The sequence below is a fragment of the Brassica napus genome, chromosome A1 (assembly GCF_020379485.1).
Source record: "Brassica napus cultivar Da-Ae chromosome A1, Da-Ae, whole genome shotgun sequence".
NCBI classification, from domain to species: domain Eukaryota; kingdom Viridiplantae; phylum Streptophyta; class Magnoliopsida; order Brassicales; family Brassicaceae; genus Brassica; species Brassica napus.
The window spans coordinates 22,246,936-22,363,782 of NC_063434.1; the positions used below are offsets into that span (position 1 = coordinate 22,246,936).

Genomic DNA, 116,847 nt, shown 5'->3' on the forward strand with positions numbered 1-116,847 from the left:
ATCTCCATCCTTCCCAGCTCCTTGAAATGCGCCAACTCAATCTGACATTACAGACACAGAACCTCCTAGGCACACTATGACCCACGGTCAAAACGTGGGATTTCACAAAATGAACCAATCTTATCTCTTCTCACTCAAACACAATCTCATCTACCTAAAAATCACCTTCAAGCTCTAGAAAATCCCTTTTGGAATGATGCAATGTATGATGAGTACGGTGCCATTGTTAAAGCGGTCCAATTGATCTAGTACCTCACCGTCATAATGTTAACATTGTAACTCTTTATGGTTGTACAAGCACAAGTATGATGCTGATGGTAACTTCAAGAAACATAAAGCGAGATTGGTCGCTAATGGTACGTCACAAGAGCATGTTGTAGACTTCTCTAAGACCTTCAGCCATGTTGTTAAATCAGGCACTATAAGGACAATACTTCATGTCGCTCTCGCTCATCAATGGTTTATCAATCAGTTAGATGTGCAGAATGGGTTTTCGATGGAACCTTGGATGAGGATGTCTACATGTTCCAACTACCTAGATTTGTCCATAAGAAAAAACCTATCATCTCTGCAATTTAAAACGCTCCCTCTATGGCTTAAAAGGTCATCTCGTGCTTGGAATGCAACAATTTTTAATTTTATAACTATTCATAGGCTTACGCAGTGTAAAAGCTGCAAGCCTATTTGGTTACATGAAAGAGGTTCATCGTGCTTATATCAAGATGTATGTCAATGACATTATAATCATTACATCCAACAAGTTCTTAAGGATGACATCATCACAACTTTAAAAAGAAAGAAATCTACATGACTGCTGCATGTCAAATCGTCTCTTTCTTTGGCATGTCTGCAAATTTAATGATTGCGGTCTCTTCCTCAGTTAGATTTGCGATGTCAAAGACATTTTTGAACGATCATGAATAAAGGACTGTAAGCCATGTACAACCCCCTCCCCTAGTTGACTTAGAATATAAATTTGCAGGAAAAGAGGAAAAACATATTGATAACCTAGCAGCGTGTTGCAGTTCCGTAGGTGCTTTGTAATACCTAACATTCACTAGGTCAGACATATCTTATGTAGTACAATAAATGTGTTTGTTTATGCATGACCATCATGAGCCACACCTTCAATCTTTGAAGAGAATAATCAGTTACAAGGAAGCAAGTCACATGGTCTGCAACTCTTACATAATCAAAAGATGATAATGATTGCATATTAAGATGATGGTTGTACATTGACGAGAAGATCAACATCCGGCTACTGCATCTACTTAGGAGACAATCTAGTTTTTTGGTTAGTGAAAAGGTAACCAAGAGTTTCTCGCTCAACCGATGAACCTGAGTATAAAGGTTTCGATATTTGTTATATGCTGGCTTTGGAACTTACTACCAGAGATGTACGGGAAAAGTTCCAATTTCGACCCCCAACAATTTAGGTCGTGCCAAATACGACCCGAACAATTGATCAGTACCAAATACGACCTCAACTCAATCATAATTCGGAAAAAAAAACTACTCAAACTTCTTAAAACGTGCTTAAATCTACATTGACTCTAACAAAAGTTAGTCAATCGTTTACAAATAAAACGACGTTGTTTTGATATACGAGAAAAAGTGCCAATTTTGACCCCAACACTTTCTCAGTCGTGCCAAATAGGACCCGAAAAATGGTCAATGCCAAAACTGACCTCAACTTAATTAAAATTTAAGAAAAACTACATGAACTTCTTAAAACATGCATAAATCTACATTGATTCTAAAAAAAGTTAGTCAACCGTTAACAAGAAAAGACGACGTCGTTTTGACATATATTATATATATTTTAAAAGAAAAATATGTTCATTCCAGAACTCAACCGTGTTGTGATACCTTTTTAAAGCGGCACACTAACAACTAGACAAAAGGGGAAATTACATGTTTACCACTTTCATGCTACCACTTTTCATTTTTACCACAACTAAAGGTACATTTTCAAAAATACCTTCTTCATTAAGTGGCAAAAACTCTTGTGCCAATGATTTTTATATATAATAAATAAATATTTAAATAAATAAATATTTAAATAAATAAAAATCTAAAAAAATAAAAAATATTTTTTTTTAATTTCTTTAATTATACTATTTCGAAATTCAAACCCTAAACCCTAAAACTCAACTCTAAACCCTAAACCATCAATCCTAAACTTTTTTTTTTAATACGAACCCTAAACCCTAAACCATCAATCTTAAACCCTATTATTTTTAAGTATGAACCCTAAACCCTGAAACATCAACTCTAAACCCTAAACTCCGAAACATCAACTCTAAACCCTAAACCCTAAACCTTCAACTCTAAACCCTAAAACATCAGCTCTAAACCCTAAATCCTAAACTTCAACTCTAAACCCAAAAACCATCAACACTAAACCCTAAACTATCAACAGTAAACCTAAACCCTAAAAAGTAAACTCCAAACCCTAAACCCTAAAAAATTAACCTTAAACCCTAAAACATCAACTCTAAACCCTAAATCCTAAACTTTCAACTCTAAACCCTAAACTCTAAAACCCTAGAGTTGATGTTTTAGGGTTTAGATTTGAAGGTTTAGGGTTTTAAGGTTTAGGGTTCGAATTTCAGAAAAATATAATGTTTAGGGGTTAGGATTTACATTTAAGGTTTTGAGTTGATGTTTTAGGGTTTAGATTTGAAGGTTTAGAGTTTAGGGTTTACAGTTGATGTTTCGGAGTTTAGTGTTTAGAGTTGATGTTTCATAGTTTAGGGTTTAGAGTTGATGATTTAGGGTTTAAAGTTGATGTTTTAAGTTTAGATTTAGGGTTTTTAGGGTTTAGATTTGAAGGTTTAGGGTTTAGGGTTGATGTTTCGGGGTTTAGAGTTGATGTTTCATGGTTTAGGGTTTAGAGTTAATGATTTAGGGTTTAGAGTTAATATTTTACGTTTAGATTACCATATGTTTTTTTTTTAAGTTAATCAAAAGGTTATAAATGTCTTTTACCATTCATTAAATATGAGGATAAAAGTGGTTAGTGTAAACATGAAAAGTGGTACTTTGAAAATGGTATTTTTGACAATTTCCCTAGATAAAAGTAATTTTTTGAAATATTATTACAAATTTTAAATTAAATAAACTATTATTCTTCTTCATCTTATCCAATTTAAAATTTTGGTGATAATTTTTTTCTGATTTATACAAATACATTAACATGTTTATTATTTATCATATCTTTAAACTTATATCTTACTAAAATATAAATAATAAAATATTTATTATTATACGATCTTAAATATACTTAAAACTTTGAATTTATTTATAAAATTTTTTTATATAAAATATTTTTAATTTAAGTGGAAATTTTTTTAATTTTCAAAGTTAATATTGTATATTTTTGATATTTGTTCAAAAATGCTAAGAAGCCTTTTACCTTTCTTTCACTAAGATATTTTGTACAAAATATTAGACATATTAAACAATAACTAAAATATATAAAAGCAATCACGAAAGTTTTAAATTGGATAAGATAAAGAAGAATATTAGTTTATATAATGGGAAATTTCAGTTTGTAATAACATTTCAAAAAGTTACTTTTGTCTACTTGCTAGTATGCCCCTTTAAAAGGATATCCCGGCACGGGTTTGAGTCCCGAAATGAACATATTTTTAAAAAATATATATATATATATATATATATATCAAAATGACATTGTCTTTTCTTGTTAATGATTGACTAACTTCTGTTAGAATTAATGTAGATTTATGCACGTTTTAAAAAGTTCAAGTAGTTTTTTTAAAATTATGATTAAGTTGAGGTCGGTTTTGGCACTGACCATTTGTTCCGATCCTATTTGGCACGATTGAGAGTGTTGGGGTCAAAATTGGTATTTTTCCTCTTATATTAGAACGACATCGTTTTATCTTAGTAACGGTTGAATACCTTCTGTTAGAGTCAATGTAGATTTAGTCACGTTTTAAAAAGTTTGTGTAGTTTTTTTTTTGAATTATAATTGATTTGAAGTCTTATTTAGCACTGATCAATTGTTCACGACTGAAATTGTTGGGATTAAATTGGCATTTTTGTCATGTCAAACAAGCTACATTAGTCTATTGTAATAACATTGGCGTTGTATACTTGTCCGTAATACCAACAGATAAAACAGATTGAAATTGACATCCACTTTGTTAGGAAAAAGGTGAAAATGGAACATGTTTGGGTTCATCACATCTTTGCTTCATTGATCTACGTAGACATCTCTACTAAAGGGTTTATATATTATTTATTTCTAAGTTTTGGTACCAGTTTAGGTGTGTTAAACCTCAACCTTTTGGTACCAGTTTAGGTGTGTTAAACCTCAACCTAGAACTGCGAAAATGTAATAGACTCCAATAATATTTTTTTTAGTAATTAGAGCATTCGATTAGCACATCCCAAATATTATGGAACAAATTGTATTATATATTTTCAGTAAATATAGTAAAACCTTTCAAAAGAAAACATTTTATGAGGTGATTGATTAGGTTGTAAATACTTTATTTAGTCTACATCCTTTAGAATGGCAATTATACTTTGAATTAATTTCGAAAGCTACAACCAAAAAATAAAATGGTTATAATCCCCTATTTACTAAAGAATATTTTATATATTGTAAGAAAAATATACAGCTATAGCAGATATATCTACAACAGACATTATACATACAAAATTTTACAATACATAATTTAAATCTACATCTCAACCAATCACCCCCTACTACTTTCACACAAACAAATTTTACATCTAAGCATTTATGTGATTTGGATAATATGTCAACGTACATATCATGATCTCATTTAATATAAATGTTCTATCTAAGACTTGGCACATAGACTTTGAGAAACTCTTTGCTTAGGTTATGATTTTGATTCGTAGAATATGGGTTCGAATTTTGGATTTTTTTTCATATTCACTTTAAAACACTTTCCAAATGATAATTAATTTCAGTAAGGAGAGAAAAACATTACAGTGAGGAGAAACATATTCACTTAAACAAATCCACAAAGCACCGAAGAGAATAACATTACAGCAAGGAGAGGCAAGCTACAAGCGTGTGAATTTCAAGTTCATAAATGTTCAGACCACTTACCTGTTTCTTGTTTGCCCAACGACTTCCAAGTCCCCACTCTTTCTCGTTTCCTTGCTCCATCCCATTTACTTTCCAGTTTATACGATCTTCGGTTTCATATTATACACGAAAATTCAAATTAAATTTTGTTGAATGTTAATTTTGATCTATACATTGAGTTATCATTTATACCCGTAACAAGTTAAAACTAAACTTTTGTAGGTTAACCAAAAAAAGAAGACTACACTTTGTAGATATCATCATGACAGGTAAAATCTAGGAAGATCTAGTAAGGAACCATTCAGAACCAAACCGGTCAGAAACCGTGTCTCTCTCATGATGCACATTCATCAAGAATCTGAAAAAAAAAGATAAATATCAAAATTGATTAAATTGAGTCAGAAGATAACCAACACAAGATCATGATCGGCTATATTTCGTGCCACGATCACTGATATTCTGTCCACAAGTTTCCTTCTTTTAGATTTTAATTAGTTGTCGACAATACTTCGAAGTTGGTTCGATGTTGCTGTCCGAATGTATTGGCCCCGTCCCTACGTTGCCTTTCGAACAGCTTATGTATGATTAATGCTTCAACGAAAAGACAATGAGACATATCCAGCAAATTAGGGTTGCTCTTGTTTGAGTGGTTTAAGCCCCACGAATATGTAATTAGAACACAAAATTATAACCAGAATCTCGTGAGATTCGGAGTAATCGTGAATTTAAAACGAGTCATGTCAATATTTCAAATCACTCGACATTTTGTGGGTTTTCAGTTTTGTTTGCACTAAATGAACTTGAAAACAACATTTTAGTTCTATTACATACAGCTGAATTTTCTTTTGGAGACCTGATGTCTGAAACAATGCTAAAGAAATTAGAAAGTAAGATGTTACGTCCATAGTTTATAAAAATCATGTACATATGATATAAATAAAAGAGAGAAGGTGGGGAGATAAGACTAAGATAGTGATGAGTCGAAAAGGGAACAAAGACTTTAATAATTTAAAGACCCAACTTTTTTGAGACCCCCACGAATGCGATTTGCAAAAGACATGACTCTTTGGAGTCTAGCTTGTGTTTGCATCACAAGACAAGTTGTATGTTCAACACCATTCCTCTTCTCATTTTTAATTAACTAATTTTCTACTAAACATAGCATTTCTAAATATACGTATATATATTTATAAAAAAATCACTTCATAGTGGGATCTAAACTATTCTCTCTTGCAATTTACAAAAAAAAAAAAACGAGTATCCACTCGCGCATGCTTCTTTTAATTAGTGAGTAAATACATTGCATGAGTGCATAACATAACTGAAATAATACATGAAACTCTGACAGTCATAGCCTCTGAAATATACATAAGAAGAGAGTTAGAGAGACTACGTATCTTGCATTTAAGTATTTAATTATCTAAACTTTGGGATACTGGAGGAGTCAAGAACGTAGAAGGAATCTTAATATCAAACGTAGGAAACACATATATTTAATATTGGTAAATTCATTGAATGAAGCCTAACCTAAACATCAAAAGCATGAATGCATGCGGATTAGAAGCTAAATGAACATAGTTACGCGTAAACTATGGGGGAAATTAAAATTACCACTTTGGTTCATACTTTTAGGTTCTACGATTCAATGTATATATAGAACGTGGAGCCTCTCCTCATAACCCAGTTTTAAGGAAAATCATTTATGAATAAAAGAGACAAATGTATAAGAAGCACATGGCTTTACCATTCCTCTATCAATTACCAGCTCATTTCCCTTATCCACATGGGTCTCTCTCCTTATTCTCCATTAATCTAAATTATTAACATTTTCCAAGTCACACTATACAAACGGCGGTGCAAATTATGATAGAGGATAATTTTCCCATGATACTAATTAAAACTAAACACTCAAAAATAATGTAATGAATAATATCGGTACAATCTTAGATTTTAGACATAAAGTAAAACATATCAATACGCGCAATTGATAAATGTGAACGATCGAGATCGGCAACAACTGCACTTGTATGCAACTTCAAAAAGTTGATGATCTAGAAGAGGACTTGTCGACATTTTTTTATTGAACTTCTAGGAAAAAAATGGTTTTAGCCCAATTATACTCCAAAATAGGGTAAAAGTAGTGTATATATTGCTCTACTTTAACCAAAAGTAGCATTTTACTCTAATTCCTACTTTTCTCTTTCCTCCGTCTATATTTAGGAACAACTATCTTGAATTTTTCAAAACAACACTAACTAATACAAATCAGCCTACTGATTATCAACACTCGTAAAAACTATATAAACTTTTAAAAGATGCAAACACACAAGAAACACTTAATAAAGTAATATCATAATACTTTTTATGTTTGCTTTATTTCCGGGTCGGCCGATAGACATCCAATTCGCAATCATCATTTTTTTAATCTCCTTTCTTTGGTCCTTTATAATAATAGTATATCCTTTGTAAAAGAAGTGTAAAGACATCGACGGCAAAGAGGTAGCGTAAGCAAAGTTGGCGGAGGCAAATAAGGAGCGTGGAATAAAGAAAGAGTCGAGTCCACATGGGCGGCCATAGCGTTTGTGTCCCACCTTTGTCCCCTTGCCTCTTTCTTGCCTTTCATGCTCCCGACAACATCTCTCTCTCTTCCTTTAACCCTAACTTCTATGCATCTTCTCCCTCCTGTATATATCTCTCTTTCTCTAAACCCATCATCAACCAAACTCACAAACAAGAACAAGAAGAACAAGGATTCTGCTTTGGATATATTACACAGAGACATATAGAGAGAGAGGTGTCTTGATCTTGAAAAAAAATGGCTTACGAGAAAGTCAATGAGCTTAACCTTAAGGACACAGAGCTTCGTCTTGGATTACCCGGAACGGAGCAAGATAAGGAAGAACAAGAGGTTTCTTGCGTTAGAAGCAACAAGCGTCAACTACAGAGCGATAACGAGGAAGAATCTACACTTCCTACGAAGTAAGTGAAGATTTGAGTTTCAATCTATTGTTTAAAATTATCTATGAATTATTGTACTGATGATGATTCTTTGCTAATTTACAGAACTCAAATCGTTGGGTGGCCTCCGGTGAGATCTTACCGTAAAAACAACAACAGTGTGAGCTATGTGAAAGTGAGTATGGATGGAGCTCCATACCTTAGGAAAATAGATCTCAAGACATACAAAAACTATCCAGAGCTTCTCAAGGCATTAGAGAACCTGTTCAAGTTCACGATCGGTGAATACAACGAAAGAGAAGGATACAAAGGATCTGGAGTTGTACCAACGTACGAGGATAAAGATGGAGATTGGATGTTGGTTGGTGATGTTCCATGGGATATGTTCTCTTCCTCTTGTAAGAGACTCAGGATCATGAAAGGATCTGATGCTCTTGCTTTTGACTCGGCCTTATGATGATGATGATGATGATGATGATGAAAGCTTTTGATGGATGAAACCCTTTTTGATTTGATTCTGATCGGAGTTTGAGTAGTTGACCACACCAAAAACAGAACATGTCAGGGTTTTGTTCGATGAGATAGATCCATCTTCAAGGGGTTTTCTTTTTGTTTTGTTTGATCCTTGTTTTTAGATTTGCAGCTTGTTGTAAAGATAGATGAAATTTTTGTACAATACGGACATATACACAATATAGATGCGTATGTAGCAATGTTTTGACGAAAAGAGTCTTTAATTTCATAGTGATATCTACAATAATTTACAATAAAGAACCTCATAGTATTCTTTAGGAGAGGGCAAAATAAGGGTTTGGATTCGATCAGGAAATTTTGGATATTTGTAACTCCAACAAAAAAAAATACTTACATTCAATTATAGTTAAAAACTGAAAAAATTATAATTACTAAAATTTTAGAAGATATATGTGTTTATTATATTTATATGAAAGTTTGATATATTTTCGCTAAATTATTTATTTATTTATTTATTAAAAAGTAAAATTAAATTACATTTTATTTCGTAATGAACATTATTATAATATGTCAAATTTCGAATTTTTTAATAAAAAATATTTTTACATTTAAAAAAGATTAATCAAGAAACAGGCCTGATAAGAGTTTCCAAAGCCCAATTGACTTGAGTCCATTGATTTTGGTTATGTGCTATGACGGGGCGAATCTAGCCCATTTAAATTATGGGTGCACTATTGATAGAAAAACATAAAAATACATTAGACAAGGATCGAACCTAAGAAACTGAGGGTGCACATACTTCTTTTTACCATATAAGCTAACCAAATTTTGATGTTTCTACGTGTAAAATACTAAATTTTAAAATAATTGTGGGTGCACATGTCCCCTCATCCTTTAACTTGGCTTCGCCAGGTGTTTCCACCTTCGATGATCAGATAAGTGGAGAAGGTGAAATCTACATAAAGCTTGAATGAATTGGTACATTTGATATAGCAACGAAATTATACATAGTATTAATTTAATTTATTTTACTTCGTAAGTCAAGCTAGGCAAGATTGTTTTGCGTGAAATTTCGACAGGAAGACACTTGTTTCCAGTTAATTGGGAAATAATTAATAACTAGAATAAGACATGCGCTAGTGCGCATAATGATTTTGTTTGTATATATTATCGATAATTCTTTTTATATATTTGTTTATTTTGTTAATGCATATACAATATTTTTTGCTAATATTATATAATTTCTTTCTGATAGATCGGATTAATTTTTATTAAAAGTTGTGGAACTAAATTATAATTAATATATCATAGGTTGATTGGATTTAAACAAATTGTGACACAAAAACCTTATTTTTTTCACCGGACACATTATTGAAAAAAATGAATAGTAATGTTTCCACAGTTGAATTGTTTTGACATTGATCTTCCATATGGTTTTGACATGTTTCAGATCAACAATCAAATTAATACATGTCATTTTAATGATTTTAGTCGTATGGTTAAGTAAAACTTACATTTTTGTAATTTAAATTTGTTTTAAAAAAATTCAGAATATAACATATAAGAAAAAATCTAACATATAAGAAAAAATCTAACATATAAGAAAAATATAACATATAAGATTTCCTCATTTTTGTAAATTAAAGTCGTTTTAAACAAAAATTAAATTATAACATATAAGGTTTCCTCATTTTTGTAATTTAAAGTCATTTTAAAAATTTTAAAATATAACATATAAGTAAAAAAACTAGTTTTTTAATTATATGGTTAATGTGATTATTTTAATTTTTTTAATAATATAAAATTTAAAAAAAAATGAAGAATGATGCAAAAATTGTTATAAATTTTTTATTATTCATAGTCATTAACTGTCATATATATGTTAATACTATTAGGTAATTTCGTAGTTTTTATTTAAAGAAATAATACATGTTTCTTATATTTTGAGTTAATATAATGTTTCTTAATAACTGGATTTGAACCAACATTTTTTTCAATTAATTCTTAAGCTGTCATGTAAACTAAATTGTCATCCTAATTAAGTGATACCTAAACAGTGTCTCTTTTTAATTAGTACAAACTTAATGTTATAATTTTTTTAATAGTCCTCAATTAATATATAGGGATTCATATAATCATATTTAACATGTTTAATGAGGGGTCGTACATATTTATAATATATTTTTTTTTTTATTGCTATCTTAGCTTAACTGGTCATGCATGTTTCGTATGTTTTTGATACTGCTAGTACATTCAAGTCTAGTTTTGTATAATCTAAGTCTGTAATCTAATTTTCAACAGTGGTGATATATATATTAATGGGAAAATTAGGGCACGAATAATTAAGAATTGCAATTCTATACTAAGAAAAATGAGTTGAAAACATGTTTTGAAAGTTTAATCCTGCGAGTTAAAACATTTTGAGGCACCTTTTTCTTAATATTTGCAAATCTAATGTCTTAACTTTTTATCATATTCATTACTGCATTTTGCCGCGTGCCAATTAACATAAGTGCACGCTACTACAATCGAATGGTATATCGATGCAGTATTGTATGATTGAATCCATAAAAAACTAGTGGTATATAACAATAAGAATACACAAACTTTTCTAATCTAAGCAAATAAGAAGATGGATGATTTGTAACAATCTAAGTAATGACAGTAGTGATCATGGGCCTTTGGAGAAAGTGAAAGAGCAGTCTCAAGCCCACACGGTCACCACCAAAGTTCAGCCTAATCCTCCTCTGTCGTCTAGTGTCAAACAGAAAGCAGTCAAGGTTCAATCTTCTTGCTCCAGTACGACGAGGCCAGCTAATGGCATAACGGTTGGAAATAGATTTGAGTGTCTTGGTACACAGCCTGTCATGTGCTGAGTCAGAGTAGAGGATAAGATCTTATGTCTCTATATAATGTAAAACGTGAACATGTAATCAGCAAGCAAGAAAGTAATAAAAGTTAAAACGTTCTTCTTCACAAAACTCTAAGTTTTTTCATGGTATCAGAGCCATGGAGGACTCTGACGCTATTTCTACGCCATCACTGAGTATCTCTCAGTGTGTGACGTTAAAACTCACATCTTCCAACTACTTGCTTTGGAAGACACAGTTCGAATCCTTTCTTTACAGTCAATCCTTGCTCGGTTTTCTCAATGGAGGTTCTCTTCGCCCTGCTCCAACGGTAACGGTTCAAGAAGGAGATGGAGTCACAGAGCAGCCTAATCCTGAGTTTCAGAAGTGGATGCGCAAAGACCAGCTTGTCATGGCTTGGTTGTTCGGTTCTCTGTCTGAGGATGCTCTCAGATCTGTCTACGGTCTCACGTCAGCTCAGGAGGTCTGGTTCTGCCTTGGAAAGAAGTACAATCGTGTCTCAGCTACAAGAAAACTAGATCTCCAACGTAAGCTTCAAGGTATGACTAAAAGCCAAAGAACCATGACAGAGTATCTAGGAGAGATTAAGAGTATCTGTGACCAGTTAGACTCTATAGGGTGTAGCATGACTGAGCATGAGATGATATATGGTGCGTTGAGCGGTTTAGGGAAAGAGTATGAATCCATATGTACGGTTATTGAGCATTCTATGGATTCGGTTACTGAGATGACGTTTGAAGATGCTGTGTTCAAGCTCACTACCTTTGATGATAAGCTTCAGGTCTATAACCAAAGTGCCACAGTTAATCCTCATCTTGCCTTTCATGTTGGAAGGGGTTACTCTAACAACAGAGGCAGAGGAGGTTACACTAACAGAGGGGATTATAGAGGTGGTCGAAGCAACAACAACTACTCCACAAGGGGACGTGGCTTTCAACAGCAGTTCTCAAGTGGTAATGGTCGTGACAATGTTAGCTCAGGGTCCGGTTCCAACAACAGACCTACCTGCCAAATCTGTGGGCGGTATGGTCATTCAGCTGCGAGATGCTACAATCGCTATGATCAAGAGTCTCAGTCTTCAGATAACCTACCCAATGCGCTCACCACAATGAGACTTTCTGATAAAGAACACAGTACCGGTCAAGAATGGTATCCAGATTCTGCTGCGTCTGCCCACATTACAAGCAACCAGTCTCAGTTAACGTCAGCAGAACCCTATCTTGGGAATGATCAAGTGATCGTTGGGAATGGAGATTACCTGCCAATCACGCATGTTGGATCTGTCGCCTTACACACACAACAAGGTACTCTTCCTCTTGATGATGTGTTAGTCTGTCCTGGAATAACAAAGTCTTTGATATCGGTTTCAAAACTCACTTCAGACTATCCATGTGAAGTTACATTTGATTCTGAAACTGTTTTTGTTAAGGACAAGCAAACAAAACAGGTGATAACTCAAGGCAGAAGGGATAAGGATCTGTATATGTTGAAGGATGCAAGATATCAAGCTTTTTATTCTACAAGACAGAGAGCTACAAGTGTGGAGATTTGGCATCAAAGGCTAGGCCATCCTCACAAGGACATCCTTCAGCAGTTAGCCAGGAGTAACGCTATCAGTTTGAATAAAGGGGGGACATTGGAGCTCTGTGAAGCGTGTCAGATTGGCAAGAGTTGCAGGCTTCCTTTTCTTCTTTCAGAAACTTTTTCTAATAGACCTTTAGAGAAGATACATTGTGACTTATGGGGACCTAGTCCAGTTGTTTCTGCTCAAGGATTTCGCTTCTATGTTATCTTTGTAGACAGTTTTTCAAGATTTACATGGTTTTATCCTTTGAAGTCAAAATCTGAGTTCTATTCAGTCTTTCTCCAGTTTCAAACATTGGTAGAGGCTCAGTTTCAACAGAAAATACTTCAGTTTCAGAGTGATGGAGGAGGTGAATTCACTAGCGCTCAATTTATAACTCATCTGGCTAATTGTGGAATCAAACAGATGATGTCTTGTCCTCACACTCCGCAACAGAATGGTGTTGCAGAGCGAAAACACAGACACATTACTGAGCTTGGCATCACAATGATGTACAGCAGCAAGGTCCCTCAACAACTCTGGGTAGAAGCGTTCTTTACAGCTACATTTCTCTCCAATTTGTTGCCTTCTTCGAGCCTACTGAATAACAAAAGTTCTTATGAAATGTTGTATGGAACGGCTCCGGTGTATACAAGCTTGAGAGTGTTTGGATGCAAGTGCTTCCCCTACCTGAGACCCTACATGAAGAACAAGCTAGATCCTAAATCTTTGGCTTGTGTCTTCCTTGGTTACAATGAGAAGTATAAAGGGTACAGATGTTATTATCCACCTACAGGGAAGGTGTTCATCAGTCGGCATGTTCTGTTTGATGAATCACAGTACCCGTATTCTGATGTCTACAGCAAGTATCACAAAGATACTAATTCTCCTCTGTTGGAAGCTTGGCGGTTGGTGAATTTGCAGTCTCAAGCTGTTCTAGATGAGAGTACAGTTCGAGTTACTGAAGAGCTTCATCCCACACGGTCTAAACCAGCTCCTGTAATAGTTCAGCCTGCTCCTGTAATGGCTCAGTCTCCACAGCCGTCCGTATCTTCAAATGAAATGACAGGTTCAAGTAGCTCATCTGAGAGTGATGACCAGGACATCGATCAAAATGAGATAGTTGAAGAACAGATAGCTCAGCCTCCTGCTCCTCACTCAATGACCACAAGAGCTCGATCAGGGATCATAAAGCCTAACCCCAAATATGCTTTGTTTACTGTCAAAGATGTCTACCCTGAACCTAAAAGTGTGAAAGCAGCTCTGAAAGATCCAGGTTGGACAGCAGCAATGGGGGTTGAGATAGACAACATGGTTGAAACAGAGACGTTTGAGCTTGTTCCACCTGCGTCAGGTCAGAAACCTTTGAATGGTGGATGGATTTATAAAACCAAACTCAATGCAGACGGTACTCTACTCAAGCTGAGAGCTCGTTTTGTAGCCAGGGGAAACGAACAAGAGGAAGGAGTCGACTTCATTGAAACGTTTAGCCCAGTGGTGAGGACTGCTACTATACGAGCCATTCTTCATGTTGCTGTGACAAAGAAGTGGGAGATTAAACAACTTGATGTTCAAAATGCGTTTCTACATGGAGATTTGAAAGAAACGGTTTATATGAAACAGCCACAAGGTTTTGAAGATCCAGACAGGCCTGATTTTGTTTGGAGATTACGAAAAGCTATCTATGGTCTCAAACAAGCTCCAAGGGCCTGGTTTGATAAATTCAGCAATTTCCTTATTGAGTTTGGGTTCCAATGTAGCTTCCCTGATCCATCCTTGTTTATCTATCATCACGGCGCAAGTGTTATCTACCTTTTGCTGTATGTAGATGACATGATACTGACAGGGAATGATACTGATCTGATTGGCAAGTTGATTTCTGATCTAAACAGAGAGTTCAGAATGAAGGACATGGGAGAGATACACTACTTCCTTGGCATACAAGTTCATCGCCACCAAGAAGGGTTGTTCATGAACCAGTCGAAGTATGCTACAGATCTCTTAGTTGCTGCTGGTATGAAGGACTGTGCTCCCATGCCTACGCCCCTGCCAATCAAGCTAGATAATCTTCAAGGAGAGGATGAATACTTCGCAGAACCGTCCTACTTTCGAAGCTTGGCTGGTAAACTTCAGTATCTCACGCTTACCAGACCTGATCTTCAGTTTGCGGTCAACTACATTTGTCAGAAAATGCACCAGCCTAGTGTCTCAGACTTTCATCTTCTCAAGAGAATTCTTCGCTATGTGAAAGGTACCGTAACTCAGGGAGTCAACATCAGTGCGAGTACTCATTCAACATTGGTATGTTACTCGGATAGTGACTGGGCAGGTTGCAAGGATACAAGACGGTCAACAGGTGGCTTATGTACCTTTCTTGGCTCAAATCTAATATCATGGTCAGCAAAACGTCATGAGACAGTGTCAAAGTCATCCACTGAAGCTGAATACAGAACAATGTCGCTTGCTGCATCAGAGGTTGCTTGGTTGCAGAATCTTCTTCAGATTATGGGACTAGAACAGAAGATAACTCCTCTGCTGCTCTGTGATAACTTATCTGCGGTTTGCTTGAGTGCTAATCCTCGGTTTCACAGACGTACCAAACACTTTGAAGTAGACTATCACTATGTGAGAGAACGTGTGGCTATTAAGAAGCTTGAAGTCAGACATATACCAGCTACACTTCAGATTGCAGATGTTTTTTACGAAGTCTTTGGGGCAGGAACCGTTCTTCAAGCTGTGTAACAAACTCGGTGTCTCCATTCCTCCGACACTGAGTTTGAGGGGGTGTAATGACAGTAGTGATCATGGGCCTTTGGAGAAAGTGAAAGAGCAGTCTCAAGCCCACACGGTCACCACCAAAGTTCAGCCTAATCCTCCTCTGTCGTCTAGTGTCAAACAGAAAGCATTCAAGGTTCAATCTTCTTGCTCCAGTACGACGAGGCCAGCTAATGGCATAACGGTTGGAAATAGATTTGAGTGTCTTGGTACACAGCCTGTCATGTGCTGAGTCAGAGTAGAGGATAAGATCTTATGTCTCTATATAATGTAAAACGTGAACATGTAATCAGCAAGCAAGAAAGTAATAAAAGTTAAAACGTTCTTCTTCACAAAACTCTAAGTTTTTTCACTAAGATCTTAAAAATCTAAACAAGAAGATCTCAAATCCAATCAAAAAATAAGTGCAAGAACTTTCAATCAAATGCTAAGGAAGGATCTATAGGTAAAGATAATTGACATAAAGTGATCAAAGTTCAATATAGGATGTTCAAGCAAAACAGTCAACAAATCTGTAGGTCTAGAACTCATTAAATATGGATTAAAACCTTACGCTAATCATAAATTAAACATCAACTATCGTTGGCCTAACTCAATCAATCATGCATGAATCACAAGTCTACTAACCACTAAACATCTTGGGCATCAACTGTCATTGGCAAAATATGTAAAAGATAATATTAAATTCAATCAAACATTTTAACAAATACATTATGGGCATAAAATAGCTTAATATCAAGATTAGTGATCAAGTCAAATCAAGCACTAAAAATACCTAACAAGCATAGAACAATGTTAATCAAACAAGAAACATCTTAATTATTCACCTAATCACCTTAATATGTCTAATCCATGAATCATAAGGTGATTACTCACTAATCACCATGAAAAATCTTAAATTTATATGAGATTCAAAGCTAATCATGTTAATGAGCAAGAGAAATACAATATAAGATGAAATACTTCCTTAAATTGATAAAAAGGTTCAAGCTTTTATCCCATGATTTACTCTATATATTATAGTAGTTTTTACTCTAAAATAGAGTAACTCTAAAATAAAGTAGGATTTCTCTAATGGTTTATTACATATTTAACTCTAAAAATGAATATTCTTAAGTATATTCTTTTTTATTTTATGACTAATACCATTTACATACAAAATTTACAAATTGATCCCTTATATTTTCTTTTTCACAAAGTTCTTATAAATTATATATATATATATATATATATATATATATATACCAAACAATTATTATCTTAAAAATTACATTATATTAAAACATAATACATTTAACTTAAACATCAAGATTAGTATATCTTTCCCACATGATCAATTAGAATTTCGAAGCACAAAATGAGATTCTTTATCTTTGATTTTTCTAAATCGACCAAATGAGCATGAAGGCCATCTGCTAACATCCGAAATGCGGCCGTTACGTTTTGCAAAGAGGATAATCCAACCATGCCCGTTGCATCTTTTTTTTTGTGAAGTAGTTGTCATAATACGAAGGAATAAAAGACGCGACATACGATATCTCCTATGAAACATAACATCATTGTACACCTGTGTCTCCGAAAAGTAATCGTTAAACAATCTATAACTTGGTGATCAAACAACATCGGTTATGAATACCTTAAAAGAAGGAAATACTGAATTTTTGGAACAACTAAAGAAGACAAGAGCACAACGAGAATATCACTTGGAGATTCAAAAGAAGAATTATGCTTTGAATGAGCTAGAGAAAAAAAAAACAAATGTCTATTTTGTGACTTGAATTCAGTGCAAGATCCAGAAATTCGTGCATATTTTCAAGAGGTATGAACACGAATTTTACAAAAAAAAGACGTGGTCAACAACATGAACAAGAAGCTACTCCTTCATCTACCTCATTTGGAAAATACTTTAATAATTTTGGTGGATATGGAGGCAACTTATCAGAATATTAAATCACAATTATCTATGATTTTAATTTATGTTATGTTGCTTATTTCTAATTTTAGTATTTGTTTTCTTTGGCTAATTTTATAAAATTATTTTTAATTTTAATGCTTGTTTTTTGGCTAATAATAATAAGTTTATATATTGTTTTGAAGAAAATTATGTGATGTTTGCATAATTAAATTACATAAATAGTTACAAAATTAAAAGTTTAAAAAATAAAAACATTAAAGTATAAATATAAAAGCTTCACTCTATAATAGAGTAAGAAATATAGTTACTCCAAATATAGAGTAAGAAATAGAGTTATATTATTTTAGAGTGGGATACAGGGTGAGAAAATTTACTTAGAAAATAGAGCGGGGGTGGTGATTTCTTTAGCATGCAGCGGTCATGAACACCCGCAGCCTCAAGGTCGCTCCGGTACTTGGCTTGTCTTCAACGTATCTTTGATAATCTAGAGTTGTGGAGTGGCCTTGTCTTCTCACTTCACACACCTGCTATCAAGCTCGTTCCGATTGCAGCGGTAGTCTCATCTTCATCACGCTTGTGATCGAGTGTGGTGTCCTGTCTCCAGCGACCACAACACATCGCAACACATCAAAACCGTGACTGCCATCGCCTCTCCTCCGCCATGGTCTGCAACTCGTGGAAGTCTTCGCCAGGGCCAGGCCTGAATAGAAGCTCATCAAGTATGTGTTTGGGGCCGACGAAAAATATATATATTTTGGGGCCAACATTAAACATAAAGAGCTGGTGGCTCTACTGGTTACATTGTTCTGAATTTGAAATTGGACCCGGTTTCAAATAACCCCCGCTCTATTTTAATATTTTCACTGTTTTCTATAAACAAAAAGGCCAAAAATCCAGTATTTTCAGGCCAGGGTCTTCGTTTCAAGCTTCGTCTTCGGTGGCTCACGACCTCTCTATCTCCTCGTCGTGCTCTCGGATCCAAGCCATGGTTGTTCTCGTGCTCAGCTCCTCCCTCGTGTCTCAAAGATCCACTGGTCGTCGTCGCTTGAAACCTCCGCTTGCCACCACGAACTCCGCCGCGGATCATCATATTCAGGCAAGCTCAGATCCTCCGTCGTGCTCGTCGTCGCTTTAAGCATCGCCGTCGTGGATCGAAGTGGAGCTCCATCGAAGAACAACAATGGTGACTTTTAGATAATTTTCACATTGAGTCGCTTAACTGTTGAATACTCTCATTTTGGTCCCAAAGTCTTGGATATGCAAACCAGGACCTCTCGAATTGACCCTGAATCTTTCAATGGTGCGTGCAATTGAGCCCTCCGTGTAATTGCAGGATTGGTCCCTCAGTTTTTTATTCTTTTTTCTAGCCCAAAAGTCATAAAACGTACAAATTGACCCTTGATCTTGCCCAAAACTTCTCAATATTGCAATCCAAACACTATGATATACAAATGAACACTCTAATGCAATATATACACCTAATATGCAATCTAATTATCAAAATGCATTAAAATGAAATGTTAAAAGTCTACAAAAACATGAGATATCACATATTAGTGAAAATGAAAGTCTTTCAATCAATTATATATATAAATATATATATATATATATGTAATAAAACCAAACAAATCCATTACAACATTTTAGTTATCACAAGTCTCACTAGTAGGTTGCTTTTTAAATTCCTTAAAAGAATTTGTTGGTTTATCTAAACATATATTATACTTTTCATTAAAGTAACCATCAAATTAATTAATAATCTACAATTAATAAAAAGTACAGAATTACCTAATATAATTAAAATAAATTTATGACAATTAATGATTTTAATAGTAAAGTGATAACAATTTGTGTATGATCCATTATTTTTGTTTAATTTTATATTATAAAACTAAATTAAATAATCAAATTAACTATATAGTAAAAATTAGATTTTTCGTATATGTTATATTTTGAATTTTTGAAAACGACTATAAATTATCAAAACTTTTAAAAGTCTCACACAGAAAAATTTGTGATCAATGGTTTAATTTTTTTTAATAACAAGAAACAATGATCATAAAATCATATGAGTAAAAATTTCATTTAATAGATATTCAAATGCCGCCAAAAAGAAAGATATTCAGATTAATATTTATACATATTAAACTATATACCATATAAAATACAAGATATTATAATTTAAAATTTTGCATTGAACAAATATTAAAAAAATTATATTTTTATTTCAAATTTGCGTTGAATTTTTATGAATGTTTATAAATTATCATAACCATTAAAACTTCCACATTGAAAATTTTAATATCAATGGTTTAGAATTTTATTATAAAAAATACAAATGATCATAAAACTATATGATTAGGATTCACTAATGTTTCTACACTAGGAGTTCTAGATTCGAGTCCTAGTGAAGACAGAATTATGCTAATTAATAGAAAAATGCTTACAAGAGATTTGCAGAATGGCGCAATGAGTATTCTCATAAGGCAGACCGAATTGTCTAGAATCATCTGTAATATTTCTTACAATATGTCCCGTAATAGTATAACTATCCAGTGTTAAAAAAAGATTAGGAAATTTCATTTAATAGCTAACCATATTAAAAGAATATTATATATATGTTACTTTCATTTAAATTTAATTATATACCATACAAAATATATATAAGTGATTATTTAGATTATTATCATAAGACGATTGGAAGTAAACAAGAGGTATTATTTTGATTTATGTGTTCATCCACAAATTTACATATATACGTAATAATTAATTGTTTCTCAATTATGCAATATATTTATTATTATTTTATTTCATAATATGTAAAAGCGTAAAATAAATAATAATACGTAAAAATAATTTGTATAGACAATGTTTATCTTGCATGAACCGTGAATCTTAAACTAGTGTTTGGATATTGGAAAAGTAATAACTAATTTGATTAAGACCCGCACCTAGCACGTGATGAAAATTATATAGATAAATTATTTTCTGTATTATATGTTTTTACATATTATGAAATAATTAATATATAATGAATAATTAAAACTCAGTAACTATTACATATATAATTAAATTGGTGCGAACATATAAATCAATTTTATTAATCCAAACAATATTTTTTTATTTGATAGGATATAAAATTAAACTTAAATGATATTAACATACATAATGTATTTTTAATATTAATGTCTATCAAATAATGCTTCTACTTAATAATTTTTTTGATCATTTGTATCTTTTATAGAAAAAACTATAAATTACTGATAACAAAACTTTTATTGTAAGATTAATAATTTTAGTAATTTATATTTTTTAAAAATTAAGTTGTCAATGTTTGTTTAATTTTTTTTATCAAAACAAAAAATTCTAAGTAAATTTTGAAATTAAAATATTTATGTATTTTATATGGTATATATTTAATTTAAAACAATATATATACATCTATATATATAAATATATATATATATATATTAATCTTAATGATTAGTTGAATTAGACTTTTTACTTATATGATTTTGTAATCAATTGTATTTTGTCATAACCAAAACTTTAAATAATAGATCACAAAATTTGAATGTGAGACTTTTAACAGTTTTAGTAATTTATAGTGTTTTTAAAAATTCAAAATATAACATGTAGAGAAAATTCTGATTTTGTTATTATATGGTTAATTTATTATAATAGCTTAAAATTAATTAAATATGATAGAAGATAAACTAATTTTTATCAAATTTTTATTATTTAAAATTATTAATTGTCATATATTTTAGTCACATTAGGCAATTTCATAACTTTTATTTAAGAAAATAATAAAGAACATTAATAATGAGTTTATTATTAGTTTAATCAAATAACTTATTATACAATTAGATGGGCCACCTAGGCATGGGCATTCGGGGTCCCAATCGGGTTTCGATTTTGTCCAATCGGGTCTTTTTTTTTTGGTTTATCAAAATCAGTTTCATTCGGATTATATGAAAGTTTGGTTCGGGTTCTCTCGGGTTTGGGTCGGTTGGTAAATCTTCAAAGAACCGGTATAACCCGATGTACTTTCGGATTCGGGTCCAATCGGTTTTTTGGTTTAAAAGTACGTAATTTTTATCTACTTTGTAACCAAAACATAAGTAAAATCGGTTCGTCGCTTTTAAAATACCTGATTTATATCTATTTATAACCAAACCATAAGTAAAATCGATTTAAAAATAAGAAATGAACATCAAACTCGATCATTCAAAATCAAACGAAAGGTAAACATAGTTATTGATAGAAAGAAAACCAAATAAAAGAAAGCATAAAACAAAAACCAAGTTCTCATAAAATGAGAAACATTATACAATGAAAACAAAACCAAAATCTAAAAACTTCAAACTTCAAGCTTCAACCATCAACTTCAACCACCAACTTCAAGCATCAACCTTAATGGAATAGTTAAATATTTTAGATGTTCAATAATTTCTTAGTGTATTTTGGATACATATTAGGAATTAAGATCATGTTTGGTATAAGCTATTTTGGAGATTTTGAATTTTTCGGGTTCTATCGGATATCCATTTAGTTTCGGGTTCGGTTCGAATAATACTCATAACCCAAAATACCATAAAACAAGATCCAATCGGTATTTACATCACGTTTGGGTCGGTTCGGATTTATTTTTATCGAACCGGGTTCGTTTCAGATTTTCGGATTCGGTTTATTTGTCCAGTCCTAGACCAACCTATTTTTATAGTGATTTTAAGAATCATCATAATGATGACATGGCTACAAAGAATTGTAATGTTTTTCAATTAATATATAGGAAATTTATGGTATTTTAAGCAATTTCTTCTATTATTATGTGTGGTGTATTTCAAAAGTATAGATCGGCAATGGGATAATCAAGGAAGAAGAAATATGTGAATGATACCTTTTATGGAAAGAAAAATATTTTTTTTTTCCGGGGAACTATCTAATGTTATATATTTCTATTTTTAGCTACATCCAAAACCATTTCAAAAACAAAGTCCAATTATTTATGCACAACTTTATTTACCTTGCCGTCAAATATTTACTTGTCATAGTAGACCACATTTTTAACTATTATAAATTCTTTGAGATTTAAAAGAATAAATGCAGTATCGATTTCAGAAAAGGCGATAAACCAAAAATTACACTAACAAAATCTAGCATTCCTAATGTTCAAAAGAATAACAATCTAGCATTCCTTTTTCGGTCGTTTTGTCAGTGAAATATAAAATAACACGGGTAGATTGTCATTAAGGGCCTGACTGGTTCAAACGCAGCGGTTGCGGTTGCGGTTGCGGGAGTTTGTGGATGCGGGCGGTTGCGGTTTCTAGCGGTTTTAAGAGATTTGTACGACTGGTACTGCGGTTAAAAATTGGTGCGTTTGCGGGTGACTTATGACTGGTTAACTACCAAATGCGGTAACAGTCAAATAATAAATTAACAATATTTACATTTAATATAATTATAAAAACTAGAAATTTTACCGCGCTACGCGCGGTTTATTTATCTGTAATATATATATATATATGTATATTTTAAATGTTAAATATAATTTAGAACATCAATTTTATCAATAAATTATTTTTATTTTTGTGTTATATAATTAATTTGTTTCTGAAATAACTTTTTTTTGAAATAACATTAATTTATATTTATATATATATATATATATATATTAGATGCAAACATAATTAAAGTTTCTATTAATCTGTTAGTAATCATGTCTAACTATTTGTAAAATTTCAAATATTATATATTTAATATTTTCTAATTTTCTATTATTTATGTATCATATATTTTTTTATACATCGTCTGCGTTAATATCAAACTATTATTTGAAGAATAGGTAAATAACTTTACTATATATATAGATATATATATTAAATGTGTATTTAATTTGAATATTTAAATATTTAAATTTTGGTGACCGATAAGAATGATTCGATAAATTATTGGAGCTGTAATACCGAGAAGAAAATTACTAATTTTCTAAAGTTTGTAAGAACATTTCTAATTCGACGTTATAATAGAATAGAAAATGAGTTTACTCTATATATAAATAGAGTTTTTTTTGTTTATTGTTCTATTGTTTATTCTAAGTTAGAATATCATTGGAGTATAACCATATTATATTATAAGATATTTTATTTTGGAAAAAATAGAATAAATTATTGGAAATACTATAAAGCTCACTCAAATGGATTGGTGATGTGCTAACCTAAATTGATCTTTACACAAACTTATTTGATATAACATTATAAAAAAAGATGGGAAATTCTTTGGTATATATGATATACTGGAGGTAACAATTTGTTTTTTTAACCAAGTCGTCTGGGTGTTTCCGCCAGGGATTCGAATAGCATTGGTCCACCCATAGACGCTTTAAGTTGCAAGAAAACCGAGATTTCTATGGGTCTTATGGGATTAATTTTTGGGTCTAGAAAACTTTTGGGATCTCCACGGTTATCAAAAAAAAAATGTAACCATGAAGATATCTTAACTGCTTTTTAGTTTAATCGCACTGTATATGATTATTTGTTTCAGTGGTACAAACCACAAGCCACAAAGTTCCATTAACTATTTAGGTTCAAATTTGATAACATCACATAGTGAACTAAGGTTAGGTCAAAATCATGATTCTAGTTTAGTACTATAGATTGTACGTATATGGTTTACTAACGTAAAATATTTATATAAATTTTACCAATCATCTCATTATATCTGGAGATAATGCTTATGATATCTGCAGTCTTGCAAATAATAATTTTTATAGACTTATAAGCAACTATAACATTTTTCATATACTCAAGAACACAGTAAATAAATAGTTTACTATACCATTGATGGCACCCTTAAAATCAGGAAAACTATAATTATTTGGTCAGAAATTAGGATTAACTCCTCACTGATCATATTGTTATTATTTTTTTTTTGTTTGCTCTGCGTTGAACATTTTATATGGTTTTAAATGTTTAGAGATTAGTACTCCTGACTACCATATTCTTTTTGGGAAAAATTCAAAATATTCGTTTTAAAATTGGTAAAATACATATGCGCAATATATGCAATGAGTAATAAATTTTAAAGTTTGCCTTGTAGTTTTTCGTTTTCGTTCTCACAACATTTCTCTTTAGTGAGATATTTGGTAGTGTAGGTTGCACAATTGATAGGAAGCTAATGATTTTGAGATAATGTGAAAACCAGCAAGAAGAACATGTCTTAGTAAGAAACTCCCGTTTGTTTGATATGAGCAGATTCTAAACTTCAAGAATAATATACCTGATGGTCATGTCTTTTTTCATTCAGTCCTTTACAACTAAAGAAAAAACACAATTAGAGTAATTTAAAAAGCGGTAAATCATAGCAAACATAAAAGTCTTCCATATATCAAAACTTATACAGCACGAAAAACCCAACACATATTCTCGTAAAGGAATACCTCAACTTCACAAGTCATTATTCATTACACCAAGAAAATGCAAAAACAGAAAGCTCCAAAAATAGTTTAGATTCTCTCGTGTCCTTGCTGCTGCAGTTAATGATTTCTGCTCCAGTTCCACTTCAAGGTAGCTAGGCAACGCACACTGCCTGCGAGGCTTCTCAAACCGTTTGTTCCTTGATGAACTTGTGTTAGAGGCAGAGATGAGCGCTTTCTTTGTTCCTTGCACCAATCATCTCAAGAACTTACATTCCATAGCTATAAACATCTGTCCTGTGAGTCAAACATATGATACATCACTGTCCTACCCTCTTCTCCTCGAGACTCAAATGTCCTCTCTCTCTCTCTCTCTCTGCGCACCCACAATACTCCAAGTATACACTAATCTCCGGCTTGTACGCGTTTACTCCACTCCAGTGCATGGCTACAGAGAACTTTTGGAATCAAAGAACGGGACCCTTCTCACCAGCTGACTCAGCTCAATAGTGTTGAAGTCATAACCCACAGCTTCAAAGCTAGCGTAGCTAAACCCATCTTCAATGGTCAAAGATGAAGAAAAATTGGAATCTCGAGCTTGGCAAGATTTTTCTCGGGACAAAGACCGCTTCCTAAATGAAAATGAAGGAATGTGCCTGGTAAAGGTCTGTATCCCTGTAGAATGAACTTGTCATGTTCAGTTACTCTTTTGCAACGCCAACTTCAAATTACAAAGACAGTTAGATTGTTGAATGCGTCACAAATCTATTATATCTACATACCTCCCATCTTGAAGGTTCATATTTATTTGGATTCATGCCAATCTCAAGATACAGGTGAACTTACATGAACCAAGTCATCACCTTCCAGCCTTTTGGTATGATGTATGCCTAATTACAGAAACATAGAAATGAATATACAAAAAGGGTTTAAAGATTGTTTGTTGTGTTCCATGTAGGCGATGAGCATAGACTGACCGTTCATTTGGCCATCCCTCTTTGCTTCCCGGAAGGCCTTAGATAGAATGTACCCAAAGTGTCTCATCAGAACCTTCATAAAAAGCCTCATTTTGTATTCAGTGAGAGAATATGTAACGAATCATACCTTTTTAAAAACACCATAAACTTGTTTTGCAATGAGGCACCTGTGATAGTTAGTCCATTTTACATGTCTCTTTTAAGAGTCAAATCCTGGTCCGGTGCTCAATTTTCAACAATAGCATCTTGTTCTCCCTGTGTAGAATGAAATCACTATTAAAGCTTGTAAAGTGAAATGGAAAAGGATTATAAAAACATATATTCTCATGTTACCTCTAACTTCTGGAGAATCTTAGGGTGTTCCTGCAGAGAAATGGAAGCCCAAATAATGGTGAGTCCAGAGAATTCATGGCCTGTACTAATAATATATATCAAAAAAGCATCGATAATTTTCTGTTTCTCTAGAGTTCTTCCATTCTCTTCTTTATTATCATTAGATTATCCAGCATGTGTTATTCATTGGAGTTCAGAGTAGCCAGCATAGATCTAAGACTTTAGGAGCATTTTACGAATCTGCTGAGAAAGTTATATATTTGGAGATTCAAAAAGGATCTTCATTGTTTTTTTTTTTTGAATATAAATTCCTGCCTGAAAAATTCAAAAAGCTTATTTAAAAAGATTGGAAATTTAATGGGAAAGTGAAAGTATAACATACAAATGAAAACTACGGCCAAAGAAAACAGAATTATGATTCTAAGCTCAATTAATCTCACAAAATTACTATTCTTCACAAGTCTAACAGGAGAAGAACAGATATGCAACAAAATAGGAGCCTTACCACCACATCATTAAACCAAATCGAGCAAAGACTTGCGTTACCTAAACCGAAACCAGGAAGCTAGGCTGTAAGAAAAGTGTTCCCAAAATAAATCCCTTACACATCTCCTGGTGTGAAAAAAAGAAGAAGAGAAAACTAAATCAGCATTGATAAAGAATAAATCAGTGGGAGCATCGCAAGAGCAATGGCAAACAACGGCTGCTAAGATCAACAGGGCAGTTTAATTGAAACTGACACTATTTTGGTTAATTGAATAAGGAATTACCAAACAAAGGCAAGATAGTGGGTCATGCCTTTAGTATTTGCTAAAGAACAAATAGCTTCATCCATGAAGACAAAAGTACCAGCAAGTGAACTTGCCTTTTGGTTTCATCGCTATAGTGTCAACTTCTTGAGATGAGGTTTTCGGGATTGAATGGAAGCAATTTAAGACAAAGTGGTTTATAAAGAAAGAGAAAGAGAAGAAGGTGAAACGAACTCATTAAGAAGTATTGAAGAACACCATTGATTGATAGCAGATGAGACTCAGCTCAGTAACGGAGATTTGATGAAGAGGAAAGTAGAAGACGAAGTCGAAGGATGATCTTGGGCCTTTAACATGTATAATGAACCCAGCAAAGAGAGTAATTTTTATTTTCGACAGAAATCAATATGATATGGCAGTTTGGACGATTTTTAGTGGATGAATTTTAAATCTGACGTGGATAGACTCTCCTTTCAGCATATCTCCCTTTTAGTATTGTTAGATATCAAAAATCATAAAATTATAATAAATATAAAATTTATATTTAGAAAGTTATAATTTTAATTTTTGAAAATTTATTGAAATTGTTTTTATTATAAAATTTTATAATATTAATTAAAATAAAATAGATATATTTTAATATTTTCATAATTTCAATTTTAAATTTTTTATTAAATATTTTTTCTTTGTATATATATTGTTTAAAAAAAAAAGAAAAAAATTTTACCCTCCCGCAACCGCCCGCAACCGCAAACGCTAGCTGGAGCCAGCTTTTGAATTTATGAGATTCAGAGCGGTTTGAAGCGGTTTAGGGCGATTTGAGTGATTGTTGCAAACCGCCGACAACCGCTACCGACCGCAAAAGCTGCGTTTGCGGGTGGTAGCGGGAAAACCAATCGCCACCTAAAACCACAAATGTGTACATAGTGTACACACACAAAGTTGTTAACAGAATTTAATACCACCAAAATTCTTTATTTTTTAAACCAAAATTTCATTCATAATAATGCTATTTGATTCTCTAATATATTTTTTTTTTGGTAAAAATGTTAAAATCTAATATATTATTTTAAAGGAAAAACAGATATCGTATTAACACACATAAACAATACCTGAAATTACATCAAGATCGTAGACAGAAAAATATTAGGGAAAATTGCCAAAAGAGAACAAGAAATCAGCATAGTTGTCCCTATAGTATAAATCCAACCTAAAGTAGTCCCTATAGTATAATGTTTTCCATAATACCAAAAGTAACCTTTAATTAATCTTATTAAACATAATTAATTTGGTTTTTTATAAAAAAATAAAAATGATTCGGTTTAATAAAGTTACCGGGTTAGAAAAAAAAATCAGAAGAAAAGGGGTCAAAAGCTTGATTTCCCTAACCCTAACATCGTTGGTCTCTCCGCCTCTCTCTTTCACGGAGATAAAGATGGCGATTTTGTCTTCTCCGTTGTGCTCCCTCCGGTGAAATCAACGACGGAACCCACCGAAGCTTCTCTCTCCACCTCTACGTCTCTCTGCTACTCTCCGCCTCTCTCCACCTCTCTCCGCCTCTCGCCGCCTCTTCGCTTCTCGCCACCTCTCTGCTTCTCTCCGCCTCTCTCGGCGTCTTTCCTCCTCTCGCCGCCTCGTCGGTTCTCTCCACCTCTCGCCGCCTCTCCGCTTATCGCCACCTCTCCGCTTCTCTCCGCCTCTCCGCCTCTCTGCCTCAATTTGCGAACGGTTTGTTTCTTTGATTTGTCTTAGTCTTTGTTTCATTATTAATTTTGTGACTTTGACTTGGATCAATATTTGTTTGCTTGTGTGGATTGACTTTTTGATTATGTGAACCGATTTTATTGAACAATGTTAGTGTTTGTGTTTGTCTTTGTGAGTGTTACGATACTGATTTCGTTGAACAATGTTATTGTTTGTGTTCGTGACTGTTACTATACTGATTTCGCTGAACAAAGTTTGTGTGTAGTTGACTCTTAATTGTCTTAGTTTGCTGATTTGTTTGCGAGATGGAGATTGACTTGTTTTAATTTGATTAATCGATCTACTGTGTTTCTAAATTTAAATTTGATTAGACAATGGTGTTTGGTTTTGATTATTATCTTGTGTTTGGCTCAGTTTCACTCTTACGTTTGTTTCGGACGTTTGCGTGTTTATGCTTTCATGTGATGTCTTTTGGTGTTAACAACCATGTGTTTTATTATCTTTTGTAGATATGGAGCTTGAGCTACCCAAACGATTGTATGCAGAGGGTTCAGAACCTCGGGTTAAGAAGATCAACAACAGTTGCCGCATGGAACTTATCAGAGATCTGAAGAAAGCTATGTGTGCCGAGTATGATGATGTGAAGAGAGATCCAGTTTTCACACATATCATGGCTATTGCCGAAAATGATCTCAAGTTCTCTGGGAAACTAGTGGATAGCTTCATATGTAGGCAGCTGATTACCTCAAAGCTGCATGAGAAGTGGTTTGTTTTTGCGAGGACGCCTCTCCGGTTTTCGCTTCAGGAGTACCATGCCGTGACAGGCCTCAAGATTACACGGGAAACTAACAGTGACGTAGTGAAATGGAAAAACGACGGGGGTTTTTGGAGTAACCTACTGCACACAGGTGGTAAGATCACCTTGCAGTCGATCAGAAAGGTTCATCTACAAGAAGTTCACACCTGGACTCGGCTTGATAGGATGAGGTTGATCTACTTGTGTGTAATAGTGGGTGTGGTGATGGGGAGAGATGAGAAGGTGTCCATCCCTCATATGTACATCAAGTTGGTGATGGATTTTGACAAGGTTCGGAAGTTCCATTGGGGTCTTCACTCGTATGATTTCCTGCTGAGTTCGATTGAGAAGGCTAGGAAGAAGTTGGGTAAGAAGGAGAGCTACATTTTTGAGGGTTTTTCCTATGCTCTCCAGATTTGGATTATGGAGGCAATTCCAGATTTTGGAGAAATTTTAGGCAGAAGAGTCTCAGACAGCTTCAAAGGTCCAAGGTGTGGCAATTGGAAAGGAGTTGCAAAAGTTTCTTATGAAGACATCATTGAGCTCGAGGACTCCTTAACTAACAAGGTAACATTCTCTCTATTTTTTTCTTTTATATGGTTGTTGTATATATTTTGTTTGGATTTTCATATTTTAACTGTTTGCAGGATAACTTCTTCTCGGTCATATCAGTGACTGGTAATGGTGATGTGTTTCTAGATGCTCAGTACACAAGGGAGGGTGAGATGGAAGATGAACGAGTGGACCTTGTTTTGGAGAGGATCAGGAACAAGTATGATTGGAGCAGCACAGACTGGCCAGTTTTAGACCCTGAAGAGTCTAAAATGGAGGAACCCGACAGCCATGATAGAGGGTCAGAAGCTGATAAGAGCGTGGATCATACGGATGTTGTAGCAGACGAGGAGACCTCTTCGGTTCAGGTTGCAGGAAAAGGCAAGAGAAAGTTTCTTGATGAAGGAGCAGAGACAAGAAAGAAGAAGGTGCTGTGTAAGCGATCAGCAGAAAAGTTTCTGACTTTTGGTCCTGAAACTAAGAGTTTCATTGAGGGTCTTATCCGCACATCTGTCACTTCATTGGGAGATGTGCTCAGTATGCAAATGGCGAATATGGAGAGAGTGTTTACAGAGAGGATGGGGAAGATGGAGATTGAGGTTTCACAGCTCAAGGACGCAATCAGTTTGACTGGTGAAGGAAGCTATCCTAGTAAGAAAGAAACTGAAGAAGCTCCACTAAACAGCAAAGCCAAGCAAGCTCCACCTAAGAGCAAAGGCGCTCAAGCTCCACCTAAGAGCAAAGGCGCTGAAGCTCCACCTAAGCGCAAAGGCGATCAACCTACTCCAACAAAAAAGGTACTACCTAAGAGAAAGTGTAGAACTTGATGAACCTGGAACTAGGATGCTTGAGTTAGGGTGCTGGAGCTAGACGTATGGAACTTCATATTGACTCTGTAATATTATGTAATATGGAATGTGAAACTTTGTGTAATAGGTTTCTAAAGTGTAATATGTTCGACTGTTTGTGTATTAAACTCTATGAATGTAATGCTTTGTTTGTGTTATGAATAAATGGCTTCTTCTTATATGCAATGTTTTAAATTTTAATGAATAGGACGGGAAAAAGATTGCTACAGAAACTAATGATTTTGATTTTGGATTGAGTACACAAGACTTGCGGGACCTGTCCCAAGCTACATTTGTTGACGGTTTTGATCTGTCTCAAGTGAAAGCTGAGACGTCAAGTAAATCGAAACCGTTTAACATGGCTCCACTGCAGTGGAATGATGAGGAAATGGATCGAACCAAAGAAGACTCGCCAGATGCCGCGTTGGTGTTTTTCCGTGAAGAGGATTGGGAAAAAGTTAGAACTTGGTCAACTTCCTCTACGTAAGTACTCTATTCTCATTCATATGTCATGTATTAATACATTTAAAATAAACGTTTCAATGTTTTACAATTTTATCATTGTATTTGGTTTCAGACGTATACGGATTGGACCTGCCACTTTAGATTTTGAGATTGCTAATCGTCTTATGGATAAATCTGAGTGGTTAAATAGCTTGGTAAACCTTAGAGACTATTTGCTTCCATTTGTGTCTTTTAAATACATTGTGTGTGCTAAGATTTTCAAAATATGCAGGAGATTGACGCTGCAATGTACGTATTCCGGGAGAGAACATCTTTGAAACGATGGAGACCTCATCGTGTCGCCTTCATGACTGTCGTCTTCAGCAATATGATTAAAAAAGAGTATGGTCATTTAGAAGCTCAGGGTAGAAAGAGCTACATGCTTCATAATTTGCTACTGCAGTTCGGTAAAGGAGTCCTTCCACCACATGGCAGGACACATGAGATATGGAATATAGATGTGGATCGCCTGTATGTCCCTGTTCATGTCAGTGGGAATCATTGGATCGCCTTGTGCATCAGTTTCGTGACGAGGAGCATTGAAGTGTTCGACTGCTCGGGTAGGAAAAGGTACAAGGAGGTGGATGGGTTCGCAAACCTTATTCCGCGTATTGTCAAGGCAGTTCAGCCTATGAGACACCAGAAGGATTTCACAGTCGGTGCATATACTGTTTCCTATGTCCCCGTTGGGAATCTGAATAAAAGTGCATGTGACTGTGGCGTCTATGCAGTGAAGTTCATTGAGTGTCATGCGCTTGGATTGGAGTTGTCGTTGTTGCATGATGGTAACATTATCGAAGCTCGCCACAGGATTCTATGGGATCTTTGGGAAGCAGCTAATGATCCGGAATTGATTGATAGGATGTCAAAGTATCAATCCCCGGAGTGTCTCTCTTCGACTGTAGAGGAGATTTTGTGAGACTGCTTGGTTTCAAGTTCTAATGTAATGAACAAGATTGCTTAATCTGATGTATAACTTCTAGATTTTATTATCATTTTTAGGAACAAGACTGCTTAGTTTATTGTATAACTTCTAGTGTTTAATTATGATTTTTAGGATTGACTCTTGTAATCAAATGTACATCTTGTGGTTTTGTTATTAAGATTTTTAGCTGAAGAATGCTAGAATTTAACACTGTTTTAAATTAGAACCTTAAGCTAAACCCTAAACATACCCTAAACGAAACACAAAACCCAGAACAAGACCACAGTCAAACCTAACCTAAACTCCTAAACATACCCTAAACGAAACAAAAACCCGGAACAAGACCACAGTCAAACCTAACCTAAACCCTAAACATACCCTAAACGAAACAAAAACCCGGAACAAGACCACAAGAACATTTAGAATAACTGTTTTACTAGATCATCCCGTAGGAGTAAATAAATCGAATCAAATATAATACACTTAACTTGGCTTCTTGCAAACCAGACTTTTGATCCAACTCAACAATCAAACCCGACCAGAACTAGATCCACAATAAACCTAAAACCCGACATATATAACACCAACTCAGCAACCAAACCTGACTTTTCCCATTTTTTTCAGATCTTCTTTTCCGTCAATCTCCTTTTTCTCTCTGAATCAGTTTCTCACACACATGAATACTTCAAGGCGACATTCATACGGGGTGCCATCTAGGTGCTGGTGCGGGAAAGGGGTTGTGATATTCTACTCGAGAACTGATGACAATCCTTACCGACGGTTCTATAGATGTGAAATAGGGGCACAGGTTCATAGTCTTGATTTGTTTTTCGATTCAATTACCGATTTGTTATGTTCCTTTTTTGTCTGATTCGATTTTCGATTGTGTAGAATAAACATCATGTTTTTTCATTCCATTTTACTTCTCCTAATATGATTTTCGTTTCTATGTAGCGAAAGAAGGAAAATCATTTATTTAAATGGGTTGATGACGCCTTGCTTGATGAGATTCGAAGGGTAGAGGCTGAGCAAGGGAGAATTGTGGAAGAGATTGAAGATCTGAAAAGTAGTATCACACAGAGAATAGAAGAAGAAGTTAGGAAGCAGAAAAATTCACTCGAATTAGGTTGCTTAGGAGGCATTCTATGGCTTTTTGGAAGATTAAGAAGCCAAGAATGAGTGAAATCAGTCTACTGGTTCTAAGTATCTTCTTGTTAGTGTGTTTTTTTCGTTTTTACCAGTCATTTGGTTCTTAGTATTGGCTTCAATAAGTGTTTTGTTGCTACAATATTTGTGTCGACTTTACCAGTCAAGTGGTTCTTATATTTTGTGCTCAGTGATCTGTTCTTACAATCCACCTTTTTTGTTAAAAAATCAGACATCAGCTATTGTCAAACAAATTTAAACTCGAACTCAAAAGCATAGCTGAACATAACTAAACAAACAGAGAGATAGAGAAGTGAAGTGAAAATAATACCAATGTATAACAATGAAACTGATAAAATAACCATACGAGAATTATCCAAAGTAGCCAAAGTTAAACAAAGTTGATTGTTTTTAGAAGAAAAAACCATACGAGACAAGGCAACACTGCACTTTCAAACACCACAACTTGCATACTTGAACATACCAACCTGTAACAGAAACATCAATACCTGAAACACAATTAAATCGAGATTGAAAAACATATAAACGAACTGGCTATATAAGCTGACCCTTACCATATGTGACTGACTATATTGGTATTTTACAAGTTGCTCTGTTGTGCCCACTAATACCACATCTACTACACTTGCGAGGCTGCCTCTTTTGTGATGTTTGCGATGACCGAAGTTTATCTTCAACAGTTTCATATCTGCGTTTTCTATTCCTTCCAACTGATTTTCTTGACTCTGGTGGTAGCACATTTTCCACGACAACATCTTCTGGCATGGACCAAGCATCCTCAGGAACAGCAATAGGATTGATGCTTTCATGATAAGCTTCTCGCCAAGCTTCTGTAGTGTAAAATAAATCAGTTAATGTGTGTGGCTGTCTTCCAACATGAAACCCAGCTTTAATTGCGTGCCGACAAGGTATCTTCATCAGGTTGTACTTCCCACATGAGCAAGTACGTCTATCCAAATCAACTAAGCAGTCGATTTTATCACCTCTAACAAGCAAGCGACCATCGCTGACAGGGTAAACTGCAAATCTTTTGCCTTTCTCGGTTCTCCTTTCAATCTTTTTCTCCACATCTTCGGTAAGAGGATGATTATGCTTTGAAATCTTTTTCTTACGGTTATAAAACCACCGAGTCAGCATTTCTCTGATACTGTCCAACAAGGGAATGATTGGATACTCTCTCGGCGAACGCAAAGCAGAGTTGATGGATTCGGCAGGGTTTGTTGTCCTTATGTCATATCTATATCCAGAGAATTGACATCTTGCCCACTTTTGGACTTCAGCATCCCTTAGGTATTTTCCAATTGCCGGACTGATATTACACACATTAGCAAATATCTTTTCAAACTCAGCAACTCTATAAACCTTGGACGCCTTTGCAACCAACCCAACAAGTCCTTTCCCATGGTAATATGTTACCACATTATTCAACAAATGATGAATGCAAATACCATGTTTAGCTGTTGGATACACAGTCTCAAGCGCCTTAGCAATGGCCGCATGTCTGTCCGAGATGAAAGCCAAATGATGATCATCAGCAATAACACTATTTAGTTGTCTCATAAACCATTCCCAAGAATTTTCATTCTCTGAGTCGACTACTCCGAATGCAAGAGGATACAAATTAGAATTTCCGTCTACAGCAGTTGCAACCAATAGAACTCCTTTGTATTTGTTCTTCAGAAAAGTGCCATCAACCACAATAACCCTCCTTATGACTCTGTTAAATCCTCGTAGCGATTGCCCAAATGCAATAAACAGGTACCGAAATCTCCCTTTGCTGTCAATCTCATACGATGAATGTGTTCCCGGATTAGCCTCTCTGAGCATGTGCAAGTATTTCGGTATTTTTCCATAACTTCTCTCTGGTATACCTCTAACAGCATTAACCGCATATTCACGAGCATCCCATGCTAAAGATTTCGTGATCTCACAGCCATGATCCATAAGCATAATCTGTATTATATCATTGCATTTCGGCCCTTCCTTAACCCCTTCATACCTATGCATAATCAGACTGCCTATAGTTTTGGCCGAAGCAGTCCTACCCGGTTTGGTTTTGTTTGAAGGTGTGCATGTATGTTCACCGACATACTTTTTGATAATGAAATATTCAGAATCCTTCAAACACTCTGCTCGAACACACCAATTGCATGCATTATCCTCACATCTAACGTACCAAAGTTGTCTATCCGTTTTGATAACCTCGTAGTGAAAGTTATGCTTCATTGCACATATCTCGAAAGTCGCCTTCAGCAAAGTTTTGTTCTCAAACAATTGTCCCTTCTTAACAACATTGAGCACAGAAAACTTTGACATCTTATGTATGTCCTCTTTGGCCGAGATCATGGTATCGGCATGATAGGCATCCTCATCAACTTCGACTCTTCTAATCTTTTCTTTCTTTTTCTCGCACTGCCTCTCAACAAACACAGGAGCTGGTTCGTTCCCCCTATCAACCGAGTTTCCCTCCTCTTGAGCAGAACTTGAATCAGCTGGCGACTTGTTAAGATCAAAGTCTGGTTCATTCAGATTCTCAACTTTGGCTTTAGATGTTACACACAATCGAGTAGAAACACACTTTTGAACAAAACCAACAAAATTCTGAAGCTGTCGATCATTTGCAATGATCACAGGTGGACAAGTTGATGTATTGATCAACTCATTAGGTAGATAACTCAACTCCAAATCGGGTAAGCTATCTTCTTCCATATCAAAATCTTCCAAAACCATTCTTTTAAAAACCTCTAAGGTAGAACTTGATTCCAATAACAGTAGCCTAGCCCCTTTCTCATCAGCCGAAAAAACCCATCCCGTGGTTGCTCCAAACTCCCAAACACCACATGTTGTATAGATATGCATCATAGAACAAGTTTTTGTGAAAATCACAAGACAAACTATAGAAAAATCATGGGGAAATCATAGATTGGTGAAGAAGAACATTCAAAATCGTTTTTTTTTAATTTTTCACGAAGCAAATCAATGAAAACACGTTTTAGGAAGTTAGAATATTTTTAGAATATTTTTAAAACTGCAACTTCCTTAATTTTCGAAAATTCAGTTTTTTTATCCGTAGAACGCACCTTCTACACTGTGTAGAACATAACAAAATTCCAGAATGTAATTTCTACACTATGTGGACGTTCGTGTATGTTTTAGATTTTGCATTCCTGATAACTTAGAATACTCAATAAAAGTAGAAACATCTTTCTGAATAAAAGTAGCGATCATTACAAATAGTAGAATCCGTATTCCCCATATTTAGAATTATAGTAAAAAGTAGTTTTTATGTTCTAAAACAAGTAGATGGATGTGTTCATTCTAGAATTCATTTTCTACTCACCCGTTTTGTGTAGAAACAGAATTCTACTTTTAGTAGAACGTAATTTAAAAACATTATTTATTATGTTTTTCAACCCAAAAAAAATATGTGTTTGTGTAAATGGGTGTTTTATTAGTTGTTTATATTTTTAATAATTTTTTTGATTCTTATAACTATTTATTATATTAATTTTAACATATGGAAAGGGTAAAAAGGAGAAAAAATGGAAAAAAATGGATTTATACCATAGGGACAACTATGCTGATTTCTTGTTCTCTTTTGGCAATTTTCCCAAAATATTATACTAAAAGCGATTCAGAAAAATAAAAAACAATAACATATAAAGAGAATTAAAAAGAGAAAATAAATTTATGAAAATATAGATCTGCGCGTGAGACTGGATTTTGATCCCAGAAAATCTGTTAAACACAATATTCTGGAAAATTTAATTTTGCATTTACCAGCTGTTTCTTTCTCACTAATTTTCCATTTTTATAGCTTCTTTCTCCAACACATAACTTTCTTCAACAACGTTTTCTATTAAACCCTAAAACACTGTCGGAGGTTTTGTGTTACTTTGTTTACTTCTCTCCCACGTAATGGATCCGTGCACTTTCGTACGTATTACTGTCGGAAACTTGGTTGTTAGGGCATCGCCATCTGTTTCGGACGCAGCACCCGGTAACTGGTTCTGTAAGATCAAATTCAAGAGTTTGCCACGCCAAGTCGTTGCTGTTCCCGTTCTGTTTCGAACCGAATCAGAATCCCAGTCCCGGTTGTGCTCCGGTGATGTGCCAACCGTTTCTGCCTGCTTCACTCTAAGCAAGGCTCAGATCGAATGGTCTCTTATGAAGCCTGAACGGAATGTCCTCACTGTCGAGGTTTATTCCTCTGTTCCGTCGTGTGGACTCGTCCCTTCTTTGGGTGAGAAGCTGATTGGTCGCTTTAAGGTTTCGCTGGACTTGAAGATGGCGGAGACAACGTGTTTGGCTCACCACGGGTGGATTGAGTTGGGCACTAATAACAAGTCAAAGAAGAAGAAGAATCCGGACCTCCACGTTACCGTACGGGTTGAACCCGACCCGAGATTTATGTTTCAGTTCGACCGCGAGCCCGAGTGTAGTCCCAAAATTTTTCTGGTACAAGGAAACAAGAAAGAAGCTGTTTTCACATGCAACTTTGGAATCAGAAACTCCCCGAATTTTACTAGGTCAGTAATATTTTTTTCATATGCTTTTGGGTTATATGCTTCTAATTACATTAAATTTTTGCAGATTATCGTGCATGACCACTGGAAGGAAACAGACATGGAGGGCGAGAAAAGGTTGGTCGATAACGATCCATGATCTCTCTGGCTCACCAGTAGCTATGGCTTCGATTGCCACACCTTTCGTACCATCACCCGGTTCCAAGCGCGTGTCTAAATCAAGCCCCGGCGCGTGGCTCATCCTCCGGCCTGATGGCTACATAATGAAGCCATGGGGTCGTCTTGAGGCATGGCGTGAACCTGGCTTCTCTGACATTCTCGGTTACCGGTTCCATTTATTTCAAGATGACATCGCTTCTGAAATCTTCTCATCGTCTTCGATCAGGACGAAAACAGGAGGGAGCTTTGTCATGGACGGAACCATCGCTGCCGCGGACACCAACACGGCAGCTTCTTTGACACTGTCGGATGGAAGCTTTGATCTGTCTTCCCGGATGAGTACTGAATCATCAAAAAACCGTTCAGGATGCGGGTCGGATTTCGGGTTTCTTCTACCGCAAGCGCAACAAAACTTGGGGTTTGTGATGTCGACCACGGTGGAAGGAGTTGAGAAACAGAGCAAGCCTAAGGTGGAAGTAGGGGTCAAGTATGTGAAATGCGTGGAGGATGCGGCGGCGCACGTGGCTTTAGCAGCGGCAGTGGATTTAAGCATGGATGCTTGTAGACTGTTCTCTCACAAGATAAGAAAAGAGCTGAGACAGCCAAGAATCGTTTAAGGTTTATTGCTTTTATGATTAGTTGTCTTTTTCCACTGGAGTAATTGTCTCTTGTGGAAAAGTTTAAGAAAGAGTATTTTTTTTTTTAATTTGATGTTTCATGTTAGAATTTGAACTTGTAAAGTCCAAATATTAATCATGTCTCCAATTATTTTCAAACAAGTTCCTTACTTCATAGTTTAACCTTGAAGACAAACAAGAATATCCAAACAGAATATGCACTGAAACCTCTATAAATTAATAATGTTGAGACTACACCAAAACTATAATCTGTTTATTAATTTATAGAGATATTAATTTATCGATATATAAATTGAACCAACAATTCAATTTGGGACTATAAAATTATATTAATTTATGGAGATTTTTAGTGTATATTAATTTATAGAGTATTAATTTAAAGAGGTTATACTATTGACAATGGAGTAATTTATTCACTTATTGTTGCCTTCTACATTTCTACTTCTGGTTTTAGAATGGTGGAAAACAATTTGATTAACGGATCATTATGATTTTGATCATTAGAATATTATTATAAATTAAATTTAATTAGAATTTTATTATTAAAAAAATTATGTGATATTTTAAATAAATTTTATAATTATACTTTATATTATATTAAAATAAAAGTAATATATGAATTAAATATGATAAAATTGGTAATTTTTTCTATTTTATTTTTTAAATGCTTTAATTAAATAAATATTTCTATTCACTGTTATCAGATTAAAATTCGTAAACTATCTATCTAGTATTTTTGTACGAAAAAATAAAATTATTAAGATATGTTAAACTGTTATATATACAACTATTGCTAACATCCAAAAATATCCTATATGGATAAAATTAAGTAAAATAAAATGATTTATGCTACTTTACATAAAATTTACTAAGGAAAAAGGATTATATTGTTTTAATGCATTTACTTATAAAATCCCACAAAATACTAAAATGATAGATTTTAAAATATATATTTTTAAACACAACATGAAAATATAAATATATAATGTGCGTTATCTAGGCATTTTGAGAAATGCTAGGGTATGTGACGCATCTGATAACGCACATTGGAGACTAGGAGGAGGAAGGATCCGTGTCTTCCAGGATATTATTGAGCAGATTCAAGAACGACCTGTACCTGTTAATGACCTAGGTCCAGACATTGTTCTGTGGAAGCATAATCAAGATGATTATAAGGAGTTTTTTTCAGCTACTAGGACTTGGGAACAAATCAGAGTCAGACGTGAGAGAGTGGATTGGAGCACTGTGGTATGGTTCACGCAGGCTGTTCCTAGATTCTCTTTCATTACTTGGCTTGCAATAAAGGATCGGCTGTCTACAGGAGAACGTATGAGGGTGTGGGGTTTACATCAGGAGTGCTTGCTGTGTGGGGAGAGGAATGAGACTAGAGACCATCTATTTTTTGCATGTCCTTACAGCTATATGGTTTGGCTACGAGTGACGGGAAGACTTTTTGGTACTCGTATAACACCAGATTGGCAGGATACTGTTGCAAGGATACGCTATGATCGACGGTCAAAGCTGGATACAGTCCTTGTCCGAATGGTCTTTCAAATGACAGTTTACCATATTTGGAGGGAGAGAAATGCAAGGAGACATGGGAAAGCTTGGATACCTTATGAGAAGCTGACCTCTCAGATCGATAAGACTATGAGGAACAGAATCTCTTCTCTGAAATATTCCTATGGGGATAAGCTAGCAGGACTGATGAGGCGTTGGTTTGAAGTGACGATGTGAGACAAGTTCTCTCTTAGCTGAATTAGAAATTTTTTCATTTTTTGTTCTCTTTGGTTTAGAAGCTAGTTACTTTTGTTTTCTCTTTTTGTAAATTTCTATTATTTTGCTGATTATCAATAAATTTGAAATTTCATCAAAAAAATATAAATATATAAATACCATTCTACAGTATAACTAAATAAGCTTATAAAGGTAATGTATGCAACAAGAGTTAAAAACAAAGTAAAATTTATAAAACAGATCACTATATATTATTAATGTCGAATAAGAAACCTAAAAATAAGATTATAGAATTGCATATTATATAACACTAAAATGTAAATCGAATATTTAAATTTTTTATGATAGTATCACATTTGTACTGGTAAAAAATTTATGTGAAGAATGACCACCACATATTGCAAGTGCATGGACATGGTTGAATGTTGTATTTGTCTTTAGATAATAAAAAAACAAATTAAGCTAAGTTGATGACTAAGTAAAGTTTATTTACTCACAAATAACTTAATCTAAGTAAATTTGTTTTTTTATTTACAAAAATAAAAGAAGTAAATTTGGTAATGAAACAAATTTAGTGACAAATGACTCAGCTAAATACATTTGATGACAAACCCAAGATAAATTGGTTACAAATGACTAAAGCTTAGTAAACTTAGTGATTAATGTCTACATTACTGTATGACTAAATTGATAAATCTCTCATATAAATATACATCTTATCTCTCCACATATAAAGTTCCAAGAAAATCTCTAGTCTTTTTAAAAGTAAGTCTCGAGAATTTAGCGTAGATGTTAAGTTTGCGGATTATGTTTTGGGTGATGCAAAACAATCTCACATGGTTTTATCATGGAATTCAAAATTGTATAGAAACTGTCTCATCTATGGCGATTTATTGAATTAAGAAAAGAGATCACATTTCAACTCCACATTTTCGTCTATTTACTTAACGATTTTCAAACGTTTTATCATTTTATATTATCGTTTCCAACTTGTTTTGTTTTGTAATTTTCGATCTTGATTCTCGTTACCTAACATAAAGTATGTAGACTTTAGAGGCAAAGTGTTTATCCAGTAGCCAACTATAAAACATTGATCAAAACAGGACATGTATAGATTATCAGTTTGCATTATACGACTTGTTGAATGAAGTAAGACACATCCTCCTCATACTCATCATAATAAGCCGGCACAATCGTCCAGTCAAAAAAGTCAGAATAAGTTCTGGTCCAAATAAGATTCACTAAAAAGAACAAAACTTGGATTCATCCCCGTGGTAAATTCTCTAATTTACCTCAATGACTAGAACCAATCACAGTGCCATGTAGGATTAGTGAAAAAAGAATAAAACTAAAAAGAAAAAAGCTAAAAAGGAAAACGAAGACGTCGCCGTTAATGAAGAATATAAGGTGATCTTTGTTTATCTTTTAGGTTTTGAGCTTCAATCCACGATTGTTTTTACTTTTGTCTCCAAGGAGCTTCAAATCAATGACAGGCTTGTTAATTTATTTCAACACCAAGAACTGATCTAGATTTGATTTAATTCAACCCTAACACATTTCTAAAGAAGGTAGAAATACTAACCTTGATCCATGCTTGGATGCAATCCCACCAATTGATCTTCTCCTCTTTAACCTTCTCTTTGATGATTTTCTTGATGGACAGGAAATCCCAAACCTTCCTTAATCTCCTCTTTTAGATATTAGTGTAGTGTTGTAAAGAGACTTCACGTCATATTGATAAAAGGAGTACGAGTCCTTTTATAATAATCTAAGAGACGTGCTGGTTTATATCCATCAAACGGATGTTTGTAACACAACTCTTCTTTATAACCGAACTACAACATATACTCACATATATATTACATTATGGTAATATATTCTATTATTACTACCTTGTATATATATGTGTATAATCATAGGATTAAGGATATTTATAAGCCAAGGTAAAGCAGGAGGGTTAACAATACACCCATATTCTAACTCATTACTCGAAACCGATCCATCACGGTATCAACTCTTATATTAGAATATAAAACATTAATATGAACTTGAACTTTATATTAAACCAATAGACACATAGGTCACACAGAATATAAAATATTCTTACATTCTCCCACTTGACCTTTGTATCGACTTAAGGGTTCAATAACTTTAATGTGCACTTTTCTATCGAGTTCACTTGATCTTTATTAAAATTTGGATTGATCGAATCATGGCGGTTGTATGCCATTAAACGACATAGTCCCTTCCATGTATCACAAATCAATTTTAATTTTATATCAAACCTTATATGAGAAAAACTTTTATTTCTCAAACCAACCATATGTTATCTACAAACCATAAGTGTATACACATACTTTAATGATAACATAATAAATAAATCAGAAACATAACTTTATGTGAATTCTCAGTGTCAAATACATAATAAGCATCCCATAACTAAAATAGCAAAGCCTTATCTATAATACCCATACGTTCTACATGGCCATTGAACGCCTTGGGTGGTAAACCTTTAGTTAGCGAATCCGCTACCATCATGTTCGTCCTTATGTGCTCGAATGACACTCTCTGTTTCTGAACTTCTTCTTTAACAGACAGGTACCATCATTGTTAAACCTCTGATGCTTAGCTGCAATGTGAAGAACGTTGTTCTTATGTGGTGTTACCTTGTCGAAATCCGAATGATGAAACCTGGCAAGATTAAGGAGATTAGTTTCTCCTTTAGCTGCATCTATAAGCAATCTCCAGTCCATCATGCGTCTGCAACCAAACGCAGTTGATAAAGCCTCAAGAAGATCTAAGTGATGTAGATTCTTGATCAAGTAAAATCTACCAAAACCTGCAAGTCCGCTGATACAAAGAGGATTTTTGTTTAAGAGAAAGGAGATGCAGATGCAGTGGTGGAACTATGAAAAGTTTTTATGAGGGTCAATTCATGATCAACATATATTAAAGTACATGTAAAATTTTTTTTATTCAGAAATCCACAAGGGTCAACTGACCCACATGGCTATAAGCTGGCTCCGCCGGTGCGCACATGCAGCTTTTTAAGCAGTCTTTTAGTGTATATATGGAAGAGAGAAGACAGATTATCTCTAGTCTTGTAAAATTGTTTCATTAGTCAACTTTAGTCTGTGGATGAGAGTAGACAAACAAACAAACTTGAATTTGTAAAACTTTACTTTGTGACACAAGGCATATTACAATTTATAACCTTTACTTTTTGTATAAAAGTTGTTTATTTTCATTTTTAAGAAAGTTCCTTTGTTACAACGTAAATTACATGTATCTATATTTCCTCTTTTACTAAAAATGTATATTTTTATAGTTTAGATAATAACTAAAATATAAATACGTTAATTCTAATAAATAAATATCTATTATAGGCAAGTTATTCTAATACAACTTAATATTTTTGAAACTAATTAAAAACAAACACACATTGAAATCTAAACATTCACTAAATTAATAAGATAAATTATAATGACATGCAAGATATTCATTATTTTTAAAAGCGATGTAAGAATACTTAACATTGTAATTTTAAGAGATCTTGTTCAGTAACATGTCCGCCTCAGCAAATCACACACACATTGTTCCAGTATATGTATCTTATATAGAAATTGACAACCGAACATTGCAATGATTAGTTAATGATTGCAATGGTTAACACCACAATTGCAATGATTTATTATAAAATTTACAATCAACAAATGCTATAATCACTAAAAGATACAATTACCAACAACTACAATGGTTTCTTACAAAAAAAAATTACAACGGTCAATCACCAAAAATTCTGATCACTGATTGTTGCAATGTTTCATTTAATAAGTTGTAATTATTCATCTAAGTAATTGTCATAGTTCATTTAAACGGTTGCAATATTCCTTTAAATCTCTAATAATTGTTTTCTCATTTAATTGTAACTAGAGTTTATCCCGCACATCGTGCGGGCATATTTTTATTTTATAAATATTTAATTTTTATATTATTATATAAATTTAAATATACAATTTATATCTTAGTGTTATGTATTTTATAACTTTTTAATTTTATTGTTTAAGTTTCTTATTACTTTATTAATATAGGAGTTTGTTTTATACATTTTACCCTTTTTATTACGTTTTCGAGTTTTCATAATTTCAAATAATCAAATAATAAATATTTTTCAACATATGATTTTTGAAAATATATAGCTGTAGAAATAAATTTTTAACATATGTTAATAACTTCATTTATATAAAAAAAATCTGACATGATTAACAAATTTGAACCCGTTTTAGTGGTAGATGATAATTTATTTAAATGAAAGCATTATATTACTTAATTATGAAATTAATTAATACAATATTTAATAAAAATTATTTAAAAATTTAGTAGGATTTTGTTAGATTTTTCTCAACAGATTTTGTTATAACTGAAAATAAAATTCAAATCTATAGTTAAAATTAATTTATTATTAATATTCCTATTAATTATTATGTCATATTATGTGATTAATGAAATGGTCCTAGTAGACTTCTAAATAGTAGATAAAAATGGTACTTCGATTAGAGATTCAATAGATAAACAACATGTGTATAATATTCATGCATAAATTAAAAAGTGCATCTATATATATATATATATGTGTGTGTGTATATATATTTATTTTTCGTTTACATTTTGATAATACTTATCTATCAATAAATATTGTTGTCTAAAAAGGCTTAGTTATTTTATTTAAAACACAATAATTTAACCAAACAAATAAAAAGAAATTCACCAGAACATGATAATATAAACCATAAAATATAACTGAAAATCATATATTTAATTTCTTTATATATAATTTAGATAATAAGTAAATTAACCAACAAACAGAATTATGATCAGGATGTTTTAAAATAGTTTTAAGATTATTTAAAATTTATATAAAATATATATGAAAATGAAAGAAAAGACAATTAAAACGTAACTTTTAGAATGAATAGACATATATTTAGACATTTTTAATAACCTCTTAAATTTTTTGAATAAAGAATACACCCTTAGATGAAATGATAGTTGCTTATAAATCTATGCAATTTGATAAAACACTATCATTATGAAAGGTCACATCCTTAAATGTTTTGATAACCTTTAAAAAATCAATGCAACCTCTAAGATGAAAATACACAAACTTTCAATATTTTGATAACATATTAAAAATCAACGTAACCTCTAAAATAAAATAAAAACACAACTTTTTAATATTTTGATAACCTCTTTAAAATTAACGCAACATTTAAAATGAAAAGACACATTCTTAAAAATTTTCACAACCTCTTAAAAGTTAATGCAATCTCTAAGATGAAAAGACACAACCTCTAAAACGAAAAACACAATCTTTCAATATTTTGAAAACTTCTTAAAAATCAATACAATCTCTAAATAAAAATTGAAACTGTAAAATTGTGTCTTTCCTACTACAAGCAAACAGTGTTGTTGTAATATTTAAGATTCAATTCCAGAGGACCAGTTTACACTTTATTCTTATTAGTTCTTAATTTAGCTAGAACAATGATGGGCTTTTGATTTGTGGGTAACGTGCAAAACAAGTAAAATAATGTAAATGTGAATTCAACTTAAAAGAAGCAAACCTAGGGTTACTTCATCAGGTGCTAATACTTGTGAGATAAACAATTATTCAAGCGTTATAAGAACAGGTCCAGAACTCGGATCACTTAAGTAGAACAGTCCACTGTCGTGGAACTGCCCCCTCTGCTGATCGATCTTGATACCTAAACTCTCGTTTGGATCAAGACGCGACAGCAAGCAATAGAGATCAAGTTCGATAGGTTCACCAAACACCCTAATATCTACTTTCGCTGATTAGGGATGCTAGGCTCATTCATAACAGATCTAGCAACCTATTACACGGTTAATGAACAGGTTAAACCTAGGATCTAACATTAAGCGGCCAGATTAATGCAAGCAGTAAGGATGGATATGAATGAAGACAATAATATGATTCACTTATCTATGTTTAGCTCACATGATTAACACCCTAGAACCCCAGACTAGCTAGCCGACTACTCAGCCATGACACAAGAAAACACAAGCATCAATACTGAATAATACTGCATAAGAATAACATAACAAAAAGAGGGTTCAGGGTAATCTTCTCTAGACGAGAGAGATGGAGCCGTCTCCCTTTTCAAGATAGCAAATCCCAACAATGGAGTTCTAGAGTATGGTTTCTTCTCAAAGAAATAGCGTAGAATAATAAGGAGAAACAGAAAAAGAAGATATATCAAAGCCACAGGCGGCTGGGAGAGAAAATAGAGAGATTAGAGAAAATCCCGAAATAGGTTGTAGTTTCCTTAAAAATTTCTGCCGCTGGAACAGGCACTCGGGTTGTTCCGCTCGACCAGGAACAATCATCAAGACTGTTCTGCGTGAAAATCACCAAATTGCACTATTTTCTGCCTCTTTTGTTCCAGCTGGTCCATCTCTCATCCAATGCAACTCCAGACCTGTAATGACTCGAAAAGGACTAGGAATACTCGATAAAGACTTGAAAACCAATTGAAAAACATATATACAAGATGTCTAAAACACCATATATCAAAAATATACACAATATGAAAGTTGTATTGAAAGATACAACTTTCAATATTTTGATAACCTCTTACAAATCAATGCAACATCTAAAATGAAAAGACACAACCTTTTAACATTTTGACAACTTCTTAAAAATCAATGCAATTTATAAAATGAAAAGATACAATCTTTAATATTTTGATAACCCCTTAAGAATCAATTGAACCTCTAAAATGAAAAGACACAATCTTTAACATTAGTTAGGATTCCTATTATTAATAGATATTTCTCCATGTGTTATATTTGGATTAGGAACATTTACATTATATGGCGTTAGCAATATGTTAAAGCTAATCACTAAATATATGAAGATATAGTCTTGTATCAAACACAATACATTAATACACTAATATAGTTTCAACCAGTGAGATAATTTGTTTAGCACACATAAGTCTTTTCCAAGCACCCAAAATCTGAAACAAAAGTGATCCACCAAGAATCGTAAGCTTCAATTGCTCTATGAACCTTAAAAAATTTAGAATCATCTTGGGTTTTTTGGATGAATATGGAGAAAAAGTGAAAGAGATGTTGTTTTTAGTTAATAAGAATTGAGAAAGAAAGAGTGTAAATCGATTTTTTAGGTGTATTAAGAGCTTCAAATTGGTTGTTCATGGTGGTTGGTGTATTGATGGCAATGGCAATATTGTAAATACCTGAGGAAGATGAGGGTGATAGAGTAAAATATGCATTTTCAAAAAAAAAAGTTATGGCATTTTCGTGAATAATCTGAACTTTGGGATGAAAGAGGAAAGTCAAAGTTCACAAAAAAAAACATGGGCTAGTTTTATGTTTGACTTCAAGTTTTGAGTGATATTTGCAAAAATCCCAATAAATCCATGCTTTCAAAAGTCTTTTAGTTCAAAGATGATACTACAATAGTAGTGCAGAAAGTAAACTAAGAGACAAAACAATACACGTAAACATTATGCTTTATTAAAATCTCATTTAAACAATATATTACATGGTCTGTTTAATATAGATTTTATATGTCTAGTGTTAACACCCTAACACACGCTACTGAAAGATTCATAAGCTATTCGCTTATGTCCTCTTTCGTTGAGTACTTCAGCCAGTGCTTCAGCACGACCTCGAAACACTTTCAAGAGCTTATCTCTCTTTCTATAAGATCAGCCTATGTGTCTCTGTCTCTCTACAGATTACCCATATCTAGCTTATACTTATTCTTCACGTTCCCGAAATCCTAGTCTCCAAGGCAACATGGATATGGACATCTTCCATAACATTATGTGCAACTTTCTTTTTTTTAGAATGCACTTATTACTCTTCTCTTAAGTCATAAACTCGAGGATTGCTCCTCAAGTTTTTTTTTTTTCATATCTCCAAGATAATCTCTTGCTCTCCAATTCTACACAACTCCAGCTCAGCACCTTTCATCCATGTGGTCTTCACCACTCAACACGACGTATGTGAAGCTGAGCACGTTGATGGATGCTCGTAGAAGCTTTGATGATACTAGAAATCCAAACGTTGCTTCTATTGCCAATTTGATAAGTGGGTACCTAAAGAAACATGAATTTGAGGAAGCCCTTTCCTTGTTTAAAACAATGCCAGAGAGAAGTATTGTTACTTGGAACGCACTGATTGGTGGGTTTGGCCAGACAGGACGGAATGAAGAAGCTGTGAGTACTTTTGTGGATATGGTAAGGGAACGTGTTGTGATGCCTAATGAATTAACCTTCCCTTGTACTATAGCAGCCATATCCAATATAGCTTCTCACGGTGCTGGTAAAACTACACACGCATGCGCGATCAAGTTCAATATAATGTCAATGTTTGTACTTCCCTCCCTAGTTTTTACTACAAATGTGTTAACATGGATGATAGTCGTTTGGCGTTCAACAAGATCCATGAAAAAGAACGGAAAATCGGGCCTTGGAACTCTATGAAATTGATATGGAACATAGTTTTCACACTAAATTTTTCTCACATAGAAAAATGACTTTGTACTTACTCTTCTCTGTCGCCAAGCCATTGTTCTTCAAGATCTCAGAGATAGTTATAACCACAGTCGTGATTGCTATGTACAGAAATCAAAACATTTAGAGATACGCAAAGAGGAAAGGCCGTGTTTACATGCTTTTTAAGAAGCTTAAAGATGTATACCCATTCCAAGTGCAGAGAGTTCGACCTCGTTGTGTTGCTGAATGTACCTCTGGACATCAGACGAATAAAGAATCAAACGCCATGCAATGGCACAGTTGTTATCTTTGGAATACGAACAAATACTTGGTGAACAGAAATAAAAGACCGCTCAAAAGGTTAAAAATATCGATTATGAAATCATCTAAAATCAATCGGATTTCCGCAAACAAATTTTGAGAAATAAATGTTGAAACCCTAGATTCGTTGTGAAATTTGAGAGATTTAACAGTACCTTGGCGAGATTAACGTAGAAAAACAATGGTTTCTGAGACTCGGATCCTGTTCTTCTTGTGAGTCTCAACAGAAGCCTTCTTTGCCGCCGGCGCGAGGATGATGTTGATCTCTGGTGCTTTGATAGGTGCAAAAGCCTGTGTTGCTACTTCCATCGCCATCTTCTTCGATCACTCTTTCTTTCACTCTCTGCGTTAACTTTCTTCTCTTTCTCTTGCTAGCGGGAAAAGTTAAACGGGGAATTAGAAAACCGTTATGAGGCCTTAAAGGCCTTTATATAACGAATAGATAGAATAAAGCTTTTTTATCCTCTGACCTGTTTTCTGTTGATTTCCACGCTAAGTATTTTATTAGCACACAGCCTAGATGTTTCATCCGAAAAGGTTCATTCAGTAGATAGAATAAGAGAACAATTATCAGCTAGTTTCTTCACATATACACATCTATCAAGCTTACTATTGTGAATTGAATCCCTTACAAAAAATTTGATTCCACAATCTTGGACTTTACTTCATGTTATAGAAATACTTCCTGAGTAAACAAAACCAGTCTTCCTTTCCTTTAACCGTAGGCCCTTCAGGCAAACCATCTTCACGTCTAACTGTTCCAGCTCCAGCTCCTCATGTGCAACTATCTTCAGAAAATCCCATGTTCTCAACAACATAATCAATGCCTTCTTTCTGAGAGAAGTTTTTGTAACCAATTTTGCCTTCAAATGTGACAACCTTTTTTGTAGACTCATTTTTCAGTCAATGATTCAAATCCGGTTCTTATCCAGAGAAACTTGCAGAGAGAGTATTTATCTGCTGCCAGGAAATGAGTGAATAAGAGAACAATTATCAAGTACAATGTAATGATCAAAGCGTATGCAATTGGTAGGAGCTATGAAAAGGCTTGTGAATTATTTGAGATGAGTTATAGCGGCACACTGGATAAATGTACATATACAACACTCTCATCTACAAGACTACAACCTTGCAAGCTCTGACAAGCCTCATAAGGCCATATCTTACCTGGAGAAAATGAGAGAGACATAATATACAAGCGACTGCATACCTTACCGTGTTGTTATATCAAACTTTGTGAAACTGGGTCAGTTTAATATGGCAAGGGAAGTGTATAAAGAGATGCTTGAGTTCAATATCGAACCGGATGTTAGTATTGATCTATAACGTTGTCTTGATCAATTTTTTTGCGGATGCAGGAAACGTTCGAGAAGCTATATGAGTTATGTAGAAACTATATAACTAGAACTTCTTGAATCGTGTAACAAGAGGCGACGTATATACATCAAACTGTATGATCAACATGTACAACGAAAGATCGATAGTGACAAGATTCAGAAGCAGTTTCTGAAATTCTTTATGACGTCATTCTTACACAAAATTGGAACAAAAAGCAAAAGGAAAAACTATGTCACAAAATATTTACATGACGTCATTGTGCCACGAGAGAACTATAACTTGAAGCTCTGTTATCAAATCGGACCACCGTGAATCACCTTCTTCTCCGTCAACAACTTTCACTTCAACCACCACAACACCCACAGCTAACTCCACCGCCTCCACAGCAATCGCCGTTCTTCCACTTCCTAATACAACTTCCTTCTTCGTCTTCCTCACTGCATAACCTAATCTCTCCCCAACCGCCTTCGCTTTCTCCTCCACCTCCACGGCGGAAACCTTCGCCGTGAACCTCCTCTCTCTCTTCTTCTTACTCTCAAACAAACCGGAGAGATCTAGCCCCGAAGAAAGCGAGATGAGATCAAAAGCAGTGATCGAACTCGATTTCTCCAAAACCGGTTCAGATTCGAAATTGAATTGGGAAGCGTCTAGAGATTTCTTGAACCAGGTGGTTTTCATAACCGTCTCTATCCCCATCCTCGTCACAGGATTGGGATCAAGCATCTGATAGATAATCGATTTGGCTTGTTTCGAGATCCAGCTCGGGAACTTGTAATCTCTCCTTTGAATCTTCCGATACATGGAAGCAATGTTCGAATCGTCGAAAGGAACCTCTCCGACGAGAAGAACGAACAGGATCACACCGCAAGACCACGCGTCAGCCTTCGCTCCGTCGTATCCTCGCCGCGATATAACCTCCGGAGCCGTGTAAGCCGGCGTACCGCACGCCGTGTGGAGCAATCCGTTTTGGAGATGCTCCGGCAAGGCGGATAAGCCGAAGTCGGAGACCTTGAGGTTCCCTTCCCTGTCGAGGAGGAGATTCTGCGGCTTCACGTCGCGGTGAGCCACGCCGTCTCGGTGAGAGAACTGAAGCGCGGAGGCGAGCTGCTGGAAGTAGCGACGCGCTGTGGATTCGGGGAGGCGGCCGCGGCGGAGGAGTTTGGAGAAGAGCTCGCCGCCGGAGGCGAGTTCCATGACGATGTAGATCTTGGATTTGGTAGCCATGACTTCGTGGATCTTGAGGATGTTGGGATGGTCACGGAGACGGCGCATCGCGTCGATCTCTCGGATTATTCTCGGCTCCATGTTGGAGTCGATGGTCTTCTTCTTGTCAATGATTTTAATGGCGACGAGCTCGTTCGTTTCGATGGAGCGAGCCAAATGGACTTTGGCGAAGCTTCCGCTGCCGAGACGGCGACCGAGTTCGTATTTCCCCAGGAGGATTTTCGCCGGAGATGACTGGTTTTGCGGCTGAGGAAGAGAGTCCATGGCGGCGAGAGGAAGTGGTGCCTGAGCTCTTGAGGGATTTCAGGGACGAGTTGTTTGGTGAGTTGATGTTTGTTTTTATAGGGAAAATAAGCTATTTGTTATACCGAAAATACCCTTCGAAAATAATTATTATGTTTAATAGAATCTGTTTTACGTGTTAAACGGGACTCGAATAATATGATGTTTAATAGAATCATTAATAAATAAGATGAATAATGTGTCGAATGGAAATTTAGTCAACAGTTTATATTTTGGTCTAAAATAAAGGTCAACAATTTATCTTTACACAGAATAATTATTTCAAAATGAACGTCAGTTTTTATGTAAAATTTACAAATAATTATTTAAGTAGGCAAAATGTAAGGAAAACTGTTTTTGCTAAACACAGCTGTTAAGTGTTAATAGTTATGGCAAATAAACCGAATCCGAAAATCCGAACCGAATCTGATTCGATAAAGATGAATCTGAACCGATCCGAACCCGACGTAAATACCGAATGGATCTTGTTTTATGGTATTTCGAGTTATGGTGTTATCCGAACCGAACTCGAATCTAAATGGATACCCGATAGAACCCGAAAGATTTCAAAATTCCAAAAATAACTTGTACGAAACATGATCTCAATTCCTAATATGTATATAAGATACATTAAGATATTATTGAACATCTAAAATAATTATCTATTATTTGAAGATTGATGGTTGAAGGTGGCGGTTGAAGCTTGGAGTTTTTAGATTTTAGATTTTGGTTTTGTTGTCACTGAATAATGTTTCTAATTTCATGAGAACTTGGTTTTCGTTTCATGCTCTCATTTATTTGGTTTTCCTTTTATCAATAACTATGTTTATCTTTCGTTCGATTTTGAATGATCACGTTTGATTTTTTTTCTTATTTTTGAATTGATTTTACTTATGTTTTTATTACAAAATAGGTATAAATCAAGTACTTTAAAACTGAAGAATCAGTTGGGACCCGAATCCGAAAGTACAATGGATTGAACTGGTTTTTTGAAGACTTACTAATTCCGACCCGGACCGGATAGAACCTGAACCGGTCCCGAACCAATTTTTCATATAACCCGAATGGAGCTGATTTTGATAAATCCGAAAAATCAAGATCCGATTGGACGGAACCGAAACCCAATTGGGACCCCAAATGCCCATGCCTAGTTATGTATCTAAAGTCAACAAACTAAAAGAGAAAGTATATTAATTTTACAAAAACATTTCAACTTTGATCTTTAACGTTTTTGGTTAGTGAAGGAGGCTATTACACAAGTTCATTAGATATTGTTTGGGTGGATTTTTCTTTGTAAAAGCTAACCAATCATCGCATGACCTAGTCTTTAATTTGCTTAACTAGATATTAATCCGCACATCCGTGCGGATATATTTATATTTTTAAATTAATATTTAAAATATAAAATATGTTATAAAGATATATATCTAATATCAATTTTATGTATATAATTTTTATTTTGAAAATTTTATTTGTTGAAATTTATTTGATGATATTGTACAAATCATGTATTAATGAGTATTTTTGTTTATTTATTTAAAATGCAACATCAATATTAATAGTTTAATTTTAAACGTTAGTTTTATATGAATTAATAAAAAAATATTAGCTTCTTTGTTTATAAATTTTAATTCTCGAAATGTTTTTATGTGAATAAATTAAATTATTTTTGTTATATTTTAAATATTATTTTATTTAATATATTATATTTCAGTTTAATGATTTTATTTTTACTAAACATATCAATATAAAATGTTACAACCAATAAAATATTATTTATTTTGTTTTATATAAAAATTTAATTTGATAATTTAAAAAGAATGAGGCTATACTAATTAATTTCAAAATTAGTTATTGGAATATATAAAATATGGTCTATATTAAATATGATAAACAGTCAAATAATAATTAATTAATGACAATATATTTATGTTTTCTTAGAAATGTTATTTTTAGATGTATATTATTTTTGTTAGAAAAATATCTAATGAATGGTCTAACATAGACTTGTGTATAGTAGATAAAAATATGACTCTATTTTAATAGAGTAGATATTTAAACTAGAGCATAATCCGTATTTATTTTAAAATGATTAAATTAATTTATAAATTAATTAAATATTTTTTAATTAATTGAATGTTGTTTAGTGTTGAGAGATTTTACTTGCATAATATTTATTTAATTTAATATTTTTAGTGTTAAGAGAGACTCTAGTTACATAATATTTATTTTATGTGGCTTAACTATCATTATTATAATTGTTTTATGTAATTTATCTTACTAATATCATATTTTCTAAAAGGCTTTCAAAGTTATAACAGTTTCCAAAATCATTATTTCATCTTTTATTTTATATTTCAATTTCTGCACGTGAACATTTTTTGTAACACCTTACATACTCGAACTTCACCAACCCGTAATTCGATTAGGCTACTGAAGAACTGCCATGATTCGATCTCAATTATTCTATTGAATTATACATTTTCCTTTGCAAATCAATTGAGCTGGAAAAGTATTCGTTATATATGCAATGCTCCAAAAGTTATGATGTTTGGGATTTTGAGTTTTAGATCTAGCTAATAGAATCACTGTCTTGATTCATAAACTTATATGAATCATATAGTGTATGTGTTGGCCAAAATGATATCGCCTGGCAAACTTTATTATTATCTTTTGGACAAAGCGAAAATATTATTTATTTGTTTAGTTTCTTGTTATAATTGCATTCAACTTTACACACCACCATATTCTTCTACAAAATATCTTGTGGTTGATAGCACTATAATTATTCCACTAGCTAGTGCTTAAAAGCTAATCATAAAAAGTAGGAGTAATCACTATTCCATGTAGAGAATATAATCTTGGTGTTCATCATTGTCTTTGTATCTATTGGACACTTGGTTTTGAAAAAAAAAATTTATTTAATTAATTAAATATCTTCCTCTCTTATTTCAATGGTCCATACGTTTCCATCTTGCTCTTGCTAGATTTTCTCATTCTTTGTTATGATCAAGATTTTAATTAATCGCGAATCATTAACTGTGGCTTATTTAAATCACAGATTAAATGGAATACTGAACTAAGGGTAGATAAGTCATTTACGCAACGAGCAAACTGATCAGTGATCACTGGAGGCTCTTGCGCCCCACTAACCGTCAAGAATCTTTGCTTGTTTTCAACTGACAGGTGGACGGCTCTTCTTCTGCCATGTCAGCAAAGACTTGAACTCCATGTGGGTCCACAGGATGGTGGTCAAAATTGATGTTTATTTAAAATAATTTGGTATTAAAAGTTGAATTTGTTTTGTCAAGATTCATAGGATTAGAAAACATACAACAAAGCTTCAATTTCTGTTATTTTATTCTTCATGAGATTTGGACTTTGCCAGTCCACAATCGCATATTCGCACACACTAGAACTCACTAGCATAATTCCATAATAAAAGATTATATTAAAATGGAAAAATTTTCGCATATGCATATGACGATGATATCATATTAACTAGTCCATTTTTATACGTATCTTAGAAAACTATTTATATCTTTGGAGTATTTGATGTGGTGGACTAGTATATGAATATGTTTAATCCATATCTATATTTGTCTCTATAATAGTATTTAGAGGTAAAATCACTTCAACCATACTCTATTTTTGTCTTCTAAAATAGAGATTGTTATTTTCACCTCTATATTTAGAGAAAAAAATATCATTCTTTTATAATGGAGATATTTTTTTTTATTCACAAAATGATCTTTTAACTTTTTATTTTAACAATTATAACCAAAATAAATATTTTTAGTGAAAATGTATTGCTTATATAAATATATAATCATACTTTTATTTACATAATAGTTTCTATAAAAATATTCAGTGTAAATAATATCATAATTTTATGATTGTTAAATTAAATTGGGTTGGTTTTCAACTTTCACAAATAAAATGTATTATTCGTAAAATTAGAATAGAATATATCAAGAATATTTTTTTTTAGAGGAATAAATAAATAAATACATTGGAGACAAATCCATCTCTAGAGAAATTTTTTATTTTAGAGAAAAATAGGGAAATACATGGGAGATGGTCTAAGAGACGTGATATAATCAGCTGCCATGAAATCATATGTCCAATTAGTTTAAAAAAAAAAAATCACATGTCGAATTACGTGAGACGTACAATAACTTACAATTAAAAAAAAAATACTTTTGCCACATTTTTCAAGTTTTAAATTTTGATTATGTGCTATGTGGTTGTGAGGTGTTCCATCTGTGATCAGATAGGTGGAGAAGGTGAAACATACATAATGCTCGACGGCTCGAATGAATTTGGTACATTTTGACATAAGCAATGAAATTATAGATAACATTATTTTATTTTATTTTTAATTAGTAGTACAAGTTAGGCAAGACTGTTTTGCGTGAAATTTCGACACGAAGACGAAGAGTAATTGTATTTGTTTCCAGTTAAATGGGAAATAATTAATAATTCATATTTTTAATGAGGGTTCGTACATATTTATAACTATATTATTTTCTTTATTGATATCTTAGCTTAACTAGTCATGCATGTTTCGTATGGTCTTGATGCTAATAGATACAAGGCTAGTTTTGTATAATGAAAATCTGTAATATATCGAATTTTCAATAGTGGCCATATAGTTTATTTTTTAAAGACCAGTGGCGATATAGTTCAACAACCAAATAGAGTAATAAGTAATGAACATATACTAATGGGAAGATTCGAGTCCGCACAATTAAAAAATTAATGAACGCATATTTATGGGAAGATTAGAGAAGAATGAAATTTATACTAAGCAGAATGAGCTGAAACATGTTTTGTTTTTAGCAAAAAAAAAAAAAAAAAAAAAAAAACATGTTTTGAACGAATTTATTCCTGCGATTTAAAACATCCTGGGGCGCCTTTTTCTTTATAAAAATAATATAAGTACCAAAATAATATTCATAAAAGAAATTTCCAAGATCCATCGTCAAGTGGAAGACGACATGATTTTGAACCAGAGATGAAAACGACACAATGAAATAAATAAAAATATTTGAAACTAACAAGGAACCACCAATTATAGATCTTAATGATAAAATATTATTATTTTATAAAAAATAGTCTAGCTCGTCGGTATGTTTGCCATGTGTGTCGATATATATATATATAACATGTATATGATATAACCAGCGTTTTTAAAACCGGAACGGAAGCTGAACCATAACTTTTTTCGACCACGCTTTAATATGGTTTGACTGGATTAAACCTGGTTGAATACTTTGATTTAATATATTTTGAGTGTATAAATTTTAAAGTAATGTTATTAAATATGATACATAATTAAAATATAAATAAATTTTAAACATAATAAATATAATCTAGTTTTATGTTTAATGGATGATTTATATATTTTTTTTATAGTTTTAATGGCTTTTATCGGTTTAATAACTTTGAAATCCAATCCATCTACAAGGCCGGTTCATGGTCGAACTAATTACTAGACCCAATCCAGCTATATAACCGGCTCATGGTTGAACCCGGTCCAATCATCGGGTCGGTCCGGTTTTAAAGCACAGTATAATTTTTGATGAATTATTTTATATAATCGCATTTTATCTTTATTTAAAGTACGTTTGGGCACAAAATCCGTAACGCATAGTCTAAATCGAATCCAAACTCAAAAACTCGATAAGTACCCAGCTGAAATGTAAGAAATACAAGAATGAATCTTATAAGGTGGTACAAAATATATCAAAATCTGAAGTGTTATTATCCGAAGCCGAATGGGTAACCCAAACAAACGAAAACCCAAAAAATCTGAAAACTGATCCGAATGTCCAAATTAATTACAAGTATAATTATTTGAAACATAAATATGTACTTCAAATATTCAGTTCTATATTTATTTTGAAATGGTATCTAAAAATAAATATTTAAACTTTAAATAAGTGTCTTAAATATCCAATTCTATATAAATAAGTATTTCCTTCTTATGTTTTGTTTTAAATTTTGGATTTAACTCTGGATATATCAAAACTGAACTAATAAAATCCGAAGCTGAACGATATAAGGTTACTTTATGGATTTTAAGATGTGATACAAACTAAAACCAAAATCAATGTGTTATATTCTCACATGATATGTACTTATAATATACATTTATTTTTTATTTGTTCTATTTGTCAAAATTTATTTTATTATAATATTAATTAAATATTAATTATAATATAAATTAGTTATATGACGTTCAGCCCATCTCATACTTGATAAATGTTTATATTTCTATGAATAAACGGCAAGAAACTGTAATTGTAAATCACAATATACAATTCAATATGCCATATAATCAAATAATATTAATGTCAACTAAATTTAGTATTGTACTTTATCATATTCAAATATATTAAATTATATTTTAATATTTTAATTTAGATATTATATTAAAATATACAATTATTTATTATTTTAAATATCTTATTTGAATATTTAGCTTAATTATTTTAAATATCTTATTTGAATATTTTGCATTAATAAGTTGAAGTATGTTGAAACTGTATGAATCCCTGTATTTTATCATGTATATGTGATTCTTTTAATTTATAATTTGTAAACCAGTTAGTAAATAGATTAAGTTATTATATATAATAATATATATTAAAACAGTTATTGATAATACAAGTTTCTTAAAGGTTAATGTCAAGTTAATAATATTTTCTTTGGGTAATATATATTAGAATAGTTATATGAATATGAAATGTGATTAGAAATTCCAAATGGACCGGATTTTCATTTTTATGCTTTAGTATAATCGTATGCATGTGTTAAAATAGTAATGATTGGTTATCATTTTATGCAAATATCTTGTTACGTGGTTATTTTCTGATGTTTGAAAGGTTGTTACATGTTAATAGGTTACCATTTTAAATATTATTCTGTAGATTTTGGAAATATAATTAAGGAAATAATATTTATTTGAATTATCAAATTATATGGATTTAATAATTTCATTATAATTATTTAAACAACTTCTAAGGAATGGTCTATTTTAAAATATCACATATGAAATGAAGTTCTGAATTTTATTTTAATAGAATAGATAGATTAATCTTTTAAGAAATAAAAACCTAAAAATAAATGAAAATGCTTTTTAACTCACATTTTGAATTATTTGAGATTTCGGTGCTAAATGGTGAAATATGTAACATAGTTAGAATAATTAAAGCTAGGGTTTTACTATAAGGTGGGTCGCGTGACTTGCAGTAACTAAGGGACATCAATGCTAGTACGAATTATTCCCACGTAATGTAAAAAAAATGTGCCTTCTAAAAGTTTGCAATACTAATTAGGACCGACTTGATAAGCTGCAAGCAACCTGTCACTGGCAAAAATCTGTTCGTCCAAAGGCTTATACGCTTTTTAATTTTTTTAATAAGTGGCTGATAGTCATTCCTTCCCATTTTTTTGTTAGGAGAGGAAGTCCCAAGTATCAAATGGGGAGCACACCAACTGCCAATCTATATTGATCTTGGATTTCTTCTCGCGTTGTATCATCAACCCCAATACAAAAAATTGTAGACTTCCCAACACTCATCAGTAGCCCTGAGATGGCTGCAAAGTTACTAAAGACCTCCAGAATCCTTTCGATGGACCGAGAGTTACCATCAGAGAACACTAGAATGTCATCAGCAAAAGTCAGGTGGGTGAGACTTAGATTCTTACACTTCAGGTGGTAGCCTATCTTATGATCAGCTGCTGATATATCCAACATCTTCGATAAGACATGCATACTAATCACAAATAAGTAAGGTGATAAAGCACAACTTTGCTTTATTCCTCTCTCACTCCTAAAGAAACCAGCCAGCTCTCCATTCACTTGGAACGAGAATGATGTTGTTGTTACACAGAAAGATCCAATTTATGATTTTTTTCTGGAAAACCCAGCAGTTAAGGTATTGAGAAGAAAATGCCACTGAACCGCGCCGAATGCCTTAAAATATCTATTTTCATCGCGCTTCGACGAGAGACTGAATCCTTGTTATAGCACTACAAAAAAATAGAGATATTGTGACTAAATTTTGATACCAATCATTTTGGTCACAGATCTGTTACATTATTGGTACGATATTGTAACTAAAATTTTAAGTCACATGTACGTAGTTGTTTCGTCACAAACATTGTGACTATTTAAATCGTAGCCAACTTTTGTCATAATTAATGACTATATTGTGACCAAAGTGATTGTGGTTACAAACTGTTACAATATTGGGACCTAATGTGTTGTCACAAATTTTACGAACTTGGATGAATTGAATAGTTTTAGTTTATGACAATATGGTGACTAAACGTGAGTTAGTAGTTTTTATTTTTTAACTATCACGATTTTTTGTTGTTGTTCAAACTGCTACAAATTCTAAACAGACTTTTTGTAACAAACTGCAACAACGAGTTCTTTTAAGTTATGTATTCAGACTTACTGATTAGTGTTTTAGTTATAGACTTTTAGTCAATCATATATATAACACATCATCTTTCTGTTTCAATCCCTCCAGTCCAGCTAGAAGAAGCGTTGTTTGAAGCTTAAATATTTTTGGTCTACAGTTTTTATATTAGGTATATAGTTTGTGAAAATGAAAAGGATAAACACAAGCTATTTTATGTATAACATAAGTATCACGCGATATAAAAAAACAAGAGACCTTATAAAGTTTGCCGCTGTAGACAAATTTGATCTAGTCTAAACACTTAAGGCCCAATTAAAATTTGCGGCTGTAGATGACCTAACCCTTAAACATTATTACTATTATATAATCCCTAAGAAGAGGCGGCTCTGTATACAATAAAGAAAGAGTATAGAGAGGAGAGGGAAAGAAAGAAATACAGAAAAAGCATGTCACTGACGTCGAGGTAGTGTGTTTCTCGCTGTCAGTCCGTATGATCGGAGATTCGGAGCTGAAGGCAAATATACAATTTGATTGGGCAATGAGATCAGACTGGACAGCCAAAGGAAAAAGCGGAGCAGAGCGGAGCTGGGGGGAAAGAAGCCGGCGAAGAAGAAACAAATTTCACTGTCAGATCTGGTCACCAAATATTAATATCAGAGTATAGGAAGCCTCCATTCTTTTTTTGCTTTCTGTGCAAGAATCATCAGAATGTTAAGCGCTATATTCCCTTATGAATGTTATTGACCATTGTACCTTGTATTAAAGTTTTGTATGAATTGATTAAAACGTAATGAATAGCTTGTAATATACCCAACATTTGATGGAAGTTGTAAAAATGTACATGATTTTAACAATCTATAAATCATTGAGATAATAATTTAGTAAAAACTATGACAAACCGTAACTAGTTATGAGGGTTCTAATGCTGATATTTTAGTAATAAAACGTGACAAAATTGGGACTATGAAAATGGTCGTAAAAGGATACAGATTAGATGTTTTTTCAGACTTCATTTGTGACAATTTAATACTAAATTTCTGTTGTAATAAGCGACTTAATTAATACGTAATCAGTCACATAATATGACAGTTTTGTGACATTATTTTTAGTTGGTAATTGTAACAAATTTGTTACTTTTTTATATTGTTGCTATTTGAAACGGAATGGTTACTGCAGTAATGCGTAGCAAACACTGTGACATTTTTGTTACCAAAAAAGATTTGTGACGACGGTATTGTAACCGTTTTAAATGGTCACAGATACGTCATAATATTATTATTGTGACGAAATATTTATTATTGTGACTACAAAATTCGTAGTAATATAGCAATTTTCTTGTAGTGTAGTCATTTACAAGTTCTGTTGTCAGGAGTAGGTTTTCAATGAGAAAACAAGTCCTTGACAAACGCTGATTGGTTCAAACTAATGAAGTCATGTAGAAGCTTCTTTAGGAGATTTTCTATTATCTTGGAGATTACTTTGTAAAGGACGTTGCAACAAGAGATGGGGTCGGTAATATTTCATCCTCTTCGTACCAGTGATCTTCGGTATAAGTGCCAGAATCATTGTGTTCATCCCTTTTGGTAAGAACCCCTTCTCAAAGAATGCTCGGACAGCAGTAACAAATCTGTTTATCATTAATTTATCACTTGGTATTGCAAATAAAACTTTCATGACCTCCTCAGCTGTAACATCCTAATCATATTGTCTCTATCCAAGTCAGAACACCGGCCGGTATTGTAAAATTTCCTGCAACTCTGACACTTCAATACATGTGAAGTCTGCAGGTTTATGCTGCAAAAACTCTCTGAAATGTTTCTCAACTTCTTTTTTTTTCTGTAGGCGACGCCACGACCTCCACATCAGCACATTCTATGTCTTTGATGGAATTGACAATTTCTCTTGCTGTTGCACCTTAGTGAAAAGCTTTATTATTTTTATCGCTCATGTCTAGCCAATGCATCTTTGACTTTTTTTAGAAACTTCTCCTCAAGCCCTGGAACAAAGTCTCATGTCTTATACGCTTCACTTTTAGCTTCAAAATTTTGCTCTGTTGGGTTTCTCATCGTAGAATCTTGTTTTAATCAGAGCTCTTCAAGAGAAGCGTTTGATTTTACTGAAAGATTTACCCTCTTTTTCCTCCCGAAATCCCGTATGATAGGTTTTAAACCCTTTAACTTCTTTGAGAATCTGAAAAGCAATGATGTTGATGAAAAGATTGGCTCAGTAGTATCCCAATATTTCCTCACACTCGGCAGAAATTCTTCCAGATCTGTTATAGCATTTACAAACTTGAAAGGCCGTTTTGGATAAGAGAGTTCTGAATGATGATTAATGTGGCACCGGAGATGAGCTGAACAACCTCCACTTTCAAAAACTTCATACGATTGCGGATAGGCAGCTAACCAATGATCATTAAACTGAACACGATCAATCTTCTTAGAGATAAGAACTTCTGATCGCTTGTTACACTAAGTAAAGTGAGGTCCATGTGAGCCTAGGTCCATTAAGAAACAATACTTCACAACCTCCCCAAAATGTCGCATTCCTGGAGTTACCATAGGTGAGACTTCATGAGATGAGTGGTCCTCCATATCTAGAGTCTCGTTAAAATCGCCAGCAATTAATCAGAGTTTATTGCGAACAATAGGTGAATCTTGGTGAAGTTTCAAATCCTTCCATAACTCCTTTTTCCATGTATTTAGAGCATAGATAATGGAGTAAAAAAACTCATGAATCTCTTCCGTACATATAGAAACAGTGAGTAATTGTCCACTTTAAAAAATGGTGTTACTTAATATCCGGTCTCCACGCCAACCAGATTCTCCCCAGTGTGTTGTACTCATAGTTTGAGATCATACTCCATCCTCGAAAGACTGTCGATAAGGTTCTCTCACTCTTTCCCTCCTTAACTCTTGTTTCCAGCAACCCTCCAAACATGAAATCTTTTTCCCTGACACATTCTGTACAACCAAATGCTTTTTCTTTTTATTGAAACCTCGTATATTCCAAAAGAAACCCGACATAATTAAAATTTCTTTGCAGTACGCTTTTTCCCCATTGCACTCGCCAAATTGCTAGTACCTTGAGTCTTGTTCTCAGCTACAGACTTAGTCAAGCCTTTGGAATGTCGAGTAGATGTCCTCCGTGTCATTCCATCCACCACTTCATGTTTCTATTTCTCCTTCCTGCTCCGATCTTCAAGACTTTCATTTGTTTGATCCTCCACAATATCTCCCTCTTCACTCTCTTTATCTTCCTCTTGTAAATTATTACCACTCTCCTCTTGATCCTCACTCAAGATGGCAAAGCGGGACGGTGAGCTAATGATAGAGTCCCCATTCTTTTTTGAGATGGAAGGTCCCTGCTTTGAAGGTGACACATCAGACCAGTTTCCCTTATCTGCGTCAAGGATCTTCAAACTGCTATATTCAACTGCGACATCACCAACTAATTGGTTATGCACCTCTTTTTCCTTCTCCACTTCCTTCCTCACCTCCTCACTATCAACCCTCTCCTCATCTCTACCAACTTTGTCCACCTCTCTACCATTGGTAACCTCATCCTCCTCTGGTATCGCTACCAAACCCCACAACTTCATTCACCAATGAGCTAGATTCTTCCTGTTGATGCCATGTAGATGAAGTGTCGACATCAGCAACATTTGCTTCTTCATTCACCACCTCTTTCCTCTTAAGGATCCTTATTTTTTTTCGTTTCCCTCCACATGCTGCCACCGCATGTCCCCATATAGAACACAGAGTTCACTTCGATGGCAACCAAGGATATTTGAATTGAACATCTGATGCGACACCGAGTTTTGACTTAAAATGATGAGACTTTTGTAATTCTTATGTTCTCCATATTGATTGATTTTTTTTTGAAATAATGTTTAAATATCAAAAGATTGTTAAGCCAAATACCAAAAATAAAGTAGAAATAAACGAAGAAAAGTATAAGTAAAGCTCAAAAAAATAAAAAAGAGAACATATTTGATTATTTCGTTTGTGACTAAAACAGGAAGGTTTAGCAGATTCTCTAGACATAGAGAAGCCATGGCTTTGAACGCAAATACTCAAATATGTTAGTCACAGTTGAGGTATTAGATTTTAAATTTGTACTAAAAAGGAATAGCTAGTTAATGTAAAAGAACAAACAATTAACTAGTTACTATATAAATTGTACATAATGTATTATACCTCCAGTGATTTTCTGGTTCTCATATACAAGCATACAATATAAAAAAAAATTAAAATCTTGTTATTTTTTCTAGGAGTCACCAACTTCATTGTTTCACTGAAAAAGATGTACGTATCATATTCTGAAAACTACATTGTCATGGAGACGTTGCGTTTCATGATGTTGTGGGACATGGATGCTCCACTACCAATAAGCCAAATTTCATTTAAAATTATCTCTTTTATTTTGTTATAAAAATATTCTTTAAAAAAATAGTTCAACTATTATTTTTTGACTAAATTAAATACGTCTCAGCGATTTGGTGTTTCAATGCTCTTTGCTGGTCGTGATGATCTACATAAACCATGTTTGTACTTTACCGAGTGTTTCGGAGAGTATTAGGCTCTGCTGCTGTAAGGCAATTGGAGATGGTTTCCAATTGGCTGATGATTTTCTTGAGCAGCTACTCGGGGGAGTAGAACATGAAAAACATTCAATTGAAGATGCAGAGACATTAGCATTGAGTGTCCTCGTGCTCTTTGTGAAAGAGGAGAATGTGATTTCAACCAATTTCAACTTTTGCAAGGTGAATCCAAAGTATAATATCTACACTCCTGAGGAAGTCTATAAAGTCATTAATCCACTTTGAAGAAGTTTGATCATTACTTTGTTAAATATCGCAAAACTTATTTTATTTCAGGTTTTTTCGGAAATTAGTTTTCAGATGTTTGAACAAATCATGCTCCTAAAAATAATTAAATTTTATTTATTCATTATATAATGAGTATAGAAAGCGATTAACGTCAAAATAGAAAGGGTATAGTCGTATAGAGTATGAACAATATCATTATCATGGCAGTTTGGTCGTTGCTTTCTAGTTTCTACCCGAAGCAATAATAATATAAGTGCAGTTCCTAAGATTCTAATAAGCTGACTTTTGTAGCATTGCACGCTTTTGCAGCCAAGTATTGGTCTCCTCTCATTATTACTTAATACATAATATTAAATATTTTTCATTGTTTGTTGTACGTTATTTCGTGAGTTATAAAACATAGTGTTAACAAAATTTATCATATCTACAATCATAATCGGTCCAGAGATTTTAAAGACTACAAGCGAGATGAAAGAAACTAGCTGTTTGTATATGTGCACGATAAAAGTTCTTTAATAAACAAATAACAAAATTAATGTACAAAACCTAAGTTAAGTAACACTAAAGAGAGGTTGGCCTCAAGTGCTGCCTCTAAACCAAGAATTTGATTATAATATTGGCGATTGAAAAACATGAGGTTAGCCTTAAATACCGACTCTGCTTACAGTCGTGTCTAGCGTTTTGAAAACTTAAGAAAAAAAAGAAAAAAAAAAAAATGGTTATGTAATACCTTTTTTTGGGAAAGCTGGTATGTATGATTTTTAGTGTTGTTCAAAAAAAAAAAAAGAAGTCAAAAAATTAGTTGTAAGAATTTGTCAGAGGGTATGTATGATTTTTTAGTATCGTTTAGTAGCATTATAAATATCAAAGCCAGTATAATTATTAAATTAATCTTTTAACAATATTATTTTTGTTATTTTTGAAAAATCGTTTATGAATCAGGGCATAATTTATTTTTCTAAGAGATGATCATAAATAAATTTTCAATAATTTTAAGTTATTTATCTATAAATCATAAGGATAATATACTTTGTATAAAACAATTTACAAATTAAAAGAAAAACCCATAAAATGAATTTGGTTCTTATATATTTAACTAAATTTCAAAATTTAAAAAGTATTCCATCTTCATAAAAAGATTAGATTTAAATTTACATCTTTAACATGTTTAAGAATAAATCTACAAGACAAAAGAAAAAGATTCCATAAAATGAATAATTGAACTCAAGCAAACGAACAAAATAGATTCAAGAAAAAAACACAGTGGATCATGTTATATGGATAAAATAATTAAAATTTACTATCCAGGACTTCAAAATTTAGATAATATCATAGAGCATAAAACATATGTATTATTTGCAAGTAATAAAAAAAATTGTATTTTAGATTTAGGTTTTATAGATTAAAAAAAAATTATTGAAAATTTCTTAATTTATATTGGTTTAAAATCATAGAAAATGATAGGAAATAAACTATTCATGCATTTTTCATTGAACAATTAACTTCTAAATATGTCTGAAAAAAGTTTTTTAAAAAACAATCTCGTAAAAGTAGAATACGTAATCAGTGACTTAAAAATGGTAGAGCCTTTACCACTACAATAAAGTTTACCAACAAACCTAAAATGTGTCAAGTTTAAATTTGGACTACACTCCCTACTTATAAACTACTCTTGGATTGACACGAGTCATCCTATAGGAACTTGTAATTTATGGAATTCTTCTTGGACCAATGAAGAGCAAGCAAAAGCTTCAAAGAATTAATTGGTTTTATTCTATTCTGATTGAAAACGAAAAAAAAAAACGAAATTTATTTGGAGACAAAATAATTACATTTACTTAGACCGATAAACTACACCGGCTAATAATCTCTTTTAGTTTTAGATAGTGTAGATTTTGTAGACTTCAGACGCTAAAAGTGTTTTAGGGAAATTACCAAAAATGCCACATTTATAATATCAAATTTTTCATATTTATATAACCACTTTTATTTTCATTTTTAAAGAATGGAAAAAGATATTTATAACATTGGGTTAATTAATATAAACTTAGGATTTAGAACCGAGGAGTGGAGTAGGGTTTTTAGAATGTGGAGTTTAAGATTCTTTAATAAATATATAAATAAATATTTGAAAAGTTTTTTAAAAAATTAAAAAAAAGTTTCAAAGATAATTTTGGAATTTCAAAAAGAAAATTCGAAAAAATAAAAAAGAAATAAAAAATATTATAAAAATATTCGAAATTGGAAAAATATAATTCAAAAACATAAAAAAAAAATATTTTTAAAAAATATTTTTTTAATTTTTTAAATTTTTTTAAATAATTATTTATTATATATATATAAATCAAGAGTACGAGAGTCTTTTGCTTCTTAATGAATAAAATATTATTTGAAAATGTCTCTTTAGTGATGGTAAACATAAATAATGGTGCCTGCAACTTTGTAAACAAGAAAATTCACCAATTTTTTACCCAATAGCCAATTAGAAAACATTGATCAAAACAGGACATGTGTAGATTCTTCATTATACGACTTGTTGAATGAGACTGGCTTCAGAATTCTGTTTGGTTACACAACCGCACAAATCAAAATCTCAAGGTCCACCTTGTGGTCGGACACATGCGAGCCAAAGGAAGAGAGAGCATCAATGGACCACACAATGGCCTAAGCTACGATGTCTTTACACCCACATATTAAACATTGTATAGTATTAGTAGATTTTAGTTATTAACTTATTATAATTGAAACTTGCAATTATTTTATTGACACGTTACATCATAAGGCTCCACACATGGACCAATAAAGACGCGCATTTGGGTTCGCAAAACTAGCGAAAAGGTGAGACCCTCTTCAAGCCCCATTATAATTTAAGAATTAGATTTTGTTTCTTCCCCGACCACCCAATTTTGTTTTTGAGAGAAAAATATTCTCCCTCTCAAAGAGAAAGAACTTCGACCTTACTCATTCTATAATGGATCCATATTAGTTTTGTCAAAAAAAAAAAACAACCAAAACATTATTCTTTTACTCTATTTTAGAAGAAAAAATAGAGTATTACATTGGAGATGCTCTAATTTATCCTTTAGTCTCAGGCATTGTTTACTGCATATGGAGTAAAAGTGAAAACTGAATAAAAATGAATATATAGTAAAAATACTTCAACTCAATTCTATTTTTTACTCCATAATAAAGTGATTAACAAACAAAAAATAGATTATTTCATTTATAGAATAAACTCTATTATGTAGTAAGATATAGTGTTGAATTAGAGCATTGTTTACTGCATAATCAATTTTACTCTAGATGAAAAAAAATATAGGATTGGAGATGCCCTCATGAAAGAATTGGGAGTAAGAGCTAAAAGTATTCTTCTTTTTCAATGATATTTCTTTCACCTGAAAACTTTTATAGTACAAACGTGTATGATGAGAAAGTTACAAGTTTTTGAATAACTTAGTTCTAGAGACAAGAGTTCATGGTTGATTATTGCTTGCACCTCTGAAACTGGTCGTCTCTAAATATATGTGTTTTAAAAAGCAACGGTTCATTATTCTTTCAACTCCATAATATAGCAAAAGGGAAGGTTGTCGAAATATTGATGAACTCATTACAAACTTAAAACAACATACTATATGCACTTCGGTTTGGTATAAGTGCATTAATTCGCGTTGTAGTTGCTGCCTTGTTGGTCACAGTTATGGGTAATTTGGTGTTATGATTGTTTAAATATCCAAAATTCATAAAACAATTCTTAACATTAAAACCAAAACACATTCATAATACAATAACTATATGCTAACCAAATCCAAATAAAAATATGCAAGAAAAGAGAATGTCCCCTCGTTAATAAGAAAAGACGTTTATTGGTTTTCAAGAAAGAATATGATCAAAAATGTAAAAGACAAAGTAGATTTTGACCCCATCTCCAAAACGGCAAATTTATATGTTACACAGTATAAGTTTCATAAATAATGCTAGAATAAAAATATAGTATGGTACACAGTTACGTTGTATAATTTGGCTTAATTCTTTTTTATTAATACTCATATGTTGGTGAACAATACACTATCTCAATTATTATACCGTGAAATACTATGTCTTCTGATTATCTGGCATACTTCTCGAAGAGCTCCAGCCCCACTTCAAAAGAGCTGGTATAATTTTCTGACTGCACAAGTATTAGACTTGTCTGGATCCCTATCCACGAAATTCCATAACATAAACCATCACTTTCCTCTAGTAAAACTGGCTCCTATCTAGTTATACTGATTCCACTTTGAAATAAGCGTCAGATAATTCTCAAATAGCAAACTTATTTTATCCTCTCCGAGATTTCTTGATTATGTAACTATGATAAGTTCAAGTTTCAAAAAAAGTAATTATGATAAGAAGGCAAAGTTTTACCAGACATTGGCAGAAGTCTAGCTTGATTTACTCCAGAATTGACCTACCAGTGCTTGTTGGAGATTTCAGTCCAGTTATCGTTCCTCAATGACAACCGAAATCAACTAAGAAAGCATGATGAACAAATTCAAATTCAACTAAGACAACGTGATGAAAAATAACTATACCGACAAATTACAAAATATACACCGAAAATCTTCCTAATAAATTCCAATAGATTTTCTAAATAAATAATGGACGTTGCTTATTCTTCTCTAAAGTAAATATAACCAACATAACCCTAAATTTATTTAACCTATGAAATTACTAAAACTCATCATCAATGTAACTAAAATAAGAGTTATGTAAAAGTTGTAGTAGTGAAGACTCCAATATTATTTTTTAAACAAAGGAAAAGGCAGATTTTGTTTGTGTAAGAAATCATTTGTGTTTATTGTCCTTGCTCCAAACTATTATCAGACACAAAGCTTAATAAAATCGAACACATTTTCATGGAAATCATTTGTGTTTATTGTTCTTGTTCCAGACTATGATCATAATCAAGGCTTAATAAAATCGATCACAATTTCATGGAAATAAATATGGCTAAAACCAAAGAATAATAGAAAAATCCCTCTCCAGATATGAATTTGGAACACTAATGTTCAACATATTAGTGACTAAAGTCATGTTATTTGGAGTTATCATAGCTGCATTGTCCAAAACTATACGAAACTCTTTCTATATGTTCTCATTTCTTAAACCAAATTTACATTCAATCAAGAAATCATTTTTTCTATAACATCCACAACTATATCTTTCTTAACACTAATTAAAATGAAGCAGTTTAGTATAGTTCTGAATTACATTTTTCATTTTTAGTCATACATAACTCTTGTAATCAAATCCACTTCATCTACTATCAAGCAAAAATGACATCTACATATTGACATTCTAAAAATAGATGTTCCACTAAAATTTACACTAAAATTACACCCAAAACATATCGAGAGATAATCCATAATTTCATAAAACATGGACTCAAATTTCTTCAAGTCTTCCTCGTACATTGAGTATGGTTTTAGTCCAGTATGTAAATTTTATGTTTTTGTCATTCTCTTGCTTCAACACAAAGAAATAAATTTCTGGTCATAGAGAATTTGAAGAATTTGTCAGCACCAATTGTTGTATTTCCTAGGTCTTTAATGATAGCAATCTTCCATCTATTACTGATTAGAACTTCACCAATGTGGACTCTTTGGACGAACTGGATTTGACTTTTGTGTTTACCTATTATCATATGTCACAATGCTCTTCATATGATCATGTATAAATGTTAAACATTTCCTTTTATATATCTACTATTTGGTCAACAACCTCAAAAGACTGATTCATAGTTTAGGATGTCTAACTTTTCTCTTTTGATAAAACATTCTAATTGTGATAAAATATTTAATAACTGCAAGATAAATATCAAATTAGAATATACAATAAAAAGATTAACAATTCGAATGTCTACTTACTATTTTTAGGGGTGTGATATTTTTTTTATCTGAGTGTTAACCATAGAGAGGTTCATGTTGGTGGTTGAAATCTTTCTTTGGAGTTAAAATATCTTAACATAATCTTCTTGTCGACCCTCCTGCTTGTTCTCTTCATTTAAGGTCAATACTCACCAATGAACCTTCATTGGACACATTGAAATTCTACAGAAAGAAGAAGACAGCTAAATGAAAATGAAACACATAAGATGAGCTTCTCAAAATGTATAATATCAATATTATTTTTATATATTAACGTAACCAAATAGTAATTTGTTTTTTAAACTAAATGATTATGAATAAGTCATTTGGATTAATGGGTCTTTTTTTTTCTAGAGTCTCTCAAAAAAAGAAATTTCCTTCCTCTAGTCTCTCATTTTCTCGTTCATATATTTTTATTATTTTAATGATGAAAGATTATGTGAGAAACCTCCAATGCTGATACACTAAAACTCTTTCACAATCTATACCAAAATCACTAATAGAATTATGCCCTTAATTTTTAAGTTATTTACAAAAAAAATGTCACTGCTTTTATTGGAATTCTAATAATGATGTTCTCCACCTATTAATTCAACCAATCAGAAACTGAGACGTTTTATACCAATAATTTTCAACCAAACTCAAAACCCATTAGGAGAGTTTCCAGAAATATTTAGAGAATTTTTTTTTTAACGCTGGATAATTATGCTATCACAACTATGAGAAATATTACAGACCGCTCTATAAACAACAATTCTACCTACTTTACGAAGATTCACGTCTGACTGCATCATCTGAGCCGCCATATGGAATCCACGCTTGATTGTACTCCTTGCGCCATGCTGCAGATTTCTTGTAAGTGTTTTTCTCTTTTAATTCGCATAATTCTGCCTTCTCTAGGAATTGAAACCCAGACGTTCTTTTTAACTTTACTTTTTTGTGGTTTATTTTTGAAACCGATAATTTTAGTTGGGCCAGGTTTTTGTAATATTTTCCACTCATATTTTGATCCACGAGGCACAAACATAACATTTTTGACAGAACATATTTTGGTTGTTAACTAAATATAAATAGAAATCATTTATCTGTTATATATTTTTAAATTTTATAAAATATAAAAATAATCGGAGAACTATATGAATATTTTATCACAAAATAATAGCTAAAGTCAATTAAAAATTAATATAGTCGATATATAAAAAATAATAATTTTCAAAATTATATAAGGATAAATTTAAAAAAAATGGGTCCATGAAACGGATTCTTGGTATGAAAATAACTCGAAATAGAGGTGATAAGTTGATTAACTTGTCTCATGAGAACTACGTTGAAAAAATATTTAAACAGTTTCACATGAACAAGTCTAAAGTATCACAATATGTTTGTGTCCATATCAGAACATAAATTGAAATGGATCGTAACTAATATATAAGTTAAATGTAAACTGGAAATAGGCTGTAGATTGAAAACTTTTATAACTTAGTATGGTATTATAATCCGATCCATAATATCCAACATAATCCATAATCGATCAAATTCAAAATTGACCCATCGATATTTGTTCAAATATTTTGAAATTGATGGCAAAATATATTATCTTGAAGAAACATATTAAGGACAAACTCTCACATTTAAAATTGAAAGATAACGATCCACCTATTACCAATTTATTTTATTTTATTAATCTATTTAACTTAATAAAATATAAGTATATATTTGTGATTTTTTATTTTATTTTTAGACGTTTTCAGTTACGAAAAAATTGATTTAACTACAAGAAATCATAAATGAGATTTTTGTAAACCTTAAACGATATTCATGGATAATATAGCTACAATTTTTGTAATTCAATAAAATAAAAAAAAATTTCCTAAGATGGTCTTTTTTTAGTTTATTTTCACAAAAATAGCGTTCAATGAAGAAAATGAACAAAATAAATTTTAGTATTTTTTCTCTAGGTTTAACTAATTTAGACTTAGAGTTTAGAGTTAAGGGGTGGAGTTCTGAGGATAGGGTTTCAAATATTTTTTTTATAGGGTTTCAAAAATTTCAAAATAAAAAAATGCTATTTTCATCATTTTCTTCAATAAAAACTCTAAAAAAACTATTTGAGAAAATTGCCCTAAAATAAAATAGAAAAACCATGGTCACTAGTTCACTTTATTCTCACGATAGACTCCTGCAACCCTATTTTCTTTGGCATTATACTCTAACGAAGGCCTAATAGCTTTCGCTGCGCCTTTCGGACCTGTCTTAAAATTCTGGTGGAACCTTCTTACCGTTGCATAACCATTCTAAGACTCTACTCAATCCTACCTGCGGCCGCTTATCACGAGCTTTCTTGTTTCTCAAGTCATCCTTCGGGACCTTCCCAAACTCAATAAACGAATCTAGGTCATGCAATAACATGTCCTGGAACCTGTTCATTTTCTCGACGCGACAAGCCTCACTGTTCTTCTCCACTGAGTCCTCCGGATGATATGAACCTCCAGAGTAGTATTTCCCGTTTAAAACCGGACCAGAGGAAGATCCCTTTTCAACTTCAGGTCCAATGCAATACGATGGCGTGACATTCACGCAATCGCGTTTGCGTTTGAGTAAACGGTTATCGATCAAGAACGTTTGAAACTCCTCTTTTAGAGATTCGTGACCGCGCAACATTTCTCTGAGTTGTTCAATCAGAATCTCTTTATCACCACTGAACCCTAACGCATCCATAAAAGCCTTGTAAACACTCTCTCCCAACGCTTCGATCTTGTGCAAGAACGCAACCGTGCGTTTCAATTCAGCTTTTGGGTTCTCTTTCTCGGAGTTGTTTCTTACAGGAGAAGATAAAAGCTGACGAAACTCTTTGATCAAAGCTCTGTGTCTACGGAGAAGGAGAACCAGTCCGCGTTTGAGTTGGATGTAGGTTATATAGCCAGATAGATAACGCTGCATCATACGTTCGTATCGACGGTAGAGTGTTTTATCATCTGCCTCTTGCAGTTTCTTCAAGAACTCGATGTTTCGTTGAATCTCTTCATCCGAACAATTAGTCGGAGTTTGATAAAACAAGTTTCTCCCCTGACTTTTTCGTGGTGTATTGAAACCTTTCATGATTGTTGTTGATTTCTTGTCTCCTACTCTGGTTAAGCTGCTTTTTTTTTGGTTTACGATGAATGAATAAAGAGCAGATAACAATGCTACTAGTACTTTCCTAGTACAACCTGAATTACGTTTATTGTATGACCTCCTAGTCCTATTTGTATTAAGTATGATCAGATAGAGTTTCCTTTTTACGTTGGAGTTTCTATAAAACTTCGGATTATTTCTTGATTTGTGGGAGTTATTTTAAGAAAAAAAATTAAGGAGATTATAACAAATGAAAAAAAAAGGAAATATGCAGTTCTCAAGTTTTATTAATCTCAATTTCTCCTTATGAACGTTGTAGTTTGTGAATTAAGTCCGATGTTTTACCATCTTATTAAAGACAAAATAAATCGAATATTATAGTAATAGATTACTAATATTTATTGAAAGCCAGAGAAAAAAACAAAAAGATAAACATAGTACACACAATACACAAAAGCTTACAACTGTCGGACGATAAATCAAACCAAAAGTAGGAAACTAAAGAGTCTGTGGGGAATGTCTGCAATGTTAAAAGAGAGTGAAATCTACGGAACGTTCATGACCTGGATGGATTGCAGCATGTCAGAGACAGCGATCACCAGGTCACCCGACTTGATCATACCTCTTGATTTCAGTAAAGAGAATGTTTTGTTCAAGTTGCTCTCCATGTCCTCTGAGAAGCTTAGACGGAACGGGATCAGTCCCCATTGTAGGTTTAAGCGTCTTCTCACCGAGGTTGTGTTCGTGAAAGCAAAGATCGGACAGTCAGGGCGGCATCGGGAGACTAGAGACGCCATGTGTCCGTTCTTTGTGTACACGAAGACGGCGTCGACTCCAAGATTGTTAGCTGCAAGTTATGGATTGTAAAGTGAGAGATCTCTTTGGTTTTTGAAAGGTACAAAGAAGATTGAAAGTTTACCCATTTTAGAAGCAGAGTTGCAGATTTCTTCAGAGATTTTGTCTGAAGAAGCAGAGCTTATGGCTTGAAGTGGTGTAGCCTCGTAGCGTTTCTCTTCCCTCCACCATCTTTCGATTCTCAGACTGACACTCCTAAGAACCGTGAGAGCCTTGTCCGGGAACTGACCCATAGCTGATTCTCCAGAGAGCATCAACGCGTCTGATCTCTGCCTTACTGCTTCGGAAACGTCGGCTACTTCTGCTCTGGTTGGAGTTGGGTACTCAATCATGGACTCGAGTAGCTGTGAGGCGACAATGACGGGTTTGTTAAGCTCTCTGCAGACTTTGACGATTCTCTGTTGAGCCGCTGGAACTTGCTCAAGAGGTATCTGAGCTCCCAGATCACCTCTTGCGACCATGGCTCCATCTGATGCTAGGATGATTTCTTCCAAGTTTGTCAGGGAGTCGATACTCTCGATCTTTGCAATCACTCCTATGTCCCTGTATCAAAATAAAGTAAAGTTTGTGGATGGATAAAAACGCAAAACCAAACTCTTAAAAGTAGTAGGATGTGTTGGTAATAATGAGCATATGTACTTACCCTCCACCGGGACGAGCAGCAAGATAACTTTTAAGATGATTAATTACTTCAGCAGACTTGACAAAGGATACAGCAATGAAGTCCACACCTTCAGCAATCCCAAAATCAATATCCAACCAGTCCTGAAAACCAAGAAATTGAAGTGAAAACCAGTTCTATAAGGACAACAAAACTCAAGGGACGATAAGAAAAACTCAGACCTTGGAGGAAATGGTTGGAAGCATAGCGTTACGCTCACGAACAAGACTCCCATCTCTCCAGAAAGTCAAGTTAGCTCGAGGAAGCAACAACCCAGGGTCGGTACATAGACACTTGACATCAGGACCAATCTTCTCAATCACATCAAATCTAACCATTCCACCATCAACAAGAAGCTCATCGCCAACTCTTACATCTACATCACACAAAAAATGATATCCACATCTCATACACACATCCACTTGATAATTACAAAAACAACAGAAACATAAAATACCTTCAGCGAAACCATCATAGCTGACACTAATGGTACGTTCAGGACGAGAAGCATCAAAAGCTCTAACGGTAAACGTCCAAACCTCCCCATCCTACAAAAGGAAATTAAACCAAGATTAACCATAATTAATCTAACTAAACCGGTCTCTAACTAAACCGGATTATATCAAAAAAATAATCTGATTAACAACATGCATCATCAAGATTCAAGAAGAGGAACCTCTGCTTTAGCCGAGGCCTCGCCGCCAAGATCTCCCATGTGAATCTCACTACCTTCGGTATCCATCATGATCGCAACCGCGAATCCTTTCTCCTCGTTAAGCCTCCTAACGCTGCGGATAACATCACGGTGCCAGTCGCGAGTCCCGTGACACATGTTGAGCCTCGCCACGTTCATGCCTCCCTCCGCGAGCGCTTCCAGCTGCTCGAACCCGCACGTGGCGGGTCCGATGGTGCAGATCAGCTTCGTCCTCCTCGTGCTTCTGAATCCGTTCTCTTTAAGCTCGGCTTCGGTAACTGTATCGACGTCTATCCCGGAGGATCGCTCCTCCGATTTGACGGCGGGAGTGCCGTTGGGAGAGTGAAGAAGCGACGAGGAGGAGGAGGAATCGGGAGAGGGAGAGGAGGAAGCTCGGAGTGAGGTGTGCTTGAAGGTGGAGGTGAGAGGGAATTGGCGGAAGGAGAAGGAAGAGAGAGGAGGGTGGAGACGAGTGGGAGGGAGGTGGAGAGTGCGTGAAGGAGTTGAGAATTGGATAGAGTGAGACATTGTAGAGAGAGCTCCGTGAGATCGGAGATATCGAGAGAGATAGTTTGTTAAAGGAGGAGGAGGCGGATATAACGAAGTGAAGAGTGTTGAGTTTGATATGATAGGAGGAGCTAGTGCGGGTTATTATCGGAATATACCAATGGTAGTGAGGGTTTAAATTGGAATGTACTAAAAGTAGGAGCTTTTTTCTTGTGTTCGTCTTTTTGCTTTTTTTGTTTTCTTTTCTGAAGATATCCATATTGCTGATCAAAGTAACGTAAATCTCAGGAATCAACGCTGATAGAAAACAAAAATTTCTTTCCTGAAATATTTTTTTTTTACAAATTATTGATGGCTAAAATTTAAAACCGTTAATGTTTTTAATCTATGGAGAGAAAATGATTTAGGATGGAATTAGATTGAAATTTGGAAGTAAGCAAATAAGTGACTTAGAAATCTTTAGTTTTGTTTCAGAGGCGCAGAATTCGATACATTAAACTGCATTTTTACCACTTTTGTTTTCAAAAAGAAAAATCTTTAGTTTTGGAGAAATAAGGGCATATCCAACCCATAACACTATTTTAATGTTAAAATTATGGGAATTTGCGGTTGATGACCATAGAAAAAAGTTTAATTAGGTAAATGACCATAACACTCTATATTTTTCATAAATACAGTCTTACCCCTAGATGTACTATAATGTAGGTCTGTCTAATTTGTTGTGTGATTCAACTCGAAACAGAGCTTCTCTTGAAGTTTCTTCCTTTTATCTCTGTTTTCTTTGGGTTGATTAATAAATCGGCTTGTCCGAGTGTAATAGTGTCGCCCCTTCCGCAAATCATTCATATCCCGTGTTAATGGAGTTTAGTTTCTCAGATGTAAAGGATGGTTGCGTTTTTGGATTCTCTCTCTCTCTCTCTCTCTCTCTCTCTCTCTCTCTCTCTCTCTCTCTCTCTCTCTCTCTCTCTCTCTCTCTCTCTCTTACTGATTTTGTTTGTTTTGGGATTGGAGGAGGCAAAGCGTGCGTCCATGGAGATGGGAGACATATGTAATGGTCTCTCTCTCTCTCTCGAGGGAATCGGAGAGGATAGAGAGAGATCTCTCTCTCTCCTGAGCTCGAGAGGAGTAGCGAGCTCCTCTCTCGGAGAGCGAGAGCGACGAGAGCTACGTCGACCTCTCGAGCATAGAGGAGCTCCCTCGATCTCAGAGAGAATCTCTCGTCGAAATCTCGAGAGATTATATCTCTCTCTTCTCGTCTCTCTATCTCTCTTCTCTCTCTCTCTTTCTCTCTCTCTCTCTCTCTCTCTCTCTCTCTCTCTCTCTCTCTCTCTCTCTCTCTCTCTCTCTCTCTCTCTCTCTCTCTCTCTCTCTCTCTCTCTCTCTCTCTCTCTCTCTCTCTTTTTACTCTGATTTTTTGTTCTTGGTAACAGTGGTTGTCGTGAGCAAGAGGACACGTCTCGAGCTCGCATCCGTCTCGACCCATCGTCACCGGTCTCGAGCTTGCCACGTCACCACCGGTTTCGAGCTTGCCCCTGTCACCACCGGTCTCGAACTCGTCCCCGTCGTCATCGGTATCTGGTGCTGGGGATGGAGACAGAACAGAGGAAGACATCGAGAAGAGAGGCAAAGGAGGAAGGAGGAGGCGGCTCATTGGATTATTGTGTCTTGATAGTTGCATCTTTAAGAATATTCATCTTAATTTAGCCTCTACTACCTACACTGCTTCAAAAAACCAGCTTCCAAAAAACTAGCTTTCCTAAACGTCACAGAGGATTGTTATGTCATTTCTCATATTACAAGCTACTACATCTGCAAATACTTTTGAATACCAACCGATCACCTAATTACCATCCTCATTTTGTATATACACCTAAATGACCCTAAAATTATATCATTTTAGTGTAATTTCATCACTAAGAAAAAAGTTCATCTCCAACCACAACATCAAACTTAACATTAAAAACTATTTTATAATATTATATATATTTATGTTTTTATTTGTCATTTATTTAATTGAGTATTTTATTAATAAAATAAATAGATAATGTTTTATTGAGGTGAATAGTGTTTTAGTGTGGTGAATAGTGGTGTTGGTGTGAAATTATAGCGTAACACTAAAATGGCGTGAATTTTAGTGTTGGGTTGGAAAATGTTTTTGTGTCAAAATTACACTAAATTAGAGTTCTAGTGTTGGGTTGGAGATGGCCTACGACTTACCAAAAATGTATGATGTCGACTATTGATGACATGTTTCTTCTGAAAACTTATCTTTTGATTCCGAATCACCAAAATTTTATATCCGGCTAGATAAAAACGTATAATCTCTCAAAAATAACTAAGTCAATAAATAAAGCTTAACATGATGACCAATTTTCTATAATAATTTTATGAAGGAATGGTGAGGTTTGAAGTGAGAAGATTGGCTCTGATGTTAAGGTTCAAAATCTGAATATACCAAGGTGAGAGCATTTTTGTTCACTATAATTGTTTTTTGTTTAACTTAAGGTAATCCGAGTCTATGGAAGAATTCAGATTCAGTAGATATATCAAACTTGAAAGTGTTAGCATCCCAAACATGTATTCTTACCACTCGGCTACAAGTGTCAAGGTCCCAGACAATATACCAAAGTGAGAACAATTTTATAATATATTGTTGGTGAAAAGGATAAATCTATGGTAGTAAAGTTGTTAGAAAACAAAATTTCTTGTTTGAAACAAATATAACAAAACGTTGATATTATAACCATACATGTTTTAAATCCAAAACGATTTTAAGATTGAATTAAATCAAAATTAGGAGATAAACAAAAACAAGATGAGGAAATTTATTTCTTGAGAATTATTGAAAATGCATGCAGCAAACCATAGATAACATGTTACTTATAAAATCTTATAATTTGATTTTTCTTAAACAAAACGTTGTATTTGGTAAGACAACCAAAGATGATAATTGTGACAGTAGGTAGAAGACTTTGAAGAGATCTTGTTCATATTGTAAAAATAGCGTCAAGGAGCAAACAATACAACTTGAGTGGTACCAAACTCAAAAAAAAAAGAGCTCTGTAAAAGATTGAAACGAAGAGAATATGAACATGTTTCTACAAAAAAGCAATGAAAGAACACCGACAAACATGGAGTTCCATAAGATCTATGGCGAGTGACATAACTAAAGGTGTTAGCAACAATAGCACTGTCGATTCAAAATAACTCCGACGTTGTCAGTTATGCTATGTCATAGATCCCACAAGAACTAGAGACTTAAACAAAAACACATCTAATCTATTAAGGGAGGCCTATTGAAAATAGAATTTGTGTGGAGTTTGAAAATTTTAAGAGTTAATAGATTTTTAAAAATTAAGTAGATTTGATGAATTCTTACCCAATGTATTGTATACGTTGTCATTAATTATTATAGCTTTTCATATATACTTTTCTTTCCAAACTTATCTTTCTATTATTTAAAAAAAAAAATTCTTTCATAAAATAGAACTATTTGAAAATTAAATAAAAATTTTGGTTTTTTTAATATTTTGACATTTTGATTTGTCTTGTTTGATTTTTGTTTTAATGTTTTTAAGATCAACCTATGAATTTTCTCATGATTTTATTTTAATATCAAATAGTTATATTTCATGAAATATTTTTTTTTTTAAATTGTTATTTTTAATAATTTCTTTTATCTTTAGTTTTGTTTTTACAATTATCTTTGACTTGACAATAAAAATGTAACCAATCTTGTTGTGTTTGTGTATTTGTGTTTTTGTGTGTTTTGGTACATAGATTTTAAGAATCCTATGACTATATGTGATATTTGTAAAGTTGAGTGTTATGAGTAAAACTAGAGAGAATTTATGTCCCAATAACAAAAGAGTTTAATAGAATTACAAAGTCAATAAAAACTAAACTTTTTGAATAACATAGGATTTTCATAAAATTTAAAATTACACAAACCAATAACAAAGGATTCTACTAAGATTTTAAGAATTCATTAACCAATAACAATGAAATCTCTAAATTTTAAAATTCCTTCAAAATTTCACTCCCAATAACTCCCTCTAAAACAGAGTCATATTTTTTATCTACCGTTAACAAGTCATACTAGGACCATCCAAAGAATAACTTAATATGACATATTTCATTATTTACATTAATAATAAAAAATAGAAATATAAATTTATTTTTAAGTATAACAAATTCTGTTGAGAAAGAATCTAACAAAATCCTACCAACCTTCTAAATATTTTTATAAAATAACACTTAATTAATTTCGTAAATACTAATATAACTTTATAATTCAATGTTAATTAAAATTTTATTATAAAACAAAAAAAAAAATTCTATACTATTTTATACATATTTTAATTTATTATATATTATATTAAAATAGAAGTATAATATGAATTAAATATGGGTAAATTTATCTATTTTATTTTTAAAATAGTTTCATTTAAATAAATTATCACTCATCATTAAAATGTGTTAAAATTCGTAAACTATATTATATTTTTTTTAGAAAAATAAATTTATTAACATAGGTTAAACTTTTATATCTACAACTACATATTATTTTATTTTTTATTTTGAAACTCTCAACAATATATTGTTTAAAAAAAATTAATATACAAAAATAAAATAGTTTATAACTAACCTTTAGTTCATACACTATTTAAAAATATGTTATTAAAAAACTATGAAATTCTAATAATTCATTCAAAATATTAATGACAAATTAAATTTTAATTATAAATTTAATATTTATATTAATTATAAAAATATTCTGAGAGATATATAAAAATCTTACCGAAATTAAAATTATTTATATAAAATAATGTATTAATTTAGTAACAAACAAATTTCGAAAATCATATAATCTCCCACCTCAAATATAGTTGTGTAATTTTCCAAACAATTTTAACAAAATATAAAATTTTAAAAATAAGTATGCAAACTTAAAATGATAATTTTTTAAAATTTTCAAAAGGTATAATCATAGATAATAAAGAATAATTTCTTGAAATGTAACACGAAAAATAAATTATGTTAGAAAAATTAAAGTAATCTAATATTTTGAAGTCTTAATTTAATAACAAAAAAAAAGAAAACTTAATATCATAACATCCAAAAAATATTCTATATCAATAAAATTTACTAAAATAATATGATGGATGTTACCATGTATACAATTTACTAAAATAAAAGGTGTATATTCATAATATATAACACTAAAATTAAAATTATATATTTAAAATATTTATAATAAATTAAAAGTATACATTCATAAAATGAAAAATATCCGCACAAATGTGCGGATCAAAATCTAGTTGATCTTATGTTCGACAAACGAAAAGGATCCAAAACATGACAAAAACAAAAGATAAAAAAGAAATAAAATGAAAAGAGAAACCGAAATTTTGATACTAAAATGCTACCAAAGTCAGTAAGATGAATTGCTAGCAAAAACTTGTCAAGAAAAGAAAAAAGCACATTTTATAATTTTTATTCTTCTCATTAAAACACGCAACACTTACTTTTGTTGAGGGATTTTCCAACGTAACGGCAAACCAATAGTGGAATACCAATTCCGACACAAAATATTTATTTTAGTGTTTGATGAATAACGTTACACCAAATATATATCAATTCACAACACTAAAATTTATTTTTTATGTAGTAATAAAAATAATTTTGTATTATCAAATGTAAATAAAAATAAATAAAATAAACACACTTAATAATATGAACATATACGAATTGATTAAAATTTAAAATATTTTTTTAGAAATTTAAAAGCAAAACATCATTTCAATACCAATCGAACATTTTTGGTAAAAATACATATTATGATAATTAATACGATGTAGTATGCAATACTTTTTTTAGTTGATCGATTGAGATATTATATATATTATAATAAGTCAGTTACAAAAAAAAACTAATATTTATTAAAATTTAAATTAAAAATATATAAATTTAATAATATAATAATTAAAAATTGTGTAAATAGTTTTATAGTTGGAGTTGAAAAATAATTTGAATACTAAAACTCAGAGTTAAGATTATTTAAATATTAAATTTAGTATTTTGGTTGGATTTACACGTACTTTTACATAAAAGTTCCAATCACTTTAATCTTATATATTAAAATAGAAGTCATGACTTTTTTCATGTGTGATATTTTATTTTGGACTCTCCACTAGAAAAGTCATTAGATTAAGTTGTTCTATCATTTAGTTTCATATTAATATCACATTAAGTCCCACATTGCCAACAACAATTACATAAATAAAAAATGTCTATGTTTTAAGAACGTAATCAAACCTTTATATATGCAGTCATAAAAAAATCAAACCTTTATATATTATATATATCGTGACTTCTATAATAAACCTTTCGATCAAACGCTATATGATTTCAAGTCATGTTTGTTCTGCATGTTTACTATATCTATCGTTTACTCAAAGTTGTTTCATAGACATTTTAAGCAGATCTCTGAAACCACTCTAAACATTAGCATATATGATGGTATCAATGTTGTGTCCAAGAACGAACATGACTTGAATTGTTACTAATAATGTTTTCTGTTATTGCTCGTGTCATATATATATTAGTCCTTTTTGTTCAGGTTCTGTTAGCATGCACAAGTCTGACTTGTAACGTTACTAGAATAAGAAGCAATTGACTTTTTGTTATTTTCCTGTACTATTATCCATATACCTTTATCACAGTATACATTTGGAGAAGATGAAGTCGACGGAGTATTCAATAAGAAAACATAAATTATTGCATCAATTATATGGGTATATTCTTCTAACATAACCCAAACTAGATTTTGACCTGCGCAACCGCGCAGGTGTTTTTTTTTACTTTTCTATACATAAATTATTATTTTTAAACATTAGTGGTATATATTTTTAAATCATATACTTAAATATTTATATAACTATTTCAAATATAATAATTTTATAATTTACATGTTATAATTAATCAATTGTTTAAAACCATATGTTTTTTCACTTCTTATTATATATTTATCTTATTGTATTTATATTTACTTATTAAACAAATTAATATATTCATGAGAAAACATATTTGAAAATTATTTTGTATTTAATTTATGCTAAATTCTGACCCGTGTTTCAAAGCTGTATTTATTTTACTAATATTTTTTTATGTTTATTCATTTTAGATAATATATTATTGTATAAACAAAATTCTAAGATATGTTAATTTTTAGACATGTATTATATGGTTTGCTAATTTTAAGCCGTTCTATCATCATATTATATTTTTAAAATAAATAATTTATATTTATGAAAATAATATTTATAAATTTATCAATTGAATATACTTTTATCATATTTATTTAAGTAGAATAATTGTATTTTAACATGATCATGACTATAAAGTAGATAAAATAGGATATAATTTATTTATTTTTCATTTTATAAACGATATCTTAAAATACATTAAATTATTGTTAAAATATTTTAAACAGATTTATTAGAATTTTTAAAATATAATATATAAATATATATTATATTTAAAATGAAAATATATTATGATTAAAGTAGTTACAAAGATTTTATATTATAAGCTTTAAAGAAATCCATCTTACCAACGTATTAGATTTTATTTTTGAACATAAATATTTTATACTTACGAAAATAAAAATTATAAATTTAATACAATTTTATTATATTTATCTCAATATAATAATTTTCTTTTAATATGATTGATTATGATTATATAATATATAAAATATTACAGGATTTTTTTTTTATAAACGATTACTGAATTTATTAATGTAGGATAATATTTCAAACTAATTTCGAAATTAGTGAAAATATTTAAATATAATTTCGAAAATGAAAATCTTGTAAAAATCTTTTAAAACAGATTTGTTAGATTTAAAAAAAAATATATTTATATTTAAAATAAAAAGATATCAAAAGATTTTATGATTAAAGTATTTTAAAGATTCTATGTATTATTAGTCTTAATAAAATACATTTAATAAGATTTTTAATTGATGGTCCAAATTAAAAAAAAAATCACACATGAAAGAAGTCATGACTTCTCTTTTAATATATAAGATTAATTTGGTCTACATTAAAAAGAGTAATTAATATACAAAAAAAACAAAACAATAGCTGAAATGAACAAACCGTACCTAAATGGATAGTCAATGTTCATGTCTAACTGATTTTATAAACTAATAAAAAGAATTCTTGTATGAATTTGGCTAAATTAAGTGAAATAGAAATATTTTTTTTTTAGTAAAATAATTATGTGGAGTGAAAAATTAAGTGACAATAAATGTTATTTATTTTTATTATTTTGATTTAAATTATTATTTTATTCACAAAAATATGTCTTATTACATTTTTCTTATTTTTGATTTAAGTTATTGTCTTGCTAAATCAAACGTATCTAACATACCACTTTCTGATTTCATCTAATTTTCATCCAAAAACTGATATCAACCACTAATACAATTTACAAATAACTAAAAAACATAAAAACCATAAATTTAAAAATCTATGAAGTTATAATAACCGGGCGGGTCGAGATCTAGTTTTGTTCATTAAAAATAAAGAAAATCTATCATGTTTAGTTTTGGCATTGTAGTACTTTGTAAATTAGGAAGACACATTGACTAACATGCATCAAGATATTTTATCTGCAAAAGAGGAACATCTTACATAGCTATTATTATATTATTGAATGAGGAAATATATATGTAATTATCTATATATGTTTCAATATTATTTTAGAAAAACTTTGTAAAAAGCTACATCAGATGAGGAAATATAATTATGATATTCACTTATGTTTTCTTCATTGCGCAAAGTATTTATAACAAGAGAGAGATTAACTTTGGCAAGATAACAACTATATAATATATACTAATGGGTAATCCTTACTTCTAAGTATGTTTAAGGGCGCAAAATAGAATTTTTGATTTTTTAGTTAGGACTGCAAAGTATTTTCATAAAGAGCTCTGTTTTATTGGTTGTCATATTTCGGTCTAGTTATTCAAACTAACTCAAATTTGAGTAATAGAATAGTATTTCGTTGTCAAAAAAGAAAATAATATTTAAAATTATAGAAATTTTAATAGAAAAAACTATCATAGTGAAACAAAGTTTAGTGATATAGGGGATGATTGGTAAGTGCTGTAGCTTTATATTTTTTGCTGTAGAATTTAATCTGTAGATTTATTTGCTGTAGCTTTCTTTGCTGTAGATTTCTAAAGCACTAATTTTTTGCTCTGGAAATAAAGCTCTCTACAGCCATATTTTGATTTTTCAGAGATTTTTTTGCTGTGAGTTTTTTAAGGAAAGCAAAGCTCGATTGGTTGACATATATAGCTGTAGATTAAATTTTGGCTGTCCAGAGCATCTACAGCCCCAACCAATCATCCCCATAATATTCTCTTGAAAGTGTTGGACAGAATATGTTTCTTTATAAATCACTTATGCGACACATTCCACCGTATTTTCTAAATGGAAATTCCATTAAATACTCTAATTAATTTTATTAAACTTTTTAATACCTATAACTATTTTGCTACCATGTTTGATACTTTAATTAATTATTCTTCTTATTTTAATACACAACATTTTTAATATTCAAAATTTGTTTATTTTAGTTAAAATATTAATAAGTTCCAAATAAAATTCAATAGATATCCAAATCCTAAGAAAAAAGTCTTAAAACTTTCTAATTTTATTTTAAGTTATAGAATAGAAACTTAGAAACTTTAAAAAATTAATTTTGAAGGAAATATATAATTTTTTTCTATTTCAAAAAATAAACTAAATTCGCTATTTAAAACTCAAAACTTCTATTACACAATTTAAGATCATCCACAATTTAGTTACTTTTATATCTAAAACATGAAATAAAATGAAATTTTTTTAATGATTTTTATGATTTTAAATGTCATTTAAAATTTATTAATATTTATGATTAAAATAAACATAGTTTAAGCATTAAAATAGAAATAATTTTGAAAGTTTATTAAATGAACAGAATAATTACTTGAAGTATTAAATTGGGTATCGGAAAAAAATTGAGTATTAAAAGTTTTAACAAAATTTAGTTGGAATATTTTTATTAAAATTTACTTTTCTAAATGTTGTAGTGAGAAGCTTATAGGTAAACAAATCATCTGAAATATCACATAACTACATATAATGGATGGATATCAGCTTCATCAATTTTCTTGATTCTCGAGTGTATGAGTATTGGGCTACGTGAGGCCCAAAAGATTAATACCTTAAGAGACACGCATAAAATCTACTTCTTTCACTTCCAATTCGCGGACTCTTCCGGCCGTTAATCGCCGCCTACCTTCACAGCTTCTCATAAACCTGGTTTCGTCTTCTTCACTGTGAAAGATGCAGAAAGATGAGGCTATATGGCACAATATCAAATACATACACTGCTGTTATATGGCCAAGTATGTCTCTTTTTCTCTCCTCACTCTTTTGTCTGTCTCAGATTTTGTCTGAAATTTGGTTTTACTTGTAGAACCGAAACCGGAATCTTCTGCAGAAACCCTTATAATGTAACTAGTATCTGCAGTCAAAGCTCTTGTCCTCTCGCCAACAGTCGCTATGCCACCATCCGTGACCACGATGGTACGTAGTTTTGTTTGTGCTTAATTAGGATTTTCCCTTGAGAACATACATGTGGAAATATGGTTTCTTTTAAAATCCATTGTTGTGATTTAGTTACAAATTATCTCTGCGTTGCTGTTGTTGTTGTTACTTAGGAGTGTTTTATTTGTATACGAAGACTATAGAGAGAGCTCACACGCCGAAGCACTTGTGGGAGAGAATTAAGCTGCCTAGAAACTATGAGAAGGCACTTGAACTCATTGATAAGCACTTGGTGAGAGCCTTAGAGATTGATCACTCCCTCTTCTTCTTCTTCTTCTTCTTCTTCCACTTTCAGTTATATATGCGTGTCTACTAAGATCATCATCTTCCGTTTCAGTTGTATTGGCCCGAGATGTTGCAGCACATGGTTAAACAAAGACTAACCAAATTGAATCAAATGCGTATTCGAATGAGAATACTTGCTCTCGAAACAAGGTCAATTTATTTTGTGTGTTCGATATGTTATTTGATTCACACAATATGTCTTAATTTTTTTTTGTTTTTGTTTTTTTTTTGGAATCAAAGGGAAAAGATAATGCGTATGCCTATGCCTAGGAGGGAAATAAAAAGAGAGGCGAGAAGAGAGGAAAAGACTGGAATAGCAGCGGTGTTTGATAATGTCTTTAGAGTTTTGTTTGTATGCCTCACTTTAGATTCTCATGATATTTGATGTTTCTTTTTGTTAACAGGCCATTGAAACCAAGTTGTTAGAACGTTTGAAGAATGATGTTTACTACCCTGACATACTCAATTACCTTGAAAATAATGTTCAAGCTGAAGAAGAAGAAGAGGAGGAGGAGGAGGTGCTCTTGTTTTTCTCTGTCTACGCAGTCCATCAAACATAGATGCAGCTTTATTGTACTGATATTTCTTCATTAAACTGAATCTCAGGAGCCAGAGATTGAATACGTTGAAGGCTATGGTGAACTCGAGAAAGAAGAAGAAGATATGGAAGATTTTTATGGCTTCCTATTTAAGGAGTCTCACCTTGACGGTGACGATCATGGTAAAACTTCATCTCTTATAATCATGGTTTTTTTAAGAAAAAACTTGTTAAATAGTGAGACATTATGAATCTGCTGGCATAGATTTGAACTACCATCACTACAATATATTAGCTTCGTTTGGTTTATAATGGTAATTTTAATCATGAACTTTGTACAGGCTCGGAAGATGAGGATGGTGATGACGCTGCGGAGCAAGTTGTGATTCACAGAAAAGGAAGAGCTTTAAGGAAGTACTAGATTTTGACCCGCGCTTTCTAAGCGCGGGGTTGTTGGATTATATTATAATACAAAATTTTATTATATCGAAAAACATAATTTTTAACAGCTATATAATCTACAAATTAGTTTATTTGAGATTTTATATGTACACTTTTACGTAAGTTTCTTTTCGACATGAGAATTATATCCGGATCAAAAAAACAAACTAAACCGACCCAAAATTATAGGTTAGTTCAGGTCCAGAGAAGATAACCTATTGTGTTTTTTTGACCGTAGGTTTTTGTTTGAGTCCGGGTCTTACCCTAGTCCCGATCATAAATATGTGTCTATTAGGTATATTTGGATATTTCGAATATATTTCCGGTATTATGGATATTGTTTTTAAGTTTTTGGTTTACGATTAGAGTTTTGATTTCAGGTAAATTTTTCAAATTAAAAAAAACAATTGGGTATTTGGATAAAATTTTGGGTATTTTCCAGTTCATCGTGTTAGATTTTGAATAAGATTTTAAATTTTTAGATATTTAAATTTTTTGGTATTTGTTTGGAGTTTCAAATACTTTTCGTGTTTCAGATATTTTTCTGATTTTTTATATATTTCGAATTCTTTTAGGATCTTAAATACCCGAACAGATGTGGACCCATTACGTCCATATCAGGTCCAACAACTTTTTGATATAGATTTTTAACGTTATTGTACAAAAACATGGTTGATGAAATATTTTTCTGAGTAAAAGTATCATAAGAAATAATATTAAGATCTGTTAAAAATATTTAAAATATTGTATGTTTAGAATGATTAATGTATTATCAGAAAAATAATAAATAGTTATACATAACTCCAACAACTTTTTTATATTAGAATTTTTAAAACTATTTCCTTTTAATCGTATTGATTCGTTTTAAGTGAAAAGTATATAAAAGTATAATATCTAAACAAATAATTTTCAAAATCTTGAATAATCAATACTGATATCGTGAAGTCGGGTTAACTTTAATAGAACCAATGAATTTCTTCATTTTTGTGAAGGTAACATGAATATTCAGAAAAATCATTTTTAAATATGAAAATATTATCAAACTATAGACGGTTGAAAGTTTAGTATATGATATGAGATTTTAGTGGGAAAGTTTATATATGATATGATTACTTTATTATAAACGAAAGAGGAAGTTAGAATGTACACATATATGTCTTGTAATTTATCTTGCTTTAAATCATAAATTATATGATCAAAGTGGTAATATACAACATTAGTTTCAATGTTTTTACGATTAAAAATCAAAATGATAAATATAGTAATAGTAATGATTAGAATTTAGGAGTGAGATTTAAATAAATAAAAGAATTGACTAAATTATTGTTAGAGAAATATATGGTAACATTGTTAGTATAAATTTAAGGTTAGACCAAAAAATAATGAATTAAATGAAAGAGTCCAAACAACTTTTATAAGTAGATTTTTTTAGACTCCTTCCCTTTTAATAGTATTGATGATGATAATGGAAAGTCTAAGAAGAAACCAAAAGTTGTAGTTGTTGAGGTGAGATTCCAAAAGTTGGCTTTAAGTTGTGCATACTTTGTGTCTGCAATTTTCAGTAGTACTTTCTTACATATGTGTATGTCTTATAGGTCGAGCAAGAAGATGGAGATACGAGCAGAGGCGTGCCTACAGTGTATTGAAAAAGGCATTCGCCTCAGGCCCCCGATTAATATGACTATTTTTAGGGCCCCAAAATTTAAAATAATTTCTAATCTAGTGGTTTAGACTTATTAAAAAAAACATTTCTACGAAAATTAATTAACTCATTTTCTGAATTCATGTATTTTTTTTCTATATAACATAATATAACATATTTACGTTATAAACTTATTTTTTTACAGTATTAGACTTGTGTATTTGGTGAAAATAATATATCATATTAGAAAATTATTTTTATTACAGTTGTAAATAAGTTTATTTTTAGAACTTGCCTTAGACCCCTTAAACTCTTCGCACGGCACTGGATACGAGGCAAAGCCTGAATCTTTGAGAAGAAAGTTGAAGTGCTGATTCTTTTTAAGTTAACTAGAGAATGCAAAATTTTAAGGCCTTTGGTTTTGTATTTGTTCTAGTAGAGGCTAATATGCTGAGATGTTTTTTTTTCCTTTTATGTAAGATTGTTTATACTATGATGTTCTTGAATTACTTTTTTGCATCAAGAACCATGACTAGCATATTCAAGCAAGCTCTTCGATTGAATCAGAGTACTCTTTCTTTGTCTGCTTTGAATGAGTATGACACACTGTCTCAGAAAAGAAAAAGAATATTGCCTTTTTTTCAGACTTTGTCACTGTGGTTCTTTGTAGATTCAAGACACACTTATCAATATCAACAGATTTTATCTGCACAAATAATTTTTTTTTTTTTTGCCAATTACATCAATTAAACCGCCGGGTGATGAAAAACAATACCGCAAACTCTTGTAAGAAGACATGGAGAAAAAGGTAACGACGTAGGAGTAGGAGGAAATGAAGATTAGAGAATGAAGCATCCACATCGTTTTGCTTCTTTCGGACGTTCGAACCATTGATCCCATGTCGCGTTCACTGGCCCTATTGTTCTGCAAGTAGTAACCAAATCAGAACAAATCATCTAATAATAGTCTATAGAAAAAAAAAATGAAGGAAAAGAGGCAAAAATTTACAGGGGAAGAAGAGGATCTGGTTTGCTGTCAACACTGTCTAAGAACCTGCATATCCATTCGACAAAAGTTATGGAACGAGAGATTATTCATTAAGATAATGCAGAAATTCGTTCTGTACTCTTTGCAAGAAGCTGAGGCTTTGTTCATCTTTTCAAGCTGCTCCAGCTCTTCCTGAATATATTAACACGATTTATATAACCATGCACACATTTATAGGTGGACAAGAGCTTAAACCCCAAAGGATCAAAGATATTAACCAAACCTAAAATCAAAGACTCTGCTTCTACACTACATTTCCTAAAGCGAGTGAGATTGCTCATTATCTAAGGCCCTTCTTCTTTCTACTATCTCCAAGCTAATACGAAGAAGAGCTTTCTTTAAAAGCCTGAGATATCAATCAAGCCTTTTGGGAATCTAAGATGCAATTGTTGCAAAAGACTAAAGAGAAGACACTACTAACTAACTCATTGAACGAAACTGCTAATAAAATCAATGCTTATTTATCTTCATCCACTCATAGAATCTCATTCGAGACACCCTTAATCAGATCAACACATTTGCTATATAGCTTCCCAATTCCAAAAAAACTAAAAGTTTCAAAACTTTCATATACCATTGGAAAGAGCACAAAAGATTTGATCCAATACAAAAAACATACCTCTAAGAAGCGAGCTTCTTGTTGGAGCCTATTGAGTTGGGCATGGATCCTGTGTTTGCCTCTTGTATCAACGACCCGCCCCGATAGCTGCTGACCCGACGAATTCGAGCTACCCACTTCCATTCGAATTGGTTGAGATAATCCAATGACAGAGAAGAAGAAAGACAACCTTTTTTTCCAAAATGGACTGCAACAACTTTTACTCAAAACGACAAAAAGTTACTCATAAACCTTACACAAAAACCCACCATTGATTGTTACTACAAAGCTTGAGAAACAATCAGATCTCAGTGACTACACAAAGAGAAAGAGTAGATGGAATTCAATAGAATATTTTTAAAAAAAAAATTCAACTACTAATACAATAGTTGGGCGAGACTTCGAAAAGAGCTTTTCCGATGATCGAAAGGTTTTTTTGAAAAAGAGAGAAAGGCGACGGAAAGAAGAAAAGGTAAATGATTATCTCTTTTGTCTCCTCAGAAAAATTTAGATTTCATATCATATACTCACGCGCCGATTCGGTGCTTTATGGGCCTGTTTGTGGCCCAATGAAGTGTAATTATTGATAGCGTCACCACTCTTTACGGTAACTTTTCACCAATTTCAATATTTGTCTGGACTTTTTAAGTATTTAAGTAGAATATTTACCATTCGACTTATTATAGTCTTAAATGATTTTTTTCAACTCTGTTTTTTTGTTGTTGCTTGTTTTAGAGTTAAACACTTTGCTTTTTCTTTAGCAATCGGCTACTTTAGTTTGACCTCGCGTGCACCAAAAGCGGGTAGGGGAAGGAGTAAACTGTAGGGTATGTGTGACTAGTTCTGGTCAAAGTTTGACCATGTACGCTGTTTCTTCAGTTCTTAATGCAATATATGCCAAACCTTGAATCGAGTCTTTCCCCAAATAGATGGACCCCAACCCAACGTCTGACTGCCACGTGACTGACCCCACGTCTCCTTTCTCTTTCACTTTAGCGTTGCCTTATGTTCGGAATGACCCAATAAAGGGCTATAACTTTCAACATTAGCCCATTTAAAGATTCTACTACTTCCAGAGTTCCATCAGCCTAAAGAGACGCATAGACGCAAGTGGTAAGGGGTGTGGAAGAATGTAACCAAGTAAAACGAAAAATGCACAACCCTCTTTGCATTTGCAGTTTATATAAGATTAATATTTTGTCCTGTTTTCACTAGATGTTTGTGTAAGCTACATGTATCTTTACATGATATGTCTCAAGCACTCAAGTGGATATGGTTATGGCAAATATGGCACACATGCTTGCTGAGGTTTATAATTTAGATTCTTTGTAAACTTGCACCAGTTTGATAACATTGGCATGGAACATTCAGCTGCTTTGAGTTGTATTTAATTGTCATTTGTTTGCATTATGGATTATTGTCGCGATTAAATTTTTTTGAGACCAATCCAAAAAAAAAATGCACAATTAGAAAGTGTTGAGACAAATTGTAGTACTATAAAAAATGTTATAAAATGTAAAAAGAAAGAACATCTAGGTACAAACTCCCTTTCTACGTGTTATAAGAAGAATAAAAAGTCTATTATATACATGTATATATATATATATATTTAAAAGGAAGAAAAACAAGCCATATATGCTTTTGGATGTGATAAACAATGTTTTGATCAGATAAAATCGACACTTTTCTAAAATGCTTAATTTGTTTTCTGTTTTTGCTTATTGCAGGTTGCTTGATTTGCACCAAATTAACTTTGGAAACAAAAAGAGCACACATGTGCCTTGAAGCCTTGGACGACAATCTAACAACGATTTTTGTTAAAAGGTTACTTCAAAAAGATCTTATGCGTTCTGATATACACAACTCATCAAGGTTTTCACTTTTGATATAAATCAGTAATTCAGGAATGATCTATCTATCAAGTAAGGAATTTTAATGGAACAATTGTTTTCTTTTCACAAATAATGGAAGGGAAAATAAATAGAAGTCATCAAAGCAATGAAAGTAGATTTTTATTGGGACTGGTTATATTCATTTTTATAACTTGGAATTGTAGTCACACATGACCCAACTTTTGAATTTGGATGTTAATTCAACAAAAAAGAAAGAAACATTCATATAAGGGACTGTAGTACATTCAAGGCTAGCATGAGCTTGTGGCCTTAATTAGAGTCGTCAACAGCAGCAACGAAAACTAAAATTTTTTAATGAAGGTTGATCGTATTGGGACTGTAAGTACAACTGAAGATTTTAACCAGAAATACTACGAAAATCAAAGTGGATCCCAAACCGGCCCTGGGAGAAAGTAGGGTGAAACACCAGCTTTCAGCTTTTTTTAAATAAATAAAATATTAGTTTTTTTTAAAATAAAGTTCTCATTAGTTCAACATGTATTGTAAATTAAATTTCCATTCATGGATTCGATCTTATGTTATACACCTTTTTATTTATTTTTAAAAATTATTTCAGCCCAATTTTTTTAAAAGCTTCTGGCCCAAATCTTTTCTACAAGTTTCAGGGCGGGTCTAATTGGGTAAAAATGTAAAATTCCAAAAAGAGCGAGGGGGTGGAAGAAATGTAACGAAATTTTGTTGGGACAAATTAAAAAAACAGCAAAAATACACGAAACCAAACCAAGTGTATTATTTTATTCCGATTAACGGTTTAGTAAGCGCCACGTGTTACCGCATAGGTCGGCCACACGCACACCAAAAAAAGAGGTCGGCCACAGAGAAGTACTTCCCTTCCTAAACACGTAAAAAATTACAACTTTACCACTCAAACCACGTGAAAGCAGAACCAATCGTTTCCATCAAAAAAAAAAACAAGTGAACTTCAAAAAAGAGTTCGAGTGTTGTTTATAAACCTTCTTCTTCTCCTTCTTCTACTACTTTCCTAAACACCCGCTAATTTCGAAACCTCCAAAACAAAAAATGGCTTCGCGTCTTGGAGTCTCCCTACGCGCCGCCTTGACCGCACCTCACGCCCCTCACTTCGACGACGGAACACGCCGTCACTCCTCGTCAATTTTCACGGCGCCGTTCCCGAACCGGAGGAATCGAACCGGATCGAGGACGCTTAGGGTTTCGAATGACGGGCCCGAATCGTACCTCGACATGTGGAAAAACGCCGTCGATCGCGAGAAGAAGGAGAAGGCCTTCGAGAAGATAGCCGAGAATGTAGCTTCCGACGGCGAGGACGGAGATTTAAACAAGAAGAGCGACGAGTTCCAGAAGATCCTGGAAGTCTCCGTCGAGGAGAGGGATCGGATTCAGCGGATGCAGGTGGTGGATCGCGCCGCCGCGGCTATCTCCGCCGCGAAAGCGATTCTCGCCTCTAACAATTCAGGCGACGGCAATGATGGGTTTCAAGACGAGGAGAAGAGCGGCAATGATGCTAAGTCCAAAGGTACCTTTCTTCACTATCACTTGATTGTTATATGTGGTGAGATTAATGTTATTGAGTTGTCAGGGATGTGGAGCAGAACAGTGTATGTTCCTCGGTCTGAAACTTCTGGTTCCGAGACACCAGGACCTGACTTTTGGTCTTGGACACCTCCTGAGATGAGTTCCAATGCGAGTATGGACTTGCAACCTAAGCCTTCTGAGTTTCCGACCTTGTCAAATCCTGTACTGGAGAAAGAACCTTCATCGGATTCTCTTTCCATACCTTACGAGAGTATGCTCTCCACCGAAAGACATAGCTTTGTTGTCCCTCCTTTTGAGTCTTTGATCGAGGTTAAAAAAGAGACCGAGACAGAGACAAAGTCCATATCGTCGGAACATGACCTTGATGCCGTATCTTCAGCGAATGCGGAAGAAGCGGCTCGTGTTCTTGATGGTTTGGATGATTCTTCGTCGTCTGGAGTTAGCCAAGAGGGGTTGAAGTGGTGGAAGCAGACGGGTGTTGAGAAAAGGCCTGATGGTGTGGTTTGCAGGTGGACTATGATACGTGGTGTGACTGCTGATGGTGTTGTTGAGTGGCAGGACAAGTACTGGGAGGCTTCTGATGACTTTGGGTTTAAGGAGCTTGGCTCTGAGAAATCAGGACGTGATGCTGCTGGAAACGTGTGGCGTGAGTTCTGGAGAGAGGCGATGATGCAGGTCAGTGAAACTGAGCTATACTTGCACGTAGTGTAGATTGTTTTGGAGATTTTATTTTGAATTGTCAATTACAGGAGAACGGTGTTGTGCATATGGAGAAAACTGCAGACAAATGGGGAAAGAGTGGACAAGGAGATGAATGGCAAGAGAAGTGGTTTGAGCATTACGATGCTACCGGCAAATCAGAAAAATGGGCTCACAAATGGTGCAGCCTTGACCGTAACACACCACTTGATGTTGGCCACGCTCATGTCTGGCATGAGAGGTACGATATTCTCAAACTCCTGAACACAAGAAGTCAATAGTTTCTAAATCTGTCTTGATTGGTTTTGAAACATCAGGTGGGGAGAGAAGTATGACGGGCAAGGCGGAAGCACAAAGTACACAGACAAGTGGGCGGAGAGGTGGGTAGGGGATGGTTGGGACAAGTGGGGAGACAAATGGGACGAGAACTTTAACCCGAGCGCTCAAGGAGTGAAGCAAGGTGAGACTTGGTGGGAAGGGAAGCACGGTGACCGCTGGAACCGGAGCTGGGGTGAAGGACATAACGGTTCGGGTTGGGTACACAAATACGGGAAAAGCAGTAGTGGAGAACACTGGGACACACATGAGCAACAAGAGACTTGGTATGAGAGGTTCCCTCACTTTGGTTTCTTCCACTGTTTTGACAACTCTGTTCAGCTCCGAGCTGTTCGGAAGCCTTCTGATTTAGAAAATGATGGAGAAAAGCAATAATTTAAATAAATAGCATTTGGTACATTGAGAACTACTTGCTCTCTGATGATTTATTCGTTGCCTTGTGTTTAATAGGTGTTTCTTAAGTTTATGTGTGGTGAGGTAGTGTCATATAATGTTGTCAAAAAATGTAGTGTTATATACATAAATTATTGATTAACTCGTCTCTTTTCTTGGTTAAAATCTTTCTCTTAAAATTCTTTAAAGGTACGTAGTGTTAAAATCTTTGTTTATTTACTGTATTTTTCTGTTTGAGGTTTTTTCTTCTGTCATATTTTCCCTTTCTATTCATTGATTAACTTGTCTCTTTTCTTGGTTAAAATCTTTCTTTTAAAATTCGTTAAATGTATGTAGTGTTAAAATCTTTGTTTATCTACTGTATTTTTCTGTTTGAGGTTTTTTCTTCTGTCATATTTTCCCTTTCTATTCATTGATTAACTTGTCTCTTTTATTGGTAAAAATCTTTCTTTTAAAATTCGTTAAAGGTATGTAGTGTTAAAATCTTTGTTTATCTACTGTATTTTTCTGTTTGAGGTTTTTTCTTCCCTCATATTTTCCCTTTCTATTCATTGATTAACTTGTCTCTTTTCTTGGTTAAAATCTTTCTTTTTTTTTTTTTGGTAGGAGGCACGAGGCACGAGACATGAGTCTCCTACTTTTTATTCAAAAACTAGAAACCAAATTACAAGCAAATTTGACGAGGTCTGGACACCTCATGACAATCCTCCAACAAAACAGAAACAACATTTTCTGGAACAACCTCAAATAAATGAAAACCAAAAGGTAAAGAAAACGCATAGTTAGCTAATTCATCTGCTAGATGATTGGCCTCTCTATATATGTGAGAAATTTTGACTGACCAGTCTCTTGATATGAAGCCATAGCACAGACGTACTAGGAATGACAGAGGATTCGAATCTTGGATCCCTGTCTTGAGAAAGCCCACAACGCTTTCAGAGTCAACCTCCACTTCCACTTTACGAAATCCACGATCCCAAGCGATACACAGTCCATAGTATACTCCCCACAATTCCGCCAAAGTAGCTGAACAAATGCCAATGTTAAGCGCAAAACCTCCCTGCCACATCCCGCTCTCATCTCTCACAACCCCACCAGCCGTAGCAAAACCAGAATGCCCTCTAGACGCTCCATCGGTATTCAGTTTAACCCAACCATTAACGGGTCTCAACCATGATATATGTTTCTCCACACGTTCTCGGGCTACCACGTGCTTTCTAAGCTTCACATTAGCACTTATCACTTCCTGAGCTTTATCTTTCAGGAATTGAACTCTATCTCGACATTTTCCTTCCTCACCAAAGACGTAACCACATCTCCATTTCCAGCACCACCAAACTGTTAGAGCAAAAAGCGTAGGCCATAAGTCTCTCTGTTCCGACGTCTTCCTCCCTAGATTCTCAAACATCCATTCCATAAGAGTTTGGTTAAAGAATCTTGGTTGTTTAGATGGTGGGACCGTTCGCGTCCATAACCCCGAAGCTGCAGGACAATCGCGAAGAACGTGAAGAATAGTTTCCTCGCCGCCTTTGCACAATGGACACACACTATTCTCAGTCATGTGTCTACGTTTGCGTTCCATATTTGTCATGATACGCTACCAGCCATAAGAAGACTCGGACCCGTTCTGGAGCAATAACACGCCATATCTGACTATAAAACTCCTCCATATTCGGTCTCAGCTCAGCATCTCTAGTCAAAGAGGCATAAGCAGACGTCACCGTAAAAGATCCATCTTTGCTTCCACCCCACGACATTCTGTCTTTTGCTCCAGTGACCTCATCCACTACTACGGAGGCCAGTCGTAGACGATTTTCAATTGACATATATGGTTCAATCCTTTGAAGTGACCAACCATTACCACTCTGCCAAAGATCACGAACCCTTAGTTCCAATATCTCTTCAGGGACATCAGCCACACTCAACTCAGCCAATGATTCATTTAGCAGCCAATTGTCCTTCCAAAAACGGACCTGGCGACCGTCTCCAATAACCCAAGATAGCGATGGCACTACAACCTCCCGGAGACTCAGCACCACACTCCTCCAGGTCGGGGACCAAGTTCCCTTAACTATCAACCATGATGGATCTTCTACCTCGCCTACTTTGAATTTATGCCGCAGTATCTTAACCCATAAGCCCTCCTGCGTATTCAGTAACCTCCAGCCCAACTTTGCTAACAGAGCAATATTCATTTCTTTCGCTAACCGTATTCCAAGTCCCCCTTCAGTCTTTGGTTTACAGATTTTCTCCCAAGAAACGAGATGCTGTTTTCTGTTGCCCTCACTACTTCCCCAGATAAAGGATCTTGCAATCTTGTCTAACCGATCCAAAGTAGCTATCGGGAGGGCGATCGTACTCATAGTATGTATAGGGATAGATGAAAGAACAGACTTAGTAAGCGTTATTCTCCCCGCAAAGCTCAAGAATCTCCTCTTCCATCCAGCAAGTTTGGAAGAAACCTTTTCAATTACTCCCCCAAAAGTCTCCTTATTAATCCTCTTCTGCAAGATAGGCATTCCCAAGTACTTGCCCAACTCTTTAGTTCCCTTTATACCGCTCTCACTGCTTATCAAGTTTGCTAAATCCCGATGCACGTTCTCAGAGAAAAAGATCAGGGACTTCTCAAAACTAACTTTCTGTCCATAGGCTCCACAAAACCTCTCAAGAACTTTGCGAATCACCTTAATCTGCGATACTGAGGCTTCTGCAAACAGGATGAGATCATCCGCAAAACAGACATGTGATAGTGTTGCCCCCCCCCCCCTCGAGAGCTTAATCGGTTTCCACTCTTTATTGGCAACTGCAAACTCAATTTGATGACACAATCTCTCCATACAAAGAACAAATAAGTATGGTGACAGTGGATCGCCCTGTCGAAGTCCACGTTGAGGTGTGAATGCTTTTGTCTTCTCTCCATTCCACAGTAAACTCATTCCCGGGTTCATAACACATTGCATAATCCATCGAATCCAAATCTCAGGTAGCTTCGCTGCCCTGAGAGTATCTTCTAAAAAGTCCCATCTGATTCGATCATATGCTTTCTCAAGGTCTAGCTTAAGGAGCATCCAGCCTCTGCGTCGCTTCTTCCTTCTCATTGAGTGAACAGCTTCCTGGACCACCACAATGTTATCAGTGCTAAGTCTGCATGGGATGAAACTAGCTTGCGCTGGACCAATAAGGTTGGGCATAAGTTTCTTCAATCTCAGCACCATCGCTTTTGTTATTGTCTTTAACAGAACGTTACATAAACTGATAGGTCTGAATTGCATAATCCTCTCTGGCTTGAGCACTTTTGGTATTAGAACTAGCATTGCATCATTCATACCTGTGGCAAGGACTCCCGTCTCAAAGAACTCCAGCCCACATCTGGTTACCGACTCCCCTACTACCTCCCATGAATCTTGGTAAAAGATAGGTTGGAAACCATCTGGTCCTGGGGCCTTGAACTTCCCCATAGATCGAACCGACGTTTCAATCTCCTTTGCCAAGAACGGCTTCTCCAAAATCTCCTTCTCATCCCTTGTAAGTTCAGTGAAACCTTGCTGAGGAAGTTTCTCTGTTACCAAACTAATATCCTCTGTTGAGTAAAGTCGTTTATAATATGCCATTGCCAGCTTTTCCAACTCTTCCGACTGTTCTATCCAACGACCATCTTCATCTTTCAAAATTTCGATTCTATTCCTCTTTCTCCGCACAACTGTACTTGTATGATAGTAATTTGTATTCCTATCACCAAGTACTATCCATTTCTCCCGCGATTTTTGATACCAAAGAACCTCCTCCTGCTCAAGAACAACATCCAATTCTTTCTGAACTGCAGCTTCTCTTAATAACAAATCATCCATTGGATCCCTCTCCAATCTCTCCTGTACTTCCTTAAGATCTTCAAATAGTTTCTCCTTACGGTATCTCACATCTCCGAAGATCTCTTTATTCCATTTCTGAAGCTTCACTTTCAATGATACAAGAGCATCAGGCGTGCGTAAGTCTCCATTCCAAGATGCCAACAGTAACTCCTTAAAACCCTCGTGTTTAAGCCATGCCGCTTCAAATCTAAAGGGTCTCCTCCGCGGGTTACTTCGTCGCTCTGGCTCTAGTTGCACATAGAGAGGTCTATGATCTGATGCTAGAAACGGAAGATGGGTAACTACTGCTTCCTGCCATCTTACTCGTGTTTGAGCACTGCACAATACTCTATCTAAACGTTTCGCCACAAGATTCATAGTCTCTTTACCTCGTCTCCACGTAAATGTATCTCCTCTGAACCCCATATCTACCAGAGCTAGCTCATTTAACCACTCTCCAAAGGCTAGAGAATCCGGTGAAAGCCTATCATTTCCCCCAGATCTCTCATCCAACCTCAAAATAGTATTAAAATCTCCACCTATCAAAAGCGGTTCATCGATAGTTTCCACCACTCTCTTTTAAAATTCGTTAAAGGTATCTATTTTATTAAAACAGCAGCATGACCTATTGATAAAGGTTATGTCCAATTTATTTTATAATAACTTTTAATTAATTATCTAAATATATTATGTAACCACCTTCTAAATATAACTGTATCTAAATAATTTTAGTTTTGGACTAACTACTCATTATGTGGGGCCCAACATTATTTACGTTAATAGAACTTACAGTCCTTTAGTGATCAAATCTTATTGGCTAAGTTCGATTTTTAATTTCCAAAGATTTAAGTTTTTCTATTGCAGTTGTCCCAAAAAAACTTTTACTATTTATATACTTTTTGTCACCTTAAACTTAAAGCAATGATACCGAGACAAAAACATACAAAACTTTTATGACATTACTATCACTATATATGAAATCATATCATGTAAAATTTAATGAAAATATTTGATCTATTTATACTATTGAATTACTAAACAAAATTGTAATTATTTATTATTAAAAAAATTAATAACTGTTTAGTAATAAGTGTAAAATTAATGTGTAAAATGGTTATAATACAAGCGCGTAATTATGCAACATCACAAATTCAATACAATTATCAAAACCAATTACTATTAATTAAAAAAAAATTTATACAAATATGATATAAAAAAAAACAAATTAACGTAGACAGTTTATCTGGATCCAAAGACTCAAACCGGAACCGACTCAAAAATACAGGTCCGGGTCCATGCTAAAATGTCTATTGGTTCTTTTTTAGACTTGCGGGTCTCTGTTCGGGTCTGAGTCTTACCCGAGATCCGATCGTGTACCCAAAAAATCCGAAAATTATTGTATATCTATTCTATTAAATTAGGAACATGACCTATTGATATATGTTTAGTCCAACTATCATTTTTCACATGATCTACTTAAAAAATATATATTTTATAACTGCATGAAAATTAAACAATTATATATTATGTAACAATTATTCAAACGAAAATATAGCAACAATTATCAGTGATCATCCTTATTGCTGCAGCAAAAGTTTTCCTCTTAATAGTATGTTTCCAAATTTTGGCCCTTTTTATTATATTTTTGTACCTAAGATATAAAAACTCTTTTAAACTAATTCAGAAATGGCATTTTTAGTTCAAAAAAAAAAACAATTATTCCTTCCTTTTGGGTTTATACCTTCTTTTTTGTCATTTCTTTTGGGTTTATTCCAAAATTAAGTTTACTCTTTTCGACAGTATTTCACCAAATTTTTATCTTTTTGTGTTATTAAATAATCTCAATCTGTTTCTTTTTAGAATTTTAACTTTTTATTTAATTAATATAACACGTTATTTTCTATAATTATGTACACAGTTACATTATTGACATATATTTCTATAATGATATATTAATTATTCTTCATAATATTGGTTAAGAAGTATAAAATGTAGTTATTATATTATAGATACTGTTGGGGTCTAAAACAGTTACGACAAATTTAACATCCAAAACATCCGAGGAAGAAAGTGAGAATTTATCCGAAGAGTACTTCTCGCAAAATAGACTCTTTCTTACGAAAAAGCTTTACGGAAGAAAGAATCGAGATGCCCGACGAAGGCTCGAAACAGGTCGCTGCGTAGCGACCGAGCTCGAGCCAAAGCTCGGTCGCTACGTAGCGACCGAGCGATCGTCCCGCTCGGTCGCTACGTAGCGACCGAGCTCAGCCAAGCTCGGTCGCTACGTAGCGACCGAGCGCTCGTCCCGCTCGGTCGCTACGTAGCGACCGAGTTCAGCCAAGCACGGTCGCTACGTAGCGACCGAGCGATCGTCCCGCTCGGTCGCTACGTAGCGATCGTCCCGCTCGGTCGCTACATAGCGACCGAGCTCAAGCCAAAGCTCGGTCGCTACGTAGCGACCGGGCTTGAGCCAAAGTTCGGTCGCTGTGTAGCGATTGAACCTTTTCGAACATCGATACGACACCAGTCCATGCATTCTCATCAAACCTTCGAATGCTATCTCCCGAAGACCGTAGCAAGCTCAGTCCATGTTTCCCGCTATTCTAATTCATCGATCAAACTTCGTGGATTAGAAACCGCGGAAAACTCGTAGTAAACGTGTCGAGTCGGAAGACGGCCCAAAGGGACCTAAAACACGATTCGAAGCCCATCCTACGATTTTCCTAACCAGAAGCCCGTAAACCACATCATGGTTCACGCTTGGCCCACGAGGAAGGATAAATGTCAAGTTTCCGCGGATAAATATGGAAGTTTTGAAGATAATTGTGAAGAACGGGAAAAATGGAAAATCTCCATTTTATGCTATGACGGCTTAAGGGCAGAAGAGTAAAAGCGTAAACCGACCTTGGAGCTAGTATTTAAGGAGTCCTAGGCGAGGAGCAGAAGGAGGACTTTTTTCAGAGCAAACTTAGCACTTAGAGCAATTTAGGCAATTTTCCGTTTTTGTTATTTCGAGCTGCGACTCAATTAGGTTTAGCCGTCTTAGGGTTGCTAGAACTAGGAATCTCACCGACAGCTCTCGAGCCCAGGCTTATACCTTGTTGTAACGCTCATACGCAGATTCGGAATAAGATCTACTTTGCTCTCTTTTCGATTTCTTATTTTTATCGTTGTTATTCTCGTGTTCTGATTGCTTGACGTGTGGTAATTAACAGATATCCGGGTCCTCTGGGAAACTAGGGTTTTCTTAGTTTCCTTATTTAAACGGAAATCGACAGTGTGAATTTCGATTCCCACAGATACTTTATATTTGTTAAGAAATACAAAATAAAACACTTATAGTAACACTTATAGTAGTTTCACTTTTTCTTTAAAAAAAACACTTATAATATATGATTACAAGAAAAACACATATATAAAAATTAAATTTCTCAAAAAAATTAAATCAAAAGAAAATTTAAGTAGATCAAGTAAAAATAATAGTTGGACTAAACATATATCAATAGGTTATGTTTCTAATTTAATAGAATAGATTTTTTTTTTTGACGTCAATTTAATAGAATAGATAAATCACAAATATGATTACATAAAAATATAAGTATAAAATTATTCAAAAAAAAATTAAAACAAAAAATATATCCGCCCTTTGAAGGGCGGGTCAAAATCTAGTGTAGTGTTAAAATCATTGTTTATCTACTGTATTTTTCTGTTTGAGGTTTTTTCTTCTGTCATATTTTCCCTTTCTATTCATTTTATGCAACTGGGAACGTGTGATTTAGATAGTCGATCCAGAGGCTGATGAGCCAGCAGTTTTGAAGAGATATTTCGGCTTTTTCATAAGAAAATTAACTAACAAAGAAAATGTAGCATACAATGTTGATCTATGTAAAGAAAGGGCCAAAAGAAAAAAACTTTAGTTTCTATTGGAATATACAGTTTTCGAAAAAAATGTATTGTATGATTTTGCTTTTTCTGCACTTTTGATTCTTTTAGTTAGACATAAAATCCGGAACCCAAAATATGTACCGGACTCGAACCGAAAGTCTGACCCATTATTTGATCTGAAATGTAAAATTACATGTACGGGCTTTGTAGGATTGCACGAAACATATCCGAATCCAGTGTGTTATTGACCGAACCCAAAGAAGTAATCTAAAAATTCCAAAATTAATAGCCAATAAAAATATTTAATATATATATATATATATATATATATATATATATATTAGTATTTCAAGTAATTGATTCGATGTTTATGTTGATATGATATATAAAACAAATACTAAAATTTAGATAAATACCTTAAGAGCTATTGGTGTATAAAATCCATAATAATTGGGTAATTTGCAAGGATGGAACTTTAATGAGAACTTCGTTAATTTGCTCGGAGAAATAACAAGTCTACTATTTTGTAAGATAACGCATATTGTTTGAAAACAAATACAAACGATGTTTGTTTTCAAAATTGATTTATCATTTTATTGTTATTTTACCTATCTGATGTGTGTTGGATTATTTTCTATTCAATTTAAGTTTTTTTTTATGTTTTATTTTTAAATTTTATTTTTACTTTGGATATATCTGAACCTAACCGGTATAACCCTAACGATATATGGTTACTTTGTTGATTTTAGGATGCAATAAAAATTTGAATTGAATCCGAAGTGTTAGCATCCAAACCCGACTCATACTAATAAAATATTAGAATGGAACCTAATAGTGTAAACCCGAATATCTGAAATATCCGTCTGAATCTGAATGGATAACCAAACGTCTAGACCTAGTTTTAATTATAAACATGATCAAACAATATAGTTAATTTAAATGTTCAGTTGTGTAACCTAACGCCAAGTACTCTCTTAATACTAACTAGATTTCCACCCGCACAACCGTGCGGATATATATTTTCACATATATATATAGATATTTATTTTACATAATTATTATATATTTTTAATGTTATTCACATACTTAAATGTTTGTATAATTATGCCAAATATAATAATTTTATAGTTTTCATGCTGTAAATTAAAATCAACACATATATATGTTGCTTATTATATATTTGTCCTATTGAATTTGCGTTTGATTACTAAACTAATTTTTTAATCCATGAAACAACATATATGAAAACAATTTTGTATCTAATTTATTATAATCATGATCCTTAATTCAAATCGCTAGATTTTTTTAGTAATTTTTAATGTTTATTAATTTTATATAATAAATTACTGTACATTAAAAAGTTTAAGATAAGATAGATTTTTATACATGTATTATATAGCTTACTAATATTAACCCGTTCTACCAACATATTATATTTTTAGCGTAAATAGTTTTTATTTATGAAAATAAAAAATGTTAACTTATCAATTTAAAATAATTTTATCATATTTTGTTCAATATAACGTTTTTATTTTAAAATCATAGATATTATTATAAAAGTAATAAAATATGATATAATTTTATTCTTTTAGTAACATTTCATCACTAATTACAAAATTAGTTGAAAATATTTATATTCAATTTATGACAATTAAGATCTTATTATAATCTTTTTCAAGAGATTTGTTAGAGTTTTAAATTTTTTTTAAAAAATTAAAAGATTTATATATATTATGATTAAAGTAGTTAAAAATATTATATATATTAGCATTAGTGATATACATTTAATAGAAAATTTAAATGATAGTCCAAATAAAAATATCACTCATACAATAATTATGATTTTTATTTTATTAGAAAACAAATTTGAAAAAATGAAAATAGAAATAAATATTTATTTCTAACAAAATATTTAAAAATTATTAGTAAATGTATTTTTGTAATTAATTAATTTCATTTTATTTAAATTTTCGTTTATAAACCAAAACTATATTCAATTTTAATTTCTAATTATATATTATGATAATTTAAATTAAAACTAACTATTTTTTGAAAGTAAATTTAAAAGATTCTAAAAAGATTTTAAAAAAGATTTTGTTAGAACATTTTAAATATATTCATTTGTATTTCAAATAAAAAGATAAAGATATTAAAAGATATAATAATAAACTTATGTAAAATATGATATTTTTTAGGAATGGTCCAAACTAAAAAAATCTCACATGAAAAGAAGTCATGACTTCTGTTTTAATATATTAGATAGGAGACGAACGCCTGACTAAGACCTATTTCTATGAATTCTCACTTCAATCTCTATATATTTTATTCTTTTAAAAGTTATTAGCAATAATAAAATATGTGATTCAAGAAAGATTTTTTGGTTACAACTAAAGAATTAACGATAATTTTATACCAAAATTTCAGGGCGTTTAATTTTACAATTTTATTAGGTTAATGGACGTAATTTTACAACAACAAATTAATATAAGGCAAGTAAAACTATGAATCATAATATAATGTAGGTAAATTTGGTTATCGTATGCTCTTCTTAGTCAGGCTCTCACACCTCATGATTACGAACCTTTGATAGAAAAAATTCGAGGTCGCATGCTCTGCTGGTCGAACAAGGCTCTATCTTTTGCAGGACAACTTCAGCTGATACAATCTGTCATATCTAGCACAGCACAGTTAATTTCTGGAGCTCGGCATTCATCTTACCAGCCAAATGTCTCGACACGATAGATAGCATGTGTAGTGCATTCCTCTGGTCAGGCTCACCTACGCAAACTCACAAGGCTAAAGTCAGTTGGGTGGAAGTGTGTTATCCGAAAGAAGAGGGAGGGCTTGGAGTTAGAAAGCTCCGAGACTCATCCAAAGCGTTTGCACTGAAGCTCATATAGCGATTATTCACACAACCTGATTCTCTCTGGGTGAGTTGGGTGCGGCACTATCTCCTAAAATATCACTCTTTTTGGAACGTCAGAGATGACTCTAATTTAGAGTCTCTAAAGGCTCTTGGATTTGGAGGAAATTATTAAAACTGAGGGATATCGCTTATCACTACCTCAAGGTGGACATAAGGGATGGAAGAAGCTGTCATTTCTGGCTTGATAGATATCACTGGAGCTGCAGGAACTATTTATCTTGGAGTTCAAAGGCACGCCATGGTCAGTGACGCGGTAACAACGGCTGGATGGAAAATACGGGGTGGGAGAAGCAGACATTTTCAAGAGCTTCACAATGTCATTATTGCAACAAACGTTCCTCAGACGGAGAGAGGCAGAGATGTAGTGCTATGGAGGCACGGAGATGATGATTTCAGGGATACTTTTTCATCTTCTAATACGTGGGATCAGCTTAGAACAAAGCGCACTAAAGTCGACTGGTACAGAGTGGTGTGGTTTCCACAAGGAGTGCCGCGCTACTATTTCATCACCTGGCTAGCTATAAAAAATAGGCTATCTACTGGTGATCGCATGAGGCAATGGGGGATGCTCCAAGGTTGTGAGCTATGTGGAGAAAGGGATGAGACAAGAGATCATTTGTTTTTTGCATGCCCATATTCATACACTATTTGGGAAGTAACAGCACGTAAATTGATGGGCTCTGGTGTCAATCTGGATTGGCAGTGGACAATACAGCGTTTGGAGACAATAGGTACAAAAGGGGTTGATTCATACATTGCTCGACTCCTATTTCAGACACTCATCTATCACATATGGCGAGAGAGGAACGCCAGGCGCCACCAGCAACCTCGAAACTCCATAGAACAGATGCGCAGGCTCATAGACAAGGCTATGAGAAACAGGATATATTCCCTTAAATATCGGCCACAGCACAAGCTATGAGGAATGTTAACAAGATGGTTTGAAATCACACTTTGATTTTGGTCTTTTATAGCTTTAGCAAATAGATAACCTGTTAGAAGGCTCCTCATTGTAAATAACAATTCTTTTTTATTAGATCAATAAATTTGAAATTTCATCCAAAAAAAAAATTGGTTATCGTAGATTTTGTTTTTCAAATCAATAGAATTGACCACTGAAAAATATTAAAAGACATCTAATACAATTTTAATATTTTAGATGATAAAAATAAAAGGAAAAATTGCTAAAACAAAACAAAAATTTAGGATGGTTGTCCCTTTGGTATAAAACCTATTTTGTCTCCTTTTTACCCTTTCCACCTGAAATTTAATGAAATAAATAGTTTTATGAATCAAAACAATTATTTAAAATATAGACAATTAATAAAACATCGATATACACAAACACCTTTTTTCTGAAAAACTTGATAAATAAAATTTTTAAATTACGTTCTACTAATAGTAGATTTCGTCTTCTATGGAAAATATGTTATTAGAAAACGAATTCCAGAATAAACAAGTCCATCTACTTTTTTTGAGAACGAACAAACTACTTTTAATTAAAATTGTAAATATAAGGAATATGAATTCTACTAATTGTAAAGATATATATTTTTCTCTCGAATGCAGTTCTTACTTTTATGAAATATTCTAAAATTTTAGGAATGTGAAATCTAAATACAACACATATGTCTACATTTTGGGAATTGCATTCAATATTTTTTTTCATGGTTCTACTCATTGTAGAAGGTGTCATCTACGGATAAGAAAACCTGTTTTTCGAAAATTAAGGAACTTTCTGTTAAGAAAATATTCTACAAATATTCTAACTTCCTAAAACGTGTTTTGATCGATTCGCTTTGCCAAAATATCGAAAATGATTTTTCCTTTTCTTCTTCATCAATTTATGATTTCTCCATAGTTTGTCTTGTGATTTTCACAAACTCTTATTCTATGATGCATATCTATACACCATGTGGTGTTTGGGAATTTGGTGCAACGACGAGATGGATTTTTTCGGCTGATGACAAAGGGGGTTCGCTATTGTTATTAGAATCAAGTTCTACATTAGAAGATTTTAAAAGAATGGTTGTGGAAGATTTTGATATGGAAGAATATTAGGGTTACGGGATATTTGGTTCCGTGTCTTTTGTTCCCTTTTTTAATTGTTTTTACATTTCTTTTGCATTTCTAAAACATTTTATTTTTATCTTTTTCATTAAACTTTTAAAAATGGTTTTAGTTTATGTTTAATTTGATTAATGAAAGGTTATTTTGGGATTATGAAAAATATTATACTATAGGGACAACTTAGCGATGGTATTATACTAAGAGGACAACCATCCTAAATTTTTGTACCAAAGAAGTTTTGACAAAATTATTATTACACAAAATAATTGATGACCATAAAAATTGGGTACGTGATCGAAATAGATAGTAAAAAGTATATTTCAGTATTTCACTGGAACAAAAATACAGTATAACCTCTTTAAATTAATACACTATAACTTTTTTTTTGACAGCAAGAAATTTACAGACTCATGTTGACTTTGCAAACCATATTGGTAACTCCGCATCCATGTGAACGACAAAGGACAGTTGCTTGCGTGCACTACGTGCTAAGCTATCCGCCCGAAGGTTCGCCGTCCGAGGTACATGGACGATGTCTGAGTTGAGGAAGCTTCCTTTGAGGAGTTTGATATCTTCCAAATAGCTTTCAAATGCTGGCCATTCTTCTGGTTCCGAAACCATCTTCACCAATTGAGAACAATCAGTTGCAAACGTAACCTGGACCTGTCTTAAATTCCTCATACATTTCATTGCCCAAATCAAAGCCTCTATCTCCGAATGCAGGGGAGAGAGGCATGCCCTTACATTCCTTGCCCCCAGTAGATCATCAACCCCCGGTAAAGTACTATACCAGCCTTGCCCTGACATTAATTCTTTATCCTTCCATGATCCATCAATAAAACACCATCGACCTGATGTCTCTAAAGGAGGAATGGTTTGTACCGAAAGCCCCTCCTTGGTTCATTTCTCACTTGTGCTTCTGCCCAGAGTGATGATTCCACTTCAGCTAATTTAAGAGTATCCCGCGGATTAATATCGAAATTACTATAAACTTTGTTATTTCGGGCTTTCCAAATATACCATAAAATCCATGCAAACTGATGGTCATCCATTTTCGGTTGTACTCTCCAAAAAAGATGATCCATATTAACAAATAAAGAGCTGATAGGAAAGATATTATGCGGTGAAAGAATCTTGGATAGTGCCCACACTTGACATGCAGGAGGACATTCAAAAAATACCTGATTTATTGATTCTTCCGGATCTCCACAACGAGCACAACATATATCTCCTCTTATCCCTCGTGCCTTTAAATTTTTCATTACCGATATACATCCTGATACCATTTGCCACAAGAAAGGCCTTATCTTCGGTGGACACCGCACTTTCCAGCAGAAAGCTTTAAGTATATCCACGGTGGGGCCATAAAAATCAGGAGGTTTTACCCTATCAGAGTAAACACGTTCAACCTGATAACCTGATTGGACCGAATATTTTTCATTATTAGTAAAATGCCATCCATCCTTATCCTCAGTCTGATTCCTACTTAAAGGGATACTTTCAATAATTCTTGCATCCTTCGGATCCACTAGAGCCCTGATTGCCTGTACATTCCATGAACGAGATTCCTGATTGATGAGGGAATCCACTGTGAGTTCCGGATAAAAGTTGTGAAAATTTTTGTTTGCTGGTCTCGGGCGAGTGGCTGGGATCCAAGGATCATTCCATACAGAGATAGATGATCCTGTTCCCACCCTTTTAATTAGTCCTTTACAAACCAGAGATCTAGCAGAAGTAATACTCCTCCAGCCATATGACGGGGAGTAAGATCGGATCGGTTCCAGGGGTGAAGCATTCCTGTAATACCGTCCTTTGAAAACTCTTGAGAAAAGAGTATTTGGTTTCTCAATTAGCCTCCATAGTTGCTTACCAAGCATTCCTGTATTAAAATCCATGAGATCCTTAAAGCACAAACCACCATTATCTTTGGTTTCACACAATTTATCCTATGATTTCCAATGCATACATCTTGCACTACCTCCTGGGCTCCACCAAAATTGTGCTACAGCACCCGTCAGCTTCTTAACTGTAGCTTTTGGTAACCTATACACAGACATCACATGGTTTGGTAAGGCCGTAATCACCGATTTAATAATCACCTCCTTTACACTATAACTTAATATACACTAAAAATCTCTTTAAAATAATATAATTTTATAGTCCCAAATTGAGTTTTTGGTTCAATTAGTATATCGATAAATTAATATCTCTATAAATTAATAAAAAAATTATAGTTTTGGTGTAGTCCCAACATTATTAATTTATAGAGGTTTCACTGTAGATGGTAAAAAGGCAAAATTTGGATGTGTGATCAAAATAGATAGGTTTAAATGGCAATAAAAAGAAAGTTTCCACTTTTAAATTTTCTTTGGTTGGATATAATAGACCTCAAATTTCGTTATAATTAAAATGACAGCTATTCTAAATCTAATTAGTAGGGATGTGCGTTCGAATACCCTTTCGGGTTCGGATCGGGTATTTCGGATTTTTGGATATTTCGGTATAGGGTATAAAACCTGTTTGGGTATTTTTATACTTCGGATCGGGTTCGGATATTTTTAGTTCGGGTTCGGTTATTTTGAGTCGAGTTTGGATATTGATATTTTGAAAGAAAATTTTTTTTTCATTTTTTAGGTTTATTCTTTTTTAAAATATAGATTTCACTTAAATGTTTTTTTTTAGTAGATTGAATGACTGATAGATTTGGAGATATCATTTCAAAAATAAATAAACATTAATTTGGCTATTGTTTTGAAATTTTGAATGTAACTTTTGTTAATACATGAAACAAAAAACTTAACATACGTTTTAATTGAGTGACAAATTATTTTCTCCGTAAGTATATGTATATAATATGATCTTAAATGATCTTAAAGTATGTGTAACATCAATATAAATATTTTAAATAAAATAAAAGATGTAAATAAGAAATATAAGGGTATATAAGTATACATATGTCCGGTTATCTTCGGATATCCATTCGGGTTCGGATATTACCCGTTCGGGTTCGAATATTCAATCTCTCCTAAATCAATATCTGTTCGGGTATTTTGCTATTGCGGTTCAGATTTCAGTTCGGGTTTTTCGGATCGGGTTCGGATACGGGTTCAGGTATCGGGTAAAATGCACACCCCTACTAATTAGAGCTTTGCGCACTAGCTTTGCGCACTAGCGTTTATTTTTAATTTTTTATAAATAAATATTTATTTTGTATAAATGATAATATCTATTTTTAAAATTTACATGTATTAAATAATTGTTTAATATGACATTTCTATACAAAATCATTTAATAGTTTATATTATGTAATTTTATTTTGTATTATAAACTGTCAGTTGTATCATCCACATTTTAAAAATATAACTCGTGCATCTTCACATTTTCTTTTATGAATCAAAAATTGATGATAAGTGTAGTAAAATTATTTTATGTACTAAATTTATCATGTTAATTTTTTGTTTGTACAAACATTTATCATATTGATTTATGTTTTATGGTTGTTTAATTTGACAAAAATATAATAAATGATTGAAATTACTTCTATGATTATGCAGTTTCTTAGTTGCATTAAAATGTAATTATGTAGTTGTTTTAATTAATAATCGATTTAGAAAATGATTTAATAAAATAGGAAAACACGAGAATATTTAATGTTATATTTCTTAATTATTTCAGTAGTATAGACTTGTAAATAAGTAATAAATCTTATGGTTATTTTTTATTTGTACTACTATTTTAATAAGATAGATTATCATTTTGCATCACACCATGAAAATGCGTGGCCAAGAAAAAAACAAACTATTTGTTTTGCCTTTGCTGGATCTTTTCCGGTATCTCGCCTCCGGCACAAGTGGCTCCTTCAGCACGATGTGGTCGGCTTTTGACTCTGGCGTCTCTCTATCATCTTCGGTGTAGTCGGCCGGCTTTTGTTTCCGGCGATTCATCTTCTCCTCCGATGATTTCGTCCGTCCTCTCTCGCTAAGCATCGATTTCATCGATGTTGTTTGCGAGTTTAGCTCCGGATTTTGTCCGGATCTTTTGTTTTTCTTCATGTCTTATTCGCTTCCCTTTGCTTTTCTGGGATCGAATGAATCTCGATCTGTTCATCGGATTGTATCATCCTCACCCTTGGATAGGGCTTTCACATCTTCAAGCTAACATGTATCTTTTAAGATGTTTGTGTTGCATGTACAGGATAATCTGGTGCTCTAAGATCGATTGAATGCAATCGTATCTTATCTTTTATGGAAGCGAATATCTGTTTGTTATTCTCAACTGCCTCCGGTCTTCTTTGCGACGGGTCTCCGGCGAAGAATCTCCGTCGACGTTGAGTCGGTCAAAGCTGTATCATCTTCACACGTGTCTTCATCCGTTCAGCGTTAATGCACGTGTTCATGGCCTTCTTGTCGATTCAGCTTTTTCCGTTTAAGCCAAGGGATTTTAAACAAATGGGCCTATTGTTTGGGTCGTTCTTGTAGTCCCTTGTTAGGCTTACTGTTGTTCCCCTCATGTTTGGGCTTTATACTGCCTATTTTAGGCCTTATGTATATATTGTTGGCTGTTTGAGCCTCTTTGTTTTTTTAAGTTTCTGGCCTTTTTGGGTCTTCTCGTAAATTTAGTATTTTGTTTAATAAATTTTCAGTGAAAAAAAAAAAAAATGGATCACCACTTTAACACTTTTAATAAGGTTAGCATTATAGTACTACTTTTGACTTTACAAAATCAAAACGCATCCAATCACTACACGTGAGCTTGTGCCATTACTGGCCAGTCGTATATACTATATTTGGCACTTTATTATATAAGTTTTTCTTTTTGAGAAGACTTTAGTATATAAGTTAGTTTTACGAAGTTCTATCAAAGACCATATATATTAATAAGAATGCAATTGACTGTTTAAACTATTGTGTATAAATAGACTGCTGTGTAAATTAGTTAACCAGTAAGTTGCTATCAAGACCATATAATCAGAAAAGAACATGATCATTTTAAATGACTGTAATTTTTTTGTCAGCTTTTTAAATGACTGTTTATTTGTCTTCAATGTATCATTTCCTCCATTTAATATATTCAAATATTAACATTCAAGTCAGCATGTATCAATGAAGGACTCGTTCGATTCTGTTGAATTTAGGGGTTGGGATCAACACTTGTATAGTTTGCATATTTAGTCATGAAATTAATTTGACTAGAAATTAAAAAAAAACATTTATATATACAGTCCATAATTCAATATAATTGTTGTTGTGTGTTCAATTTTGTCCAAGCCTACCTTCAGACTTTATATACAGTAATCTTTTTATAACGGCTAATTAATTATGAAACTTATGATGATTACGGACAAGGTCAATTCAGCTTAGCCAACAAGTTTAAGCAATGCACTCACTGAGGTTGGTGTCACTTTCCAAAGTCTATTCACCACGGTGTTGGATTGGTTGTTGCTGAGTCAGGTCTTTAAATTTAAAAATGAAAGAAACAGTCACTTACGTATACTATGATGTAATGAATTGAAATGTTCTCCACACGAACTATGAAACACCTTGAAAGCATATCTCAACAATTCAAATTTGTCATAGATCAAATAAATTTTATACAGACATATTTATTTAAAAAATATATTTATAATAAAATTATATTTTCTATATCATGTTTTGTTACATATCGAATAAAATATTAATATGTATTTTGTATTAGCTATATTAGTTTTCACTTTAATTTTAATATATACTTGCTTACCAGGTATATATACAGCTATACATTTTACAAAATAATTAGAAACTTCCACCATACTCTATTAGATCGTATCATAATCAAGTTTAAGGAAGAAAGAGAAAAATCTTCTAAAGATTTTAATTATTACGAATAAATTTTGAAAATTTCGCATAACAGAAAAATTATATAACAACTTCGTATATTTTTTATTTTCAAAACTATGAACAGTTTTTTTTTTTTTGAAAAAACTATGAACACTCGTAAGAGATAAATTATATATGTAGCCACATTATTACAAACACTCTTGATTTATACCTTATAATACACATAGTCGTACTGTATGATGGATCTAGGACGTGAAAGGGTCGGCGAGTCGGCAGTGATCTGATATGGCCGGAGAGTTTTTTTTTTGTTTGTTTAAGGAATCTTTTTTTACAGGAAGAATGTGTCAAACAGAAAATAACGAGGAAAAAGAGATCGACACGTTTTCCCGTAAGGCAAATGCTTGGTCTACAATTTCAATGCGCTTTGTCTGCTCCTCATCTACTCTTACAGCTGTCTAAACCCACAACCATTTATAAGTATCTACATACATATTATCGTACCTTTTTGGTTAAAACATATGCTAATCAATGTACATCTCATTTATTTTTTATGAATTACATAAGTCGCTCATCCAGCTACATTTTGTTTTTTTTTTCTTTATTTTCTTTATCATATTCGACAACAAAAAAAAGAAGAGAAAACTATATGCATCGATGCCTTTTTAGAACATCAGGTTTATACCATATTACCTGACTAAACCAACTTCAACAAAGTTACGTTTACGATCGATGATCGACCGTCTTGACCGCTGCGATTTATATGGTATATCCAACTCATGTGATAACTTATAATAAGGTTATATATATTTATAATATTTTTTTGTTGACAAC

The 116,847-nt window shown here is 33.1% G+C and overlaps 13 protein-coding genes and 1 long non-coding RNA gene across 15 annotated transcripts; 9 read left to right on the plus strand and 5 right to left on the minus strand.

Annotated features, from left to right (window-relative positions):
• Positions 1-7,341: 7,341 nt before the first annotated feature.
• Positions 7,342-8,792, plus strand: LOC106453688 (auxin-responsive protein IAA2-like). Its single transcript, XM_013895912.3, has 2 exons — positions 7,342-8,071; positions 8,156-8,792. The coding sequence occupies exons 1-2, from the start codon at positions 7,908-7,910 to the stop codon at positions 8,505-8,507; spliced, it is 516 nt and encodes a 171-aa protein (XP_013751366.2). The 5' UTR covers positions 7,342-7,907; the 3' UTR covers positions 8,508-8,792.
• Positions 8,793-28,749: 19,957 nt separating this feature from the next.
• On the plus strand, positions 28,750-32,631 carry LOC106453682. The gene is made up of 5 exons (XM_013895905.3): positions 28,750-30,191; positions 30,272-30,973; positions 31,233-31,507; positions 31,602-31,683; positions 31,761-32,631. Exons 1-5 carry the CDS (start codon positions 29,340-29,342, stop codon positions 32,445-32,447), a joined length of 2,598 nt encoding a protein of 865 aa, XP_013751359.2. The 5' UTR covers positions 28,750-29,339; the 3' UTR covers positions 32,448-32,631.
• Positions 32,632-33,129: 498 nt separating this feature from the next.
• LOC125577126 (uncharacterized protein At4g04775-like) lies at positions 33,130-33,632 on the plus strand. Its single transcript, XM_048737955.1, has 2 exons — positions 33,130-33,261; positions 33,408-33,632. The coding sequence occupies exons 1-2, from the start codon at positions 33,130-33,132 to the stop codon at positions 33,630-33,632; spliced, it is 357 nt and encodes a 118-aa protein (XP_048593912.1).
• Positions 33,633-34,187: 555 nt separating this feature from the next.
• LOC106378770 lies at positions 34,188-36,479 on the minus strand. Its single transcript, XM_048737972.1, has one exon. The coding sequence runs from the start codon at positions 36,477-36,479 to the stop codon at positions 34,188-34,190; it is 2,292 nt and encodes a 763-aa protein (XP_048593929.1).
• A 794-nt stretch (positions 36,480-37,273) lies between these two features.
• On the plus strand, positions 37,274-43,235 carry LOC106364854. Its single transcript, XM_013804346.2, has 2 exons — positions 37,274-38,179; positions 38,214-43,235. The coding sequence occupies exons 1-2, from the start codon at positions 37,539-37,541 to the stop codon at positions 38,920-38,922; spliced, it is 1,350 nt and encodes a 449-aa protein (XP_013659800.1). The 5' UTR covers positions 37,274-37,538; the 3' UTR covers positions 38,923-43,235.
• Positions 39,343-40,680, plus strand: LOC106364844. Its single transcript, XM_013804335.1, has 2 exons — positions 39,343-39,347; positions 39,963-40,680. Exons 1-2 carry the CDS (start codon positions 39,343-39,345, stop codon positions 40,678-40,680), a joined length of 723 nt encoding a protein of 240 aa, XP_013659789.1.
• Positions 43,236-50,963: 7,728 nt separating the features above from the next.
• On the minus strand, positions 50,964-52,438 carry LOC111197717 (CBL-interacting serine/threonine-protein kinase 7). The gene has a single exon (XM_022720302.2). It carries the CDS (start codon positions 52,371-52,373, stop codon positions 51,129-51,131), a length of 1,245 nt encoding a protein of 414 aa, XP_022576023.1. The 5' UTR covers positions 52,374-52,438; the 3' UTR covers positions 50,964-51,128.
• Positions 52,439-73,819: 21,381 nt separating this feature from the next.
• On the minus strand, positions 73,820-74,665 carry BNAA01G24270D. Its single transcript, XM_013804317.1, has one exon. It carries the CDS (start codon positions 74,663-74,665, stop codon positions 73,820-73,822), a length of 846 nt encoding a protein of 281 aa, XP_013659771.1.
• A 379-nt stretch (positions 74,666-75,044) lies between these two features.
• Positions 75,045-77,610, minus strand: LOC106453663 (plastidial pyruvate kinase 1, chloroplastic). Its single transcript, XM_013895890.3, has 6 exons — positions 76,873-77,610; positions 76,654-76,744; positions 76,379-76,572; positions 76,179-76,300; positions 75,600-76,078; positions 75,045-75,527 (listed from the first exon to the last, which is right to left on the minus strand). Exons 1-6 carry the CDS (start codon positions 77,416-77,418, stop codon positions 75,226-75,228), a joined length of 1,734 nt encoding a protein of 577 aa, XP_013751344.2. The 5' UTR covers positions 77,419-77,610; the 3' UTR covers positions 75,045-75,225.
• Positions 77,611-77,886: 276 nt separating this feature from the next.
• Positions 77,887-79,283, plus strand: LOC125576600. Its single transcript, XR_007315029.1, has 2 exons — positions 77,887-78,451; positions 78,828-79,283. It is a non-coding gene; the product is annotated as an uncharacterized LOC125576600 (long non-coding RNA).
• Positions 79,284-86,556: 7,273 nt separating this feature from the next.
• Positions 86,557-90,974, plus strand: LOC106378752 (protein MAK16 homolog). Its single transcript, XM_048738091.1, has 10 exons — positions 86,557-87,862; positions 87,934-88,043; positions 88,178-88,296; positions 88,402-88,499; positions 88,590-88,683; positions 88,754-88,867; positions 88,956-89,070; positions 89,229-89,301; positions 90,780-90,834; positions 90,924-90,974. The coding sequence occupies exons 1-10, from the start codon at positions 87,801-87,803 to the stop codon at positions 90,972-90,974; spliced, it is 891 nt and encodes a 296-aa protein (XP_048594048.1). The 5' UTR covers positions 86,557-87,800.
• A 607-nt stretch (positions 90,975-91,581) lies between these two features.
• LOC106378744 (guanine nucleotide-binding protein subunit gamma 2) lies at positions 91,582-93,131 on the minus strand. The gene is made up of 4 exons (XM_013818829.3): positions 92,637-93,131; positions 92,097-92,149; positions 91,979-92,023; positions 91,582-91,894 (listed from the first exon to the last, which is right to left on the minus strand). Exons 1-4 carry the CDS (start codon positions 92,757-92,759, stop codon positions 91,810-91,812), a joined length of 306 nt encoding a protein of 101 aa, XP_013674283.2. The 5' UTR covers positions 92,760-93,131; the 3' UTR covers positions 91,582-91,809.
• A 2,313-nt stretch (positions 93,132-95,444) lies between these two features.
• On the plus strand, positions 95,445-97,636 carry LOC106453653. Of its 2 annotated transcripts, XM_048737031.1 has the most exons (4): positions 95,452-96,023; positions 96,087-96,718; positions 96,793-96,983; positions 97,060-97,636. In XM_048737031.1, exons 1-4 carry the CDS (start codon positions 95,549-95,551, stop codon positions 97,451-97,453), a joined length of 1,692 nt encoding a protein of 563 aa, XP_048592988.1. In that variant the 5' UTR covers positions 95,452-95,548; the 3' UTR covers positions 97,454-97,636. The 2 variants fall into 2 exon arrangements, with proteins under 2 accessions (XP_048592986.1, XP_048592988.1); XM_048737029.1 differs by having other exon boundaries at positions 95,445-96,718.
• Positions 97,637-108,287: 10,651 nt separating this feature from the next.
• Positions 108,288-109,052, plus strand: LOC125577161. Its single transcript, XM_048738125.1, has one exon. It carries the CDS (start codon positions 108,288-108,290, stop codon positions 109,050-109,052), a length of 765 nt encoding a protein of 254 aa, XP_048594082.1.
• Positions 109,053-116,847: the final 7,795 nt, after the last annotated feature.

Coding starts and splice junctions, on each gene's coding strand:
- LOC106453688 (XM_013895912.3), top strand. CDS start 7,908: ATGGCTTACGAGAAAGTCAATGAGCTTAACCTTAAGGACACAGAGCTT. Junction 8,072..8,155: donor GAATCTACACTTCCTACGAA/GTAAGTGAAGAT, acceptor GCTAATTTACAG/AACTCAAATCGTTGGGTGGC.
- LOC106453682 (XM_013895905.3), top strand. CDS start 29,340: ATGGAGCTTGAGCTACCCAAACGATTGTATGCAGAGGGTTCAGAACCT. Junction 30,192..30,271: donor AGGACTCCTTAACTAACAAG/GTAACATTCTCT, acceptor AACTGTTTGCAG/GATAACTTCTTCTCGGTCAT. Junction 30,974..31,232: donor AACCTACTCCAACAAAAAAG/GTACTACCTAAG, acceptor TTTAATGAATAG/GACGGGAAAAAGATTGCTAC.
- LOC125577126 (XM_048737955.1), top strand. CDS start 33,130: ATGAATACTTCAAGGCGACATTCATACGGGGTGCCATCTAGGTGCTGG. Junction 33,262..33,407: donor GATGTGAAATAGGGGCACAG/GTTCATAGTCTT, acceptor GTTTCTATGTAG/CGAAAGAAGGAAAATCATTT.
- LOC106378770 (XM_048737972.1), bottom strand. CDS start 36,479: ATGCATATCTATACAACATGTGGTGTTTGGGAGTTTGGAGCAACCACG.
- LOC106364854 (XM_013804346.2), top strand. CDS start 37,539: ATGGATCCGTGCACTTTCGTACGTATTACTGTCGGAAACTTGGTTGTT. Junction 38,180..38,213: donor TTTTTTTCATATGCTTTTGG/GTTATATGCTTC, acceptor AAATTTTTGCAG/ATTATCGTGCATGACCACTG.
- LOC111197717 (XM_022720302.2), bottom strand. CDS start 52,373: ATGGACTCTCTTCCTCAGCCGCAAAACCAGTCATCTCCGGCGAAAATC.
- BNAA01G24270D (XM_013804317.1), bottom strand. CDS start 74,665: ATGAAAGGTTTCAATACACCACGAAAAAGTCAGGGGAGAAACTTGTTT.
- LOC106453663 (XM_013895890.3), bottom strand. CDS start 77,418: ATGTCTCACTCTATCCAATTCTCAACTCCTTCACGCACTCTCCACCTC. Junction 76,745..76,872: donor AGGCCTCGGCTAAAGCAGAG/GTTCCTCTTCTT, acceptor TTCCTTTTGTAG/GATGGGGAGGTTTGGACGTT. Junction 76,301..76,378: donor TTCCAACCATTTCCTCCAAG/GTCTGAGTTTTT, acceptor CTTGGTTTTCAG/GACTGGTTGGATATTGATTT.
- LOC106378752 (XM_048738091.1), top strand. CDS start 87,801: ATGCAGAAAGATGAGGCTATATGGCACAATATCAAATACATACACTGC. Junction 87,863..87,933: donor CACTGCTGTTATATGGCCAA/GTATGTCTCTTT, acceptor TTTTACTTGTAG/AACCGAAACCGGAATCTTCT. Junction 88,684..88,753: donor TAGCAGCGGTGTTTGATAAT/GTCTTTAGAGTT, acceptor TTTTGTTAACAG/GCCATTGAAACCAAGTTGTT.
- LOC106378744 (XM_013818829.3), bottom strand. CDS start 92,759: ATGGAAGTGGGTAGCTCGAATTCGTCGGGTCAGCAGCTATCGGGGCGG. Junction 92,150..92,636: donor AAGAAGCTCGCTTCTTAGAG/GTATGTTTTTTG, acceptor TAATATATTCAG/GAAGAGCTGGAGCAGCTTGA. Junction 91,895..91,978: donor CCAGATCCTCTTCTTCCCCT/GTAAATTTTTGC, acceptor TACTACTTGCAG/AACAATAGGGCCAGTGAACG.
- LOC106453653 (XM_048737029.1), top strand. CDS start 95,549: ATGGCTTCGCGTCTTGGAGTCTCCCTACGCGCCGCCTTGACCGCACCT. Junction 96,719..96,792: donor GGAGAGAGGCGATGATGCAG/GTCAGTGAAACT, acceptor TGTCAATTACAG/GAGAACGGTGTTGTGCATAT. Junction 96,984..97,059: donor GCTCATGTCTGGCATGAGAG/GTACGATATTCT, acceptor TTGAAACATCAG/GTGGGGAGAGAAGTATGACG.
- LOC125577161 (XM_048738125.1), top strand. CDS start 108,288: ATGGAAGAAGCTGTCATTTCTGGCTTGATAGATATCACTGGAGCTGCA.